The sequence below is a fragment of the Dromiciops gliroides genome, chromosome 6 (assembly GCF_019393635.1).
Source record: "Dromiciops gliroides isolate mDroGli1 chromosome 6, mDroGli1.pri, whole genome shotgun sequence".
In the NCBI taxonomy this organism is placed as follows: domain Eukaryota; kingdom Metazoa; phylum Chordata; class Mammalia; order Microbiotheria; family Microbiotheriidae; genus Dromiciops; species Dromiciops gliroides.
The window spans coordinates 97647834-97792012 of NC_057866.1; the positions used below are offsets into that span (position 1 = coordinate 97647834).

At 41.4% G+C, this 144179-nt stretch overlaps 1 protein-coding gene across 4 annotated transcripts; it reads left to right on the forward strand.

Annotated features, from left to right (window-relative positions):
• The first annotated feature begins 3324 nt into the window (after positions 1 to 3324).
• On the forward strand, positions 3325 to 115486 carry FAM53A (family with sequence similarity 53 member A). 4 transcript variants are annotated; one of them, XM_043972782.1, is made up of 6 exons: positions 3325 to 3780; positions 12217 to 12325; positions 31760 to 32013; positions 46299 to 46353; positions 48591 to 49387; positions 114240 to 115486. In XM_043972782.1, the coding sequence occupies exons 3-6, from the start codon at positions 31897 to 31899 to the stop codon at positions 114306 to 114308; spliced, it is 1038 nt and encodes a 345-aa protein (XP_043828717.1). In that variant the 5' UTR covers positions 3325 to 3780; positions 12217 to 12325; positions 31760 to 31896; the 3' UTR covers positions 114309 to 115486. The 4 variants fall into 4 exon arrangements, with proteins under 4 accessions (XP_043828717.1, XP_043828716.1, XP_043828719.1 ...); XM_043972781.1 differs by lacking the exon at positions 12217 to 12325; XM_043972784.1 differs by lacking the exon at positions 12217 to 12325 and having other exon boundaries at positions 48594 to 49387.
• Positions 115487 to 144179: the final 28693 nt, after the last annotated feature.

Sequence of the window (144179 nt, forward strand, 5' to 3'; positions counted from 1 at the left end):
AAATATAAGGAGAGATAGATTACTCCCAGCTGGAGGGGAAGGGAAAGTGGGGGAAAGAGGTAGCTTTATGGAAGAGGTGGCATTGGGTCTTGAGAACAAAGAAGGGTTTTAACTAGTAGAAATGTGGATAAGGTTTCCTTCCAGGCACAGGGCGGTGGGTGGCATGAGCAAAGGTAGGGAGACAGGAGAAGGGAAAATATGAATAAATGTTATGGTGAGCAATAATATGAACTGACCTGGGGAAGCCGGGGTGTTATTGATTCACATTATTGACCGACTCATACGGGGAAAGGATAAGACTTATTCTGCATTTCTTTCCATTGTGAATTGGAGCAGGAATCCGTAGGCTAGGCTGCCACACACAGAAGGAGCTCACAGTCCAACGCTCTTTCCCTTGCCTAGCATGCCCAGCTCCCTTTTCTGCCTCGTCACATCCCAGAGGTTCTTGGAGAAATGGCTCCAGTGTCGCTTCTATGAGGGAGAAGGCTTTCTTCTGACTCTGCCAGGCCTGGAGGATTTCTCTAAAGTGTTTGCAGTCTACACCATCTATCCATTCCAGCATTGACAGCTCCAACAAGACCATACATGATCCTCTCTCCTTTGCCTTATTAGATTCATTGCCTCTTTTTGTTAGTGGCACCACCATTTATCCTGTCTCTCAGGCTGGATTCTCGGTGCCATGACACTGCGGGAGACAGAGTTTTGATAAGATGCTATCTATCCTCTGCCCTAATGGAGCTTGGAGTTTGAGAAGGAGACATGACATACATAACCATCACACGAAATAATAAGACATGTGTAATAGACCTGCCCATGTCTCTTCTTTGCTCAAAACTCTTCCATAGATACTGACTACCAAGTAAATTCTTTAACTTGGCATGATCCTGAGCAAGTCACTTCACTTTTCTTTCAGACTCAGTTTCCTCATCTGTAAATTGAGGATAATAAATAATTTCTCTCCAAGAGTTGTTGTGGGGATCGAATTACACAAAGCAGGCAAATCCCACAGTAAGTGTTAAAGTGTCATAAATATTAGCTTTTAATTATTATTTAAGATCCACCTTAACACCACCCTTCATTTTCTGCCTTATTTCATGGTATTCTCTGCTCCAGTACCCCTAAGCTTTCCTGCTTAAGCTTATAAGATTCTGCCCCCCCCCCTTGAATCCTACCCCCTTCTTTGGAGCCACCTCCAAGGTTGCTCTTTCAGGACTCCTGCCCTGATACCTATTAGGTATTGACTCTTCCCTTATCAGACCTCACATATCACTTTTCTTACACTTCTCAACTGAATTGCCAAGTCAATATTTTATTAAGCATATATTTGGTCAGAGGCACTGGGTTAACAGCCTCTGGTCTCAAGGAGCCTGCTCTACTGGGGGAGCCCCTAGAGAAGCAAATGCAAACCATTGGGGAAAGTGCCCGCAAGTGGATGGTGGGGACAGGGCCTCCCCACTTGGGTTGAGCCTTGATTGGATTCCAGCATGTGGGGGTCATGAAGAACAGCATGCTAGGGCTTCAGGGACAGATGGTTCAGAGCAACATAGAAAAGAGATGCTAAAAAAAAAAGAAAGGAGATGCTATGGCATGTAAGCATAACAGGAACAAAATGAGCCAAGGAAGAGTTGGAGCAAGATTGTGGGGGTTCCAAAGTCACAAGAAGGCTTTGTACTTTACCCTGGGGGTGGGTGGGAGTGGGATCTTCTAATGTGAGCCTGTGATTTCACAGGTGTAGATTTCATTGATGCAGGGAACTGACAGCAAATCAGTCCCTCCACACTCTGCAACTTTTAGTCTTAGGGAGGTGCTTGGGTGCTCTGAGAGAAACAGGACTGCCTGCCTCCTGGACTGGCTCTCTAGCCACTACCCTTCGTTGCCTTTTATTAGAAGCATTATCATCATCTTTAAGTCCCCCTACGTATGCCTTGAGCTTCACTTGGGTTGTGTTCTCTCCCCTAGTACCCAATACAGGTAGTATGCACAGAGCAAGCACTTAATACAAATGTTTCAATTCAAACAGCACTTATTAGGCACCTACTATGCCAGATATCGTACCAGATGCTGGAGCTACAAAGCCAAAAGAAGAACCTCTTCCTCCCCATAATTAAAGACTTCCTGTCCTCCAGAAGCATCCAAGTCTACCTTCTTCTAAACTTGTTTGTGGGATTGTATGGTGTGACATTTAAGATCTGGCTCCTGCCCTCAAGGAGTTTACAGTCTGGAGGTAGGTGTGTGTGTGTGTATCGATTTAATTCAGTGAACATTTATTAAGAGCCTACTATGTGCCGGGCAGTGTGCTGAGGATACACAAGGCGGCTACAAACAATCTCTGTCCTCAAGGAGCTTACAATCTAATGTAAGTACAAAAACCTGGGATAGACGTGTGAAGAAACAAGTGGGTTACACAATTCACTAGATTTCCGGCCCCCCAACTCCTCCCTTTCCCCCATCGCCACCCCCGCAAGCGCGCGTGTGAAGCCTTAAGATGGTACAGAAGACTGAGAAGACCCTCGACTTCTCACCTCAAATTCGGGTGGAGGAGGGGAGAACGCCACGTTGTACGATCCACACGGTGACTGAAACGCCCCTCCGCGCCCTGCTCCAGCCCTCCCAACGGTCACTCCGGTCCACCCCACCTAGCGCTCAGCCACACGCATGCGTCGCCGGGGGATGGGTGGGTGGGCCAGTGTGAGTGTGTCTCGCGTGGGAGACAGCGGTGGGGTGGGGAAATGAGGTAGGGGTCACGTGCCGTGCGAGGAACGCAAGCCCGCCCGGCACGCGCCTGGGAGGCCCCGCCTTTTAAACGCCCTTCCCTCCTCCCAATCCTTCGTCCCCCACCCCCCTTCTCCAAGACTAGGTGGGAGAGCTCCAAATTGGGGCGTGCCTGCTTGCTGTTCACAGAAAGGGCCTGAGGGGGCGGGGAGAAGTCGGGCGCGTGCGTATCCGGGCTCTGGGAGGCCGTTGTCGGATGACGCCAATAAGGGGCGGGGTGAGGAGCTGCGCTGAGAAAGAGAAAGGAGGTCGGCGTAGACTAGGAAGCAGGCACGAGGGGAGGAGAAAGGGGCGGGACCGAGGGCGGGCACGAGGGGAGGAGTCGCGCGCACGCGCTTATGACCGCACGGTTGGAAAGGCTCATCGCCGGCACGTTGCCGGGTGGGCGGGGGAGGGGCGTGACGTAGCAAGGTGAAGGGGGCGGGACCCATGAGCCCCGCCCCCTTCCCCCGATGGCTTGCGTGCGGGGAGCGGAGACGGGAGTGGCGGGAGGAGGAGGAGGAGGAGGAGGAAGAGGAGGAAGAGGAGGGCAGAAGGAGGAGAAGGAAGAAGGGCAGCAGGGCCCCGGCCGGGTCCGGACGGGCTGATGGCAGCGGCGGAGGGCGAAGGGGGGCGGCCAATGAGGGCGGCCGGAGGGGGCGGGGCGTCGCCGTCTATTTTGTCCCGCGGCCGCTGAGGGGAAGCGTCGTCGTTCATATGCAGGAGGGCGGGCGGCCAGCGCGGCTTCAGCTCCGGGCCTGGGCTGCGGCGGGGGATCCTCAGCGGCGGAGGCGAGCGCGGGCCGCCCGCACCCCCGCACCCTGCGCAGTACCCGCCACTTCCGGGCCCCCCGACGGCCACGGCCGCCCTCGGCTCCCGGCTCCCCTCAGCCGGCAGCAGCTGCCCCTGTCCCCGGGGCTCCCCTTCCCTGCTCTGCCTCCTCGGGGCACGAGCCCCGCTCCAGCGCCTAGGACCCGGCTGCCGCTGCTCTCCCTGCTCCCGCTGCCAGCGGCCGTGCCCAAGCCACAGGTATCCGCTGCGGAGCGCCCCGCATCCGTCCCGCGAGCCGCGCGTGCTACCCTCCCCGGGTCCTGAGCACAGGCAGGGCTTGGTTTCCATTTAAAACAACAAATTAAGTTTCATTTCTTGGTGCACTTCTCTCTCTTTCTCTTTCTCTGTCCCCTTCTCCCCCTCTTTATACCCCCCTCCCCCGTTCTTGTGTCGGTCCCCGGTCGGCTTAGCTTCTCTCTCGACTTGCTAAGTCTTACTCTCTGGGGCTGGTGCAGCAGGAGATCGCGGGTGCGGGGGGTGGAGAGGAGAGGCTTTGGAGAGATGCCGGAGGGGCCGACCCCTCACTTCTCAGATGGAGAAACTGAGCTTCCCTCGTAAGGGCCGCCCTTCTCCGAGGGTGGGCCACGCTTCCCCGGGACCCCGGACTCGGGCGCTCCGGGAGAGTCCCGAGGGAGGTGGGTGGGGGTGTTGGCTTTAAGGGAAAAGGAAAGCTTGTGCAGAGGAGAGTTGGGTTGGCGGCTGCCGGGTGCCTTGCAACCCCGAGGCAGGCAGGAGCTCCTCCGAGCGGTGCATGCCCAGCCTTGCTCTCCCAGGCTGGATGGGCAGCAGCGATCTGTCACGGGCTGGTCCTTTGCCTTGCACCTCGAGTGACACCATCTGAAAAATGAACAAAATAGGTTTCCACGAATTAGTTTAAGATAGTTGCAGGAATTTTATGGCTTGGTTTTTTTTTTTTTTTGCAAGACTTTCTTTTGGGTTCTTGGCAGCACTTTCGGGAAAGAGGTTGAACAAAGTGGTTGAACAACTCGAAACCTTTTACTAATCATTGATAAGCAACCTCATGGAAAGAAACGTCTGGACCATCCGGTATTTGGCCTTGAAAGAAGAAGAAAAAAATTTTAAAACTATTCCAAGGAGAGAAAATGCGCTCAGAATGTAATGCTTTTTTCGCATGTGATGGGTGCTTAATAAAAAGTATTAAAATTAATGTGTTTTTTTAATTGTTGGTTTGATAAATGTTTTAGCTACTTTTAACTTCTAAGAAGAGAGGAAATTTTGATTTCAGTGTTTTGGCTGAAACTGAGGTTAATGAGCAGATCGGTCCAGTCCTAATGGAAGATGGTTCAAAATAGATCTTTGTAGTAATAACGGTACTTAAGGGTGACAACAGAGATGGAACTAGTATTCTGAATGAGTCAGAGTAGATCAGAGATTAGGGATTTTTAATGTGCACATGAAGTCGTAGGCCTCAGGATGAGTTGAACCAGCTGCTTGAATCCCTTTTCCGGTTCACTACACCTACTTTAAAGTTAGCCACTAAAAGCTGTTAATTCCAGTCATTGCTGTTATATTGCTTTTAAGCATACATAGGTGGAAATTTTGTTTGAAAGGGTTTTAAATCATCGTGTAACAGTGAATTGAACAGGTAATGCAGTATTTTCGATGCACAGCTCCATAATGATAATAAGGCTCTTTGCTTTAAATAGTTCTTAAGTGAACAGACAGTTGGAAGTTTGCCCCTTTGGTAAGCCAGGAAGATCAGGTTAAATTCTAAGAACTTATTTACTTTCTAGAAAGATAATAATTTGAGTCCTTGCATTGGATTTCACTTTCTTATTTTCTATCACCTCTGACTTTTTTGTTTAATAAAATTATTGAAATCTAAATATAATAGCTGTTTTGATAAGTTTACCATTTAACTTTAAAGCATACTGTGGATACATAATTTCAGGCTTAAAATAGGGTACCTGTTTCTGTTCTTAGAACATCAAGACACAATGACTTAAAATCCTTTATAGAAACAAGGACTTCTTGGACTTGCCTTGATGTTCAGTGGGTTGACTAAATTTAAAACTCTTTCTTTGGCTTATTTCTGAATATACTTAAGGTATGGGGACCTATGCTAATAGAATGAACAAATATTGACTCTACTTCTTTAGTTTGCATGTTAAGGTAGTGTAAAGTGAGATGTGTAATATAAAGAAAGTGGGTTCTTTCAGCACCTCCCCAAAGTGCTTGTAAGAAATTTACAAATGGAAGTATCTCATAGTAAGTAATAGGGGTGAAGGGGAGTCTGCCTTTGGTCTGTGCTTGATAGATAGGCTTGCATTTCGCCCAGAACTTCAGATGTGACTCCATAAGTTTTGGCTGCTTATCTTAAAGTTGGGGTGCTTAATATGAGTGTTAGAAAAGAAGTTATTCGTTGGGGAGAGGAATATGCCTTATTTCATATCTTTTTCTTTTTCATAGGAATTCCCTTGGAGTCTGGCAGCCATTGTTTTTCTGCAAGCATTCCTTTGTGCTGACAGCAATAACGGTGGCAGAACTGCCACCTCCTGTGGTTTGATAGATTATTCCCTTTACAAACACGTGGACTTAAAACTTTCCTCTCCTGATCTTTGTTCCTGCAATAAATGTTATGACGCCTCTTTGAAAGCTGACATTGATTTTTAAAAAAATTGTTCTCCCTTTCAGTGGCATTTAAAATAATTTACTAGATGGCTTCTATTTCTCCCATTTTTAGAGGGTGTCGTGGGACCCTTTCCTGTTTTTTATAGCTAGACTTTTCATGTCTATCTTTTTTTATCTACAAGTTTTCACTTATACAATTATACAGGATCTGCCAAGTTATACCTCAAAAGGCAAATGAGAAATAATTTAGACAGATCGTCTTGGCTCTTTATTTCCTGCAATAATGCAATTTCCTCAAATGCACACTTTTGGCCGGAGTTCTTTTTTTTAATTGATTGTCATTTCCTGAAAGTACGGCTTTATTTCCAATGTAGAGATATTTTTTAGGCTTTTTAATGTCTAATATGTGATTTTTAAAAGGTAACAGGAAGTTTCAGGTAACAGAAATAAGTATGCTCCAGTTTGATTCTTTGAAGAGATAAATGTAAGACTATTCTTCGTGCCCCTTTTAGGATATGCTGGTCTTTTCCTCACACAAAAGGTTGATCTCCCAAGTTTCAGTTTTATTTTTTTCTCATAATCTCAGAGAACTAGGTGAAATAGCTTCTTATTTTTTATGGTTTTATAGAAACTGAACTAAAGGCTAGATGTCCTTGGGAAGTAAATGATAACTATTTTTTTTAAACTGAGCTAAGAAGAGTAAAAACATTTTTTTACTGTCTATTCCAAAGGGTTCTTCCCTAAAGATTTTAAGGGAAAATGACTTTAAATGAAGAAGGTCCTAAAAGTGGGAGAAATCAAGAGCCAGGTAAGAGTATAATTTTATGATCCTGGTTAACACTTTTAACAAAGTTCAATGACAAGAAGAAAGGTTTTGAGAGGATCAAGTACTTACTACCTGCCAAACATTTAGCTGAAGCTTTTGACATGGCCTGTGGCCAAACACAATATGTCTCTTAGGAGGGGAAGAAATTATGAGAGTGAATTCTGACTGGGCAAAAGTTAAAGTTAAAAGTACAGGTATTGCTGTTTCTCCGTGATGATATTCAGTACATATGTCACAATCTTGTTATCAGAGTTGTCTTTTTGTCATGGTTTTTGTCTTATCAAGTTCCTTTTTAATTATTCGTTATTATACTTATATACAAAGGAGAAAATATAACTTAAAAAGTTTATGGGACATTTTTTCTCTTTTCCAGTTGCCATGTGCATTTTTCTCATTTCTTGCAAACTTTTCCCCCTTACTCTGTATTTCTACCAGTTGTATCTATTCCATGGACTTTTTGAAACTCAAGATTTCAGTTCTGGAATACGGTGGATTATTGGAAAAGGCCAGTGTTTTGTAGGGCAGCTAGGTGGCACAGTAGATAGTGCTGCAGGGCCTGAAGTCAGGAAGACCTGAGTTCAAATATGGCCTCAGACACTTAATAGCAGTGTGACCCTGGGCAAGTCACTTAACTATGTTTGCCTCAGTTTCCTCATCTGTAAAACGAGAAGGAAGTGGCAAACCACTCTAGTATCTTTGCCAAGGAAACCCCAAATGGGGTAATGAAAAATCAGACATGACTCAACAACAGTGTTTTAAACATTTATCTGTTGGGAAGCTAGGTGGCGCAGTGGATAGAACACCTGCCCTGGAGTCAAGAGTACCTGAGTTCAAATCCAGCCTCAGACGCTTAACACTTACTAGCTGTGTGACCCTGGGCAAGTCACTTAACCCCAATTACCTCACTAAAAAAAAACCCCCAAAACCAAAACCATATATCTGTGTAAGATTTAGTTAGCTTGCATGCTTTATCAACACTAGTGTCAATTTGATCTGAGTCTCTTCCTGTAATCATTGGTATAAGCACACTAGCATTCCATAATAAAAATAAATGTGAGGTCTCTGAAATGAAACCTCTATAACCTATGTAAGAATCATCAGCATATCTGAGGATGTTAGAGTTAAGGTCTCTAAATTAAGTTAATTCTAAATAGTAAGGAAATTAGCATTTCCTGAAATCTTGTATTTTTCTATTTGTAATCCTATTTCCCTGAAGCATTAACCAGTTAATAATGAGATTATCAGTAGATTTGAACATTTGTAGCATTAAGGAAATAGTGCCAATTGGGCCTCCAGGAAGCCGGGTATGCTGGCTGGACCACTCACTGCTTTGTGGAGGACCTATATTCAATCAGGTAACCTTGGGCAAGTTACCTTAAGCAGCTTCTTGGCTCCCCATTTTTTTGATCTGTAAAATATAGGGGTTAGATCAGATGATTTTTTTTAGTTTACTTCCAACCTTTAAAAAGCCATGAGAGAAGGAATAGAATTTCATAGATTCACAGTTAGAAGGATGTTGGAGATTATATACTCTATTTTGGCCTTTTTTTTTCTTATTTAAAGGCCATGGCGTTTTTGCAAACAAAGCAGATTATGTTTAAAGATTTTGTTCAAGTGACTTTTGGGAAAAAATTATTTTAAAAGTTGAGGTAAGGGCAGCTAGGTGCAGTGGGTGGAGCACTGGCCCTGGAGTTAGGAGTACCTGAGTTCAGATCCGGCCTCAGACACTTAACACTTACTAGCTGTGTGACCCTGGGAAAGTCACTTAACCTCAATTGCCTCACTTACCAAAAAAAAAAAAAAGTTGAGGGAATTTTAGGTTTTTTTAATTCATTAAATTCATTCCACAGTTGCCAAATCAGTATTCCTCTGGCTAAACTTAGAATGATAATTTTGAACCTTTTTAAGAAGGTAGAAGAAACTTAACAATTTAGAGTGTGTATTCATTTTCCCTTTAAGCTATATTTCAATTTGATTTAACATTAAGCAGCTATAGTGTGAAAAGCATTATGTTGGCTATGGCAATACTGAGATAAAGATGAATTGGGGCTTAAGCGCACGTACAGAATGCCTGGAGGGAGAGTACCCTGGGCAGGTAGGGAAGGAGCAGAGGACTCCTGGGCTTTCACAGGGCCACGTGAGGAGGAGAGGGAGCCGGAGATGGCCCCTCACAGACTGAGCAAAGCTAGTGCTGACCAGTTTGCTCCAAAGAGAGAATGCTTGTTGAAGGGGGCAGGGACAGCTCCTCTGATTTCATTGGTACTGGCAGCTCTTGGGGGAGGAAATGCAGCTTGGCCATTTACAGCCTTGGAGAGGTGCTTGAGTGACTTGCCTAGGGTCCCAGGGTCAGCTTGTGGAGAGGCAGGACTGAACCCGGGTCTAACCTGCTCTCAGGCCAGCTTTCTCTGTTCACCCTGCCTGGAGACAAAGTAATAGGAAATAAGGTGGGAAAGTATCCCAAATGTATTGTTAGAAAATGGTAATGGCCAAGGTGGCTCTAAGACAGGACTCCAGAGGAAATAGTCAGTGGTCTGTGTTCTCCGTTAGCCTCCATCTTTGGCCTTCTTGCAGTATAGACCCAGTTGTGGGATCACACACAGTCACTTTGGCAATTTCTTCTCCAAAATGATTTTACAGAATGATCCAGACTAATTCCTAGCTTCACCTTAGGTGTGTTTGGCTTCTGTAGCCCCTCCACTATGGAAATAGATAGCTCTTTACCACTCAGTGCCAGCTTAGGTGGGACCTGAAACCTGGGTGTTTTCCTTTGCATTTCTCTTATTGATTTGAGGCTTTTACTTATTTTAGAAACTACTCATATTTTCTACCTTTCTTGGGGAATGGCCATTAGTTTTTATGCATTTTTGCCAATTCCCTGTAACTCTTGGATATCAGACTTTTATTACAGATGTTCAAGCCAAAGATATTTTTTCTCCCTACTCAACAGCTTGTCTTAGTCTGGTTGCTCCTTGTTGTGGTCGAATTACCTTTGATTTTTATACAATCAAAATTGTGTGTTTTGTCTTGTGACCACTGCTGTTCCAGATCTGGTTATGAATTCTTCCTCTAAATATAGTTGTGACAGTTAGCTTTTTTTTTTTTTTAATGAGGCCCTTTATGTTTAAGTTGCCCACCTACTGTGTTAAATAGTTTAAGATGCTTGTTTGAAGCTGCTTTTTGCCTGACTGCCTCCTAGTTTCTGGGCATTTCTTTTCTAATTTGAAGTTCTTTCCCCAGTTGCTTGTATTCTGGGGTTTATAGTCTGACTACTTCTAGTTCATTGCTTGTCTTTTCTGTTGTTCTTATCTACTTTAAATTTTTTACCTAGTACCAGATAGTTTTGATGACTACTTTATATGGTCTGAAATCTGGCAATGCTAAACTCTGCATAAGCTACTAAGTATTCAAAGTGCACTTTTTGTGGGTAGCAAAAAAAAAAAAACAGGAAGCAAGGAGGGGTGCCCATTAGAAGGAAGGAAGCAAGCATTTATTAAGCAGCTACTGTCTGCCAGATACTGTGCTAAGGGCCATACAAATAGTCCGCCTTTTGATCTCACAATGACTTTGGCAGGTAAGTGCTGTTATTATACCCATTTTATAAATGAGGAAACTGAGGCAGGCAGAGGTTAAATGACTTTCCCAAGGACAGAGAGCTTGGAAGTGTGGGGGGCAGGATTTAAACTCAGATGTACCTTATCCTCTGTGCCCCCTAGCTGTCTCTGGTTGCCATTGATGGCGGAATGGCGGAACAAATTGTGTTATAATGTAATATTATAACTAAGGTGAGCTCAGAGAAACCTGGGAAGGCTTTTATGGACTTAGTGGGGAAGAAAGCAGAGCCAGGAGAACAATGTAAAGCATGTGTGTAATGTAAATGAAAGCTACACTAGAAGGATCTGAACTCAGATTAAATGCCCTCTCTCCTCTTTAGTCCAGAGGAGAGATAAGGAAACACACTTTTTTTCCTTTAGGTAGCAATGGTACACTGAATACAGTGATCGTATTCATGGTCTTGGCTTTGCCATCTTCCTCACAAGGGACTCTCTGGGGGTCAGGTGGGAGCAGGTGTATTAGGAAGTAACTATGTTATAAGAGACAAGCATCAGCATTTAAATTATAATCTAGTGGAGGGAGAGTAAAGCCCTGGGTTGTGTTTTTGCAGAAGAACCTTGGCAAGTTACTTTACATCCTTGGGTCACATTTTGGTCATCTCTAGAATACAGTAAATAGAACCTGTAAATGTTGTTCTAGGGAGAAGGGGTAGTCAGGGGGACTTTGGAACAAAGTCGAGGAAATTCAGCCGATTTGCATTTACTGTGCCTGTGTACTGGCATTGTGATGTGCTTTATGAACTATCCTTGTGAAGGGGTAGTCATTCTGAAGCCTTAGAGATGGGCCCCATTTTCATTGGCCTCTCCCCACTGCTTTTGTACTTAACTTTATTTCCAACTGATGATGCATTTGGTCCCTGCCCATCTGTCTCTTAGGGTGATTTCATTTATTTTCCTATGTGGATTACTTGTATGGAGCATGGCCACAGTCCTACTAGGTGATGCCATCTTGGTAGTATACGAATAATCTCCCATATTTTTGTGACACCCCAAGGTTTACAAAATGTTGGTAGTGCCAATATTACCTTCACTTAAGGATGGAGAAACAGGCTTAGAGGCAGCTCTGAGCCTTGCTCAGGGCAAAAAAAGGTTCTGAAAATGAACTCCACTCAAGGAATTCTAACCACTGTGGGGCTTATGTGTGCTGAACATTTTTTTTTGCTCTTCAGCCTTTCTCTTATGCTAAAGAAGGCCTCTGAACCTTCTCTGGATCATACAGTTTTTCATATTTCAAAATTGTGCCTGGTTTTGTTCAGTCAATTCACATTTATTAGAAGTGTCTACTGTGAGCCAGGGGCTAGGGCTACAGAGACAAAAATGGAACAGTCCTCACTCTAAAGGAGTCATCAATCTATGCTAATGAGGTTTCTTTTATTTTTTTTTTACTTTTTTCCCTGTTATTCGAGATCTTTTTTTTTTAATTGACCAGATAATGTCACCTAATAATACCAGTGACACTTGTACCCTTGGACAGAAAAGGATAGACTAGAAAGTTTTGAAGTTTGCTAACAGCCTGGTAATGGTGGCTTGTTTGGGTGTCTAAAAAGTGGGTTGTAAGAAAGTTGTCTAGAAGTAATCAGTAAATGGTTCCCATGTTTTTTCCAGATCTGTGGTTTCAAGAAAACAAATCAAATGAATTCCTCTTATGTCAAAGGCTACTAGCTTTGCGAAGGGAGAAGACATGATCTCAAGGAGCTTCCAGTCTAGTTGAAAAGTTAAGTAACGACAGCTTAGTCACATTAGAGGATATTGGTACATTACATTCAGATGCCTGCTATAAGTTGAGCTTTGGCCAAAATTGGAAAAGTTGGGTCCTTGAAAAGACAACTGCTGTAGTAGAGACAAGATGGCAGCATATATCTTCCTAACTGTAACCTTAGGGGTTATTCTTCCTGAAGGTGGACTTAATTAATGAGGTCAGATTTCGAGTTTGATTCCAGAAGGTAAGTTAGTGAGTTAGAGTTTGATCCAATAGCCAAGCCAGTTAGTTTTTTAAAATTCAATTTTATTTTGTTTTTAGGTTCATATTCTCTCTACCCCTTCAACCCCATCCTCTACCCTCATTGAAAAACAAGAAAAATAAAATCCATTGCAAACTTGTATAGTTGAATAAAAAAATTTTCTCTCATTGGCCAAGTTTCAGTTTGTTCTCCCTAGTTTATCATCTCTATCTGGAGGTGGGTACCTTGTTTCAACATGAATCATCTGGAATGTGGTTGGTATTTGTGTTAATCAGAGTTCTTAAGTCTTTCAAAAGTAATTTGTTCTTACAGTATTGTTGTTACTGTATAAATTGTTCTCCTGGTTCTGCTCACTTTATCCTGCATCAGTTCATACAAGTCTTCCCAGGTTGTTCAGAAATCACTGCCTTCATAATTCTTAGAAAACAGTGATATTCCATCACATTTATATACCATAACTTGTTCAGTCATTTCCTAGTTCATGGCCATTCTGTTTCCAATCCTTTGCCACCACAAAAAGAGCTCCTATAAATATTTTTGTATGTAGGCCCATTTTTTCTCCTTTTTAAAAAAAATATTTTTGGGGCATAGACCTAGTAGTAGTATTACTGGGTCAGAGAGTAAGCACATTTTCATAGCTTTTTGGGGATGGTTGCAAATTTCTTTCCAGAATAGCTGGGCTGGGGGCAGCTAGATGGCGCAGTGGATAAAGCACCAGCCCTGGATTGAGGAGGACCTGAGTTCAAATCTGACCTCATATACTTGACACTTACTAGCTGTGTGACCCTGGGCAAGTCATTTAACACTCATTGCCCCGCCTGGGGGGGGGGGAACACCACACACAAAATAGCTGGGCCAGGTCACAGTTCTACCAGCAGTGTATTAATATACTTATTTTGTCACAGCCCATCTAGCATCTGTCATTTTTGGGTTTTTTGGATCAACTTTGTGATGTGCATGAGGTAGAACCTCAGAGTCATTTTATTTTTTCTCTACTTATTAGTGATTTAAAGCATTTTTTCATATGACAATTGAGAGCTTTGATTTCTTCCTATGAAAATTGCCTCTTCATATCCTTTTAACCATTTATCAGTTGAGGAATTGGCTGGTTATTTTTTTTTGTTTGTATTTGTTTTTGTTTTGGCAGGGCAATGAGGGTTAAGTGACTTGCCCAGAGTCACACAGCTAGTAAGTGTCAAGTGTCTGAGGCCGGATTTGAACTCAGGTCCTCCTGAATCCAGGGCTGGTGCTTTATGCACTGCGCCATCTAGCTGCTCAGGCCAGTTATTTTAATGTTTTCCTTTTTGAATAATGATATCTTGTTAAAATTTATTAGTATATAGAATTTGAGAAGACTGCTCTTTAAGGCAACACTCATGGTAATTAAAAATCAACAAAGGTTCAGATGCTAGTTTTCTATACAGTACTGGCTGCAGTGCTAGGAAGCCTTGCACTCAAGCCTGGTCTCTTATACTTCCTCATCTATAAAATGGGGATAATAGGCCCTGCCTTATAAGGGGTGTTGTGAGTATGGAGTGAGAAGTGACAGGGACTAAGAGCTTTGCAAAGCTTAGATCACCATGTAAATGGGAACAGCTGTTCTTGTTCTGTTCCCGCCAAAGCAATGATTGTAGAGAAAAAAAGGTTTGAAAGTGCACAGCCCACCTGTGTGTGACAAACAGCCACACAGAAATTATTGTTAGAAAACAAAATACTGGGAAAGTTAAAGACTTGAGAGAAAGTCCCTACCTTTATGCCATTTACTTGTTTGCTAGTATTAATGTTATTGCCTGCATTTAAAATGTTAATAGTATGTATGTTCAATGTTTTTATTTAGCTTGTAAATATTAATTTCTTAGTCTATAAGGTTGAATAAGTTGCTCAGTTTTAAAATGGTAAACAGTACTTGTCTACTTCAGTTACTATACATTGTGGGTACATTACCTGGGAATTCATCTCTTCTTCCTTTGTTTCCTGGAGGGCTGGAAAGGTGAGGTGGTAGAAATAGCCTGATGGGTGAGCAAGGGAAGAGAGGGGAGGAATCAGGAGGTAGTTTCCGCTTTTTTCCTTTGATAATTAAGTAAGTATATTTTCCTTTCTCTTTGAGTACATGATGCAATAGAATTGGAGAGCTGGAAGGGGAAGCCAGGTTCCTGTTCCAGGGTCCACGCAGTGAGTTTGTGGTGTCTTAGGGAGCCTGCAGGGTGGTCCCGCCCAGGGCAGGGGTAGCAGATGCCTATTTGTATAGCTGCTTTATTCATTCACCTTCAAAGATAGACACCATTCTTTTGGGGGAAGACAACATGCTAGTGCAAATAGAGCGAGAGACTTTAAAGGTGGCTCACCAAATATTATATGTGACGATTCCTGTTTGGTGGAGAGTGTGTGAAATCATCAGAACCTAGATTTTTTCACTTGGAAAGGCCCTTTAAGGTCACTTGACTCACCTCCATTTTTTTATAGATGAGAAAAACTGAGGCCCAGAAAAGTCAGTAAGTGGAAGAGCTGGGATTGAAAGCCAGGTGCCACATCTAGTGTTCTTCCTACTGCGTCAGAGAGGGGGAGGAAGAATTTGCAGGTAGCAGTTTGCCATCTTGTCAGGGGAAGGTTTAAAAACATTTTTAGAGCCAACTCTTATATTTAAATGTAAGCCTGCCCTGTTTTGAAGTACAACACGCTGTGGGTCAGAGACATCTTAGGAATGTCTGAAGTTATGAAATGAGGTAGTTATGTTGAACAAACTTTTTTTAGGGGGGGTAAAATACAAACTTTAGATAAGATACCATCTCTGCCCTTAGGGAGCATACTGTCTACTAAGGCATTCTCTGCTAGATTTTTCTAAGGAAGACGTTTTCTAATGCATATTTAATTTCTGTTTACAAAAGCCTGATTTATGCCCAACCTTCTAGTTAATTGTATAAAATGAATCAGATGTGTACTTCAGATGAATCGATTTAAGTTTTGAGCCTTCTCCCCTCCTCCTAAATGTCATCGACAGCCAATACTTGATTATTGACTATTCTCTACTCTTGGCTATTTGGCCATTTTGCTGCATCCTTCTCCTGGAATGACTTGCCTCTTTTCTCATTTCTCCCTCCAGTCTCTATTACTATTTCTCCCCATCTCTTCTGTTGCTGTCTCTCCCTCCCATCTCTCAAGGCCTGGCTCAAATGATATACAATTTTATGCTTTTACCAGTGTGTGCTTCCTTTGAAGGAAGAAGGCTTCTTTGACTCTTGCTATGATTTCCTGCCACTCCCTGTAGGAAGGGATTTCCCGTATTTCACCTTGTAGAGACTTTATGCTTTTATTCTAATGTATAGGAGACAACTTTCCTAATGGAGGGACTTGCCTTGGGGTCAGGAGAAACCTGGGTTCAAAGTGGAAAGGAGAGAGTACAGCTAAGATGACAGATTCTCAGTTGGGAGTGTTCTTAGGCTGTATAGCCCTAGATAAGTCACTTCATCTCTGAATGCCCCTGGCAATTTACTAAAATGCAAAATTACACATGAGCTAATTTTTATTGGTAGAAGGAATTTCCTTGCCAGAAATAGAAATCAGAGGTCCACATTGCCCCTCCCCCCCATTGTTTTTTTTTTGGTAAGGCAATTGGAGTTAAGTGACTTGCCCAGGGTCACACAGCTAGTAAGTGTCAAGTGTCTGAGGCCGGATTTGAACTCAGGTCCTCCTGACTCCAGGGCTGGTGCTCTATCCACTGCGCCACCTAGCTGCCCCCTCCCATTGGTTTTTAATATGTCTGTATCAGCTGTGTATACAGAATGCATACAGATCAGAGCCAGCCTGGAAGCAGCCCAGGAGATGATTTGGGTTCACGTCTTGCCTTGACACACACTGGCTGTGTGATATCGAAGTGATACATGAACAGAAAAGGCGGAGCTGAGCATGGAGTGATGCATGTAGTAGATTTAGACATCGCACTTCTCCACTGTTACTCGTGAGATGTCAGTAGATATTGGGGGGGCATGTTGAGGGAACCTTATAGGGAGGATTTGGAGAATGGCGTGGAAGCAATTCTTATTTATTTTTATTTTTATTTGTGCAGGGCAATGGGGGTTAAGTGACTTGCCCAGGGTCACACAGCTAGTAAGTGTCAAGTGGGAAGCAATTCTTTTTTAAATTTTTTTTTTTTTATTGAGGCAATTGGGGTTAAGTGACTTGCCCAGGGTCACAGAGCTCGTAAGTGTTAAGTGTCTGAGGCCAGCTTTGAACTCAGGTCCTCCTGACTCCAGGGCCGGTGCTCTATCCACTGTGCCACCTAGCTGTCCCCGGGAAGCAATTCTTATAGGATGAGAAGTGGGACTCACTTGTTAGAGGAGCACCTAAATCTATGAGATACGAAGCTGTCCACAGGCCAGTCTTCGAACCCCCTTCTGCCCCTAGTTATATGTTCCTTTCCACCTTCCTCTTTCCCAGCGGCCTGTAATGCTGTCTTCACCCATTAGAATGTAAGCAGCTTGAGGGTAGGGTTTTTGTTTTTTGGTTGTTTTTGTATTCCCAGCTCTTAGCATAGTTCCTAGAACATAGTAAGTCCTTTATATTCTTTTTTTTTTTTTTTTTTGGCGGGGCAATGGGGGTTAAGTGACTTGCCCAGGGTCACACAGCTAGTAAGTGTCAAGTGTCTGAGGCCGGATTTGAACTCAGGTCCTCCTGAATGCGGGGCCGGTGTTTAATCCACTGCGCCACCTAGCTGCCCCCTTTATCTATATTCTTAAAGTCAGATATTGCATGTTGCTTATTTTTATCTGCCCTAACACCTCACGGAATGTTGCATATAATTATTTTCATAAGTGTGTATCAGTGGTCTCTTATGGGAAGAGAAGTTTTCATTTCTGGTTATCTGTTCTCTTCCTGCAAGTTTCATTTAATGGAATAATTCATATTTAAGTGGATTTTAAAATGGAGACTACTTAAGTTTATTCCTGCAGTATTTGCTTTCAAGATGTGGTTCATGACCACAACCCACTTAGGAAGGAGGAGGGGAAAGGCAGCTGGGTAGTTCAGTGGGTTCAAATTCGGATTTAGACTAGTGGTGTGACCCTGGGCAAAGAGGCAACTTCTCTCTGCCTCAGTTTACTCATCTGTAAGATGAGGATAATAGTGTTCAACCTCCCAGGGTTGTTGTGAGGATCCAGTGAGATTACATAGCACTTAGCAAAAATTTGAAAAAGCTCTAGAAATCAGTTCTTAGATATGATGATTTTTATAGCGAATAGGAAAAAGCTAAGGACTAGATCGGTAGGAGAGGGGTCAGCAATGCTAAATGCTGAAAGAATCCCATTTTAGCTGTCTCTGACATTGGTTTCAGGGGCTGTTCATGTTCTGGAGAATAAAAATGAATGGGTCTATTGATATAGACCTATCTATATCTAATGATCCATTGCAGAGTGAGAGAACTTAGCAGTATCTGACTATTGGATTGTTTAGAAGGGTGTTAGTAGTAGTTAAGAGGTGACCTCTGAGGCCATGAAATAATGTCTCCAGAGTCACCGGGAAGGTCTTTGTTATGGGATCCGTGTGGCCTTGGACGCTGTGGACCCACCACCTGACCTCCTGCTCACCTGCTTTAGCTTGCAGGACACTCCTCTCCTGGCTTGCCGTCTTTCCTGGTTCCCCCACTTCTCCTATCAGGCTGCCCTGCCAAGGTTTCTGCCATGGATGACCATTCCCCTCTTGTGGCTTTAGTTATCACCTCCAAGATGACTTCCAAATATATACGTGTGAGTGTGTGTCTCTCCCCGTATTCACCTCCTCTCTCCGATTGCTCTTAATGGGATACCATTCACCCTGCAGGTCTTGAAACCTGTTTGCTGCTATCTTCAGCTTCCATGTTGCTCCTCACCAGGCCATGGCAGTTCAGCTGTAGCAGCATGGATTTAGAGCTGGGGGGGATTTGTAGAGGCCGTCTGGTCCTGCTCCCTTCTTCTGATGAAGAAATTGGGAAGTTCTGTATGGAAGTGGTGGCAGAGCTGGGGTTTGAGCCTTGGGCCCCCCATTCCAACCCTACTGCCCTTTGCATCGCTCACATTGACCCCCTCTTCTCCATTCCCATTGCTGCTACTTTTAATTTTGACCCATATATGTGGACAGGAAGGGATTAAGCATTTATTAGCTCTTGCTAGGGACCTGGCATTGTACTCAGCACTTTATAAATAGTGTCCCATTTGATCCTCACAACTTCCCCCTCTAGGAGGGAGGGGCTGTTATTATCCCCACTTTACAGTTGAGGAAACTAAGGCAAACCGAGGTTAAGTAACTCGCCCAGGGTCACACAGTAAAGTGTCTAGGGCCATATTTGCATTTCCGTCTTTCTGACTCCTGGGCCAGGGTTTTATCCGCTGCCCCACCAGTTGCCTATAGTACCATCCCCTTGGCTGTTGAAGTACATTTCTCATTGGTCCCTTTCTTCATCTCCAGTTCTTCCCCAACATGGCTGATCGCTGCCTGGTAAATCCTCCTGTCTCTCAGTTTTGATCATCCCCCCCCCCCCCCCCGTTTTAAAAAAAACAAAACTTTATTGGTTACTTCTTGCCTACTAAATATAATCTAGACTCCTTTCTGTTCCTTGAGGACATGTTCTTCCTTCCTTCCCTTGTGCCTTTGCTCAGGATGTTTCCTGCGTCAGGAGTTCTCTCCTCTCGTTTCTGCAGTTGTGCTACCTCCTTCAAGGCCTGACTCAGTACCAGCCCCTTCATGAAACTTGATTTTTCTCCTCTCCACACCCTACCTACAAACTCTTATTTAGCGGTTTACGCCTCTACTATGTACATCGTATTAGTTCTTGCTGTACTCACCTTAGGCCTCCATCCACAGAAGAGATGGGAGTGCAGGGAACCTGTTGGCAATCCTTTGTGCTCCTCCTCATTTTGGCCAGGAGACACTTGGATGTCTGAATTTGGTAATAGCCTGGCTCTATTGCTTTATGATAGAGAGCGTGCACATATATCTGGTATTTGCAGTAAGTCAGTCAGTCACTCAACTGACAGATTGATCGAGTTCTTTGTGTCTGCTCAGTGTTGTGCCCGGCACTTGCATGTCCTGCAGAGGGCCTGTGACCTCCTTGCCTTCGAGGAAATAACTTGGCTTTTATATAATTTTAGTAATTTAGAAACAAGTTTTATTTTCTTTGAATTGGATATTAATTTTACTTGTAAATTTTCTTAGTTTTTGCAACAAATTATAGATGTTCAGTTTTGACTTGAAAGCAAGTTAGGGTTACAAATAGGAACTACCAACTTGAGCATATTATACCTTGTGTCTCTTCTGTGTACTTTCAAGATAAGTGATACAGCAAGAAACTCCTTTGTCCAAACATTCATATGCTATGTGAGGATGCCTGCCTTCTGCACTGACTGCTCCAAGTAGTTGAAGAAAAACAAATTGAAATGTATGGCGGCCATAGGTGATTAGGGAAAAAGGCAAGCACTTGACGTCAGACCAAGGTGCAAGATCGTTAGGATTCTCTTCCTTCTCCTGCACTCATTTGTCTTTGCAGGAGAACATGTGGTGGAAAATAACTTGGAAACTTCATAGGAAAAATCCAGTCCTCAGTCCTTCCTTGTAAAGAGAAGTATACTGGTTTATCCTGCATGCATGAAGAGACCAGTATAAAATAGAAAAGTCAGCAATGGGAGCAGACTGGTTTGAGGAACTAGAATTGGGAAAGTGAATTTCATTTGCCTCTAAGCAAATCTATTTTCTCTATATTCCAGCACATTGCTTTTCTCATTGTGAACATGTTCATATGTAAACATACATATATATTTTAGCACAGGTCCTTTCCCTACTGTTCTGGAACCCTTCTGAAGGGAAATGGCCACATGACCTCGGTGGCCAGCATTCAGAGTGAAGCCTCTCAATTTGATTAGGAATTCCTTGGGGGTGTGTGTGTGTGTGTGTGTTTGTGTGTTTCAAATAGCCTTAGTTTTTGAGGATTTTTCAGTGCTTGTCTTTAGTATTGTCCATTGACATTCTGTGCAGTTTCCTAATTCGACATGTATTATATGGAGCTCATTATCTCTCCTGAAACTCACTTTTTCCGATTTCTTTCTTTGTGTGATAGCTCCGCTCATTTTGTGCCCCAGTGTTTGTTGTATTGTATCGTCACACAGGCTTATCTATGACCTTTTTCTCTCCCTTGCTTTTAATTTCTCACCCTCTCTCAGATCATGTGTGTCAGATTTTCTTTTCAGCAGCTCTCCCATCTCTCTCCTCCTTCATTCCCCTTGCCACCATCCATCGTAATCTTGGCTTAGACCCAAGGTCTAGGAGGGTCTCCAAACTTTTCTGATCAGGCACCCTTGTCAGTTAAAAAGTTTTGATTTCACAATATGTGCATATTCATTTATAAATGACATACTTATATCACTGTACTAATCATATACATTTTGAAACTTACACCAAATAGATATTTTTAATTAATTTTTTTCCATAAAAGTATTTTATTATTTTCCAGTTACATGTAAAGATAGTTTTCAACATTTGTTTTTATAAGATTTCTAGTTTCAAATTTTCCTCCCTCCCTCCCCCCTCCCCAAGACAGCAAGTAATCTGATATAGGTTATATATGTACAATCACATTAAACATATTTCTGCATTAGTCTTGCTGTGAAAGAAGAATCAGAGCAAACAGGAAAAACCTCAGAAAAGAAAAACAACAGCACCAAAACCAAAGGAAATAGTCTGGTTCAATCTGCACCCATATTCCACAGTATTTTTTTTCTGGATTTGGAGAGCATTTTCCATGATGAGTCCTTTGGAACTATCTCTTACTGTTGTATTGCTGAGAAGAAACAAGTCTATCACAGTTGATTAACACATAATGTTGATGATACTGTGTACAGTGTTCTCCTGGTTCTGCTCACTCATCAGTTCATGCAAGTCCTTCCAGGTTTCTCTGAAATCTGTCTGCTCATCATTTCTTACAACACGATAGTATTACATGACATTCATATACCACAGCTTGTTCAGCCATTCTCCAGTTGATGGGCAACCCCTCAATTTCCAGTTCCTTGCCACCACAAAATGAGCAGCTATAAATATTTTTGTATATGTGGGCCCTTTTCCTTTTTTATGATATCTTTGGGATATAGATAGACCTAGTAGTGGTATTGCTGGGTCAAAGGGTATGCAAAGCTTTATAGCTTTCCAAACTGCTCTCCAGAATGGTTGGATCAGTTCACAGCTCCACCAACAATGCATTAGTGTTCCAATTTTTCCACAGTTTCTCCAACATTTATTATTTTCCCTTTTTGTCATATTAGCCAATCTGATAGGTGTCAGCTGGTACCTCAGAGTTGTTTTAATTTGCATTTCTCTAATCAATAGTGATTTAGGGGGGCAGCTAGATGGCACAGTGGATAGAGCACTGGCCCTGGAGTCAGGAGGACCCGAGTTCAAACCTGGCCTCAGACACTTGACACTAGCTGTGTGACCCTGGGCAAGTCACTTAACCCCAATCGCCTCACAAAAAACAAAAATAGTGATTTAGGGCATTATTTCATATGGCAATAGATAGCTTTGATTTCTTTATCAGAAAACTACCTGTTCATATCCTTTGACCATTTCCCAATTGGGGAATGATTTGGATTCTTATAAAGAAAAACAGCAGCACCAAAACCAAAACCAGTTTTCCCAGCAGTTCTTGTCAAATACTGAATTCCTATCCCAGAAGCTGGAGTCTTTGGGTTTATCAAACAGTATATTACTAAAGTCATTTACTACTATGTCTCCTGTGCCTAACCTATTCCATCGATCCTCCACTCTCAAATAGATATTTTAAAGGATGAGATAAAGATGAAATACATGATCCTAGAGGCAATAGGGACCCACTGGAGTTTGAGTAGGAAGATAACTTGTGAAACCTGCATTTTAGGAAAATCACTTTGGTCATTGCATGGAGCATAGATTGGAGAGGGGAGAGATTTGAGAGTGGGAGATCCACTTAGGAGGTGCTGCAGTAGTCAAGGTGAGAGGTCATAGGGGCTTGAACTAGGGTGCTGTTTCCATAAGTTGAGAGAATGGAACAGATGCAAGTGATATTGTGATAGAAGAGGCAAGATTTGGCAGCTGGCTGTGTTAGGTAAGGGGGAGTGAGGAGTTGAAGATGATACAGGAGTTTTGAACCTGGATCACTGGGAGGATAGTGGTGTCCTTGACAGTATAGGAAAGTTCAAAACAGGAGTGGGTATGTGTGTGGGGGGGAAGAATGTATTGAGACAGCTAATGAAGCTTCTCACCCAATCCATGACTCTTCTGTAATACTGAGAAGGGGAAAGGTAGGGCTGCAGGGCCCATCTTGTGAGAGGCACCTGTTGCTGCAGCTGCAAGGTGATTGTGCGTTCAGGAAATGGTTCTGGTGTGTGTGTGTGTGTGTGTGTGTGTGTGTGTGTGTGTGTGTGTGTGTGTGTATTTTCTGTCTTGATGCCTGGTTTGGAAGGGCAGAGCTTTCGGGACAGAAGAAGGAGGGATAGAGTTGGGGGAGTGTTGGAGGATAAGGAGAAGTGGGCTTGTGTTGGAGAAGAGCCAGGATTGTAGGGAGAGTGAAAAGTGTCCCATCTTGCTGCCCCTTGATGATTGGTTCCACAGTCTTTGGGGGCAGATGACAGCCCACCTCACTTTGGAGATCATCGGATTAGATTATTGCAACAACCTCCTTACAAATAACAGGGTTTAGAGATAATCTGACTTGGCTTCCCTGGTACCTAAGTGAGGGGAAGTGATTTGCCCAAAGCCACGTTGGGTGGGATGAGAACCTAGATCTTCTGACTCCTGCCCTTTCACATAGGCTTTTCTGATCCTTTTTCTAAGTCTGACAGAGTGCTGCTCGTCATTGCCTAGAGCTCAGGTCAAACCTCAACCCAGTAATAGTTAATGACTTTTCTCCTATTACTCACCTCCATGTACACCACACTCAGACCACACTGAGCCCTTACCAGCCTCCCAAATGCTCAGCGGGCTTTCTTTGCCTTTGTGCACATGGTGCTCTGTGCACTGCGCCTCCCTCATCAGGCCTCCTAACTGTCCCTGATGACCCACCTCACGTGCCAGCTTCCTGAAGCCGTCCCTGTCAGCCCAGGCCGTAACCACTCCCTCCCCCCAAGCACAGGGGTCAGTTTGTTTATTATAACTCTCTAGTGGCACTTAGGCAATATTTTAGAGATATTAGAAGTGACTGTCATTAGACTGAAAGCCTAAACTTCAGGGTACTAATGAATGTAGAGCTTTTCAGCTTCCATGTTTAGGGAAAGGTGGGTTTAGAGCTGTTTTATTTCTAGGTTTTATGGATACCAAGGTAACTGTTGATATGAGAGATGCTCGTAAGAGTTTGTTTATTTCTTTGGTTTTAGCCTGGTAAGACTTAAACTTCATTGTTTCCAAATAAGTTGCATATTAGACAACTTGAACCTTTTGAATTAAACAGACGGGACAGCTAGGTGGCTGAGTGGGTAGAACACCATTCTTGGATTCAGGAGGACCTGAGTTCAAATCTGGTCTCAGACACTTACTAGCTGTATGATCCTGGGCAAAGTCCTTTAGCCCTCTTTGCCTCAGTTTTCTCATCTGTAAAATGAGCTGGAGAAGGAAATGGCAAACCACATTGCATCCAGGATCTCTGTCAAGGAAACCCCAGAAGGAGTCACCGGCAGTTGGACACAACTGAAACAATTGAACAACAATCTTATTCAGGAGATAGCAGTTGGGCTCAGCCTTTGTAGGAAGCCTGGATTCTGCAAGGCAGAGGTGAGGTAGTTGCGTGCCCATTTGTGGACCTGAAAGACAGAAAGCTTTTAAATGCACATGTAACGGGAGCTAAGTGGTTTTTCTTTTCTTTCTCCCCACCCTTAAACAGCCTCACTTTTTTCTAGATCATGTTTCTATCCAGTTTCTAGGACTTATTCTGGAGAATAAACTAGGTAAAGCGGTCTTAGTCTTGATGGGCTTATTAGCAAGTGGAGGTGGAGGGCATTTTTGCTTTTCTCCGGAACCCTGTAAAACCTGTCTTGTTGATACCATGGTGGAGGCATGCATTTATATCTCACTTTATGGGACTTTGTGGAGTGTTAGGTAAGAACAAAGCCAAGTCCCTGAAGGTGGCTCTCTGAAGGTGGCTCTCCAGGGGAAGTGGTCTCAGCTTCGAAGGTTTTAGCTGAACCTCCATTCCCAATCTTAGTGAATTCCAGAAAGTGAAATTCCTCCAGCAGACTTTGCTCCCATGGGAGAACTGGTGTAACTTGCCATCTGTTACCTATTAGCACTGAAAGGTAATGATGAAACATTGAGACTTTGCTGTGCCATTACTGTCCTCCCAGCATGGTGGCTGCCACTTGGGTGTTTCCTCGAGATGCACAAGTGCCCCAAAGTCTTGGTTTGCCTTCGAGGCTCACAGTTGTTTCACATTATGCTCTTTACCTAGAACCAAAAAGCCAAAGGACTTTGTATTTTCCACAGAATTTTCATGTTTGAACTGCCTGTCACTAAGTCTGAGAAACTGAAGGAATTTTTTCTGAAACGGCCTGGAGAAACTTGGCATATTCTTGTTGCCTCGGGTTTTACTGTATGCGTATCATTGTATTTGTTAGTAGGTTATCACTTTTTATCTGGTGATAATTTAATTTCTGAGGTTGATAAACATTTAAGGGTAGCACAGTGAATGGAGCTGGTCCTGGAGTCAAGAAGCTATGAGTTCAAATTCGGACTTAGATACTTACTAGCTGTATGACCCCAGGGGAAGTCACTTAACCTCCCTTTGCTTCAATTTCCTCATCTGTAAAATGGGGATAATAATAGTACCTACCTCCCAGGGTAGTTGACAGAATCAAATGAAATAATAATTGGAAAGCACTTAGCACAGTGCCTAGGTGGAGAGAGCACTGGGCCAGGAGTCAGACCTGAGTTCAAATCTAGCCTCAGATACTTGGTAGTTGTATGTGGGCAAATGCCTAGCACATAGTAGGTGTTTAATAAATGCTAATTCCCTTTTCTTTCCCCCCACCCCCTCATGAATGCAACTTATCCACTGTTTCTTTATATTACCCCAACTGGAATAAGGTATTAAGAAACTCCATATGTTGTATTTATATTTTAGCGAGGGAAGGGGTAGACTCTTAGGGATCCTAGGATCACAAATTTAGAAATAGGCTTGGCCATATATATATATGTCTATATATGTCTATATATATGTCATTAGTCTATCTCCATCCCCATCTTACAGAAAGGAAACTGAGCCCCAGAGGGGTCGTGACTTAACAATAGTCACAGACACAATAAGTAGTAGATTGGACCTAGTTTCTTAGCTTATTAAGTACTTACTTATAGGTAAGTAGGTATTTGATACATATTTGAATGAATAAGTGACCAGGATTTGTAAACGAAGGTTAGATTTCTGACTTTGCTCTCAGCAAAAGGCTGGGGTAAGGTGTATTTCCAGGACCCAGTGACACCTCTCCTAGGAAAGGCCTTACCTGTGGGTAATAAATAGCACCTTGGATAGTAGGGTGTTCAGCACTCCTTCTCCCCATCATATAGGTCTGCAAATGGAAGGCCAGTGAGATACTTTTCCTGGGGCACGTGCCTGCCTAGCAAGAGTGGGATCCAGCATGGGAGCCCCTGTCAGATACTCGTTCAAACTGTACTTCTTGCCTGAGCAAACACCTGCTTTGTGTATGGCAGTGACTTGGGTCATGGAGTGAGCCCTGGCAGACTGGCGGATGGCAGTGATAGGTGTGTCTGTGAGAGAACTATGTGTACCTTGGGGTCCTTTTTGAATTAGAAAGGAAAGCAAGCAGTTGTGTTGGTATGTTTGCTTGTGTTGGTTTGTGTTACTTATCTCGTAGCTCTGTAAATTCGTGTTTCATAGTCATTCAGTAGTAAACTAGCTTTGTTCTTATACCACTTTTATTTCCCCTTTCATTTTTTTAATATACATATCATTGCTTTCTGTTGAAAGGGAACAGTTAAGTTGGATATGAAAAATTGCTAATAGCAACATAAAATACAAACTTTTTTGGTACATTGTTTGACATTTAAGAAGTTTTAAAATCACGTTGAGGATAGTGGATCCTGTATAACACTTGTTATATAGAATAGCTGGTACTTGTGAATGAGGATACAGTCAGATGAATTAAAAATGAAAATGGCTCGATTGAATTGAGATTTGTTGGCTACTTTTGGGGCACTAAATGCCTTCTTGCGGGGCTCCCCCATTTCAGGGGGTTCTCTATGAGTACTTAAAGTTCTTTCACAGAAAAACTTTGCTATTTAATCAACTAGTGTGTTAGATGTTGATTATGAAGACTGTGGGCTTTGAGAAGTCTCCTTAAAAGTGAATAAAGGGGGGGCAGCTAGGTGGTGCAGTGGATAGAGCACCGGCCCTAGAGTCAGGAGTACCTGAGTTCAAATCTGGCCTCAGACACTTAACACTTAGTAGCTGTGTGACCCTGGGCAAGTCACTTAACCCCAATTGCCTCGCTAAAAAAAACCCCAAACCCCAAAACCAAAACAAACAAAAGTGAATAAAGGGGCAGCTAGGTGGTGCAGTGGATAGAGCACCGGCCCTGGAGTCAGGAGTACCTGAGTTCAAATCCGGCTGCAGACACTTGACACTTACTAGCTGTGTGAACCTGGGCAAGTCACTTAACCCCCATTGCCTCACTTAAAAAAAAAAAGTGAATAAAGCCCTCTGATTCTGCTTTTTGTGCAAGGAACGTCAGGAAAGTCATTAACGAGGCTCTCTGAGCAATCTTGGTAACTAAAAACATTAGGGAGAAAGGGGAGCATGGGGGGCAGTATTGGAAAAACGCACTTTCATTTGAAAAGTAGTTTTTAAGACCTTGACTTGTTCTGGATTTGGAGACTGAGAGAGACCTTGAGGTAATCTATGCCTTTGCTTCTAGGCAAGGTGACATAGGAATAGTCATAGAATCATAGCTCGCTTCCATTTTTTTCTTGAAAAGAATTGTTTGAGTCTTTGCACAATTTCTCAAGTACCCAGACCGCAAGGGGCCAGGCCTTCAAATTAAACACAGGCAGAAATTCCTCAGATCAAGGGCCTGGGAGTCCTGGCCTTGGCCTGGGCTGGAAGAAAGGACTTTGCTAGAACATGGAACTAACACAGTGGAAAGGGACACAGGAATGTTGGACGATTGGGATCTTCTCTGAGGTGCTAGAACTTCTTTTGTACAAATTAATAATATGGTTTGTTTCTGGAAGAAATGTTTCACATGAATACTTTCAGGCACAGTGTAAGGGTGTGTGACTTTTAGGGTAGAATAGCCTGTTTTCAAGGGGTGGGGGAATGTTTTCTGACTCTTTTCTTCCTTTTTGGTCCTCAGCCTAAAGGTCAGGCTTATTTAGCATCAGCTTTTCTCCCTCCTCTTGCCCTTAGGTGTACATGGGTTGGCATCTGAACTAGGTCTCTAATTCCAGGATTTTATAATTTATAAACCAGTTAAGTGCCTCACTGCTAGGAATGGTGTATAAGGACAATTTCTAGATAGCTTCTGAGAAGGGAGTGTTATTTTTCATGCCTTTAAAATTTATCTTCTAGTTTTTTCACTGGTTAATTCACAAAGTAAAATTGAGGGTTTTTGTTCGTTTGTTGAGGATTATCTTGGGATAGGGATAGAGAACCAAGCATTTTGTTTGTCATTCATTTTTCTTCCATATTTTCGACCTTGATACAACCTTTAAACTGTAACTTTCTGTCTTAACCTTCCTGAGGGTTAGGATCCAGAGGAGCTTTGCAGCCTAGCCTCATGGGAAACTCCTAGGAATCCCCCCTCTTTCTTCCTCTGCCCCCTTTAAAGTATTTTATATGAGAGTTATTTCCTGATCTACTTTCTCGTTACAAAATAGCAACACCAACAAAACACTACAGTTTCTGATGGTGTGTGCAACATTCTGCACCTGTGTCTAGTCTCCTATCCCTTTAACAAAAAGAGGACAGTCTGTTTCCTTATCTCTTTCTTCCTCTGCTTTCTTGGCAAATCAGAATTGCAGAATTACTGCCTGTCATCACTGCCTCTGAGCAGGTATTTGGTGAGAACAGCAGAAAAAGTTTTTTTGCTCCTTGTTTTAGATCTTTTTGTGTTCATTTGTTTTCTTCCCTGCAACTCTCACTTGTTGCAAAGGGAAATATAGAATCATCTGCCTTTAACAATAGATTTATTTTTTGAATTCTCTCTTGCTTTGTTGGGATCTAGGATATTATCAGATGGAAGTTCCCAGTGTGGAAATTCTCTTCACCAGAGCAAATTGTTAGCTTGTCCATGAATTAGTTGGTTTTAGAATTGTTTGGTGCCACTGAGATTATGTGGCTTCTCCATGGCCATGTAGCAATTGTATATCTCAAGGAGGAAGTAAATTCAGGTCGTTCCATTTGATTCCAAGGCTGGGCCTTTATCCATGATGACACAATGCTTCTCATTGAATTGATCCTGTTTTTAAAGATTTGTTTGCATTTATATAGCAATATCCTTTGCCTTCCCCTCCTCCCTCCCCCAATCAAATTCACTCTGGCAAAGTCTTTTTCTATTTTTTTAGAACTGATAGCTCTGGAAAGTTAGCATACTCAACAGTAGTGTTTCGAATAGGACAGTCTTTGAGGCAGATACAAATAAGTCACCAGAGTTTTAAGGAATTTGTACATTTTTGGAAGTTTATTCAAAAATTGGATTTAATGATTTGGGGGAAGAGTTGGAAGTGTAGGTAGAGTGACCATACTTCTGTATTTTGAGTAACTTAAATTTTAGGTCTCTTGGGTGGGGTCTTTGAAAATTGTCTAAAAACTCAAATTAAGGGAACTAGGAATATATTCTTTTCTTTTAAATTCACCATCTAGAAGTATATGTTGTGAAACTAATCTGTGTTAATGTTATGGTTTAAAAGTTTTAGATGGTTATTTGAGGAATTAACCATTTATATCATCAGTTTTTAAAATTAGCTTCTCATAGTTGACTAACATGCTGAAAATATATTAAAGTTCATTAAAATAAAATACAAACTTGAAACTAAAGAAAATAAAAGAAGAAATTGAACAAATATTTGTATTTAACATTTTACCAAAGAACCTATTAGACATATTTACAAACATGGTAAGCCATTACTTACTATACCATAAATTTGTCTTTTTAGGGTTTACTTCTTCCATTTCAGGGTAACTAATTTGTTTTCTCTATGAAGGTATATTCATTTAATAGTATATTATGAACTCCATTCATGAATTAGGTCAGCTCTTTCAGTCCTCTACCCAGTCTAGGAGTCCCATCAACAACAACCCTCTGACTTTTGCCAGTAATGGGGAATATTTAATTTCAGAGTTTCTTTTGCCCCTCTTCCAAAAAACAAAAAAACAAAAACTAGAAAATTATGAGTAAGCAGAAAGCCATAAAATAGGGAGTTTATGTACAACCTTGATTCCATTAAATGAATATCTCTCCTTTCTCTTGAGCCTTCTAGAGTATATTTGCCCATGGGAACAGACCTCTCTGTTGCCCACTCTTGTAAATTTTAACTTTCTTGTTATTTCTGTGCACTTTGATGGATACATATACATATACACATAAATAAACAAATAAATGATAAAATTTATGTTAATTGCCATTATCGTTGTAAGGCAATCCAATTTGAAAACTAGGTAGCTTTACCTGTAATTGCTAACTTAACAGTAAGTTGTTGCTGAGGGAACTAAGGCTATACGACTGAGGAGTGATGTTTAGATTTGTGCATTGGGTGGGGCATTAGACCAGGTGAGTTTTCAGGTACTATCCAAATAGAATGTCATATGAAATGGTAGCACAGAGTATGAAGTTTTGGCAGGGGTCAAGCATAGGGTGGTGCTCTTATTTTAACATCACTGATTTTGGTGGATTGGAAAGAATGCTCAACAAGTTTGCAGGTGAGAAAGATACTAGATGGAGTTTAAGGCTTTAGAGCTTTAGTTTAAATCTATGGCTAGAAATATAACTGGAGTTATTAAATGTAAAATTTGTTTTGGCCTATCTAACCACTCAGCATTTCCTTACAATATTTGTTCTTCTCTGAGAGAAGCTAAGGTAGCAGTTGTGTTTTTTTGTTTTTGTTTTTTTTTTTTGTGGGACAATGAGGGTTAAGTGACTTGCCCAGGGTCACACAGCTAGTAAGTGTCAAGTATCTGAGGCCAGGTTTGAACTCAGGTCTTCCTTAATCCAGGGCCGGTGCTTTATCCACTGCACCATCCAGCTGCCCTAAAAATTTTTTTAAAGTAAGTTTTTATTGATATTCTTTTTTTTTACATCAGAGTTTTCATTTCCACTACTGAAGAGAACTGAAAGATGGAAACATGCTCACCTATGTCCTAACATCTTGACTTCTGATTGAAAGGAGTTCCAGGGGCAGCTAGGTGTTGTAGTGGATAAAGCACCAGCCCTGGAGTCAGGAGGACCTGAGTTCAAACTTGGCCTCAGACACTTGACACTTACTAGCTGTGTGACCCTGGGCAAGTCACTTAACCCTCATTGCCCTGCCCCGCCCCCCCCCCACAAAGTTCTACAACCTTCACTAGCTTTTTGGAAGGGGAACCTTTTTCGAGCTCTTTAGAAACTAAGAATCTTGTATGAGGCAAATGCTGCCACTTTTTTTTATATATACTGGAGGATTTAAATGCTACCTTACCGCCTAATACCATGAATGTAGATGGCTTTGAAAAAAGCACAAAAATTAAGGAAAGAAGGGAGCTTGTGAAATATTTTTGTCCTTGGATCTTGCAAAAAAAGATAATTGCTGATATGGTGATTTTAAGAGTAGCCTTTCTTGGAAGGAGGAGGAATCAATATATTTTTAGGGGTCATATCATTGATTTATAATCTGAAATCTTAAATAGTTAAGGATAGTAAAATTGGTATAAATCTTAACTTGTAAGAAGTGAGGCTATGTAGTTTAGTGTGTTGAGTGATTAATTCTGGTCATTGCCATTTGCTCCCTTGTTAAATTGTCAATTTAAACTTTTTCAAGTAATGCCTTAATTTCTCCTTCCAAAAAAAAGAGGATACTGTCCCATATCATAGGATGTTTAAGTTAAACAACTAAAAAATGGTGTTTAAAGCATTTTATCGATATGATGCTATGTGTAGCTAAATGACCTAAGATAATAATGTATATGGTTACTTAGATGTGGTCATTTTTCTTTACAGAAAAGTAGGCATGAACCCTTGAAAGCATCTTCGAAGTAAACTCTTCATCTATAAAATGGAAGTATAAGTCTTGAGACTGACTAGAGTAGATCCAGCGATGGCCCGAGATTTGTGAAGTGGGACACAGAGGAGCACCGATGCTTGTCAGTGTGAGCAGTGGAAAAGGGACCCCTACCATGGTAACACTAATAACAGAAAAGTTACAGAACCAGAGCTTGGATGATCTCACCTGTAAAACATACAATATTAACCTGGTAAGTATCTACTACATGCATCTCTATTTCTATCATCTCTAGCTATTTAGCTATCTAAAATTCCAGTGCCTTCTGTCTTTGATTATCTCCAATTTATGCTACATGCATCTTGTTTGTACATACTATTTTCATGTTATCTCCTTCCCCCTTTAGGCTGTGAGTTCTTTGAGAGCAGAGTTTGTCTTTGGTTTCTTTGTATCTCTAGAACTCACCCTCATGCCTGGTACATAGTAGGTGTTTAATTAATGCTTACTGATTGACATTTGGGACAGTAGCATCCAGATGGAAATTGTTGTAGTGATGCTACATAACATCACATACCTTTTTGTTAGATTTTGGTTTTTATTTGAAGTCTGGGTTCTGCTGCTTGTTATTAGCTGATAGACTTGGGGCAATTCACTTCACATTTTGGACCTCTAGTTTCCTTAATAATAAAAATAATTTGGACCAGATGATCTTCTCACATTCCTTTTAGCTTTAACATTTGGTGATCTTGGACTTTGATTTTGGGAAATAGGTTTGTGTGCCTCGTTCCCAGGGCAGGTTTTTCTTTTTCCCTGAGGTGGAAGATCCCTTTGTTCTAGAAGCATCTTGAAATATGCAAATGACTTTAGTTCCTCAAAACGAAATACAAAAATAAACTGAGATTTATTTATTTTTTGCAGTCAGAGGTACAAGATGCACCAGGTGATTGAGTGGAATAGAGATAATCTAGTCTGAACCATAAAGTAAGAGGGATTATAGGAGAGCTGGACATTTACATGGATTTTAGATGTTCAGAAATTAAGAATTTTGAGATGTATAATCTTAATAGTTCAATATTTAATTTTTTAGCATTGACAACTTTCAAATGCAAATGACCATTTTTTCTTTTAATTAAATTAAGAAAACTGTTGAGCAGAGAGGGAAGGAGAAGTCTGCACGCCAGGTCAAGATGTGAACCATGGGGTGTACGTAGAGCATTCAGAGCAGCCTCCTTCCCACTGTCATGCTTCTTCAAATGCAGGGAGAATATATTGGTGTCTGTCATCTCTCAGCACTGCCTCTTCAGTGAAATCTTGTCATTTGAACAAGAATGAAGAAGGTGATACTTGTGGATTAGGGTAAACTATTAAAAAGCACATGGTGTGTGTGTGTGTGTGTGTGTGTGTGTGTGTGTGTGTGTGTGTGTGTGTACACATACACAAATATGCATTTGCACACTCCATTTTTTTCCTCCAGGGGAATAAGGAAACATGGAGAATGGTATTATCTTTGTCTTCTTTTCTCAAGGTACTAGAATGTCATTGCTGGGTGGCCAAGACCTCCTTGGAACTGACTAGGATTAAAGGCCTCAAAGTATATGGGGTTTGCAAAGCCACAGGAAGGGCCAATATTTGATTTTTTTTCTTTCCAAGTAGAATCCATTTTGTGACTTATCTGTTTAAAATTTTTAATAACCAGATGTACCTTTTTCTTCTACTTAGCACATTCTTAGACCACAAAGAAGTGTCATCCTTATCATTAAAAAAAAAAAAAAGACACATCAGTGTGGCAGGATTATTGATAGACCAAAGCCAAATAGATCACTTGGGGATCATTTAGGATACTGCCCCTTCTGTTAAGTATGGGTGCCGTCTGCTCCCCTCTTAGTCATTGCGCCTCGTAGCAAAGCTCTTCCCAGTTTTGTTGTCATTGTCATTCCCTGTCCCATGCAGGCTCTTAGCACCTCCCTTATTAGATTTCTAAGTTGCCCCTAAAAGGCACATGCCAGAAGCCCTAGAAACCAAGGAAGAAAACTGATCTGTCACCCTTCCCTTACAGGTTAGGGATAGGGACTTTGGCTTGTTTTCAGTAGTATTTTATGCTAGCGTCTCCTCATGAGTGGGGGAGAGCATTCATTATGCGCCTGCTCTGTGCCAAGAGCCCCAGAACACAAGTGGAAAAGGCTTGGGTCCCTGCTCTCCAGGACCTTGTTCTTGAGGTAGAAGAGACAGCACATCAAAGAAGTCTGGCGGGGTAAGGATTGGTTATGGCCAGACCCTGAGTCCTGTGCTGGGTGGGACACTGCAGTGTAGAGGCAGGGCAGGTGGTAAGGCCTGAGGCTTCTCCACCTGGCCAAGAGTCAGGAAGGTCTGAACTCTAGTCTCGCCTCAAGTGCTTCTTAGCTGGGTGGCCCTGGGCCAGTCACTAAACCTCTGTGCCTCAGTTTTCTTACCTTTAAAATGGGGGCAATAATAATGCCCACCTTGTGGAGCTGTTGTGAGTATCCAGTGAGATCATATTTGGAAAGCATTAGCATAAAGCATGGAGTAGGGGCTATATAACTACTTATGTACTTAAAGTCTCTTCTTCCTCTTTCATCCCCCCAAAACAAAATTGATTGTTGATGTCTAGCAGCCCAGGCGAATGGCTAGCGTGGAAGTGTGGGGCCAGAAGGTCAAAGATACTCTTAATAAGTATCTGGGGTGGGGGCAGCTAGGTGGCACAGTGGATAAAGCACCAGCCCTAGATTCAGGAGGACCTGAGTTCAAATGTAGCCTCAGATACTTGATGCTTACTAGCTGTGTGACCCTGGGCAAGTCACTTAACCCTCATTGCCCCGCAAAAACAAACAAAACAAAACAAACAATAAGTATCTGCTTGAAGTCAGACTACCCAAGGCTGCTGATGCAATGAAAGCTTGAATTTATGTAGCCCTTTTTTTGACTCATTTGATCTTTCCCATCTTGTGAGATTGGCCAGGCGGGGCAGATATCGTTATTCCTGTCTCACAGAGTCCCACTGGGCCTGTCCTGTGTTCTTTGCTCACGTGACGGAGTTTAGTTTCCCTGCTGAGTTTGCTGTTTCTTCAGGACTTTGAGGGAACTGGCGTCCATCCGTCCGTCCTCATGCTTGCTCTCTTTCTCTGTAGAGCTGCTTCGTTTTTTGAAGGGAATAGTAAAAGGAGTCCTCCAAATGGCACTGTGGAGAGAGAAAAAAGTCGCAGAGGCCTTCTTTCTTTTTTTTTTTAAATTAATAAAGTATTTTATTTTTTTCCGTTACATGTAAAGATAGTTCTCAACTTTTGTTTATACAAGCTTTACAATTTCAGATTTTTCTCCCTCCCTCCCCTCCCTCCCCTCCCTCCCCGCTCCCCTAGACAGCAGGTAATCTGTTATAGGTTATATATATACAATTTTTCTCCCTCCCTCCCCTCCCTCCCCTCCCTCCCCGCTCCCCTAGACAGCAGGTAATCTGTTATAGGTTATATATATACACACACATAATAACATTAATCCTATTTCTGCATTAGTCATGTTATAAGAGAAAAAATCAGAGCAATGATGGAAAACCTCAAAATAGAAAAAAACAACAGCATCAAAACCAAAAGAAATAGTATGGTTCAATCAGCCTCTATACTCCACGGTTCTTTTTTTTTTTTTTTTCCTTGGATTTGGAGATCCTCTTCTATCATGAGTTCCCTGGAACTCTTCTGTGCCATTGCATTGGTGAGAAGAATATAGTCCATCACAGTAGATCAACACTCAATGTTGATGATACTGTGTACAGTGTTCTTCTGGTTCTGCTCATCTCACTCATCATCAGCTCACGCAAGACCCTCCAGGTTTCTCTGAACTCTTCCTGCTCATCATTTCTTACAACACAATAGTATTCCATTGTATTCATATACCACAACCTGTCCAGCCATTCCCCAATTGATGGTCACCCCCTCAACTTCCAATTCCTTGCCACCACGTAAAGAGCAGCTATAAATATTTTTGTACATGTAGGTCCCTTTCCCCTTTCCATGATTTCTTTGGGAAAAAGACCCAAAAGTGGTATTGCTGGGTCAAAGGGTATACACAGCTTTATCGCCCTTTGGGCATAATTCCAAATTGCACAGAGGCCTTATTTCTAAAGCAACTCTACGTTTGTAAAGGTCTCTGACATTTTAGAACACCTGAAATATATAAATATGTGACATTTTTATACCATCTTCAACATTTCTAGAAATTTGACATTGTAAGAATGAAAATTGTCCAGAGTAGAAAAAGCCGCTGTATTGCCCCTGGGGGTCTCTAATTTGAGGCTTGGAGGGTCACTTGTTGGAGTTGTTGTAGGAGAGTGTGGGAAGGGGCTTGGAGTCAGTGACTTCTAAGGTCCTTCTAGCACTTGCTTGAACAAAGGTCTTCTGCCTGGCGACCTCTGCTGTTCCTCTAGGGCTGTGTATTCTGACCAAAGAAGATGCTGATCCTCGGCCTCAGAGCAGTGGTTAATATCGCACACTGGTGATTTCAGCTAAGCTCCTTGTTCTTCTCCACATACAAGGGCTGTGTTAGCCTCTCCGTGAAATGAACTCTGGATCCGGTGTCAGGAGACCTAGCCGTAAGGCCTGCTACTGACATTTGTTAAAGGTCCGACTGTGAGCTTCAGAATGAGGACAGCACGACCGCCTTGTAAACTTGAGAGCAGTGCAGCGAGTTATTACAAACAGCGGAGTAGCCTAGAACGTTGTAGAAGGACTGCTGGCCGGGAATTCAGGCCCGTGCTCTAGTTCTGACTCTCCGGCTAATTAGCTACAGACACGACCTTAGAAAAGTTGCTTCATGTCTCGGCCTGAGTTTGTTTCCTAATCTGTAAAATGAAAGGGTTGGCCTAGATTATTACTAAGCTCCCTTTCAGGTCTAAAATGAAATGATTTTGTGATGCCTTGAGCTTCTTTGTACAAAAGATATTCTGATAGAGCAATCCCACCCAAATACATTCAGCCTCACAGGTTGAAGTTGAAGCATTTTGAGGCAAAATCTTTTTTACAAGCCTTGTGAGATACGTGGATGTGAGTTGCACTTGGGCCATTTTTAATAAATTAAATAAAGCATAGAAGTAGTGAGAATTACCAAGCTCTGTGGTTCATCATGAGGCTCGGAATAAAACCGAGGGCTTTTGTGCTATCCCCCATTCAACATACAAGTTGTAACTGTAAAATAATGTTACAGACTTTCCGGGTGGCTTGTAAACTGGCTCTGAAAAGCTGTTCCAAGAGAAGAGTTCCAAAACTATGTTGGAGCAATGGCACCCTCCCAAGGGGGCGGGCCTCCGGCAGCACACTGAAGGTCACTGTTCATTGGCATAGAGAAGAAGTTCCAGTGTACTTGAAAAAATCCTTCCTTATTACTTTGCCATTCTGCATACCCGGCCCCCTGCCTTTTATGACCAAACACAGTTCTGCTGTTGTTTGAATCCGTGCTTACCGTGATTCAGAAATAATTTTGAGCTATGCTTGATATGTGGAGTTTGAAGAGCAGGAGGAGGAGGAGGAGGATTTGTGTCTTTGGATGCTCTTTCAAAAAGCCCAACAGTGTTTGGAGCCAGAAGGCCTTTGTGGAAGCTAGGAATGACTGCTTACAGCAGTTTAAGTACACTGTTAGCAGAGTTTTTCCGTAAGACAGGCATGATGGGACTTCTATTTGTGGCTTATGTACCACTGAAGGAACAAATGAAAAAAAGTGAAAAAAAATGAAAAAGAAACCTAACTGACCTTCCTTCTGCCCCTCTGCTAACTTCATCATGTAGATACTTTGTGGACAAATAGGAAATGCTTGCAGTTCCACAGTAAAGACTGGTCCTGCCATTAACCTTTTTTGAATTGGTAAATGGCAGCTGCATAATTTTCGACTTTGTTTTTGGGGTTAGCGTATTGATACTGAAGTGGCCTAGCCGCTGACTGTATTTGCTATCCCTGCCATCGTTCTTCACAAATGAATTTAGTGCAGGGTCCTGAGCTGACGCCACAAAACCTGGATCTGCTAGGATGGACACCATTGTCCATATTCTGATGCGTATCACCACTTGTCTCAGAAGTTGTTGTTGCCTCTCTTCAGCTTGTTGGAATTGAGTCTTGTCTGGTTAGTGATCACCATGGTGCTTTGGGGCCTGTATAAAATGGGCTCCTGGGAGGTAGTTATTGGTGGGTGAGAAGTGAAAGGGTGTGAGAATTGAGTTTGTTCAGAAGGTTCTCCATTTATACCAGGGTTGATATGCTCTGACATAGTCTGATAGTGTCTCAGTTGTAGCCCTTACTAATGAACAACACTTGGTATGATAAACATTGGAGTAGGTTGGTTTGTTGTTTTTTAAATTGGACTAGATATTAACATTTAGATCAGTTCAACAAACTTTTTTTTTTAAATTTTCAGCCAACTTATTAAAGCATCTACTTGATGTGACTTGATGTATACTGAGCAGGAAGAGAGTCTCTGCTCTCATGCTGCTAAAATTTGAATATTCAATTTAACAAATATAGTTTGTGCCAACTGTGTGCAGGGCCTAGCCTTAGAGGCAGAAAAAGCACTGCCTTTGAGGAGCTTACATTCTGTGTGGGGCAAGGGGGATGGAGACCCCACCTTCCCAAAGCATATAGGGTAATGAGGTGGGATAGCCACATGGAGACCTCCAGAGGAGTGTGTGCTGGGCAAGGAAAGCATGGAAATGGGCGCTGGGATGCTGAATCTGAGGGAACATTTGGAATGGGGGGAGACCAGTTAGCAGGTCCTTGTGGTAGTCCACGCAAGAGGTGCTGAGGGCCTGAGTGAGGTTAGTTGATGACTCTGAATCGAGGAAGGGGATTTAGGCAGACATGTGGTGGGGGTAGAGGGGTCAAGATCAGGCAACTGTTTGGATGTGGGGTGAGGAGGAGTGTAGGTCAGAAACGGTTCCGGGATTGTGAACCTGCCTGACTTGGAGGGGAGATTATGCCTTCAGCAGAAAGAGAGAAGCTCGGAAGAGCAGTAGATTTGAAGGGAAAGAGAGTGAGGACCGTTTTGGAGATGCCAGGTTCAAGATGGCTATAGAATATCTGTTTTGAAATGTCAAATAGGTATTTGGTGATGAGAGACTGAAGCTCGGGAAAGAAGCTAGGGCTGAATCAATTGATCATTGGACTCATTGGTGCCGAGGAGGCCACCAAAAGAAAGTGTAGGGTGAGAAGATAGCCTGGGTCAGAGCTTTGGGTTGGGATACGCTCAAAGTGTGTGTGAGATGAGGACACAAAGGCGCCAAGAACAGGCAGCTTTTTGTGGGGAGATTTATAAGAGGACTTTTCTTTTGTTTCACAGATAGTGCAGAAAATAGAATAGACTCATAGGAGCCTGTAAATCAATTCAGAAAAGACAGATCACAGAATGGCCTATAAACAATCAATACAAGTGTTGTCTCAGGCTATCTTCCTTTTTTGGATAGTCCCAAAGTCTTCCAGATATAGTTGGTGTGGTTTGGACTCCTTTGAAAGGTGGCCAGCCTGACCTCCGAACAGAGGTCGCAATCCTCCCCAGCCTCCCAGCACTGGCCTGTAGCTGGCTGTGGTCCAAGATGTCACCCATGAAGTAATACATCTGGGACTCGAACCAGGCTTTTAGCTCTACACAGAGGACTCTTTCTACTCCACAACATCACTTCGCCATTCACAGTGAGTATGGACTTCTGTGAAGTTTTGAAAGGCAGAAGGAGGATCCTTAGGTGGAAACTTCAGGAAAAATGCCATCGTAAGGAATACTTTCTGTGTAAAGACTTTGGGGTGTGTGTGTGTGTGTGTGTGTGTGTGTGTGTGTGTGTGTGTGTGTGGTACAGTGAAGCTACATGGCTCCAGGAATTGTTTAGTGCAGCTCAAATCACCTTGACAGTTTGAGTCTTTGGTTCTAGAGACTTCAGTGGATTGCTCTAATTGGTGCTCATCCTTCCAATGAAACTGCTCTGTCTGGGGTTAACCAGTCATCTTTCTTTTTTAGAAAATGAGTTTTATTGATGTCTTTTTTTTATTGCCCATACTTCCTGTTGTCTTAGCTCTGGATCCCCTGCTCAGTAGACTCTAATGTCTCCATACTCCTTCTGGGGTCACATAGAAACCTCTGTTTGGCCTTTAAACCTTTTCACAGCCTGGGCCTACCCTAACTTGTAGGTTACTTCATTTGCTCTTTTGTGTAGCCCAAGGCTTCTTCACCTTTTCTGTGTAATGGACCCCTTGGGTAGTCTGGGGAAACCTGAGCCTCCTCACAAAGGTTCTTAAGTGCCTCATAAAATATGCAAGATTACATGAAAACAGGGGCAGCTAGGTGGTGCAGTGGGTAGAGCACCGGCCCTGGAGTCAGGAGCACCTGAGTTCAAATCCTGCCTCAGACACTTAACACTTACTAGCTGTGTGACCCTGAGCAAGTCACTTAACCCCAATTGCCTCACTAAAAAAAAAAAGAAGAACAAGATTAAATGAAAATAGTTTGCCTTGAAATAATTATTAAAATATTTTTAAAAATAAGTTCTTGGATTGTATGTCAAGAGACCCTGGTCTAGTTAATAGCTCTCTTTCTATTCTCCAGCTGAATTCTGTCTCTGGCCTTTTGTAGGCTGTGCCCTATGGTTGGGAAGCTCTCCTCCCTCCTCCCTTCCACTCCTTACAGTCCTTCCTGTCCAACACTTCTCCATGAGGCTTTCTCCATCCTCCTTCCACCCCAGCAACCTGTGCCTTCTGCCCACATTACTTTTCACGTTTTGAGCATGTGGATACTTCCTTTGGTCTTCTTGGGTGTATCGTTCCCTCTGTGGAGAGAATAAGTTTCCTGAGAGCAGGCATCATTTCCCTTTTTGTCTCTGTGTCCTCAGCTATGCAGTGCTTAGTACACGGCCACTCAGGATATGCTTAGAGATTGATAGGTCTAGAGGTCTTTGGTTTGTCCCTTCTGGCTCATTCTGCTCTACTTAATTGGAAAACGCACTGGCGGAAGCGTCTTTGAATTGGCCCAGGCCCTAGGGATATAAATGTGTTTGTATAATTTGATTTTGACTAGGAAAATTTCCACAGGACTTGTTAAGACTTGAACTCTTATCATACCTTAAAGAAAGGGGGGAATGAACTTTGTTAGTTCCAGTTCAATAATAATGGAATGTAACTTTTTCTTAATTCAGAATAAGCTTGTCTCATACTTGCTGAACCACTTAACTTCAGTTCTGCATAGAGAATTTAAAAATCGGAATGAGGTATATGGATGTTGTTCATCTCATTTAATGGAAGTGGCCTAAGTAGAGTCAAGAATACTTGGGATCAAGACCCACCTTGGAAGCTGCTTCTTACTTGTGTGATCTCAGGAAAGCCATTTCACTTAAGCCTTATTTTCTGATCTGTGAGATGGGGGTATTTCTTTAGGGAATCCCAGCATTTGAAAGCTGGAGGGAGCAGGTCTTCTGCAGAGGCTGTCTTGTCCACCCTGTCCATGTAGGAAAGATCCTCCTGGTGCCCTCTCTAGATAATAAGAGGTTCTAGAGCCCCTACAGCTAACAGTGGCCCTCATCATCAGGAAGCTTCTCCTTCCATCCAGGCTCAGCTATACGTGCCCTTTTCCTTCAACAGACCTTCATTTGACAAGGTCCATCAATGTCCTCTGGACTCTGTCCAGTTTATTAATGTCCTTACATTGTGACGCCTTGAAGTAAACCTGGAACTCCTGGTGATGTCTGAAAGCAGACTGCAGTGGTGCTCTCACCTCCCTATTCTGGAAGTTGGGTCCTCCTTATTACAGTCTAAGAGCAAGTCACTGCTTGACTTACATTGAACTTGGTCTCCTCAGACCTACAGATCTTTTTCAGAACTGTTGTCTAACAGGCCTCCAGCCTTGATTTGTGTGTACCCAAATGCAAGACATTACATTTATCCCTCTTGAGTTGCAGTGGTACCAGCCCCTCCCAGAGTTGTGGTGAGGAAAACATTTTGTAGGTCTTGAGGGTTTCTAGAATTGTGGTTTGCCGTCATTGCTGTGGAGTACAGAGCTATGTGAATGCCATGATGGATGATGGTGTAATGGATGCTTTTAGGAAAACCAGTGGAAAGGTGTTTCTAACAGGCCCTCAGTCAAGAAGTTCCTGTGGGATTTGTTCAGACTCCAAGGGATCAGTGATTTCATGGAGGTGGATGGCCCCTCTTGGTAAAAAAAACCCCATGTCATCCCCTCTGCCTTCTTGGCTATTCTTATCCCTGGTAGAATGGTGCCAGGTCATGAGAGTGTCCATGTACAGAAATTATATTCTCAGATATTGCTAGTTCCTTTACAAATAGATTTATTTTTCCTTTGAGTGCTCACCTTGTTCCTTATCTGTGTTTTGCTCTCTTTTGAGATTTCTATTTACAGGTCCTCTCTTCCATTGCTGCCCCTGACCCATCCTGGCTGCATTTTAGAGAACTAGTACACGTAGACATATTTTACACCAACATAATTTGACTGACTTGAAATTTGAGTTTGCACCATTCCTTCTACCCGCTGTGTACTTTTATATTTAAAACACAGAAATGATGTGCTCTAAGATACTGGATCTCTTTCCAGTAGCTGTTCTGAGCGCAAGTGTTATGGGCCAATTGCCTCTAAGCGTTTGGTCTTTCTGATAAATTGAGATCCAAAGACTCTTCTGTGAGTTACATAGCAAACTGCCTTACCCCTGTTACCCCCACCCCCACCCCCCACCCCTGAAGTGTTAGCTAGAAATCCAAAATCATGTGAGTTAGAAACGTTAGGCTAGTTTCTTAGCCATAGAATTAGTACTTTTTAATGACATTAGGATTATTCTTGGCCATTTCCTTTGGCTATGCTTTTCCATGTCTGGTCTGCAGCTTCAAAGGTTAATCATCAAAGAAGTGGTTGGTAAATGTTTAATATTTATTGTGCATTGGAGAGTACTGAAGATTTGCCCAAAAGACCATAAAGATTAATGGTAGCCACAGTGCATTTACAGGATATTTAAGAATTGTAGGGTGTTTCTGTCATGTCCTCGTTTGACTTTTAAAGGTTTTATTATCATTCTATTTGGTTAGATATCAGTTTCAGTGAAAACATGCCTCATTCCTGAAACTCCATAATCTTGAGAAAATTTCCAAAGTTTTTGTCGTTTTTAGTGGCAGACAGCATATGCAAGAGAAGGATGCTGGCCATGGAGTCAGGTGCCCCAGGTTCACTAGCTGTGTTGTTATGGGCAAGTAGAACAGAAGTGACAGTACTCGCATTCAGCCCCTCCCCGGGTGGTTGTGAGATCTATTCAGTGTTGTTTGTAATGGCAAGTGGGACCTTGGTCTCACAGGTCACCAGCATGGGTGGTTTAGGGCTGCATAAGTTGCAGCACACATGCTTCTTGGCCACTCAGTGGTCCTCTGTCCCATACCCGTCCTATAGGGAATTGGCGTGGTGTTTACAAAGGATATAGAGGCCTGTGATTATCCTCAAATTGTTGGATGTGGAATACGAGGAAAATGACTTTTCTCTTTGGTTCCAGATCATGACGTAGTGTGTTGGTAGCTGTTGGTATTAGTGAAATGAGAATCTTAAATGCATCAACCTTATTCAGAATTAAATTCACTCCTTTCACTCAAAAGATTCATTTTTGGGAAGCCTCAAAACTTCAAAAAATTGATTTTGGATAATAATGGGAAGCTGACAAAGAGCAGTCTTTGAGGCAAAGTCATAGGAGAGTTTTCTATCCTCATTTTACCAAAGAGAAAATGGGGGATCGAGAAAGTAAAAGACTTGCTTATGGGCTCTCCGAGTGCCAGAGCAGAGATCTGGGAAAATATTGTACTGTGAGTAGCCCAGTCTGTTTTTATCAAATATAGCCAAGTTGAAATTGCCAGAGTTCTGTTTTACCACAGAATGTTTTCATTTTTCTCCATTCTTATAATAAGAGCCAGAGTTTATTAGTGAAATGTTTGCCTTTTAAAGGAAGTGTACAAAGTGTCTTGTCCACATACCAGCTGTATTAATGCTAAGGTACATAAAACTTAATGACTGGACAAAACTAAGAAGCTTAATCTTAATGAAACATTTACTAAATTAACTAGTTGGTATTGCCACCTCTCATCCTTAATTGGTGATTATGATCTGAATCCCAACTTAGAGTCTTAGATCCCCAAATCCTTTAGCCGTTTGTTAGCAGAGGCTTTGCTTTTTTTCTTTACCCAGGTAAAGAAATGAAACCTCTCTGATGGCTCATTAACTTGAAAAATACTTGAAAGTGTTTCTAGCAAGTTTTGTCTGGGAACAGGTAGTCTTAATTCCCTTAAGCATTTCTCCCAATACTATATTAAGCATTTTTGCTATAGCCTCAGAGTTCAAGGTCTTGACACAGGCAGAACTTGGTATTAACAAACAGCATAAATTTTTCATTGCTGAAGGATGTTTACTTAAAAACCGAACCTGTATCTAGAAAGGAAGTCTTAGAACAATACTATCTTCTTTTTGGTTTAATAATAATAAAACACACGTATACAAAACCAAACCAGGATCCAAAAAAAAAAATCTTGTAAAGGAGGAGGCGTGTTAAAATAATTAAACCTTTTTTCTGTCTTGAAAAACATACAAACCTCTTTTTTTTTTTTTCAGACAGTCTGATAGGAAAGAATGAATATGAAGTCATGGAGGCATTTTAGGGGATAGTTCAAAATGTTGATGTAAAAAAAAAACCCTATTGGTGTTAAAATTCTTTTTTAATAGAGTTTTAAAAAATGAGTATATGTGTCCCACAGATGTGCACATAAAGCAACAACCATCAAATCCACTGATCCACTAAGTGTCCAGGATAGCTATTATGTGGCTCCCAAAGCCTTCTCTTTTTCAGGCCAAATATCCCCCGTTCTTTGAACCCCTTATGATCTTATCTGATCCTTCCTCGTGCCTGTTTGTCCTCTGCTCCTTGTCATTGAGCTTATGCCACTGATGAATGGAAATTGGCTAACTCGATCTACTCTTACTCCAAGTTTATATGTTGAGGTAGCTTTATGATTAAAATGACTACACTAAATATTCAACAACATTAAGTAAATATTTGTGAAGTGCCTAAAGAAAGCACTCGGATAAATAAACAGTGCTTCCCTTAAAAAGACTACACTTTAGTTAGGGGAGATGGAATAAATAAATATACACATAGATAAAGGTAATACAATTTGGCAGAGAGGTGCATATTAAAACAGAGTACCTGAGGTCTCATGGAGGGCTACATGGAAGAGGCGCTTGTAGACAAAGGGGAAAAGCCAGTGGATAAATAGCTTCTCTCTTGAAGAAGGGGGAAGTAACAGTCTCCAGTATGATACACTTATGTCAGGCTTAGTAGATATTTTATGGTCCTGCCAATTAATTTACAAAGATGTGAGAGTCTTGCAGTTAGAATCCATTATTGAATTTTAATCTTAGATATGCCATTAGAGATATCTCTAAGGCAATAATAATTGCATACTTGGTCAATGAGTTTATATAACTTAACATTTTAATTCTTTTTTTTTTTAACAAAGAGGTAAAATTAAGTTCATGGAAAATCCATTAATCTTTGGCAAACGAAAGGTCAGGCTTTTTAAAAATTGAGATTTTACTCCTAAATCGCAGTTCACTCCAGGGTCAGATTTGCAAGGCAGTAGCGATAGCCAGGATTATAGACTGTGAGAGCTAGAAGGGCTGTAGGATCTCACCAGGTCCACACCCCTCATTTTACTGAGGAGGAAGCAGGCCAGACAAATGGGATGAGTTTCCCAGAGTCACCCAGCTCACCCAGGTCACCCAGGCAGAGCCTGGACTGGAAGCCCCAGGTTTGGATTGCGCATAGAGTGTTCTTTTCTCTTTTCCATTGCTGCCCCTGACCCATCCTGGCTGCATGCCCTGGGTCCACTCCCTCAGACAGAGCAGTTTCTGATGGATGTCACTGGAGAGAATTTCCTTACCTGGAGTTCTACCCAGGTGAAATTTCAGATTTGAACCACTCCCTTCCCCCATACTAGCCATGTGCTATTACTTTGGGGCTTTGAGCTCCTTCCGAAGCCTTAATATGAGACTATATTCCTGTTTCCCCCCCAACCCAGGGATCTGCTCTTGAATGGGTTTCCCTCTTCTGATGTCATTGGAGGATCGGAGGTAAGGGGCAAAGCTGTTTCAGTTTTGGCTCCACCCCCACCCTGCCACCCCTGTAGTCCCTATATGTACAGGCTAGAAGAAACCTGAGAGTAGCCTGGGTACAGGAGAAGAAGGGAGAACAGATTTAAGGGGAAAACTAAACATCAGACTGCTCTCGAATCAGACCGTCAGGCAGTTAGATGTTTTGTTTTTAGCTTTGCTTTGAGAGACAAGGTGCCCAAATAGACATCTAAGAGGTCCAGGTTTTCTTTTTTAAATTTTGAAGGAAAAATGTTTGGTAAGAAACAGAATTGAGTTGTAAAACATTTAACTATTTTCTGACCCACAGTTTGTGCTCGTTTTCTTTCACACCATGTATAGTTGTGTGGTGTTGAAACCTCTTTCTCTGATTAATTTCAGTACTCATCTGAGGAGCTGAACAAAAGTGGCAGCTTGTTCCCTTTCGAAATCAATGGTAAGTTCTTCTAAAAGCCCTGGCTGCGAGACACTGAGGTAATTGGGGCGCTCAGCAGCCTTTCTGTTGCAAATCAGGTGAAATGGGGGCTGGGACCTGCTGCTGTAGAGCCTGCTGGTCTGAGCTGGCCTTGGGACAATACCTCGAATCACTGGTTATTAGTTTTCTGCTTGTGATCTGCTTTGCATAGTAAAAGCTCTTGTAAGATGTTTTTGTTCAATATCATTTGGTATGTCTAAATGCTCTCTTCACATCCCCATCCCCTTTCTCTCGAGGTAGCTGTTAGGAAAATGACAAGCATGACTTGCATCTTTGGGTGCTGCCGTGTGGCAGAGGGTACCTTTTAGCAGACTCTCTTGAAAAAATCTGATTTCAAAAGACGTAAGAATGAGGGAAATACTTGGGAAAGAAAATTAGGTTTATTTTTAAATGAAAGGAGCAGAAATCCTACTGTTTAAAATGTTTGTATGAATGCTAGCTGGAGAAAATTGAAATACTTGGTTAGTCTTGCACCTTGATGGCCAGGCACATAGAAGCATGGGTAGCTCCAGGAGAAGGAGCCCATTGTGTCATCTTGTACACAGAAAACAAAGTACATGTTTTGCTTACGTTAGAATTCTTAGGTAACCTGAGAATTTCTCAGTATCTCAGTTATTTCATTTTGCCTAATTTAGAGGACAAGAGACATCTACCTGACTCTCAGTGCTTGAAAGTCGTCAGTTTTGTAGCCAGGCTTGAAAAGCTGTTTAGCATGAGAGGGCTTTTCCTTTTCCTTTTTATCTTAGCTTTGTCCATTTTTTTGGCTCATCATTATGCAGTGTTTAAAAACAGTTGTAGATTGCGCTGAGTGTAGTTGGAGAAAGCAGTTAGCTATAGGAGTCTGAGGTTTGGCTAATGGTTTTAATGCCTCCCTAGCCCCTGCTGCCAAGGCAGATGATGCTTCTGAAGTTCTTAAAGCTTTGTCTGATATTTATGAGAAATACTAGAGCTAAGAAGTAAAAGCTTTGTCTAAACCACTAAAAACTATAATAAAAATGAGGGAATTATTTTTACTTTTGAGTACATTATGTGATATAACAATGTTAAGATGGACATATCATCGGTATTAAAGTTTTAGCTTTCTTTAAGAATGGAAAATAATATTGTTACCTGCCACAATATAACATGCTAGTAAGTATAAATACTTGTTCAAAGATAATAAAAATATTTGATGTGTAAGAGTAATAAAAAAGGGATAATACAGTAAAATCGAACAAAAAAGGAATATATTTTAGATATCTTAGTTTGTTTGTATAATTGTTAGTTTAATGAGGAGAAATACAAGTTGCCCTTCATATCCTTATAAATTATGATAGACCTAATAAGAGCAGACCTATCTAGCATTTTCATGAAATTTTTATTATGTGTTGTAGTCAGTCACTTTCAGCATCTGAATGAAATCCTACAGAGTTCTGGGGAGAGAGCCCTGGAACTGGATTAAGAATATATGTTTTAATCCTAGCTCTGGAGAGTTATTGCCTCTGTGACCTTGGGCAGGTTTCTAGGTTTCAGTCTCCTCCTCTCTAAAATAAGTGGATGGCCTCAGAGGTTCTGTGTAGCTGTAAATCTATGATCTGTAACTGTTTAAGATATCTAAACTATCTCATGCAAAATAATTTTCATTTGAAGTAGACTGGTTAAAAAATAATAGGTCTTTATTGCAGGTAACTGAAAGTAGGATTGGTTTCATTTCATGGAGCTATTAAAAAACAGATTAATCAGTTCCTAGAGTTCTGACCTAAATAGACAGGAAATATCTTATTTTGGAATATATGTCTTAGTATTTTTAGTAGTAAAAATGCTGTCTTGATAGCTAAAGCTACTAAGAATTAGCCTGAGTCACCTTCTGAAAGATTGTGGTTAAATGTAGGTGGGCTAAATGTCTTTTCTGAAGTATTTTTATAGATCCATGATTGCTTACATCCATGTAAACATACATAGGCTTTTTCCTGGTACCTAATGTAGTAAGTTCAGTTCAAAATGGGAATTCCAATGAATAATTGAAAACTAATGGGCAGGAGAAGCTAGGTTGCTATTAGCTCTTTCACTTTCAGATTTAGTGCCCAAAGGTCTGGCCTTGTGTTGGTCTGTTGTTGAATTCATTTTGCAATGGCAGCTTTGCGCTTGTTTCCTGCTAATTGGCTTTTTCCCCTTGTCCCTCTTCCTTGCTGATCTCTGTCCTTCCCTGTTTCCTTCAGTAGAAGAAAATCCTTGGAAAGTGTTGAATGGAGGCTGTCCAATCCGAACTGAAGTGACCAAGGTTTCAGCTTTCCCTTTCCCATCATGCCCATTTAGTTCAGCAAACATGTGTCTCCAGTGGCAGAAAGAATCCCCCAGCCCTTCGATGGTGTCAGGATGGATCAGTGAACTCAACCTGAATGAAAACTCTGGGCAGCCGCTGGCCCCGCCTCCCAAGCGACACTGTCGATCCCTGTCAGAGCCCGATGAGCTGGCTCGCTGCCGGTCACCATGGAAACCTGGCAGTTCCAAGGTCTGGACTCCCGTCTCCAAGAGACGATGCAACAGTGGCGGCAGTGCCACCTTGCAGCGCTGCAACAGTGGTGGCAGTGCCACCCTGCAGAGAAGCACCAGCATCAGCCTGCCTCAGAGTGTCCTGTCACTCCAGAATGTGTTCCCCGTCACCGGCTTCCACACGTCTCCGGTGCCCAGGCCTTCCTCGGCCAGCAGCGGCTTTGTGGACAGCAGCGAGGGCAGCACCAGTTCTAGCATCCGCTGGAATTCTGCCGGACCTTGTGATTTTAACCCCAGGCGTCGCCTCTCTCTCTCCCAGGAGCACATTCCCGAGGCGGGGAACCTCTTGCCTTCAGCTAATAGCACTCCCACGTCCACACCAGAGCTTAGCCGGCGCCAAGGCTTGTTGAGATGCCGCTCGCAGCCTTGTGTACTGAATGAAAAGAAAAGCCGGCTAAAGCGCAGACGAGAGGAAGACGTGCGATGGAATCGCCCATCTTTAGACTTTTTAAAAATGACACGGGTGAGATTTTTACTTTCTTCAGTAGGTCTTGAAAACCCTTCTGGTGTGGGATGTCATTTCGCCTCCACAGAGGGTGATGTAAAGAGGGTGAGCTCTGTAGTAGGGGGGCTATCTGACTTAGTTCTTGGGGCGTAAAACTTTGGAGGGTCCGTTCTCTGAGTGATCTGTTTGATCTTTCTCTTTTGTAGCAGATCCTTGTTTAGTGCTTCAGTTGTGTAGAGGGCCCAGATGTTGCAATCCTTTCGTTTTAGGATGTTCACCGGTAGTGGTTGTGTGACGCTAGATTTTGTCAGGTTTTACAGTCTAAGTGCAGGAAGGTCTTAGCCTTCCCTTCTCTCACATGTCCCCGCTGACATTTAAAAAAAAAAAGTCAATGAAAGATGAAGGTGGTAGGCTGTTTTCTGTTCCTTCACTCACTTCCATCCTTAGGATCATTCTACTGGGATACATGTTTTGGAGAGTCTCAATCTTTGATTTCATTGAGGAAACTCTTGGCAACTATTTCTGCTAAAGCAGATCAGCAGCTCTCATCTTCAGAAAGTCACCTGGGACCCAGAGATGAATTTGCCCATGGAGACATAAGTAGTGTATGCCAGAGTCAGGACTTGAACCCACACCTTCTTGATTCCAAATCTGGCCCTTTACTACACCATACTGCCTATCTCTTTGAGCATCTGGTAGATGAAAACCACAATGTTTGCTGCTCTCCTGTGCCTGAATCCACACAAGTGAGTCTTAGGGCACATTCATTTAATATATGCTGCTATGCTGGTAAAAGATCTTGTTAGGCATGCTGCTCAAATAGTTGCTTATAAGAGGAAAAAACAAGAAATCCTAAATTAAACAAGATTATTTTGAAATATTTTTCATTATCTTTGTAAGTAGACAAGATTATGGTAGAAATCTTTGAAGCAAATCACCTATTTAAGGGGTTCACTTATCTTGAGTTGTTTGTTGTTCTTGTTGCTTTTGCTATATTTAGATTCTACTGAATATGCCATTGATTGGCTGTAGTTAAGTCTAAAGTATTTGCATTCCACCTGTTGATTCTGATCTTATTTGCTCTAGGAAAATACCATTGTAGGTTTGAGTAGTGTAAGTTCTTTCTTAAAAATGCTCTTTTTCTCAAAGACAAAGGTGTACTAGCCTCAAACTAGAAGGAGAGAAATAGGAATTTCTCAATTCCTCATTAGACCACAGCAGTGGTAATAGGGAATACTAACTTATGGTAAAGAAAAGAACTTTGGAAAATGACATGTTGTCTGTAATACCAACTGTTGAACTTAGCAAAAAAAAAAAAAAGCTAACCCCCAAACCCCAGAGTTTAATACTAAATGTATTTTCCAGAAGATAATGTTGAATTTCTGAATAAATTTTGAGTCTATTAGTCCACGGTGCTCTCCAGGAGCTCATCTGAAGAGGAGAGAAGTTGTACTGAGAATGCTCGTGTTTTCAACCTTTCTTTGCCTACCTGGTTTTGTCTCGCTTCATGACTGCTTGTCTTGAATGGTAAAGGAGTACGTTGGCTATCATCATTGAACACTCCCTCAGCTGCTTAGCAGTTGTCTGTTATATACAAGGTACTGTGTTGGGCACTGAGATACAGACACACATGTGAAATCGTCCTTGTCCTCAAGAAGCCTGCATTCTCCTGGAAGTGGAGAATGAAACACTGACACAGATAACTCCCAGCAGAAATCTCCTGAGGAAGGCAGCCCTGAGAGTAGGGGATCAGGAAAGGCCGAGGTGAGGACTTGTATCCCCTGGGACATGGAATGAGGCACTGAATGAGAAAGGAGGGCAAATACTATGGAAATGAAAGTTGGCTAGGGGGGTTAGAACTAGATTGGAAAGTTTAATTGTGTACATTTCTCTTACACTTTAGTTTTGTGAATTTTGAATAATAAATTTACATTTTAACAAGATTTTGCCTTCTGCCTCTGCATCTTGGTGCAACAGTTTCTAGCTGACACTTTGTAGAAGGGGCTTGGTCACCTCAGGCAGCCAGTCTTCTCTTCATTAGACTCATCTTGTGCCATCTAGTCCAAATGGTAGTATATGTATCAAGACCTCATTTTTTGGGTGATCCTAAGGATAAGATTACAAAGACAGCCCCATAGGTGCTGAACAGCAGCTGCTGAAAGTTTTTACCAAAAAAGTTCAAAAACCACCCAGCAGAGAGATGTAGAGACCAAGATGGTGGCCATGTTGAATGTTAGGGAAACATTTCAGTTTATAAAAAAATTTAAAGCCCTTTCAAATTTTCTTTGTAAGTTTGTAGTATACCTCTGAGGCTATCCTAGCTTAACATTGCTATGAGACTTTTGGGACACCCTGTCTGAACTCCTCTGTTTGGCATTTTAAAGACCTTCACAACTTGGCCCTGTCGGTACACTTGCTGCCTCTCACTCTTGATGCATGTCTTCCTTCTGCCTACGTGGCTGAACCCCATGGCTGGAATATTCCCCCTTCTCACCTCTACTTCTAGCTTGGAAACTCTCGTTTCCTTCAATTCAGCTCAAGCAATACTTGCTCTCTCAACCGTTAGTGTCCTTCACAAAACCACCTTGCTTATTCATATACATGCATGTGTTTTATGTAAATCTGTATATCTATCTGTATCAGTACACACATTCATATATATCTCCCCCATTAGAATGTAAGGAACTGTTTTATTTTTTTATGGGATCTTTAGCACTTATCACAGTGCCTGATATTGGTAGACCCTTTAAATAAATGCTTTTTAATTGATAATAGCCAGAAAATGTGATTCATGGTAGTAGAAGCTTAACTAAAAAAAGCAGGTTTCAGTCAGATTATAAACAGTCTTAAATATTTAACTTCCACAATACATCTGTTGCATAAAATGAAATATATCTGAATTGTTTGCTGAAAAGATGCTATTCCCTCCTTGGGAGGGAGCAACCTTCTGAAATACAAATAGCTCTCTATGTTAGGTATGCTGTTGCATCAAATTGTCTTCACATTCCTTACTTGGCCTTGCTTCCTGTCGGTAATTCATATAGTTTTTTTTTGGTGGTGGGGGGCGAAGGGGTTGAAATGCTTGTAGAAAGACAAGACAGCATGCTTAGGGGCAGACATGCTCTGCCTGACGACATTCTATGTATTCCTGACTTCTCTCTTGGTTGGCTTCATCTTTGTCCTTTATTTGTGCCTTGTCTACACAGTTGTTGTCTGTGAGCTCTGATGGGCAAGACCTAATTTGTGCAACATCTAGCGTTATTGAAAGACAGTAAATGTTATTTTTTTGGAATATCGATTTTATGGGGCGCGCTCTAGTGTATGAATGTGATCTTTGGAGCCCAAAAAAGAGTTCTGGCTGTAGAAATTTAAACCCTTTTCTTTGGAAAATCACGATGATTTCTTTTGCTTTTAGCACATTAAAAATGTTAATGACATTGCCAGAAAAATTCTGTGGAGTTAAATTTAGGCCGGGATCAAGTATCTAACATTTTGATTCAGAAAGATACTGTTCTCCCAAAGACGAAAATGAGTAAAAGAGCCCAGTAGTCCACACGTAACCTTAATTGTGAAGGTTTCAGTATCAATTATGCAAAGGAGCAAACGATGAATTGCTACTGGAAACCCTGATGTCTAGACTGGATAACCAAGTGTAGGAGATTAAATAGGTGTATTGAAATGTTTAGCCAAAGTGTAATGGGCTGAATTGCTGAGGCATCCATGTTCTCTAGCCCAGTTTGTTTTGTAATACATATATTATAATAAATTGAACAAGAAGTATATAAGTGCACCAAATGCAAAATGAATTATTTCCTGAAAGATTGTGATTTAAATAGAAGAGACATCTCTAAGATTCTGTGATTCTAAATTCTATGATTCTGTGTAAAAATAGCAAAAAGAAAAAAAAAGATATTTTATGTTACCTACCTGCCTGACTTTGGACTTGTTCTTTTTTGGTAATAGAAATAGAGAATAGCTCTGGCATAAGTAGGAGAATGAGGGGCCTGGGTTGGGGAGGGACATTCCTTAACGAAAGGGCTGTTGCCATGGTCCAGAGAGAAAGGACGTAGGATTTTTCAAGGGAAAAGAAAAATGGCCAAGTAACTACATTATTTCCTACTAGATCCTGTTGCTTCTTACCATCTTCCCCATCGCTCTGTCTTGTCCGTTCTTTTCTTTCCATGCAGGTAGGTAGTTAGGAGAATAACAAAGAATGATGGTTTGGCTGTACTTCAATACACAAGGCGATTTGATAGATGTTTGGGTAAAATTGGGTCTTTCTCTGTCAATCAGGGCATGTTTAGTACGTTGTTTAAGTAGACACTAGAATTCAGTCCTAACTTTCCATTCTGATCTAGGTTTGTCGAATTCTGTAAGTCAAGACATTTTGGGAACTCTTCATCTTCAGACAGGTCTGTGATCCATTGCATGGCATCTTAAATGGGGTTGTCAAGAGCAGTCATTTATATACAGTAATTTCAGAAAGTGAACTATTACTGTTTGGGGGCAGTGTCTTAGACACACAACTTAGACATTTGGTGCAATACCTACGGATTTTTATTGTGGTACTGTGGTAGTGAAACATGGTAATTAGTAAAATTCAACTTTGTTAAACAATAAAGCCAATAATAGAAATAAGGTCACCTTCACAGTGCCTCAATTTACAATGCCTTTTATACTTTATCATATTAAAAGTCTGGAATTCTAAAGAAGTTGCTTAATTTCCTTCAGGTTTTTTCCATTTGATACCATATTCTTGTATAGGATAGTTACAGATTTATATAAAAATCATAGATCTAAAAATAAGAACACATAATATGTATCTTGTGTGTGCTCCCATTTATAGTATTCTCTAGTCTGGCTTCTCTGGACTGCCACCAAATATGTATCTCCTTAGCCTAGTTCCAGTGGATCAGAAACTACGCCAATAGCTAATTTTAGAAGAAAGTTTCCAATGATTGGTTGGTGGAGTATCTTGATACCATTCATCTCCAATAACTTTTGAAGATATGCTAATTTTCAAAACAAATTCTTGTCTAAATGAATGGGACTACCCCTACTAACATAGTTTTTAGTAATAACAATAGCTAGCATTTATATAGTGCTTTAAGATTTGCCCAGTGCTTCACATATGTTCTCTCATTTGGTCCTCACAAAACCACTGAAAGGTAGATGCAGTTACTTTCTCTATTTTACAGGTGAAGAAACTGAGACTGAGAGGTGAATCGACTTGTCCAGGGTTACATACGTACATAGCAAGTTTAGTGTTACCTGATTCCCAAGGTAGTGGAAGTTTTTTGTTTTCGTTTGAAATAAAAGAATACTAGCTTGAGGACCTGGGGTTCTGCTACTTAGTTGCTTTTTGACCATGATCAAGTAGAATCCCCTCTTTAGGGACTTAGTTTCCTCTTTCCCATAATGGCAGGGTTAGACCAGACTCCCAGAGTGCCTTATAGCCCTAAATTTGTGACCTTATAATCCAAGGACGTTTGATTTTGATATTTTAAAGTATTACTTAAGTATTGGTCCTCGGGAGAAGGCATTTGTTTGAACTACTTTGATGAAAGTAGTCCTGGCAAACTTTCCCATACTTGGACAGCTTTTTGAAACCCAAAGATTCTTATTCCTGCGTGTAATAAAATTGTGTAAGTTGCTGGACTCGGAAGTGTGATGAAGAACACAAAAGCCAGATCGCTCCAGACTGCAGAGAAGGGTCCCACGGGAGCAGAGTCGTTGTATTTTGAGTCCCCACTAAATACTGAAATCCGTCTTGTTTGAGTTTCACTCATAACAGTGTTGAAGTAGAGAAATAGACCAAACACCTCTATGTAAAACCTTCATCTTAGTACAGATGTTTGTATGGGTGTGTTCACAGAGATGGTGCTCATGGTGATGGAACTCGTATCTAATTTTCTCATAGACGAGGGTCACATTGTAACTCGTTCCTCAATGAGACTGTGGGGTATAGAAAGAGTTTTGGCTATGGAGTCGTGACCTGAATGCACACTCCATCCCGCTGGTCGGCCAGCAAATCACTTAATAATTACTGAGATGGATAAAGTATTTGAAGGTTTGCCTAATGCTTTATAGTTGATCGCCTCCTCTCTGGGCCTCAGTTTTCTCATCTTTAAAAGGGGGGTGGGGTGGAGGATGACCTTAAATGCTCTCTAAGGGCCTCTTTCTATTTAAATCCTCTGAGCTTTTTATAGAAGTGACTCTTCTCTTTGGTAACCTCATATGGCCCCATGGCTTTAATTATCCTCTCTTTGCATATGACTCCCCCAGTCTATATACATGACTCTGACTTCTTCCCTGAGCCTTAGCCCAGAATTCCTAGCTGCCTGCTAGATCTGGAAGATAGGTGGCACAGTGGGCCTGGGGTCAGAAGACCTAAGTTCAAATTCCACCCCAGACACTTAGTAGCTGTGGAACAACGGGCAAGTCACTTTAACCTCTGTTTGCCTCAGTTTCCTCATCTATAAAATGGGGATTAACAATAACACCCACCTTCCAGGTTGTTGTGAGGACTAAATGAGGTAACAGTTTTGAAGTGCTTAGCACAGTGCCTGGCACACAGTAGGTGCCATATAAATGCACATTTCCTTCCTTTCCCCATCCACAGCAGCACCTCCCATTTATCTTCCCCCAACCCAGCTGGCTTCCAGCTTCATTGTTCTGGCTGTTGACATCTTTCTGGACTCATCCAGGCTCAAAATGTCTGGCCTCTTCTTTCACCCAGTCCTCTCCATTTTTATCTCCACAGTATCTTTCTTCTTAATCCTGCCATTGCCATAGTTCAGGCCCTCTCAGCCTCTTGTAATAGTCCCTGACCTGTTGTCTCTCCTTGTAGTTTGTCTTCCTTTCACACAGCTGCCAAATTCATCTTCTGTCTCCCTCCCTAACCAAAGTTTCCTCGCTCCCCATTGTCTAGAGCATAAAATACAAATTTCTTAACTTGGCATTTATTGCCATCTACAGTCTGGCTTCCACCCATATTCCCAGCCTTATTTTTTGTATTTGCCTTCAGAAATACTATATGAAGGAACAGATGATTGAAAAGGAACTTCTGAAGTGCCAATTGTATTCAGACCCTATGCTAAGAAGCAGGGGGGGGGGGTAGATTTCCACCACACTGGACTAGCTCTTCCCAGATCCCCTCCTACAGTCTTCCATCTCCTTTCTAAGGTCCTCCCTCTCTGGGACTCCCACTGTGCCTCGAAGTGAATTCCTTCCATGTCTCCATCCATGAGAAGACTTTCCTGACTAAAGTGATCTGTCTTTTTTCCCCATTTTCTTATGGTGCTTAGTGTAGATATCACTTTTGTCATCATTGAGTTCTAACCTGTATATGTGGCATCCCTCCCCCTTAATATGGATGATCAACTCCATGGGGGAAGGCACCACCACTTTTCATTGTTGTGTTCTTAGCATTTAGCACAGGGCCTCACTTCTATGTGGGCCTTAACATTGTTGAATTGAAATGACCCTAGGCCATATTTTATCTGTTATAGACTACTTAACATACATATAAAAAATAGAATGTTTTTCTCAAGTTGGAGAGGACTTGCATTTTCCTCAGGCTTTTTTCAAAGTGTGCTCACGTTGCACATTGGTTTGGTTTGGTTACTAAAATGGGTACTCTACAGTCCAGTTGGGTAAAGTTTCAGATAATGTAGCTTTCACTGTCTCACCAAAGTCTTTTTATTAAGCAAAGAATAGTTACATCTAAGTATTAGTATTCCTTGATCAAATCCTATTACAAAGCCAATCTCCCAAGTGAAAGATAATTTTAAAATCTTATTTTTAAACAGTAATTAAGGTGATTTAAGTATAAAATTGACCTACCTCTCTGCATGAAAGACAAAGGCTATTGGTAAAATTAACTTCTTTATTAAAGCCTAAAGAGATAAATAAACTCATCTGACTTACTCATTGGTTTCATTAAACTATATTACAGTATGTCTAAACTTCTATGACATAGCTTTCTTTCCTTGATCCCTTACATTTTACTTTCCCTAATGCCTTCATTTCTGTTGACTGTATCACTATGTCCTCAAACCCCCAGGCTCAAAACTTTAGTCTTCTTTGACTCTATCCTGGCTCTAATTCCCCACATTCAATTTGTTTCCAAGTCCTTTTGATTCTACCTCTAAAGTATCTTACATTACTACTGCCTGTTCCTTCTCTCCTTTCATTGGGACTGTTAGTTTTTCTTTCTCCTCTCCTCCTTGTTACTGCCTGAGTAATCTTTCTAATGTACAGTGTTAAACCACTTGGCTTAGAAATTTGTTGGTTTCCCACTGTCCACAACATCAGGTATGAATACTGGATCCTGGTATTCAAGGCTGTCTACTCTTTGGTTCCAGATTATCTTTCTGGCCTTTTCTCACACTCCTCCCTTTCAGGTACTTGTCAACCCCCCCCCCCCCTCCCTCATTCCAGTTGAGCCTTCTTCTGTCTTCATACCTCTTGCTTAAGTAGTCTTAGGTTTCTGAAATAAACACTTTACTTCTCTCCTCATTTTCTAACTGTACCTTTTGAAATCCCCTCCCTCCTTTCAAGGCCCAGTTTAGGTAACTCTTTCCTTCCTCCTAAAAGTAACAACTTTATAGATTTCTCAGAGTGCTTCATTTAGATATGCATGTACATGTCCTGTCTTCCTTATTAGTTTGGAAGCTCTGTTAAAACAAATAACTAAGTAATGTTGAAGTCCTCTTGCTTGGTATTGAAGATACATTGAGGGAATGAGCTCTTCTCCCCTTCCTTCCCTTTTTCCAATCCCTTCTTTCAGAGATGAGAAAGCAGGCCCAAAGATTATGAACAAATGAGATCATATATGTAGAACACTTTGCAAACCATATGTGTGTATTTGTGTCGTGTGTATGTGCATGTGCATGTTTGAATGCCAGACGTTTCTTTTGGGAACCAAAGGTTGGGGGGCGGGGAATCTGTCACCTCTCCCTCTGATCCCAGAAGTCAGTTAACAGATTTTCCATTTCTTTGATGCATAATGAAGAAGGGAGAGTCCTACCTTTCTGGTTGGAAGTGTTCTTCCTCTCCTATCCTCACACATAGCTCTGGTTGTATTCTGAGTTTGTAGTGCAAATAATTAACTACAGATCCAGAACCAAGGAGGAGTTTTGAAAATGAAAAGACAGTAGGATAACTCATTTGTAATTTGGTGTTCAGAGTGTTGTAAAAGTGGTACTAGTTGGAGTCGGGGTTTTTGACACTGAGAGATTTCTATACCAGGATGGTTTGGAAGACTTTTGGAAATATTCCTTTGTAGGATCAGTATAAGTACTTTAAGCTTTATCCAGGTCAGAAGGTCAGTGTTAATTTGCAGGGGCCATTGCTATTTAAGTGTGCACGGTCGCCATGTTAGTAATTAAATAGGATTACCTATACTGTAAACTGGTATCTAAGTTAATTGGGATAAATCACTATTGACAGGCTTATTGCACCAGTTCATTCAGTCAGTATTTATTGGGTATCTGCTATACAGAAAATTCTGCTAGGGGTGAATACATGGAAGAAGTCACAGACTTGGCATTCCTGGAGCTGTTATATTCTAGAAGGGAAGTCCAAGTTTCAGTCACTGTAAAATGGACATCCCAGAGAGGTAAAAAGGGTACTCGCTGGTAATTAGAGAAGAGGGTCCACTTCTGGAGAAAGGGGGAGTCTGCCCCTGGGAGGAGGAGGCAGCTAAAGTAACTGGTCATTGTGAACTGCTTGAGCACAAGGATTGTTCTGCTTTTGTTGTTGTAGCCCCAGTGGGTTGCACATAGGAGGAGGGATCAGTAAATATTTTGAATTGAATTAATGAGTGTAACCATTAGGTTTGGTTGATGTTGGTTGGTTGGTAGGGAATTCTTCTGAAGGTCTTTGCACTTTGGTGACAACTTAAATTGGAGTCCATGACTTTACCAACACATTTATAGTGCTCCCAGTCCCTGCAGTGATGTTATCTGTGGATAAATTGAGTTTGTTTTTCACCCTCTTTTCAAATTCTGTGCTTCCTAGTGGGTGGGTCATTGGAGACTTCTCTTTTTCAGTAAACTAGAAGCTTGAAAGGTGCTGTTTGTCATCACCCAGGGGCACCTCATCATGTTTTCATTTCAGCTGTCAGTCAAGGATAGGGTGTGGTTAGTAAATTGGAATTGGAATAGAAATGATAGCATAAAAGTTAATGGGTTTTCCTCATTTTTTTTCAGTTCCTATTGTAAGATACATTTCCAATCTATTTAAAAGATTTGTTTAGATCCTAAAATCTTATACAATTCTTAAATTTAGTTTGCGGATATCATAAGAGTAGCCTGAAATAATTTTCCACGAGCAGTGAATTTTATGTCATTTGAGCTTCAGTTGTCAAAGGTGGTTGTCACTGTTCATTGATGTGTGAAATAATTATTTTGTACAACTTATTCAATGTCCATCTTATATTATAGTCAATTTTAATTACCATTGGCTACTGGTTACAATGGTACCTGTGAACTGGATTTTTAGAATGAGAACTTGAAAAGTCTTGAGGGTTGATAATAGTGCCTTACCTTTTGGTGTTATGAGAAGAATACAGGACTCAGTGAGTAGACCTGGGTTCAAATCCCAGCCTAGACACACACTAGATAACCATGGGCAGTTCATTTGACCCTGCCTGCTAAGCTTTAGTTTCCTCACTATAAGATGAGGATTCTCAAATGAGATCCAAGGAAATAAGGTTGCATAGCCAGTTAGTATCCAAGTCAAGATTAGAACCCAGGACCCCTAATAATCTCAGCAGGAAAACTGAATTCATAAACTACTTGATAATATCATTCTAAGTTTAAAGTAAATTAATAATTTTGCTTTGAGTAGGGGTGAGGTGCCCCAGAATTCTTGCATCAGAAATGGGTATATTTGTTTTTCAGTGCCATACAAAGGTGATACATCAAAGGAAGCCATTTCCTTTGAAGAATTTGCCTGGTTATTTCCTTGCTATCACCCTAGCACTCTTGAGTTTTGATGGGTAGTATTTGATGGAGTGAATGTTCTACTCTTTTCTATGGTAGATGGAGTTCTGAAAAAGGTTTTGTAAATTAACAGGAATCTGTGGTGAATCTTTAGGTTACATATGCCCAGTGTAATAGTTGGAGTTCAAAATGTAAATAGCTCAGCTTTTTTTTTTTAAACATACCTGTGCCCAACTTTAAATAGATTTTATTACAGTTCTAGTTTGTGTCAGAGGAGTGTCCTCATAACTTCATCAGCCATTTTCACGAGGGAAACAGTTATTGAAAGGAATGATTTTTCTCAAATCTGTGACATAAAAACCTTTGAATTTTTCAGAGTAGTCTCATTTATCCCTCTTTTCCCACTGGAGTCTCACAGAGTGTTAGAGTAGCCGGCTGGCTGAGGGGCTCCCCAGCAGCCCTTTGTGTTCCTAAAGAAGCTGTTTAGAGAAAGCAAGTTAGAAGAGAAGAAAGAAATGGTCCGGAGCCACTAGAAAAGCAGCACAGTGCAGGCAGATAGCGGGTGTTCAAACATTTGTGAAGGCTGGATTGTTGAGAGAGAGGAGTTAGAGAATTGGCTTGTGAGAGAAAATGGGGACCTTGAAGAACAAATGATAATCCATTTGGGTAGCACGGGAGATGTAATTTTCTAAAACAAGTAACCAGTAATTATGCATCTAAATGACAATTGTCCCCTTCCGAGAAGCCTCCTTAAGAGGAAGTTCTGCTTATTTCAGTGATGCCACCGTAACTCATCACTTTGGTACTCCCCTTGGAAATTGCCTGCAGAAATAGCACCTACTTCTGAATAGCCTTCATCTTTTTGGAGATAGATTTGGTTTTTTGAAATCACTAAAATGTTCTCTTTCAAAGTAAATAAGGAGACAGCTGTGATAGAGTGGGAAGAACACTGGATCTGGAACCGGAAGGCCAGCCTTTGATTCCTACCTCGACTTGACAGTTACCTCAGCTTGAACAAAGTGCTTACCCCTCTCTGAGTCCGTGTCCTCATCTGTAAAAGGAAGAAGGTTGGACGAGGGACTTACAAGGCCTCTTACAGTTCAAAATTCTTTTACCATCTGGTAGATATAATCGGATGCCAAAAATCCGTGTCCTGCAAGGAAAGCAGCTGTCTGATAGGACAAGCCAATAGTTTTGTTCCCCAGCTCCTGCATCCTGCAGTGGAGTTTTTTACTCTGTATTGGGGAAGTAGGGAGGGGAAAATGGACTTAGAGAGGCATGGCATTCCTTGCTACAGCAGACATCCTTATGGATCTCCATCCGATGGTGATATATAGTCGTATGTGAGAATGGAATAAGGATGATGTCATAGGATTGTAGATTCAGCTTTGAAAGAATCCTTTTAAAGGTCCTTTAGTCCCAGCCCTTCATTTTCTAGAGGAGGAACCTGGGACCTTAGATGACTTGCTCAGGGTCACACAGGTAGTCAGTAACTGCCAGAGCCAGAATCTGACCCTCCTAGGTTTTGCCTTTTCTGCTGTGCCAGCTCGCACAAGAATACCAGGGTGACCTGAACATGAATGTTTAATTCTTTGGGAAATGAACCTAGCATTTTAGTTTAGTGTAATACATCCTCACTTGTAACTTCTTAAAAGCATCTTTTCAATTTCTAAAATAAAAAAACAAATTCCCTCCCCACCCTTACAAAATAGTTAATATCTAAGAAAACCCTCAAACCAAAATAAGGCATAGGCCAATTTTTATTAGAGGTCATAGAAAAAATCTTATGACACTAATATTATAGCACCTGACCTGACTGATAGCTATATTTGTAACAGATTCATATATGGCAGCAAGAACACTTCTCCAGGATGTTGGGAAGGAAGTAGTGGGAAAATATGGGCTATTTTTCAAATGAGGAAACTGAGAAATGGTTCCTAAAGTCACATGGCTGACTTGTGGTTGACGGCAGAGTCAGGATTAGGGCCCAGGTTTTACAATAATGTTTGTATAGTAGCATTGGCAAAAATGGGTGGGGATGAACTGGTTGATGGAGTTTCTTAGAAATTAGTATGGCCAGATCCACAAAGTGAGATTAATGTTAACAAGAGGAGCAAAGATTCTTTTATTACTCCTCCTTCCGGCAAGGACACATCCAGGGAGGTGGGGCTCAGCTTATTTACCTTTTAACTGTTCCATTTGGCCTTCAAGAAAGCCAACAGGCCTAGATATTTACCTTACTGAGTGTTTCTCTGGTCTAGGTGCCCTCTGATAGGCTTAATTGTTGGTTTCGTAAAGAAGCTGTATGGATCTGTTTCAAATTTTCCTCCAGTAGAGTATATGCTTCTTGTAGGCCAGGGACCCTTTCATTTTTTTGTCTTTGTATCCCCAGCATGTAGTACAGTGCCTTGCACAATGGCAGGTGCTTGATAATTTTTTTTTTAATTGAATTGATAGAGTGGAAAGAACCTTGGACAAAAAAATTGGTGGTTGGTGAACTGGCTCTCCCTAAGGACTGGTTTTAATAATGACAATGGATGGCAGAAAGTACCTGACTAAGGGAAAAAACCCCAAAACATGTCATGAGTGAGACAGCTCACAGATAGCCGATCTGTAGGTTTCATTGTCCTACATACAATAGCTAGAGATATAGAACAAGGTTCTTGGCATGTTGGCAGGACTGGAAAAAGAGTCTCACTGGATCATGCTGTGTGGATGTGTTCTGGTCTGCATTGCAGGCAGGAGTACCCATATGGAAGTGAGGGCCCTCTACGGAGGAGAGCCATCCTGGTGTGGAACAGTAGCCCCTGACATGGAATACTCCTAAGGCTGGCATAGCGCTCCATTTATGGAGATTCCATCTTCGTCTTCCAAAACCATATTGGGAGGAAAGCAATTGAGGCATTGCTTTCTCCAGGAATGTCACAGACAAGGAAACTGAGTCTTTAAAGAGGTTAATGAACTTAGCCGTGATCTCACAGCTAGGTAAGGGTCAGAGGAGGGATTCAAACCCAGGTAGTAACAGCAATAATGATGATAGTCACAATAGTTACATGACATATGTTGGTGCATTTGATCATGTCTGTCTTGACTCATGTTCTTCCTGTTGTTCCATGCTGTCCAGAGCAGTGATAAGACCTTGGGCAAGCCCTCTCCCTGGTCTTGGCCACAGTTCTTTGCTCTGTGAAATAAGTGGCATCAGGCTATGTGGTTTCTAAAGCACTTGTCAGGGTTAACATTTTAAAATACTCTGGTCATTTGGATGTATCTCAGAAGGCACATTTCCTGTCACTAGGTGCCTAACCACATAAATAGGCACGGCTAAAAGCCTGTTCATTTTTCTGAAATTCCCTTCTTCCATTGACACCCACAGAGCAGTGGGGTCTGTGTTCTGACAGCAGCACTGAACTCCTCTAGTAAGGGCGGGACATTCATTCATCCCAAATTGAAGGGTCTTCCATTTTAACTTAGAGATGTAAATATTACATTGTAAAATTGGCAGTGACTGTTATGAAAGAAAATCAGGTAATCGAGTATCCCTCAAAAGAGCCAGTGCTTATAACCACAGGCATTCTTTATCTCTGATCCAAACAAATCCACTGTAGCTTGTGGACTTTCTAGGAAAGTGAATATCTTAATTGGGACTTTTTGTGTTTGTCCAATTGGGCTCTATACTTTATTCTGTATGTCTGTTTTATGTTTTTCAATACATTTTATTTATTAAATATTTCCCAATTATATGTAAAATTTTTTCAACATTCTTTTAAAACAATTTTGAGTTTCAAATTCTTTCCCTCTCTCCCATCCCTTAAGAAGGCAAGCAGTATATCAATTATACATGTGAAGTCATGCAAAATAGATTTCCTTATTAGCCATTTAGCAGAAGAAAACATGGGGGAAAAAACCCAAAATAAAGTTTTAAAAAGTATGCTTCAGGGGGGCGGCTAGGTGGCACAGTGGATAAAGCACCAGCCCTGGATTCAGGAGTACCTGAGTTCAAATCAGACACTTACTAGCTGTGTGACCCTTGGCAAGTCACTTAACCCCCATTGCCCTGAAAAAAAAACAAGTATGCTTCATTCTGCACTGAGTTCATCAGTTTCTTCTCTGGAGGTGAACAGTATTTTTCATCATGGGTCCTTTGGAATTGTCTCAGATCCTCGTATTGATTAGAGTACCTACGTCTTTCACAGTTGATCATCACAATACTGCTGTTACTCTGTACAATGAGCCCTTCTGTTTTATGTCCTTTTGTAAAATTCTTGTTTCTTGACAGCAATAATTATTGATTTGGAATATTTGGGTAATTTGAACCAATTAATTGTTACAACAGCTACATTGCCAAATGTGCCCTGCCCCACTTTTTTTGTGTGTGTGTGGAGCAATGAGGGTTAGGTGACTTGCCCAGGGTCACACAACTAGTAAGTGTTAAGTGTCTGAGGCCGAATTTGAACTCAGGTACTCCTGACTCCAGGGCTGGTGCTCTATACACTGCGCCACCTAGCTGCCCCTCCTGCCCCACTTCTTAAACCAAAAAAGAGCCTCCCCCACCCCCGGGAACAAAATTAAAAAGAGGAAGAAAAAGACATTTCAAGAAAACTAACCATATCAACCGAGTTTGATTGTAGGTACAGGGATTTGCACCCTTGTCTCCTACTGTTGTAAAGAAAAGGTGGGAGCTGTTTTTTCTTCAGAAGCAAGTTTGAATCTGAGCTGATAATCGAAGACAAGTGTGGACTTGGAATTGTTCCCATGGTTATAATCTAGTGTTAGAATCCTCCCTTCTCTGTCCCTTATTTCTCTTACCTTCTTCTCTGCTGTAAGTAGAAAACTATTTCCAGTAGTTCCTTATTGCCTTGAGGATTAGATTTAAACTACCCTGTTAGGCTTTTAAAGTCCTGTGCAGTCTGGCTTCATGAAGCAGGACTTTGTAACCTTGTCCTTCAGAATTCCCTTGCCCTCACTCTTGGGTCTATCTGCATGGGCCCTTTGCTATTCATCTTCCCTCACTCCTGGAGGACATTTCTTCTCGCCCCTGCTTCCTCCTGCCATCTTTTGCATGGTCCCCACTCCCCTCAGCTAGTGTCTCTCCTCCCCTCCCAGTTAACTATGTATTTTGTACAGACTTAAGTGCCTGCTGTGTACTTTGAGTCCAACCTCCCCAAGTTCCATGAGGGCAGAGGCTGTTTACTAAGTGTTTATCTAGGGTTTGTATCCTGAGCAACTGGCATGGTGCCTTTTGCATAGTAGGTAATTTAATACATTAATTTCATTGATTGTTATGTTGCAAAAGTTGAAATATCAAGAAAATAAAATTGAATGGATTGCTCCATACATTTTCTCACCAGAATTTTCATCAGGTGAAATGCTGTTCGATAAATTGGCCTCTTCCAGGGACTTGGAAATTCTGTTTTTGGTACAGTGGCTAGAGCACTGAACTCAAGACCACAAAGATGTGAGCTCCAAACCGGTTTTAGATATTTATTAACTCTTTGATCCTGGATAAGTCACAGCCTCAGTTTCCTTATCTATAAAATGGGAATAATAATACCTATCTCATGGGGTTGTTGTGAGGACCAAATGAGATAATATATCTCATGTTTTATAATATATTATGTACTTTGTAAACCTTAAAGTACTATGTAACTTTTGGCTATCACTGATACTGTCATTGCATGTTTTTGTTATAGTGTTCTGTAGGAGGTTTTCCCTGTTATGGCACAGGGCTCTATTACTCTGCATCTTCTACAGAAGTCTAGAAAATACAGTATCAAGTGACTCACTTGTCAACAAGGCTTGTTACTTTATTTTAAACATACATTGTTTCAGTTAATAATCCTGTGACCCTTTCCTGAAGAACATGTATGTAAACTTCTCTAATGAGCCAGTTGTTTCTAGGAAGTAAACAGCTATATTGGGTTAAAGAAACATTTTGGAAATAAAAAGCAAGGACTAGACTTCCTCTTTAATTGTGTTATGCTACTGAGAGATAGGTACCTATGCTGCTCCTAGCCACCATTTCCAGAAAAATCTGTGGGCTGTGTGTAACAGAATGAAACTAGAAAGTAGCCGTGTGTGGTAGTAAGTGTCCTGCTTTGTGGACTTAGGATTGATGTTTTCACAGGAAAGGAGAGGGAAAGTCTGGTGCTGCCCTGCCCACCCCCTCTGTCCCCTGCCATGCAGCACTACAGATTGAGTCTTGTCTATACTGCCTGAAGCTTATCCTCTGCATAGTTCCTGAGTCTGCGGTAGTGGGCGGAAAACCAAAGAACCCTAGGGTCATAGGCTTTTGTAACTGCAGGGGAATGGAGAGGTGATTTGGTACAACCTCCACGTTTTACAGATGAGACAACTGAGAACTGCTGAAGGCAAATGAATTGCCCCAAATCACATGGGAAGTAACTGCATCTGGATTCAAACCCCTGGAATCATCTTTTGATTCCAAATCCAGCATTTATTTGTTCTCCTACACTGTAAATATGGCCTCAGAAAGAATGAGGTTTGTGTCCCAGCTCCATCAGTGAGTACTGGTTCATCTTCCATAAATTTGGAAAAAAATTTCTATTATATGCAAGTCTAGGTAAACTCTTTTTAACTGCTCTAATAGTGATAAAGTTCTGAGGAGTTACATGTATCTTTTTCCCAAATAGGAATAGAAACAGTTTAACTATTGAGTCCCTTATGATTACTCTTTGATTACCCTTTTATACTTTTCTTGAGTCTTTTTTTTGAAGGTCAGATTTTCTATTCACTTCTGATCTTTTTTTCATCAAGAATGCTTGAAAGTCCTGTATTTCATTAAATGTCTCTCCCTCCTGCCCCATAGGATTATACTCAGTTTTGCTGGGTAGGTTATTCTTGGTTGTAATCTTAGCTCCTTTGCCTTCTGGAATATCATTCTAAGCCTTCCATTCCTTTATGTTGATAGCTGCTATATCTTGTGTGATCCTCATTGTGACTCGACAGTATTTGAATAATTTTTTTATGATTGCTTGCAGTATTTTTTTCTTGACCTGATGGCTCTGGAATTTGGCTATAATATTCCTGGGAGTTTTAATTTTGGCATCTCTTTCAGGAGGTGATTGTTGAATTCTTTCAGTTTTTACTTTGATATCTGGGTAATTTTCCATTATAATTTCTTTGAATATGATTTCATTTTTTAAAAAAATCATAGCTTTCAGGTAGTCCAATAACTCTTAAATTATATCTCTTCAAATCTAGATTTTTCAGGTCAGTTGTTTTTCCTAAGAGATAGTTCCTATTTCTTCAATAATTTCAGTCTTTTTACTTTGTTTTATTATTTCTTAATGTTTCATTGAATCATTAGCTTCCGTATGTCCAATTTTAGTTTTTAAGGAGTTATTTTCAGTATTTTTGTGCCTTGTAGCAGACTGCTCTTCATTTTCTTTTTTCTTTTTTTGGGGGGGGGTGGGGGAGGCAATGAGGGTTAAGTGACTTGCCCAGGGTCACACAGTAAGTGTCTGAGGCTGGATTTGAACTCAGGTCCTCCTGAATCCAGAGCCAGTGCTTTGTCACTACACCACCTAGTTTCCCCTTTTCATCATTTTCTTATATTGATTGTGTTCCTTTCCCCAGTTTTTCCTCTACTGCTCTTATTTTTATTTTTATTTTTTTTTGCGGGGCAATGGGGGTTAAGTGACTTGCCCAGGGTCACAGAGCTAGTAAGTGTCAAGTGTCTGAGGCCGGCTTTGAACTCAGGTACTCCTGATTCCAGGGCCGGTGCCCTGTTTTCAATCAATATCAGTTCTTTCTCTGGAGGTGAATAGTATGCTTCATTATTAGTCTTTTGGGATTGTCTTGGATCATTGTATTGCTGAGAGGGATTTACTTACTTTTATATTCTGCTGCTTTCACAGATAGGTCTGGCAACCTGTAAGTTTTTGGTGCTTCCAAATGGTATGATCCAGAGAGAAGTCTGGTCACTGTTCTCTTGATCTGTTCTATGGCTTTTATCCAGGTAGGACCCTTGCTTCCTCACTACAACCGCTCCTCTCCACCCTGGAACTATGACCAGGAGCTTGGTAATGGGAGAAGGGGATGCCAAGTGGCGCCACATGAGCAGCTGTTCAATTCTGGTGTTGTGGTTGCCATTGTTGCCACCCACAACCTCCATTGGTCATCCTGCTCAGAATTCAGTTTGACAAGCTTTATAGAGTTTAAAGGAGTGTGTTGGGAGAGCAAGGCAAAAATATTCACTGTATTCTGCCATCTTGGCTCCATCTTCTAAAATCCTTTTGAATTACTTTGTAAGCCATGGTGCTATATGGTATTCAGAGATCCTTTCAGAACTGGATCTCCTCTGGAAAACAGCTACATTTTTCAATACTGAATTTTAGACTTTGCTGGAAAAATACATCTCTCCTTCCCTGTGTCCCAAACATCTGTTTGTATTTAACACTAAAACTTTGCTGTGCTTCTTGATCTTTAGGGGCATAGTCTTAGATTGATTTGCCCAGAGATTAAAAAAAACCATGGGTATGGTTGTTTAAAAAAAAAAAAGCAAGTAGACCTCCGTGCCATGGTCACATGAAGGAGATGTTTGTTAGTGGGGTGCTCACTGGCCAAAAGTCAACTCCTTTCACCCTGGCAGCTCACCTAGACAGATCACATGGCACAGTAGAAAGAAAATTGGATTTGAAGTTGAAAAAACAAATCTCCATGATGCTTACTAGCTGTTGAGCTTCAGCAAGTGTCCCTTAATTGGGTGTATCTCAGTTTTTTGACCTCTGAAATTGTTCATTTTATTTTTCAGTCATGTCCAATTCTTCATGACTCCATTTGGGATTTTCTTGGCAGATACTAGAGTGGTTTGCCATTTTCCTCTCCAGATCATTTTACGGATGAAGAAACTGAGACAAACAGGGTGAAGTGACTTGCCCAGGGTCACACAGCTAGTAAGTATCTGTGGCCAGATTTGAACTCAGAAAAATGAGTCTTCCTGACTCCAGGCCTGGCATTGTATGCACTGTGCCACCCAGCTGCCCTGCAGATCTATGAAATGAAGGCGGTTGAATTTCTAAAGTCCCTTCCAACTCTAGGACCTATAGATCTATCCTTGGTCATAGGCAATGGAGACAGAGTAGTTGCCTAGCTGCCTTCTGAATCACGTAATACTTAGAGTAGTTGCCTTCTGAATGCTGGTAAACAGTTTATGTATTTAGGTAGATGGTGGTGGTGGTCAGTAGGAGAAATAGGCAGAGGACATTGACTTTCTGCTTGATTATCCTTTTGCTTTTCCCTTGGCTAAGGTGATCCAGGCCACAGCTCCTCATTTCTTCCTGTGTTCTTCCCAAAGGGGAATTTGGGCATTCCAAATTAATGTTTCAGATTTCCAAAGTTTGGGTACCACTTCAAGTAGCAATTCCTTTCTATTTAGGCTTTGTTTATTTCTATCTGGTGACGGGGGCGGGGATGCTGTGAGTTCTAGGGCCACAGGGCTTTGGTGGTGACTGCTCTCAGAAGAGGCCAGCGCCCAAGACCAGAAAGCTAGGGGATCCCGTTGCTCCAGGAAAGGGCTTCCAGGGTGGTCCAGAATGTCAAAGAAGAGAAGCCTTGGGGGGTTGTAGGAGCTGTCTTCAGGGATGTCACGGGGAGGAGAACAGAACCAGGGTGGGGTTGGGGTTGGGGTGCTTCACAAAGAGGCTAAATGTGGGGAAGAAGGTAACCTTTTGATGATGGATGTATTGACAAGCCTGAGAATCACCTGGCGCATGTAGGGGTTGTGATTTCTATGCTCATGGCCATACCCCATGTATGGATTAGGAGCAAGACTTGAACTTGATTCTGTCTGACTGCAAGGTCAGAGGACTCTGTTCTCTCTACCAGCCTACTCTCAACTTGTTAATGCTCAGACTCCAAAAGAACCTTTTGAAATTCTTTTCTTTCTTTTTTCTTAGTTGGGAGCTCACAATTTCCCTCATCCTTAACTTCTTACTTTCCCACACCACATCTGTCAAACCAGATGCCAAAACTTGTCATTTTTATTCTCATGAGATCTCTTCCTTCTCTCTCTCTTCTCCTCTGCCTTCGTAGTTCAGGCCCTTTTCTTCTTTTGTTGGGAGTATTGTTTCAGCTTCCTGATCACTGTCTTGGCTTTAAATCTCCCTGAACTCTAGCCTGTTCATGTCTACATACCTGCCAGAGTGATTTTTCCTAAAGTGTAAGTCTCACCATTTCACCTTCCTCCATCTCCAACAAATTCCACTGGTTCCCTGTGACTACCTTTAGGATCAAATAGAAACTCCTCTAACATAGAAAGCTCTTCCCATCTTTGCAGTCTTCTTACACATTCCTTCCTTCCATGCATTGATGGTGCAGTTGTGCTGACCTGCTTATTTGTTTCTAACAGATTATATTTTGCCTCCCATTTTCTCCCATTTCCTTTTGTGCTGTTCTCTCCCCTTCTAATTTCCATCTTGCAATCCCTGGTTTTATCCAGACTCATCTGAAGCACAGCTTTGTGTAGGATCAGGCCTTTCCTGCTTCCTCCTCATCTCTCTGTCCCTTAGTTGCTAGTAGCTTTCCTCTCTAAGGTGATCCTATAGAGACTTTGCATTTTGTAAAATATACCTACATGTAGACATGGTATTTTCCCCATTGGATATGAGCTTCTGGAGAAAGGGGCTTGTTTTTGCTTTACCTTTGTATCCCTACTGGCACACGGTAAGTGCTTAAGAAATATTTGTTTATTGGTTATAATTAATTTTATTTTACATAATTTAACAAGGTAAAGCACTAATGAGCTACTGAATATGACTTGGATTCTACAATCTTTTCTTCAGGTGCAAAGTTAGGTTGGGATGTGGGGAACCTTCTTTTTTTTAATCTTCAGCTTGTTTGTTTACCTGGCTTTTAGTTCTGAGTTGTGGGGCAACCCACAGTGTTTCACTTTACCAAAGTTGGCCAGATTTGCTTCATGTCCTTCACTTTAATAGTAAGAGATGGGTGTTTGCAGTTCTGACAGACTTTGCTTATCTAATATAGAAATATAGTTGGCATGATTTCACAGGTGTAATTGATAACCATATTGCTTGCCTTATCAATGGGTGGGGGAGGGACTGGAGGGAGGAAGAGAATTTGAAACTCAAGAAAAGAATATTAACATATCTGTCTGTCTGTCTATCTATCTATCTATCCATCCAAATGATTAATTTCCGATGTCAATAAACTGAATGAGAGGTGTAGTACTATATTGCATTTTACTTGGCACTATAAAATTTAGGCAGAAATCATTTTGGCAGGTAAATGAGTAAAAGTCTTTCATACTATGTTTTTCCTAGACCTTTGATATTATTCATTGACATTTATGAGGTCATATTTACCATTCACCTGCTACTATTACATTATAACCAGGAAAAGCCTACACATTCTGTCAATGAATGTTTAGTTCTGCTTATTGTCAGTTAATTTCATTTTCATATATGAGTAATGAAACCCTGGGATATAGTTGCAAATGAGATAATCTTTATAAAGTTGCTGTGTAAAAGTAAATTCTCTTAGCATGACACTTCAAAACTCACATTAAGTGACTTCTTTGGAATGTTAATTCTCCGTATGGTCACTTAACTACTCAACTTGGAGTCTGGAGACTTGGGTTTTAAGCCCATCTTTCCTGTTTACTATTTCTGTAACCTTACACAAATTACTTACTCTCCCTCAGTCTCAGATTTCCTATTAGCAAAATGATGGAATGGACTAGTTAATTCCTAAGGACCTTCTGGGTCTATATCCTGTCCTAACAACACAGGTGAATATTTCTTTCCTTTGTATCTAGAAGACTTTCCCTTTTACCCTCTTCAAATAGAGGGAGTTTGGTGTGTTGATGTTGAAAGAATATTGCTATTTTTGAAATTCGTGTATTTTTTAATGTCCCACACACTTCCCCTGTCCCCTAAATTTGAAATGTAAAACAAAAGTTGGTGGTTTTTCTTTTTAAATCAGATTATTATGGCACTGTGCTTTAAAAAGAAGTTCACTGGACTTTACAAATCATGTCCTGGGTATTGAAATGGTTTAGTTTTTCATTTGTCCAGTTGTTGTTTTTTTTTTTTCAGAGAAGTAAAATTATTTAATTATACAGGATATGGGGGACGGGATGGTAAAAAACATGATGTGTAAGTAATAAAACTGTCAAACCTGTCGTCCCTCTTAACAACATGAGTGCAGATCCACCGAACAGCAGACTGTTTTGTTTTTTAATGATAGTTTGCATATGGAGGCAGTAAAGGTGTTGTGGAAGGAGCAGAACTTGGAAGCAGGAAATACCTAGGTTTTTTGTTTTTTTTAAGACCTAGATTTGATAGTTACTGGCTATGTAGCCAATGGGCATGCCTTTATTATCTCAATTTCCTCATCTGTAAAAGGTGTATAATAGGATTATTGAGATAATGTATGAAAAAATACATTGCTAACTTTAAAATGCTTTGTAAATTTAAGATATTATTAATCTAGGTATCTTTTTCAGGTAGGTTTTATAATTCCTAGGCTTTAAAAACATTAACTTCAATGGTACTGTGAGAAACAAACTTATTTGAGAAGGTGGTCTGTACCTATTTCTCACAGGTAGCACATCAAAATGTTTTTATTATTAGAAAGATTGAATCAGTCAATTTCCTTGGTTATAATAAAAGATGTTCGTAGCAGATTGTTCCCTGATAGATTGTTCATGGACCTAACTAGAATTCTCAAGAATAGATCTTTTAAGTAATAGTAAATTCAGTAAAATTAAATTCTAATTACAGAATCCATTAACATAACTGCTGGCTTTAAAACCGGTCACTCATTCTGAAAACATAGATATCTTCCATACCTCAGCAAAAGAAGATAACCAGTTTTATATAGTCTTCCTTTTGATCCATTTAGCAGACTCCTATTCAGAAGTTTCAGTGGAGAAACTGTAGTATTAAATAAAACTTGACTATGCTGTCTTTCTCATACAAAACATTATGGTTAATTTTTCTTTCTGATGGAGTCAGGAACCAAAGGAAAAAAACTTATGGTATTTGCAGAGACATTAAACAAAGGATTGTTGAATTAGAGCCATCTTTAATGACCGTCCCATCAAGGTAGTGATGTGTATCAGATATCCTGTTTTATACTCTAGGTAGTATCTTTTGACTGAACATGAACAGCTAACTTTTTTCTTTCATTCTCACCTGTACCCTACCTGAAAATATGACAGATTCCAGAATGTGTATATAATGAGTCTAGGGCCTGTTGAAGAGAACTTGTTTTTGTTCCTAATCCTGTGAAGCCAGAGTAGGAATGAATCAGTTCTGTAATCGTCCAATATGATTGGATTGTTATTAATACTCCTAGTTCATAAATGCCTGTTTGGGGCTTACTTATAAGAAATAGCCAAGTTTTCTCTGCCAGTTGTGGAAATTTCCAGTTTCTACACAATCTGAGATATTCTTTATAAGGGTAATGATCTTAATTATGGTGGTTTGGAAATTCAAAGAAAGCTGTTTTCTTTTTATTGACTGTCTGAAGACCATTATCAAGTCTTCGACCAAATATTCATGAATATGGATCCCCGAATTATAGTTATCTGTGTACCACTTGGGTGCATTTAAGGATCTGAGGCAGTTTGCTTGTCCAACTGCTCTCATCAGAATGTTGAAGAGTTAGGCTATTGTGACTTGTATGTGTAGCTCTGGAGTTCTCTGTCCACATATTTCCTCCTTGAGATTTGGGCATAAGGGTACTTATGATTTTTTTTTGTTAGACTACATATTAGATGTGGGTTAAGTGCCTGTGATATTTTTTCCTGTCTTTATAACTCTCTATGTTCTCCTCCTAGAAATGTATTTACTAAAAGCACTTACCTACATTTACTGCTATGATCCTCTCCCACCTCCTCAAAATTAATAAATTATTTTAAAAAACCCACGAAAGCGCAAAAAAGTGTCACAAATATAACTGCCATATCCAAAGTCAGATGTTACATACAGTGTTGTGTACACCCCTATGGTCTCCCCATTCTGCAAAGATGCAAGTATGTGTTCTCTTATCTTTTCATAGGGAATAAGCTTAGTAATTAAGTTCTCCTCGTGTTCAATTTCAGTTGTTTAGTTGGTTTTTTACATTGCTATTGTCTTTGTTGTTTTACTGATTCTATTTATTTTGCTTTGTATCAGTTCATATGAACCCTTCCATGCTTATTTATATTCATCATATTTGTCATTTCTTGTGGCCTGGTAAGAATTACATTAATGTAACACAATTTGATTATCTAGTCCCTGGTCAATGGGCATCTACTCTGTCCCCAGTTCCGTGTGATATCATAGAATTTGCCTTTATGTGAGACCCCTTTTATTATTGACTTCCTTGGGTTGTATGCCTAGCAGTAGAATCTCTGTCTCGGTCAAAGGATATGGACATTCTAGTCACTTTCTTCCCATAATTCCAAATTACTTTCCAGAATGCTCAGAACAGTTTATAGTTCCACCAACAAAAGTATGGTAGGTAGTCTGCCTCTCTTTCTGTAACCCCACCAGTACTGGCTTCCATCTCTTGTCATCTTTGCCAATTTGTTGGGTGTGAAATTAAAACTCACTTGTTTTCATTTGCAGTTCTTTTATTATTATTGATCTGGAGCATTCTTTCATGTGATCCTTAGCAGTTTGCAGTTCTTTTGAGAACTGTTTGTTCACATTCTTGGATCAGTTGAAAAACTTTGCATGTCAGAATTTAAGGATGATATTTTGTTCTTTGCATTTGTCATAGCACTGAGTGCAGGGTCTTTACACATAGTAGGTGCTCAGTAAATATTTCTTGGGTGAATTACTATAAAACTGTAAGAAAAGCAGTAGCTCCTTGTGAGTTTGAAGGTGCAATTGTTTGTGTCTTTCTTTCAGCAGTCAGGAGAACAGCTGCCAGGGTACTCAGCTCTGCTGCTTTCTGTTTGGACATTCAGCCGTCCAGCTGGACTAAGGATGAAAGGGACTTTTCTTTACCAAAATGATTGGGATACCATAGTAATTTATGTGAGAGAAGTAGAAATTTTGACCCAATTAGGAGAAGGGCTTTGGGCTTCACAGAGAGTATCTTTGAACTATAGGATATTAGAGTTTTAAGAAACAGACATTTTTATTGAAATTTGTTTGGAATTTTCACTTTGAAAATAAGTTTTAAAAAACATTGCTCACTCTTTAGTACTTGGCTTGTATGTTTCTTTTGCATCTACCTTCTGCTATGTTCTTCACATTAAAAAATGTTTTAAAGCAGATGAGTGTCACTTTAGCAATAATCTACTGAGATGAAGTATATGAACAGAGTTTGGTATTGTGATCGTATAACTTACAGAGTATTAATTGGACATATTTAATGTTATGCTGATGGAAACTATATATAAATGTTAAATGAGTCACATAAATTACTTTTTATACTATTATGCAGTTAATTTCTAAGGTTGGTTATGTAGGAGGAAAATAAACTGTACAAAACAGGAAGGCCCATTGGGAAGCTATGACTTATTGGTGAGCTGCTTCTGTGGCAAGGAATGGGCCTTGGACTGACAAGTGTGTTGGGAGTCATACACACTTGATCATTCACACACACACACACACACACACACACACACACACACACGGTGTGAGCATGCACACTTTGTAGGGAATTATACTTAGTTTTTATTTTCCTATCCCTTTCATTTTCTTGGCCATTGCTTAGAGAGGTTGTTGGCTCTTTTTAATAAAGCAAGATTTGATACTTTACTGAGATGTTCATTTTCCTGTGTTTTGATATTGCTTTATAGTAAAATTTTAGAAGAGAAAATGTCAGGATTTTACTGAGAATTCTTACATTCCCCTTCCCTCCCCACCAGACAAGGGCCTCTTTCTGTGTCCTTTCATTAAAGTAAAAAAGATTCCTTGCATTATACTTATCAAAGTAGCCATCTTCAAATGTTGTTGAAGGCCTGATTAGTATATAGACTCTTTTTTTTTTTTTTTTTTGGCAGGGCAATTGGGGTTAAGTGACTTGCCCAGGGTCACACAGCTAGTAAGTGTTAAGTGTCTGAGGTTGGATTTGAACTCAGGTACTCCTGAATCCAGGGCCGGTGCTCTCTCCACTGCACCATCTAGCTGCCCCAGTATATAGACTCTTAACTGCTTTCAGAGTAGTTCTTTATTTGCTATAGTTATTTGTATGTTTATCAAACATTTATTGAGCTGTTAGACCCACAGTAGTGGTAGATCTTAGTATATATACCTCTACCTGAACAAGGAATAAATACTAACTGATTTTGGAAGTGAGAAAAAAAATCAAACTTTGTTTTAGCCTATAGGATGTGAAACTATGTAGTATAGTGTAACCTCATGAAAGTATGTTTGTTGAGCCCGATTCCCCAATGTTAAATGGAAATTCAGGTCTTGTGAAATCACAATGTATTTAAACAAATTAAAGCCAGGTTAAAATCAAAGTGCAAAGCCTTCAGCAGCTGAAGATGTGTTCAGTCTGCTTCTGACTCCTTGGCACAGAAAGATGAGAGAAACTATTGCATTAATTCAGCTCTGTTGCACAATTAGTCTTGAGGAAATTTATAATTTAGTAATTCCAATATTTTTCTTCCAAAGACTTCTTTTACAGAGTTTCATAGACTTTAAGTTTCATCAGTATCTATCCATTCAACAAAAATTTTATTATCTACTATACTATGTACTGTGTTAGATCCCATGGGAAATAAAAGGGTCAAGAGAGAAGATTGAGAGCTCTTTTTACTCCCTCACTTTACAAGATGAGAAACTGGGCTAGGGAGGTGAAGTGGCCCATACAGAGAGTAAGTTGGAGAACTGGAATTCACACTCAAGTTCTTTATCCATTGCCCTACCCTCTTGGTTTTCAAAAAAAAAAAAATTTTGTTTTTATTTTGTCTACATTCTCTCCCTCCCACCTACTCTGCCTTTTTTCCCCACCTAACCTCCAATTGAGAAAGCAAGGAAAACAGCCTTTCTAACAAGTATGTTTAGCATATAATCAAACAGAACAGATGCCCACATTGGGTGTATCAAAAAATATGTCTCGATCTGCACAGTGAGTCCATACCTCCCTGTCTTGGGTGGGTACTTTGTTTCATCATTAATCCTCTGGAATTGTGGTTGGTCATGTTGATGAGAGTTCCTGATTCTTTCAAAGGTTGTTTGTCTTTACAACATTGTTGTTGTGGAAATTATTCTCCTGGTTCTATTCAGTTCACTTTGCATCAGTTCATAACAACCTTCCCAGGTTTCTCTGAAACCATTCCCTTTATCATTTCTTACAACACAATAGTATCCTAGCACATTTGAAAACCATAACTTGTTGGGTCATTTACCCCTTGTTTCCAATTCTTTAGCACCACAAAAAGAGCTGCTATAAATATTTTTGTACATATAGGTCCTTTTTCTCTTTCTTTGATCTCTTTGGGATACAGACCTATTAGCAGTGCTGCTGGGTTAAAAGGTATTCACAGTTTAATAGCCTTTTGAGCATAGTTCCAAATTGCTTTCCATGAAGCTGGACCAGTTTACAGCTCCAGCAACAGTGCATTAGTGTGCCTACTTTGCCCTTGGTATATGTCTTTTTCTCTTCTCTTCTCTTCTCTTCTCTTCTCTTCTCTTCTCTTCTCTTCTCTTCTCTTCTCTTCTCTTCTCTTCTCTTCTCTTCTCTTCTCTTCTCTTCTCTTCTCTTCTCTTCTCTTCTTTTCTTTTGTCATCTTAGCCAATCTGATGTCATAACTTTTTTTTTAAAAATTGGGAGTGAGGATGATGGGGGAGAACCAGATTTATCATCTCATTTGTATAGGGAACTGCCTGTTTTATATTAGAATCACTACAATTTCTAATCCTAAGAGGGCTTTCTGAGGCAAATAATTTAGTTGCCCAGTGATTGTCATATAGCCATTATGTGACAGAGACAGCATTAAATCCAGGTCTTTTTGACTGAGAAATCAGCTCTCTATCCACTTTGTTGTTGAGTTGTTTTTTAATTGTGTCTGACTGACTCTTTGTGACCTAATTTGGGGTTTTCTTTACGAAGATACTGGTATGGTTTGCCATTTTCTTTTCTAGCTCATTTTACAGATGAGGAAACTGAGGCAAATAAAGTGACTTGCCTAGGGTCACATAGCTGGTAAAGGTCTAAGACTAGATTTGAATTCACCAAGTTGAGTCTTCTTGACCATAGGCCTAATACTCTATCCACTCTGCCACCTACCTGCCCTCTATCTACTATACCAACATCAAATAAAGGCGATTCTTTCCTTCAAGGAATTCATACTCTAGTAAAGAAATTTAACAAATATACGTGTATATGCATATTCAGACATATATATGTATATATATATGTGTATATATATATTCACCATATGTGGATGAAAATATTACAGATTAGAATGTGGTATAAAAGGAGTCCAAAGCACTGTGAGAGAAGATGAAAGAACCACTTATAGCTAGAGATTAGTGTGTGTGTGTGGGGGAGATGTCCAAATCACAGTCATTTATGGTTTGAGGGCACTTATTCATAGTCTTCTCATTTGAGCCTGAAAAATGACACCATATCATTAATAGGATTGGTCTTTTTTTTTCTTGTTTGTAAATGACCAAAAAAAAAAAAAAGCCTAAAGAAGTTAATCAATTTATCTCTGGTCACATGGTTATTAATAGGTTGTGGGAGCTGGTATTAGAATCCGATCCTTCAAGTGCTTAGATCATTGTTTTTTCTATTATCCAATGATATCTTTCTTAGAGAAGAATCTCTGTGGTAGTCTTTATTTTATTTTTCAATTGACAACATCTAATATTGAGGTTAAGATACCATTCATATAAAATCCTTGTGTCACATGCCACACATCAGTTAATTAGGTTCCTAAGGTCTAACTTGGATTATTATTAATTTACTGCTTTAAGCATGCTGTGTTGTGACGTTCAAGGGAAGCCTTAGGATACTTCAAGGTGAAAGATGCTCTATAAATTTCATGATACAAATCATAACTTAATATATTTTTAGAAGTGCAAACTGCTCTGACCCTTCTTGGCAGAAAGCATATTACTTCTGATATTTGTGGGAAGTGGTCCATACCAAGAATACAAATGGAGAAGCTGAGGGAAGGGACATGGTCACATGACATTTGAATGTGGACTTTAATGACCCAGGGCCACTTTCTTCTTGGCTTTGTCCCTTCTTTTCTTAATTATCATGCCTCTTTGGAAGCTTTTCAGAATTGTGTTACTGAATACATATTACGGACTTGCTGGAGGTTGTTACTGATGGCTGTTTATAAGATTCTTTAGTTGTGTGCTTTTTTAAAATCTTATTCAGTCTTGACCTTTTTTAGGAGAAAAAATGCATATTTTCCAATATTTTGAGTTCCCACAGTGATAGTATCTCATCTTAGAACTTTCATAAAGTTAGTTCTAGAGAAATCCAAGAGCTTAGTCCATTGACTTTTGGAATTTGGCTATAATATTCCTGGAAGTTTTCTTTTTGGGATCTCTTTCAGGAAGTGATTGGTGGATTCTTTTGATTTCTATTTTACCTTCTGCTTCTAGAATATCAGGGCAATTTTCCCTGACAATTTCTTGAAAGATGGTGTCTAAACTCTTATTTTGGTCAGGGTTTTCAGGTAGTTCAATGATTTTCAAATGATCTCTCCTGGATCTATTTTCCAGGTCAGCTGTTTTTCCAAGGAGATAGTTCATATTGCCCTCTTTTTTATTCATTTGGATTTGCTTTACTGTGTCTTGGTTTCTCATAAAGTCACTGGCTTCCATTTGTTCAATCCTCATTCTTAGGCAATTATTTTCTTCAAAGAGCTTTTGTATCCTTTTCCATTTGGCTTTTCAAGCTGTTGACTTGTTTCTCATGACTCTCCTGCATTGCTTTCATTTCCCTTTCCATTCTTTCCTCCACCTCTCTAAATCTTCCTCCTATCTCTTCTACTTTCTCTTCAAAATCCCTTTAAAAGCACTTCCATGCCCTGAGACCAATTCATATTTTTCTTAGAAGCTTTGGATGTTGGAGCTTTGACTTTGTTATTATCTTCTGAGGGTGTATTCTGGTCTCCTTGCCCCCCCAAAAGCTATCTAAGTGTCCGCTGTTTTCTTTGCATACTCATCTCAATCCAGAAATCTGATTCTCTGTGGTCAAAAGCCTGGCGTACCTGTGACCCTCCCCTACTGGGCTCCCACCACTCGAGTCCTCTCACTGGTTCAGAACCATGGCACTTTGCCCTCAACTCCAGCAGAAACCGCAGCCACTTCACCCTGGCCAACTGTTGAACCCCGTCACTGGTCCATGAGCCTAGCGTCAGAAGAAGTTGCTAGCGGCGAAAACTCCAAGGCCCTGGAGGCACAGTCTGTTCCAGGCTGGGTCCTTCACGCTGAGCTCCTCTCTCAGCCCAAATTAGTAGGTGGTCCCAGTTGCCATCTTTGACTGGAAAATAGTCTCACTCTGTTCTTATGAGGGTTAGGCTGCTCCAGGAGTTGTTTTATAGCATTATTTATGGAGTGTTTAGATTATTTATCTGGAACTTGGGGAAGTCACAGCCTTTCCTCTGCCATCTTGGCTCCAGCCCCCCCGACCCCGTCCATTGACTTTTGAGAAATGTTGCTATTGGACAATATGTGAAATTTCATTTCTAAGTATAGATGGCCTTGTAAGATGACTTATTGTCACTCTTAAAGTACATGTATCTTTAAGTCTAACATAGTTAGCACGTGTATCTTTTTAGTCAAAGTCTAAATGTTAAGTTTAACATTTTTAGAATTGGAGAAAACTTACTCCTTAATGTTTCTATGATTGATTTAGTCCTTAAAATATTTATAAGAGCGTTTTTACAGAAAAAGTGTCTCCCCCCCCCCAATTTTGTTACTTTTGTTTAGGTTGAAGAAAATGGTTGACTTATAATTATATGCATCTTCTGACCCAAGCCTGAAGTGACATGCATATGCTGACCAGAATCAATCCTGAGGTTTTCTCTGTATTCATACTTTTGGGGTGACGGTAGTGAGGAGCAGGTTTGCTTCCATCCTAGGTTTTCTTTGGAAATCCTAGCATTTGCCCATTTTGATTTCATTTAGTAGTCTTTAATTTCCTTTTCACATAAGCTAATAAGTCATGGAACAAAGAACAAATTTATCACACACAACAAAGGATGGAAAAGGACTCATACCCAAACCCACAGATAATTAAGAACCTCTATAGACTTAAAACCATACACCGGATTTGAGTTCTCCCCTTCTCAAAGCAGAGTGGAAAGAACTTGGGGTTGCTAAGAATTTTTGTTTAGTATCACAACATTTTTTAGGACTCAGTACCAGTGAAGAGTTAAGTCTGGATTTATCTTTTTTATTACTTGGCTCTGTTCCTCAGTTTTAGCTTCAGTTCCCGCTTGATAAAGGAATTTTTCCATTTGAAGCTGCCGTTCTGCTAAATGTTTGCTCTTGGTTCTATCACTCTTCTACTTGTACTCCATCTGTTTTTGTTGCTTGCATTACATCTTGTATCTATGCTATTGTTAGTGTTGTTGTTGTTTCTGCTTGGAGTGAGAGTGCCCAGGCCAACATGTCTTAGGGCTAGTCAATACCTATCCCACTAGAGGAGTTCAGAGAAACCTGGAGAGTCTTGCGTGAGCTGATGATAAGTGAGATGAGCAGAACCAGAAGAACATTGTACACAGTATCATCAACATTGAGTGTTGATCTACTGTGATGGACTATATTCTTCTCATCAATGCAATGGCACAGAAGAGTTCCAGGGAACTCATGATGGAAGAGGATCTCCAAATCCAAGAAAAAAAATACCTATCCCACTGTATTGTTAGTCTTTCAACTCTACACACTGACACAAACATGTGCTCATGCGTCTCTTCAGACCTTTATCTTCGACTTTCACAAAATTGGGTCTCCACTTTTTACTCCTTCACAAATTAGAATAAATAAATCCAGGATACTTTTTCACTGTACCAGAATTCAAGTTAGTTCTTCTCTCCTTTCTCCTTCTCTTCCTCCTTCCCTTTCTTTTCTTCTCTCTCCCTCCTCCCCATGTCCCTTTCCCTCTCTTCCTTATTCTTACCCTTTATACACAGTCAGATCCTATCTATTTCTTAGACTTTTGAAGCTGAAGATAAAGACTGGCACTTTGTGTTACTTTTCTACTATCTCTAGTGATTTACTTAATCCAACCATTGCAGATTACCTTGACTCTCGAATGAGCTTCAGGGGGTCACTAGGAACACTGGAGGGAGGCAAAGGGGAAGGAGCCTAGGGAAGGTACCTGATAGTGGGGCATGGTGAAAAAGGCAGAGAAGTTCTAAAGTAGTGCAGCCAGATGAGACATGAGATGTTCTGAATGGAACCTCCTTAAGTGGAGGTTTGGTATTAATGGCTCCACCCTCCAATCAGAAGGACAGAGTGCGATGGTGATGAGATAGAGTAACCAAAGCTGATGGGATCTTGCAGGGGAATGAGGTTTTCTCAATGATGAGCTTCTTCAGTCATGGTGGAGAAGTCAGAGAAGTCCCAAAGTGTTCTCCAAAAAAGTAGGTGCCTGCTCAGTAACTTCTTGCTTGCTTCTTTTTGTTATCCCAATCTAGTATTATATAGAGTCCCTTGTTTCTTAGATCCTTTAACTTGCTTTGCTACCTTTGCTGTTCTTGAAGTGTTTTTAGCCTTGGGTAAGGCTGACACTTAATTCACCTGTGGCTTCCAGAGAGAGAGAGAGAGAGAGAGAGAGAGGAGAGAGAGAGAGAGAGAGAGAGAGAGAGAGAGGGGAGGGGGGGGAGGAGAGGAGAGAGACACAGAGAGACATAGAAAGAATTTGAGAATTTGGGGTGGTCCACACAGATGCATGAAGAGGACTGGGTAAGATGAAAGGACAGCTCATGGTCCTATTTGGCCTGAAGCTACAATTTGTAATGGGGATGGAGTATTGTCAAATCAGGCTCATTAAATAAAGCCAGGAGCCTTTATTTTAGCCCCTAGGGAGGAAGAGAGAAAGATCCTGGAAGGTTTTTGAAAGAGGGGAGTGATGTGGACAGACCTCTTCATTGGGAAGCTGAAAAACAGTTGTCCTAATAGAGAGCTCTGATTTTTATAAAAGTTACCAAATTTCTTTTTCAAAATCTCATCATGAGATTTGAACTAAATCCTTATTGATACTTTTTAATATGATCCTAATGAATACCAGTGAGAACCTATTGCATCTCTTTTCCTCTCTAATTCTATAATTAATGTGTTCTAACATCATTTATTCTTCCATAAGCATTCCACTGATGGATCAGTTTTACTTAAAATTTAAACATCCCAAGTTGGTCATCCTGGCAAATAGTTATTTATGTAGAGAATCAGTTTGTTGAAATTGTGACCTGAATCTTGGCTTGGACCCTAATAAATCCTATGACCATAGCCTCAACACTTCACCTTTCTAAGTCTCAGTTTCCCCATCTCTAAAATGGACTTCACAGGTTAATATCAGGTCAAACAAGATAACATAAGTCAAAGCACTATACACAGGTTGTAAAGACAAGTCAGTACTTCTGCTATTCACCACAAAGAGCCTTCAAACATGGCCAAGTCTCCCCCATCCTTTAAAAAAACCCTCCATAAGGGGCAGCTAGGTGGCACAGTGGATAGAGCACTGGTCCTGGATTCAGGAGGACCTGAGTTCAAATCTGGCCTCAGACACTTAACACTTACTAGCTGTGTGACCCTGGGCAAGTCACTTAACCCCAATTGCCTCACACACACACACAAAAAAAGAAAAAACCCTCCCTAGACCCTACCTTCCCCTCAGGCTTCCATCTGCTATCTCTCCTCCCTTTCTCAGCCAAATTCCTTGAAAAGAGTTGTTTGTACTAAGTACCTCCACGTCTCTGTTCGTGCAATTCTCAACCCTTCTGATTTCATCTCTGAATTGAACTTACTCTCTCCAAAGTTCCCAAAGACCTCTTAATTGCCATATCTGATGGTCCTTTCTCCATCTTCACCCTTCCTCCCCCCTTCGTCCCAGGTCTCTTTCTCAATTGGCAAAGTGGCACTGTCTCCTGGTTGTTTCACCCTTGTCACAGGCCCCCTTTCTCTTCTCTTTATGCATATTCCCATTGATCTCATCAGCTCCCATGGATTTAATGAACATCTCTATAGTGATGACTCACAAATCCACAGTGCTAGTCTTTCCCCTGACTTTGTCTTCACCACCAGTAAGTCTAAACTGGACTTATCTTTTCCTCTGAACCCACCCGTCTTCCTATATCTGTCAAAGGAACCACCATTTTCCTGTGTTTCTAAGCCTGGGGTTATCGTCAGTGCCTCTCTCCCCTCTTTCTACACCCCATCCTCCAATCACTTCGTGTTTCTTTTATATATTTCCCAAATTTCCTGATCTCTCCCTAAGGGCAAGGATCATTCTTCTGCGTTTATATTGCTGGTGCCTAGCTCAAGATCTGGCACATAGTTGGAGTGCAATCAATGTTTGTTGATTTTTAACCAGGAATAACTAGAACACCTAATGCTGCCACCTGAATGGAATCTCTTGATTTCTAAAGATCACAGATTATGCTTCTGATATGACTTGTTTTTAATAAAATTGTGGAATTTTAGAGTTGAAAAAGGTATTAGAAATTAATATCATGCATCTGATTTTCCCATAATCAGTGAAGGGGATGAGTCTATTATCTAGTGGTTTTTTAAAGTAAGTTCAGCTGTTCATTTACATAGACTACATCCATACATCCATCTTCTCTTCAGGGATGTTTGTTTATTACTCTTTTGTAAACCCCTAATAGCAATTCCAATCAGTGTTAACAGTACATCCTGTAAGCCAGTAGATATTAGACATTCCATCTGAAACAGACTATTTAAGAATAAGACAATTGGGATCATTTAGAACGAAAGTGGCTTTTAAAAAATTAACACCTGATTATTCCTCATTCTGGATCCCAGTGTTTAGTTTATTTAATGTTAACATTATCATGAATCTATAGTTCCCAGGCTTTCACTTCAGTAGCTGGTTCTGTAAAGTCATTATTATTGATGTTTACACTTTTTGTTATTAGAAACTTAAAATGATGAAGACAGATCCAAACATGACTGCTTGCTTCACCCTTGCCTCAAAATAACTAATATATCAAAGTAATCTAGTTTCTCTCACTGTCATTAGTTTCTCTTTGAATTTAAAAGTAAGTTTCTAGGCAAAACTTGTGTTTTGGGTGTCTCTTATATTCAGCATTTTCTCTTGCCAGATCTTCTTGGCTTCCTTTTTTAGTCTTAGTGTGCCATTTATGTCTCTCAGTGTATAAAGAATAAATGGGTCTGTTGTTCATCGCCATCAACAGAACCAGATCTTTAAATGTGACACTGAACTAAGACTTGGTTTCCCAGAATGCCTGCCTGCCAGATCCCACATGGGCTCAGCTGGTGCTTCAGTCTTCTAAGCATACTTAAAAAACAACACACCATAGCACTGTTGTACATTAACTGAAATATGTAAGTTAAATTTAAAATTTGTTTAGCAGAAAAGAACAGAGATGGTGATTAGCAAAAGGCTGTAGTTTTAGAACAGAGAATTATAGAATGAGGTATTTTGCTTTGGCAAACTGATCTGGTTTATGAAAGGAAAATCGTAGAGTAGGCAGTTGTTTTGACATGCTGAGTAAAATGATCAATTTAGGTAATTAAGTTTTGTCTTTTTAGTAGGATTTTTGTTTTAAATTATACGTTTCCCACAAAGTGCTTTTGGCTAGCTTAAGGTTTGGGTAACAACTGCGTGGTTGGTGGTTGTTAAGGATGTGGTCGGTGTATTCCAGAGGTCTGAGTATTGTGCCTGGTCCTTGGGGAGTTGAACACTTAACTCTGCCAGGCATAGAGTTGCAGCCTATCCAGTGCATAGGTAGAGGTCCCGGGGAAAAGTCTGATCCTTGCTTTCTTTCATAAGCCAACAGAGTGTGCCTGGAGCTTTGGATCTGTGTGCACAAAACAGTGTCCAGTATGAAGGTTTCCAATAACTGACAGGTGAAGCAAGAAATCTGTTACTATAACTATAGCCATACATCAGGGCTGTGGAAATTAAATTGGTTGCCATGACAAGTACATTTAAGAACCAAAACAGTTCCTCCAAGACTTGAATTTTTTTGGGGGGGGGGATCTGTTTGTTTTAGGGACATTCTTAAAAGCTTTTTCTGAACTTAAATTGAATGGCAAATGTTGTCTATCCTATTTGTCAGTAAATTTTGTAATTATGTAAAAGGTTTTTTTCTTTGACGAATTTATTTTTATCCTGTTTCACTGAGCTTTTTTTCATTACCACTTGGCACTCAAAATAGCTTCTGCTTAATTTCTAGCTTTCACAGTCACTCTGTGGATCACTGTAGTGACACTATATACAGTGAAATCATTCTTTCCACTTAAATCCCTTCGCCCCCATTTTCAGAATTTTAAGTAATACCCTCATAAAAATCTGCAGTCTGTCTTTTCTCTGAGAGGTTTCCCCTCCTCCAGTTTGAGAAATAAATGTGGAAGTTCTTTATTTGAGAGCCAACTTATTTAATAATTCTTTCTGCTTTGTTTTTAAAAACCAGGCTTACACCTGAAGAGATCAAGTTCCATCACTTAATTTCCAGTGGAAAAGAATACTAACTTTGTATAATTAATCGTAGGACTTAAAATTGGAAGGGAACATAGATATTATCTTGTACATATAGCTTTTCCTTTTTCCTGGAGGACAGGACTGCAGAAGGCGGGGAGATTTTGCATCAAGGTCCTGTGCCTCTGAGTCTATTGTTCTCGTTATTGCCTGCCTGCTAACACCATGGGATTCAAGAAGAAACTTGGACCAGATTTTTTTGAATACATTTTGGCCCCTCATTTAACAGTCACACTTCTATACACAAAAGTTAAAAATAGGATTCTTCTGGGAAATGTCATGACTTTTAATTTTTGCAGTTTATCCTTTTGGAACGATAATTATTTTTAAGGAACAAGTTTAACCTTTCTCTCTGGTTACTTACTGGGAGGATAATCCAGATTCTTCTTGTTCAAGAGAGGTGGGTCCTTGGAGGAGCCCCTGTGAACTGTGCTCATTTTGGTTATGCGCAGTGAAAGAAGAGAGTCTCATTTCAGTATGACAGTTTTAATGGATCTCCATGGAAAATAGGATGTGCTTTTCGTACATGACCACATTGATTCAGCCATTCCATGACTAGGGAAAGAGAGGGTGAGCTGCTAGGTAGATGTGCTTTTTAGTCACATTGAAATGGGAAACGGTTCTTAGCCTGTGAAGATAGGTTTTCAAAGAGAGCCATAAGAATAAAATGAATAAATGCTCATATTATTATAATGATAATAGTTTCTTCACTATGTGGCTCTCTGGAGATTCTGATTGAGAGCCCTTCCCCAAACTGCCATTTTAGTCCTTTGCTATATTATCTAAGTATTCGTGGAAGACATGTTTTGTATTTGAGGAAATCATTTCCATGTAAGTGGAATATTCCTAACTCGGGTATCTGTTGAGTTAGTTAGATAATAATGAGTCTCGTGGCCTTCATAAAGTGGGAGGTCATTTCTATTCTATTCAACTTTTGCACTGCAGCTTTAGTGATTTCATTAACTTTGAAAAGGGTGCTGATGGCGACGTGTTGGTCGTGGGCCAGGAAGGATAGATGACACCTTTTTCTATTTCTAAGACTATCCCTAGGTTGAAAGGTTCATCTTTAATTTGGTATTTTGGGGAGAGAACCAATACTTTTGCTTTATTATAAGTGGAGCCCACAGGTTTTTACAGTTTCTTTACCAACCAGAAGTCCCAGGAGAAATGAAGTCATTGACTTGATCTAAAATCTCAATGCAAAGGGTTCCTTATAATAAAATAGGGAACACATTTTGTGTGACTTTTGATTCAGACTTCAAGGAATTTCTGGATGAAGTATAGTCTATTGCTCTTACAAATAAATACTGTGACAGAAGGAAAGAGAGCCACCAAGCTCTGGGAGCTCTAAGTATACAGTTAATTCTTGTGTTTCCTTTCCCCCACTTGTTCCACAACCATCCTGGTTTAAGCAACCTCATTACTTCTCACTTCTCAGCTATGGCAATAGCTTCCTGATTGATTTCTTTGCACCTAGTGTTTCCCTTCTCTGGTCCATTCTCTACTGAGCTGCTACAGTGATATTCTTTTTTTGGGGGGGGGTGAGGCAATTGGGGTTAAGTGACTTGCCCAGGGTCACACAGCTAGTAAGTGTCAAATGTCTGAGGCCAAATTTGAACTCAGGTCCTCCCGAATCTAAGGCTGGTGCTCTATCCACTGCACCACCTAGCTTCCCCCAGTGATATTCTTAAAGCATGTCCCTTCCCAGCTTTAAAACTTCCTCTGGGGGTGAAATACATACTCTTCCTTTTGTCATTGAAAGCACTTGCCAGTCTAGCTTCACCCTCCTACCTTTCTGGTGATACTTCCTCCTTCAAGCTCCCCATTCCACTCAAATTGACCTTCTTGCTGTTCCTCATACAAAACATTTCCTTCCCCATCTCCAGGCCTTAACACCCTCCCCCTCCCCCCCATCTTTTGGAATCCTTAGCTCCAGTTAGAGTTTAGCTCAAGTGCAGTCTCCCACACAAGGCCTTTTTTTGGATTCCCTTTAGTTACTAGTGTTCCCTTCTTCCCCAATTACTTTCTGTTTACCTTGCATATATTTTGTACATGTGCTCATGTTGTCTCTCTACTAGAATAGAATTTCCTTGAGGACGTGTTTGCTCTTACATTCTGAGGACCGACCTGTACAGCGTACAGAGTTTCTCCTGAAGCCTGGGAAGAAGGGGGAGGGGAGGATAAGGCAGTTAATGGTAGTCTTGATCAGAATATTGAATCCTGCGTTATATTCTAGAGGCAAATCTTGTTGTGTATGTCAGGTACTACATAAATAGCCATTTGATTTCTCTTCCCTCCATTGTTTTTAGTCCAGCCTTTTGGAATGTGGTTTTTTTCCCTCCCTGTGGAAATGAAGCTCTTACTTTATGATGGTAACTATTGGGAAAATAGGGTATACTTTGCCAGCATCCATTCTTTAAGGTGTAGTCTGCCTGGGTAGTGGGGACAAAGACAGTTGGAGAAAACTATAAATGGTGCTGTTTAATGGCCTTAAAAGTTGAGAGGAGTAAGAAAAAGTACTTTTATAGCAGCTTTTTTAAATCATCCATTTAAGATGTTGAGAAAAAAGCTCCAGGTTACTTTGTATTAATTCTTATTAAAAATGGTTTGCATTTTAGCTATAATCTAATACCTGTATGTATTTTGGTGAAGTCATAAAATTTGGCTGGTAGTTGTGGTGGAGATGGGACAGTTTCTAATTGTCCTTGTATCTTGCTGCCTTATTTCAGTTTGCTACCTCTATTGATTGAAACAGATAATGCAGTTTTCAGTTTGACACCTGAAATTACCTTTCTATACTTTGATGATATGGAAGGCAATCTTTTTTTAAAAAGCTAATACTTTGGGGGCGGCTAGGTGGCGCAGTGGATAAAGCACCGGCCCTGGAGTCAGGAGTACCTGAGTTCAAATCCAGCCTCAGACACTTGACACTTACTAGCTGTGTGACCCTGGGCAAGTCACTTAACCCCCATTGCCCCGCAAAAAAAAAAAAAAAAAAAAAAGCTAATACTTTGTCCTAGTTGAAGGAAATGGCTTTGGTCACTTGAATATTCTCTTTTAATATTCTGCCAGTAAACCTCCCTGCAAAGGAAATTAGTGTTCTCCCTGTGCAAGGACACACAGATTTGCAAAATGTGTGTGTGTATGTATATATGTATGTATATATACACATGTATGTATGTATTCATATATAGATTTTAAAGAGAAGATTGATTGAGGTGGAAAGAGCAGGGTGATAGTAAAGGGAAGTCAATAATAAACTTTAAAATTTTAATGGTCTTCTTTTTGATATTATTATGTATCCTATATTGAAAGATCAAGTCTTGGGGCAGCTAGGTGGCACAGTGTATAAAGCACCGGCCCTGGATTCAGGAGGACTTGAGTTCAAATCCGGCCTCAGACACTTGACACTTACTAGCTGTGTGACCCTGGGCAAGTCACTTAACCCTCATTGCCCTGCCCCCCCCCAAAAAAATTTGAAAAAAAGTGCAAGTCTTCTAGCCAAGCTGCCCTAGTATTAGGAGATGTTTTATAACTACCAATTTATCACAGGTGTCTTGTGGTTTAACAGTTCATGCATTGCTTTGTAGAATTGCAATGCTTGTCTTCTGGTGATATGAACACTAGATTCCCTGTTCCTTCCTAAAGCTGTGTGTGTATTTCTAAATCAGTTGCAGGCACAAGCTAGTGTTGGCTTTAAATGGGAATGATTTAAAATTTCTAGACCATGGCAGGTGCAAAATAATGGTATAAGATGCCCTAATGTACACATTGAAGATCTGCAAGGCCATTCATAAGTTGTCAGCTATCCAATGTCTAATATCAGTTGCTGCATTAATGAATGCTGGCACACAACTTAATTAGGAGTAGCTAAACACTGAATGAATCAAAATAGGTGACCTCACTTTAAACTCCAGCTTGTGATACAGGGCTCAGCCTGGATTGAAGTACTATGTGCCCAGCCTAATAATTAGACATCTTTGGAAGTGCTTAATGCAGATGTTCTCAGATGAGCCTGCTTCTCAGCCTTCTGCCTCCTGCTGTGTCCCTCCTCTTTGCTGCCCCTGGCGCTGCCGGCCTCCCCCCCCCCCCCCCCCCCCCCCCCCGTTTGTTCTTCAGAACACAGTTCTACAAATTTAGGAATGCAAACGTAGAGCTGAAAAGTTAGCCACATTATTGGGGAAAGTTGGATTCAGTACTTTCCCTCTCATTTATATTAAATAATTTGGTTACAGGTCAGAAACAAATGTATAGGTAAGAGTTTTCTTTTCCAAAGCCTGCCCACGTACAACTTTTCTTAAATGTCAATTTTACTAGTTGGTTTATCAGAAAATAGTAATTTGGAGAGGTAGAGGAAAAAATGGAAAGAGAAGTGAGAGTGATGCAGGAAAGTCATGAGAAAATAGTAATTTGGGTGTCTGTTTTAATGAACTTTACATCGTATTTAAGATGTTTGAACCACATTGCTATTAATCCTTGTTTTTTTTTCCCTTCCACTTTTCCAGTTATTATACATTTACTCTGTGTAAGAAGAGATGCCATCCTTACATTTAGCTTTTTACAGTCTGGTTGGGAAGGTTATTTTGTATGAAAAGTTAACATAATAATACAAAACTATATGTTATTAAGTGCCAAATGAGTGATTCACAGGATGTTATTGGAACTGAAGAAGGGAGGAGATTTGGTATGTGTTAGGTTGGTTAAAGGACTTCATGGAGTGCTTTGAACAGGGGCCTGACGGATGGGTAGGATCCCTAGGATGTTGTTGGCCTCTGGAAGCAAAGGAAGGCACACATAGAAGACACAATAAAGAGATATAAGGTATAGGGTCTGAGACAGAGAAGGACCACAGTATTTAGAGACAGAAGGGGGGGGGGGCGGAATGCAGACTGGCACATCCGCATTCTGCCCTCTGGGCCCTTCAGTGTTAATCCCTGGTGACTGGGAGATTATCATTACAAATGGAGGAGTCTGGTAGGGGTAATGATTTTGTGGAAATTGGGATCTGCAGAGCAGGCCTGGAGGTGTGTATTTGAGACCGAGGGAATCCTGAAGAGCGGGTCTGTCAGAAATGGTGTCTGCTCTCCCCTACCCCGCCCCCTTCTTGTTCTCTGCCATAGCCTGGTCTCCTTACCTTCATCTGCTCTCAGACCAAAGTTGTCCCTGAGTAGGTAGGTTATCTTGGAGGATCCCCAGCCTTTCAAAGCAGTTGGCTCAGTTTCAAGTTCTGTTCTCGGATGCCGGGTGTCCCTGCCTATTACCCAACTCCTTACCTATTTCCCCCACCCATTGCTTCCCCAGACGCTTGTTTGGCTTTGTTCCCTGAGCCCTGGGTTCCTGATCCCTGTTTTAGCTACTCTTCCTAGACCTGACCCCTGCCTGCCTGGACCTCTCTCCCTGCCTTAGGCAGCCTTGCCCTCTTGGAGCATGGAGCTTGCCCACTTGACTTATGTTATCTCCCAGCTCCTTTTAACAGACATGGACTAAATGCCTTCTAAGGCTCTAGAGCTGATTGAACTCTTGACTCTAATCCCTTTTGGCCACACCTGTCCTGCTGCAGTTCAGGACCTAGTAGGACAAAAGGGGTCTTCTGAGAAAGAGAATCTTTTTTAAAATGCGAAATCAAATAGTATTTCCTAGAATCCAGGGAACTTTGGAGCTGAAAAAGGCACTACATAATACCTGAGACATGTCCCCTGCATTCCTGATTTTCCTTCTCTAGGTTTTGTGTGACTTCTTGCTTTTATGTGAACATGTGATTTAAATGTTAGCAGGATTTAGCAGTTCTGTTTAACTTTGATTTTTAAATGTTGATAATGGTGAAAACACCCATCTTTATCCTTTAGGCAGTCTTCCTCTCAAGATTTGTGAATGCATCCATTTTAATAAGTAGAAATGTATTAGAAATACACTGGAGAACTTGCTATTTAAAAGGATTCTATTATACTTTTTTTATAAAGAGAAGCATTTAACACCCACAAATGACCACTCTCATTTACATTTTGAGGACAACAACAACAAAAGAGGGCCAATATTGTGTGGATTTGCCTGTGTTCGAACACTGAGTTCCCCATGTCCCTTGGATGTGAGAAAAGCAAGAGCATCTTTTCACTTGACATGGGACCACTCCAGTGGCCTCAGATAGTTGTTGAAAGGGAGGACACTTTGCATTCATACCTCTCTGGTTGCTATCTATAGAATGATTCCTGAGAGTGATTGGATGTTTCAAAACGAGCTCTTAAACCTTCAAAGGATTTGGGGGTAACAGAGCTGAAGCTCCTGAAATAGTTAGCTAAGTGACATGGACCAGAGATTGAGTTTTGATACTCTGGAAAGACCTTCTGCCGGCATTGAGGACTTCTTTCTATGTAGCATGTAAATATGCGAACATTTCATGTGTGTTCTGCATACACAGTCTTGGTATTTTCAATTGCATAAATAAGTTATAGTAAAAACTACCAGAATATATTAATTATGCACACAGCTGTAAAAAAAGGGGGGGGCTTCTTAACAGAATAAACCCCTCAATATTATGTATGGCTGCTCTTTTGATTATAAAGGAAACATGGATGTGGCCTATGAGGGTAAGATGAATGTACTTCTGCCATGCAGGGCATTTCTGAGAACTTAATCAGTATGCAGGTATCCGAAGCATGACTTTAATCGGAATTCAAGAAACCGGCAAGCCCTTCAGGCTTATCCCTCTTGTCATGCTGAGGAGGCCACCAGTGTTGGGTCCCACGCTAAGAGCAGAATATAAATGTGAGTTTGAAGAGTTAATTTGGTGGATTTTCGGAGCCCTTGGCCTGGGTGGCAGCTGCTGCTTGAAGGCTCCTCTCGGGGAGGCTAGGTGCCTGTAGCAGCTGCTCCTCCCTTTCATCCCCCTCTCCCTCATGGTGGCGGGAGGGCCTGGCAGAATGGACTGGTTACAAAATATCTATGGGTTTAATGAGGTTGAAACTTGGCAACTATCTCCCAGAAAAACATTGCCAGGGAGTGTGAGCATTTTTCAGATGGCTTAGCGTCTTTAATGAGCATTTGTTACTTTCCACAGAGTAACATTCTTTGTATGAAATGTATTGCTCTTTGTGAAAAGGTTATTAAATTCTGTTCAAGTTTGTAACGGAAGACTCTGCATATTTGCAATCTCTTCGGATTGTCGCTTTTCTGTCAGCAGATTTATTTTAGCATCAAAAGATGAAGGGATCTGGGAAAGATTGAATCCAGAATTCTCCTCTGTCCCTTCACCTTGATTGGGCTGTGTTTGACCTCCTCCACTCCCCGAACAAAGAACTAAAACTATTCTCTGTCAAAGTTCTAGGCTAGTACTTGAGAAGTAGGACAAAGAGCTCCTACCTTGGAAAGGCAGGAAATAAAAAAAAAAAATGCCCCCAACTCTTTTTTTATTGAGCCCTATTGCCCAACGCCTCCCCCTCCCCTTATGAATAATGCGGTTATAAATCCTGCCAGCAATCAATAAGTATTGAATGAACTCCAAACGGCAGTGTGTTAGAGAGTCTCTTGGCTGCATTCCAAGTTTGGTGTTGCCCTTCATTCACAGGATCAACATTTCATTTCTTAACGGGAAACCTGAGGAATTCATCCCTTTTGAAATGGAAACATAGACACAGTGAGCTTGAATGAGTAGCTACAGGCTAAAGCGGCCCATTGGAATGGAATGAGAGCAGTGCTTGATGAGATCCTGCTAGGTCTCAGCCAGGATGAATCTTGGGCCTTTTCTTTTCAGCAACGCATGAACAATCAAAGGCCCTCTTTTTATCTATTGTTACCAAGGAGGACATCCATTTAAAGTTCAAATTCCAGCAGGCTTGGGAAGAAGGAAAGGCGATAGCTGTAGGCTGGGCTAGGAGATGATAATCAAGCATCCGAAGTGGGCTGAAGACAAGCCCGCACTTTGTCCTTTGACAGGAGAGAACAGGCTGGGGCTACTTAGTTCTGAATGGGGGCTTGAAGGTGGTGCCCCGGCAGCATCTGGTGCTTTGCTTCCCTGCTGCAGCAGGGGGGATCACAATGTGAAATTGGGCCCAAAATGACATTTAATGAAGTGAGCCTCGGGGTGGCAGGCTCCCCATGCTCTAACACCAGAGGGCTCTGAAGGAGTGCAAGCCCCTAGGACAGGCAAGAACAGGAATATCTCTTGGAGGCGGTGTCTCTGCGCTCCCCTACTCTTTTCTTCCCCTTTCTTCCTCCAATTGCTCTTGCCACCCTTTCTAACCAAGGTCGGGTCTGTCACAGACACTGCCTTACCTCCAGGGCTCAGAAGCCACAGATGTTTTTTCCTCTTGTTCTGTTACCTACCAGCGAGACTGGAAAGCTTAATGGCAACTCCAGATTTATCTAGCTGCAATGACACTCACTGTTGGAATAGTTAAAGAAAACCAGACCAGGTTTTTGACATTGTGGAAATGGGTTGCCTAATAATCCCTAACACCCCTCCACCCCCACCCCACTCCCCCCAGTGCACTTGTGGTCAGCTGGATAGATTTGTGCACTGCCTTTTTCCCCTCCAGATTTTTGGAACCAGTAGTTACATTAGACCTAGTGGTGCTACCACAGGCCTCTTAGGATGGCCACCAAAGAAAGAGGTTTCCAAAGGTGATGGTATTGAAAGTGCTGGGGGTGAATGGTGGAGGAAGGAGTGTACACCCAAGGCGTTTATACCTAAGGACTGAAGTTGAAGCCTTATTGGCAGTGAACTCTGCCTAAGTTAAAAAGCAAACTTAGTCTTTACTGATTAGTTTTGACTTCTCCGTTTATTTAGTTCTGTGTATATTTGTCAGGGGTTTTAAAAATCTGAGGTTATGAGAGTCTAGTGTAAAACTTTTTCATTTCACAGCTGAATCAATTTAACTGTCACTTCTTTCTGTCTTCTGTTAGACTTGTGCTGTACAGACCAGTTTCTGTTAAACATAGATACTGGTACATAGGTGTGATAAAAGTAAAACAGATGTCTGACGTTTAGCAAAGTGGAACAAGTTAGCTGGCGATGCCCGTCTCTTTGCAGAGTTAGACTTTCCCGTTTTGGAAAATGTTAGCTAGTCATTTATTACCGCCTCTTCCCACATGCACAGGAACTTAAATTTGTCCAAAGTGTAGAAAAACAAACATAATTGTGCCTTACTCCTGTGACCAAATCTCTCTTCTGAGCATGACCCTTTTTACCCATTCTTTAAAACAAAACCAAACAAAACAAGCCAGTATTATGATTCTTTGCCATTCCCGAAGATATCCTATTTGGACATTTCTGGGAAATTAATCAGTAAGTATTTATTAAGCACTTGTTATGTGCCAGGTATTGGGGATACAGAGGCACAATTGAGACAAGGCCCCTGGCCTCCAGGAACCTATAGTCTATTGGAGGAAATAATTATATGCATATAACGTTATACACAACTATATGAACATAGGTACAAGCTAATTTGGGAGGTGGAGGAGGCAAAGGCAGTGCATTCAGAGTATTGGGGGTGGGGCAGGAGTGAAGGCATGGAAACAGATAAAGTATCACGTCCCAAAGAGAAGTAAGAAGGCCACTTTGGCTCTGCTGCAGAATTCATGAAGGAGAATAATGTAGAATAAGTCAAGAAAGGTAGGTTGGAACCAGGTTGGGAAGGAGACAGTAGGGAGCCATTGGAACTTATCGAGCAGGAAGTGAGATGATCAGACTTGTGCTTTAGATGATCACACTCTTTGTTGTTGTTGTTGTTAATTTATTATTTATTTTTAATATAAATTTTTAAAGAAAATTTTGAGTTTTGAATTCTCTCCCACCCCTCCCCCCACCCATTGAGAAGGCAAGTGATATCAGTTATACATTTGAAATCTTGTAAAGCATATTTCCATATTAGCCATGTTGTGAAAGAGTGAAAAATTGTGAAAGTGAAAAAATCATGCTTCAATCTGCATTCAGACTCCATCAGTTCTCTTTCTGGGGGCGAATAGCATTTTTCAGCATGGGTCCTTTGGAATTGTCTTGTAACCTTGTATTAATCAGAATAGCCAAGCCATTCACAGTTGATCATTGTATAATATTGTTGTTACTGTGTAAAGTGTTGTTGGTTTTTTGTTTGTTGTTGTTGTTGTTGTTGTTGTGTTTTTTTTGGTGAGGCAGTTGGGGTTAAGTGACTTGCCCAGGGTCACACGGCTAGTAAGTGTTAAGTGTCTGAAGCTGGATTTGAACTCAGGTCCTCCTGAATCCAGGGCCAGTACTCTGCACCACCTAGCTGCCCCGTAAAGTGTTCTTTTAGTTCTGCTCACTTTACTTTACATCCGTTAATATAAATCTTCCCAGATTTTTCTGAAACCATCCCACTCACCATTTACAATAGTATTCCATTACAATCATAAACCACAACTTGTTTAGCTGTTCCCCAGTTGATGGGCATCCCCTCAATGTCCAATTCTTTGCTATTACAAAAAAGAGCTGCTACAAATATTTTTACACATACAGATCCTTTTCCTTTTATCATTTTGCAATACATGCCTAGTAGTGGTATTGCTGGATCAAAGGGTATGCACAGTTTTATAGCACTTTGGGCATTGTTCCAAATTGTTCTCCAGAATGGTCTGACCATTCTGGTCCAACAGCTCCACCAACAGTCCATTAGTGTCCCAACTTTCTGACATCCTCTCCAACATTGATCATTTTCCTTTTTTGTCAGATTAGCCAATCCGATAGGTGTACGGTGGTACTTTAGTTATTTTAATGTATATTTCTCTAATAGTGATTTAGAATATTTTTAGTATGACTATAGATAGCTTTGATTTCTTCATCTAAAAACTGCCTGTTTATATCCTTTGACCACTTATCGATTGGGGAATGACTCATTTTTATAAATTTGACTCAGTTCTCTGTTTATTTGAGATAGGAGTTTCAGAGAAATTTGCTGTGAAAATTTTTCCTCCCAGTTTCCTGATTTCCTGCTAATTGTGGTTGCATTGGTTTTGTTTGTGCAAAACCCTTTTAATGTAATCAAAATTATCCATTTTACTTCCTATGAACTTCTCTGTCTCTTATTTGTCATAAATTCTTTCTTTATCCATGGATGAATCTGACAAGTAAAATTTTCCATGCTCTCCTAATTTGCTTTTGATATCATCCTTTGTGTTTAAATTATACACTTAAATGATGTACTTTAAATTATGTATTTAACCTTATCTTGGTATATACAGTGTGAAATATTGGGTCTAAACCTAGTTTCTGCCAAACTGCTTTCCGATTTTTCTAGCAATTTTTGTCAGATAGTGGGTTCTTGTCCCCAAATCTTGGATCAGGACTATCACTTTAGCAACTGTGGGGAGCATCGATTGAAGTCAGAGAGACCATGTCAAACCAGTCCGAGTGATCAGTGATAATAGAACTGGCTGTTAAGAGAAGGGGAGGGAAAGAAGAGACTCTGTGCAGTTGGAGTGAGTAAATTCTACCCCAGGAGGAATTGATAGATCTGCTCACAAGTAGTGAAGAACAGGCGTTCCCATTAGCATGACCCTTAATGTAAGAGTTGTTCCAAAATGTTTGCTTATGGCATGAATGTTGCATGTTATCACCAAACAGAGAAAAAGCCAAATATGTGTGTGCAATGATTTTCGATGTGGATTTGTAAAGAAAAGTAACTAGACAGATGTTTGGGTTATGCAGACCTATTTTTAGATTTTAAAAAGGCATTTCAGTTGACATCACACTAGAATTCTAGGTATTAGATTCAAACATACCAAGAGAGGGAAACACCTGAAAGATGATTCAGTTCTTAAATACTGGTACCTAAGAATAAAACAATTGTGGTCTTATTATTCAACAAAGTCCATATGGACTTGTGTCTATGTCCCAGGTTCTGTGCTAAGGCCCCTAGGACACAAAGATCTCCTCTCCCTACCCCTTCTTCCTCCACCAAAGAATAATAGTAATAAATCAAAACAATTCTTGTGTCTCCAGGCCTTTACTTTCTTTCAGGGCATTCAACAGTTACCTAGGTAAATCCGAAATAATTTCTGGAGAGAGCAAAACCAAACAGCAGGGGGCAGAGATCAGGGAGAGCTTCCTGGAGAGGTAACCCCTGGGAATAAAGAAAGAGGAGTGCATTTCTGGCATTGGGGGATAAGGGGCCTAGAAGTGCAAAGATGGAAGGAGTTGTGGTCTGGGTCATCAATACCTAATTCACACTTTAAGAAGAAATTTAATGTATTTGAATGAGCAAAAGAGCAATTTAAAAACCCATAACTGACATTTAGATAGCAATGAACGGGTTAAACCTTTTATGTACAACTCATTTGATCATTACGGTAGCTTTTCCTGTCTTATAGATAAGGAAGTTGAGTTTCCCCAAAGCTGGGTCACTTGGATGCAGCCAGAGAGCCGCCCGATAGTGTAGTTGGGGCTCCAGACTAAGCTTTCCAATGGACCATAGCTCTCTTTCTGCCTTGAACTCAACCAAAGGTCTTCCATTGAGTCATGATTTCATATGTGTGGGTATTATTTCCTCCATTCAGAGTCCTTTTTTGTGGGGGAGGGGGGGAGGTTTGGGTGCTTAATAATTTTTGGCCACCCTCCCCCCCCTTTGCTGCCTGTCTTCTGGGTGATTCTAGTCACACTTAGCTAGACTGGTCCTTGTGAGACAGGCACATCATCCATCCCCAGGCCCATCCTCTGTGACTTTGCAGCTAGCTGCTCTTCTTCTCCCCCTTGGATTCAGTGGTTGCCACTGTGCCACAGTGAAGAATCCCAGTGAAAGATTTTGTTGGGAGAACCCCAATGTCACTTTTCTTTATCACTCTGTAGTCTCTTGTTTAAGCCTCACAGCATTCCTATTAATTTATCAACAAGGCAGATCTTTTTTCCCATATGAAAGCTGAGGCTCAGAGAAGCTAATGATTTGTCCGTAAGCAGGAAAGCAGATATGGCAGAGCTTGGGCTCAGACCTCTGCACTCATTCTTGGCTCTCCCCCACCTTCCACTGGGCTGCGCTGCCATCTTCTGAAGGTTCTTGCATGGTACCGACCCAGACCAAACAGGAATTTGAATTCTACAGAATTCGAATCCCTGTTCTTCTCTGAAACTCCTCTCAGAGGAAACTTTCCTACAGCAGGAAACTTTCCCATCTTCTCCGGGCCCATTTATGTGTGGATTATCTCTTCCACTAGGGCCAGGGACTGTTCGTTTTCTTTTCCATCTCAGGCACTTAGGTCAGTACCTGGCACACAGTAAGCACTTAATGATGTTTATTAATTGATTGTGATTGATATACTCACCTGAGCTCATCTCTCTCATCATTTAGAGACTGCGTATTGTAAAAACTACAAAGCAGAATCTTACAAGTGAGGGACAGAGTGGCTCACAGGCATGAGTGTTTTTTAAAAAACCCCCAAGTCAGGTTTTTATGATCCACTTGAAATGTTTGGATTCTTTGCTGTTCTTACAAATGCCATTCAGGTGCATTATATTTGGTATTTCTGGGAAAGGCAAATGGATTAGCCCAGGTTTGGCCAGAATAGCCATATAATGGAATTCAGTAATATATAGGGCAAGTTGAGAGTTGACACATATTAATTACTTATTTCATAAGCATTTTTAAAATGTTTGTGAACATTTCATTTGCTCTGTATTTGTTTTAATTTTTCCTAAACATGTCTAAGCTTTTTTGGTCAGCTAGGAAACATATTTTATAAATATAAATGCAAAGTACAGCTTTCCATGCCACCCCCCCCCAACAAAACAAAGCCTAGCAGCAAAGCTGACCATTGGGTGAGAGGGGCATTGAGTCTTAGAGAACCTTTTTAAAGAAATGCAGTCATTGTTTTCCTTTACAGTGTAACATGAACTAGTTTAAGAAAAAAACTGTTTACAGTGTTGTAAGGGAATTTGAATTGTGATTTAAAGCATGGCTGTCATTTGTGTTGTTTACCAATGCGTACTTCTAGAATTCCTTAGCATGCCATGAGGTTTTTTTTAGACAATTTAATAGTTTTCTATCACTTTTTTTGGTAGATCAAACCTGTTCTTTATAGTTATTGCTTAAATGGGTGTTAAATAGCATAAACTCTTGCACATGTTAGTAAGTTGATTCTTGCCATTTATGGTGGTTATGTTCTACAAAGTCACCATGAATCCTGAATTCGTAGTGAATACTGAAGCACAGTGCTCCAAAGGGAAGGTGCAGGGTAAGGTTCCTGCCAACTTCTGATCACCACATCTACTTGAGCATTTTCCTGAGTGGCCTCACTTAGATATGGCTGGATTTCTTATTCTTCTTTCTGCATGTGCCATCATGTTGATTCATATAATTGAACTCATGGCCAGTGGCTCTGTGGCTCAGCCTGAAGGAAATTTATCTGGCTGGACCCCTTACAACCTTCATGTGCTGAGGAATGCTTGGGGCCATTTCATGTATTGATTGATTGGGGGAGGGGGGAAGGCATTTTAAACAGCAAAAGCACAGAAAATTGGAAAAACAAAAAACATGGTGCTAATGGAGCTGGGGTAGGAGGAAGGACACTTGTTTGTGGTGTGAGAACTGAAACGAGAAGGCCACGTTTAGTTTGACTGAGAACATGCACACCCTGGTGATTTTCCACTTGGAGCATGTCTGCCAGGAGAGTGTCGCAAGGATTGATTTTGGGGGTGCAGATAGGGAATTCTCCAGGAACTGTAGTTTGTTGACTTAGAATTCAATCTTTCTTTTGTTCTATTAGTGAAAGTTGTTAGACAGAAATGGTCTGTGTGAGTGACTATAAATCACTCTAGAGGAATGAATTAGTGGTTGGTGTCCAGCTTTCTGGTGATGAACCTCCTTATATTTAGCCAGTCCCCACCTGGGGCACACACTGCCATTAGACCCCAGGACATACACTGGAAGTCCTTCCAGCCAAGAACTTGCTGGAGCTCACGTGCTTCTGGCCTCCCCTCCATGCCATGATTATAAGGCATCACAGTAAGAAACATTCAAAATCAGTGTAATGCAAATGAGTCACATGTTACTATGCATATGAATTTGTGTGTATGGTTTTTTTTTTTTTAAAGTTACTTGACCTGTAAAATAAGGGATTTGGGCTAAAAGATCCATTCCCAAAGTCCTTTCTCACTTCAGAGTGTGTTTTGTTATAAACCTTGTTAATCCCCCTTAATCAGAGAGGTATCAGGAAGGGTAACCCTACTGTTGTCTTCACTATTGCCTTGTTTTGAAGGCGTGTTGGGTTTGCAGATTTACCCTTGTAAGACTGTGAAACTTTATAAAGATACATTTCTGTCGCTGCAAGTTAATCTCTGTAGGAAACATACAATTTGCATGTGCTTTTTAGTAGATTATGTGCTTAAGTTATTTGAGGCACGGAACACTTTCTCCCACAGAGAAAGTTAGCCCAGAGTTTGCTCCTAGCATAACTGACTTATGGTACCAGTAGCACTTGCCTCAGTTCTGGGAATGGAGGACAGTGGACAAAGGAGCAGGTTTTTTCCCTTTCCTGGGTGCAGGACAGGTCTGAAGCCAGATTTCAGTGAGATTGGTCAGCCTTTCCCTTCCATTTCTGTGTTTTTCTCAAGCACCCTGTCTCACTCCCAGGACGCAGTCTCTGACGTTGCCAGAGGCCCTTCCTCTCCAGTTAGTCACTTCCATTGGTTATCTTCCCCTGCAAGTGTTTCATGTCCCCAAATTACCTTCTCTCCCTCCCCCAATCGCTGTTCCTGTTTTACAGCTGATCTAAGTGTTGGGAGAAAAGCAATCTTATTAAATGATTACATGGATCATCTGAGACCTTAAAAAGGTCACATACAAAAGGTGTACCGAGAGAGAGGCAACCCAGAGAAGAGGAGATGACACCAATCTGCAAGAATTGTGTCAGCAAGTCTAAAACCCAGAATGAGCAGAGACCTAGAAAATAGGAAGGTCAGTGTTGGCTGTATTGATTGATATAAAAATGAAAGGCCCTGCTTGAGACTCACGGCAGAGAAAACCTAGCTACTTAAGAAAGACGGCCCATCCTTTGCAGGTGAGGATCACACTCAGCATCAGAGGATTCAGAGCGCAAAGGGATCTTCCTCATGGCCTCATTTTACTCATAAGACCGAAGCCTCAAGTCAGAGAGTAACTTGCCCAACTTTATGTAGGTCATAATTATCCAAACTCACATTTGAGCCCAAGATAAATGAGGAAACGGGAGGACACCTTTTATTTAATTTAACAAATATTTAATCTGCACTAAGTACAAAGCCTTGAAACCGGCATGCTTTTATTGTGTTAAGGCTAAAATTCTAGCTAAACTGTCTAAAATATCTAATGAGTGGTTTCCAATAAATTATAAGCTTTAGCAAGAGTTAGGCTTTTAAGCATTTATTAAGGAGAATAAGAATTTGGTAAAGAGAGAGAGAAAGGCCTACATTTATCTATCTATTAAAGGGAGAACTCATTTCTAGCTCCGCTCTCCACCAGAGTCCACAGGGAAGAGCGCAAGTCAGAGCACCAGGCTCCCCCTTCTTCCTCCCACAAGCAAATGTCACTTCCTGATGCCAAAGAAAAGACGCATGGTCTTGCCCTCAAAGACCTTCACCTCATGGGCGGAGCTCTTGTACAGTAAGTCTCCAGCAGGTGGCATCGTTCCAATCGTTCCAATTGTCATAAGAGACTTAGTTCTCTGGTGGCCATCATCAGGATCCTTTTTATTAGTTTTTGGACCCCTACTAAGAAAGATAGACCATTTCTGTGTAATCCATTTTTCTTGCTTTTGATGTGGGAGTAGGGTAGTATAGTAGAGTGGGTAGGGCTCCTTCCTGAAGGTATTTTTCCTTTTCCTTGCCCCCCCTTCCCCAACTCCCCATGGACATGTTGTCTGACAGGGCTCCCAGGACTGGATAACTGCCTCTGGTTATTGTGCCATGAAAGATGTATGAGCTTCTTCAACATTCCTTAAGTGCAAAGCATATTCTGACCAAGAGAGACTGATTGTACTGATTTCTGTCAGTTCAAAAAGCTTTAGATTCAGTTGTTATTTCTCATAGGATACTTGCAGATAAAGATAGTCAGTGAGCATGTTTTGTTAAAAAGAACAAAAAAAAACCCTTAAGTAATATATAGTCTCATTAAACCTGTAGCTATTACCATCCTGATGACTAGAGAAGGTAACCCTTTGTTCTTGAGTTAAAAATAGGAGAAAAACTATCCCTGTGACTTAAGTAATTTGTGATAAACAAGATGAATCAGTTTTGTAATAATCATACGGAGGTTTCTATTATTTATACTGTTTAAAACCTTATAGCCCCTTCTTAGAATGTAAAGTAAAAGTTGAGCAAAAGACCAACTAACAAAATTTTTCCCTGCATATTTCCCTTTAATCCCCCCCCTCCAAAGCATTTTATCTTGCTTGTCTTCAAGGGAATTGGAGTTATAATCAGTATGTTAATCGTTAAAGACACTTCAGGGTAACAGCTGGTCTTTAGATGATATTCTTGGTTGATAGAACTCACTGTATCAAAGCTTAATAAATGCAAACATTTCTTTCTGAAATAAGCCTTTCCATTATTTGGTGACCTGGCTACTTCACTGACTGTTATGTGGTTCAATATGTTCACATAATGAAAGATTTATTTCTCTACGAATTCACCCAAGCATAGGTTTCAAAACAGATGGAAAAGTTGAAGTTTTAATTTTGAAAGACACTTCTCCTGTTCCTTTCATTCTGTCCTATTTTTGAGGATTCAGTCTGTAGATGACAGAATATAACCAGCTGTCATGGGTATAAGACCAGATGTGTCCTTACAATGAGGGGGAAGGGTGTCCGATGGCCTTGAATCGAGGTGGGGGTAGGGAAAGGAAGACTACATAAAAACAATTTTAAGTTGTTTTAAGAAGTTATAAAGTATTAAAGCAGCCATTTTCTGTTAAGCCAAAAAATATCCATTGATGTCTGTTTACTGATTATTTGGAAGATGTACTTAGGAAAAAGGGGGGAAATGTAAGTTAAGGGGAACATGCATAAATTTAAAAGGCATAGTTTTAAAATTGACAGATAACTGTAACTGGATACACATTGTGTTATGATCTCATGTTGGGGATAAAATATCTGTGGACTTCAATATATTTTAAAGTACTAAACAGGAGGGGGAAGAAAAAGCTAATTTTGGAAAATGAATGTTTTTTTTTTAATTTTCCCAGTACACTTTCCATCAACAACTTTTTGTTAACTCTTTAAAAAAGGCTTTATAAGTAAGAACGAGAGGAAATTTACCAAGTTACTATAGTCTCTAATCCACTTTAATGATATTAATGTTTTACTTTAAGGATGGAAATGTGCCGAGTGGATCTTTTCTGACTTCCCTTGCCTTGCTTGTGTCCACAAGCATGTTTTATGTAATTATTTTTGAATTTAGGTAGCAAAAACCAAGCTATTATTTTCCATGATTATTGAAAGTGGGTTAATCATTGCTCACATTTATAGATTTAAAGAATTACCAACATGTAGAATTATAGATTGATTTATGTATATGTTGCAACATTTTAAATTTCCATAATGAAGAATAACCAAAGTTTAGTTTTACCCCCATTATTTTAGAACATGAGCATTTGTAAAAACCCAATATACATGTTACAAATTTAAATAATAACATGTAGTTTATCCATTTCTGAGGCCAGTTGGTAGTTCAAGTAACAATGTTAGACTTGTTGAATTTATTTCTGCAGCACGCAGACTCATTCATCACCATTTCTGCTGCCTCTTCTCCAAACAGGGCTCAGCCATCATGATGTGATAGGAGTCTGGACTGAAGATCAGGAGGTGGGGTTCTAGTCCCAGCTCTGCTATGAACTCTGCACCCTAGTTTCTTTACCATTAAATTGAGGAGGTTGCTACGAGATGATCTCTAGGGCCCCTTCCTGTTCTCAAGTTCTGGGTCCCCAAGTCAGAGCTGCTTTGATGTGTAGGAATGAATTTTCTTAATCATTATAGCTACCATCACTACCTCTTCTCTGTTTAGGAATCATAATTAAATTATAATGACTTGGTGAAAATTATAATGTCCCCAAGGCTTGAATGACTTTCTATCTGCTTTGTTAATCTATTTGCCTAAGAGCAGAACTTGAGAGAATCACTGAATCAAGACCAATTACTAATGGGAAACATTTGGCACTTAGTGATTGCTGATTGGGGCTTGTTTTTGTTGTTGACAAACTTGACAAAATGTGCGGGAGTAGTAAGACCCCTTTGAGAGAAACACTACCTGAGCCAAGCCATGAGAGCTAATCAATGGATCAGAGACTGAGAACTGGAAGAGAACTTGGGAGGCCTTTGTTCCCCTCTTACAGGTGGGCAAACCAAGTCCCAGTTAACTGAGGGCGTGTCAGAGGTGGTATCTGAACCCAGATCCTCTGACCTCAAGTCCATTCCTCTTTCCACTTTGAAGGACATGAATACTTTAATTCAGTAATTCACCAACCAACACATTGAAGGGGTTTTGTTGTCCCTGTTTCAATTGAAGACATAGGAGAAACACAGTGGTCCTGTGGGGTGTTTCATTCATAGGGTCATAGGGTTTAAAGCTGGAAGAGACCTTAGAGCTCATGTCATTTAAGTAAAAAACAATATTGTAAGTTATTAAAAAATCATTGTCTTTGACCCAATACCTCTACTGTTAGAAAGTTTAGCCTGTCCAGAGATTTTCATAGCAACATAATTTCAGGAAAAAAAACCATCTAAATAATAATAAACGTTCAACAAATGGAGGGATAGTGTAGTAAATTGTGGTACGTCAGTGTTAGAGATTTTATAGTTAAGTTCAGCACATGAGGAACACTAATAAATTTCAAAGGAGCTTTATGAAACCATGCAAAGAATCTACATCAATTGGTATAAATAAGAACAGTGAATGAAAATGGATAGAGAATCCATTAAGATCTAGAGTGAGGGCAGCTAGGTGGCGCAGTGGATAGAGCACCGGCCCTGGAGTCAGGAGGACCTGAGTTCAAATCCAGCCTCAGACACTTAACACTTACTAGCTGTGTGATCCTGGGCAAGTCACTTAACCCCAATTGCCTCACTAAAATTAAAAAAAAAAAAGATCTAGAGTGAATGAAAAAAATAACATTAGGGATAAGTGACTGGGCCTGTGCTTATGATTTAAAAAAATAATAAACATTTTTATTTATAGTTTTGGGTTCCAATTTTTATCCTTCTTTCCCTCCCTCACCCCCCCCACAGGTGGCAAACAATCATACATGGGTTATACATGTGTGATTATATAAAATACTACCATATTTCTCATTTTGAACAAGAAAACTTGATTAAAAGAAAAACAATGAAAGTGAAAAATAGCAGCTTTAGTCTGTTCCCTCAATATCAGTTCTTTCTCTAGGGGTGGATAATATGTTTCATCAATAGGTCTTTGGGATTGTCTTGGATCATTGTATTGTTGAGAATAGTCAGGTCATGCTTGTGATTTTTTGATATAGGAAATTTACAAAAGAAGGAAACTCCTTCCATCAGTCTTGGAGAATGGTCTGGGGATGACTGAGAGGTTAAGTGAGTTGCTTTGGGTTACACAGCCAGTAGGTGTCAGAGGTGGGACTTGAATCCAGGTCTTCCTGGCTTCAAGACCAACTCTCTAACCAATATGCTGTGCTGCCTCTCATTATGATACTTTTCTGTGCTTGCAAATTAATACTGTGATATTTTTTACTTGGAAACGAAATGTAATTGTTACTAAGCAAGTTTAGTTGTTTGGATTGATGGTCAATGTTTTTTGGCAAAACATTTAATTAAAAAAACTATGGTGGGGGCAACTAGGTGGCTCAGTGGCTAAAGCACCGGCCCAGGATTCAGGAGTACCTGAGTTCAAATCTGGCTTCAGACACTTGACACTTACTGTGTGACCCTGGGCAAGTCACTTAACCCTCATTGCCCCGCAAAACAACAACAACAACAACAACAACAACAAAAATACCGTAGGGTATCTAGAGGAGAAAGGAAAAGAATGGAGAAGGAAGAAGAGTTTGTGAGAGGGGAGAAAAGTATTGAAGGAGCATGGCCAGAGCCCAACCAGAGTAGATGATTGTTTTAGCAGGCTGGTGAGCTTTCCTAAGTTCCTATGGACAGAGGTGGGAGAATGTCTCTCTGATAGACGGGGGTAGGAGGATTCAACAAGCTCTGAGGTCTGGGTCATGAAGGTAGTAAGATTATTTAATGGTCAGAGCAGCACTCTTTTGTAGTTACAAAGAACTAGAAACAAGGAAGATGTTCCTCAGCTGGGAAGCAGCTGGATAAATTGTGGTACATCAATGTGATGGAATTAGAGAATCATTGGAAGAAAGATTAACTGATGCAGAGTGACTTAAGCAGGATAAGGAAACAGTATGCATAGTGAATACAGCAGTGTAAAGGGGGAGAACTAAAAACAATCAGGACCCCCCCCCCCCTGAGAATTGTTATGTCCAAGCTTGGCCCCAGAGTAGAGATGAGGAAACATACCTCCTTCCCTTCTTTGCAGAGGTGGAGAGGATGTGGGAATGCAGCATTACATACTTGTTCATATTTGGTTGATGTGCTGGTTCTTCCAAACTGATTTTCCCCCACAAAGGATGGCTCTCTGGACAGGGGGAAGGGAAGAGGAATACATTCAGAAATGAAGATGATATTTAAACCAAAATGTTTAAAACTTACATTAGCAGAGACTACTCAAATCTCACCTCTTCCTTGAAAGTTAAATACCCCGGGGGGCAGCTAGGTGTTGAGTGGATAAAGCACCAGCCCTGCATTCAGGAGGACCTGAGTTCAAATCCAGGCTCAGACACTTGACACTTACAAGCTGTGTGACCTTGGGCAAGTCCCTTAACCCTCATTGTCATGCCCCCCCCAAAAAAAAAAAGAAGAAGAAAAAGAAAGTTAAATACCCTGGTGGCACAGACCAGAGACCTGGCCTTATTAATGTTTGTAGTCTGCACAGGGAAACAGGAAGTTTGGATGAGTTTAATGACAGATCCAGATTAGGTGATGGGGAAACATTCTGCTATATACTATCCTAGAATAGACTACCAAAAGAGATTGTAGAGGAGGCATTTTTGGTGATTTGTAAGATTTTAGTTAGACTGGGGACCTTGGATTTGTATTTCATCTAATTAGTGGCTCATTTAATTACTGTTTGAAAGTGTTGAAACAGATCCTAGATGAAAGGAGTATGTGACAAGGCAGTTTATCTTCTCATCTCCATTTCAAAAATCACAGCACACCCTGTGTCTCCTTGGCCTGGCCCTTTCTTTCCCCTCACCCTGTGGGTCTCTTCTCCATATTTCTTTCCTGTCTTTAGTTTGTAAGGACAAACTAAACTCTTACCTCCTCTTTCTTTTCCATTTTTCTTACCCATCTCTTCATTTTTGCCCATCCCATTTTCCTACTAATCCTCCTCTTTTGATTGGGAACTTTATAAAATACACGGGATACATACATATACATACATATACACATATGTGTGTATACATACATACATACATAGGTATATATATGGTTTAATATATTAAACGAGACGTTATGTTCCCTGGTATTAAAGAGCCAGCGAGTTGGACTTCTCACATTTCTCTTAGTGGAAAAGTTGCTTTTTTCTTATGTTTTTGGGGTTTGGGGTGGGTATTTTTGGTTTGGTTTATTTTATGGGTCTGGACCCCTGAGAGAGAAAAATGTTCTCTCACGGTTCCTGAGAGATGTACCATTATCCCTCTGGAGCAGTTGGGATAAATTGTTCTGGAAGTAGGGAGAATTGGACAGCTTCTGCAGACAGCTTGCTTGCGCCCTCTTTCTTTTCCAGACATCTCCTCTCTGCTTTTTGTCTTTCTCATTTTGCCACATTCATGATCACTGGCACAGCTTGTCTCAGCCCCTGTCTTGGGAAGAGCCTGCCTCAGGATTTCCTGGACACAAAGAAATGAGACCCTCAATTGTGGACAACCAGCTAGCCAAGCACCTGGGTTTTATTCCAAGTTTCGTTCTGGAAAGTGTTAGAAGAATGTGGATGAAATATTTTCCCACTTTTGGGGCACAGTCTCTATCATTTGATTTGGGAAATTGGAAAGAGTAGGGCAGGCATTGATTTTTCTGCATTTTTGTGATCATAAAATGCAATACAAGCATGAGGACTTACTTTTTATTTTCTTTGTTTGAAGTTTGACACTGGGGAGAGTAGCTAATTTCCCTAAGCTGTTTTAAATATCCAGGTACCTAATTTTCCTCTGCCTTGAATTTGACATTCAAGGGCTGTATATAGAAATAGAACTGCATCGAAGCCGTCTGTTTCAGGGTAGTAGAGGATATGAATAAAGCATTCATAGGCTTAAATAAAGAATGATACTATGAATTAATTAGGATATTGTAACGGGGCCAGCCAAAAAAAAAAAGTGTTCTTTAAGATGGTAATTAACTTCTTTGTTAGTAGTGATTGTAGCACCAGAAGGAATCTGTGCCAAATGAAAGCAGGAAGTGAGTATAATTAAACTGCACTTAGATCTTCAGGTTCATTGTGTCTTGACATAATATGAAGATTTATTAGGAGCCTTTATTTATTCAAGAAAGACAATGCTGCCCTCCCACCAAAAGAGTCAGCTGGAATACAATTCAGACTTTTGCCTCTGTTTGCTTTATTTTGGCATTTGGGATATGTTTTTTGTGTCCCACCACCACCTTCCCCCCCCCCCCCCCGGGGGGGGGGGGGGGAAACTTAAGGATGCCAAGAATGAACATTAGTAAGCAGAGTTTGAGTAACCGTCGGCCATAGGTTTAAAATTTTTTTTCTCTAAAAAGTACCATTCCTAAGAAGAAAGGTTCAAAATTCTATTAATCAGAAAGTATAATTTTAAAATACATCTTTGCAGTTATTAGCCTTTTTGACTTATCCATTAACTAGAATTTTCCAGAAGCTTAACTATGAATATTTTTAAATGAGTTTTAAGAGTTGGAGAAACATGAAGTTATATTCTCAAGTGTGAGTTTAATTTGATTGGGGGGGGGGCATGATTGTTTACTCCTTAGAAAGTTATAATTGGAGCTATTTATGTCAGCATTTCTCTCTTTAGCATGCTGGTTACCAAAGTTTACTTTTCCACCCAACAACAATGAAAATGTTCCGAAAGGAAGCCGACTGACTTTCTTTGTGTAGGTTGTTGAGCAAAAGTCAGTGTCAGAATTCTTACACCTTTCTAACTTCCTCTTAAGAGCTGGAGCCACACTTTTGTGCCTGAATGCAAAAAACCCTTTGCCCTTCCTAGGCATAGACCCAGGTCCTTTATGTGCTTGGTGACAAATCTGAGCAGACAGTCCTTGACCAGTTTTCCTTTTTCTTTGAAATGTTTTGCCCAGTCATTCATTTAGGTAATGGATATATGGAGCCTCTGGATCTTTGTTTTAAAATGAGAAATCAGTATTATTGTTATGTAAGTTTGCTTGGACAAGGTGCTTCACTTTTCATATAGATCTTTCTAAGGTTAATATGCTCTTCATTGAGCTTCTGTGACTTTGTCCTGGATGGGTTTCTTCCAAAAGAAATAAAACAACAAAAGCTTCTTGATGATTTTGGTGACCAGCAAATAGTCTGTGTTTTATAGTTTATAGTATGTGATTAAGAACTAATGGGGCAAATGTACCCATGGAATTCCTGTGAGAGTTTTCGCCCCCCTCCCCATGGGGAGGGGTTCATACAGTGATTTTTTTTTCATACAGTGATTTCATTGTGAATTTCTGAGCCTTAAGTTTGGTAGAACACTTAGACATTATCTGGCTTTCAATTAAATGTGAGCCTGACTTGTTTGATTGGAAAGGGAGGCTTTAGGATATTTTCTTTTCCCCTCACTGGCCTTGTTTGCAGGAGAAAGTCAAATATTCAGCCATTTTACTATCTCCCTCCTTTTGGAAACTTGTTGGGCTTCTTTATGAATCTTAATACACAAAGGCATATGTTGAGTGCATTGAGCCACTGTTAACCTTGGATTCTCATATTGTCCAGTCTAGCATATTTTATGAAGACTGGTGATTGAACAAGTTGTTCTTGCCTTCCCTGCTGGCTATGTGTGATTGAGCTTCAGAGTCCACCTATGTTTAGTTTTGAGTAGCTGGGACAAGTAGATGGGCAGAGAACTAGGGTGAGGCCAGTGACCTCTCTCAGTGCAGAGTAGCTATCAGGCCATTTTCCACTGTACTTACAAACACCCTTTAGAAATGTGCTTAATCTCCAGGGGGCAAAGCTATTCAAACTGACATAATAATTTAGAGACTCATAAATTTACTTGTTATATATTAAGTTTTAAACTGGTCCCTCCTTTGCCATGTAGTATCACTGTAGGCATGCTGTTGAACATCACTGGGTTCCTATATTAAATGATTCCCTAGGAAACTCCAGCTCTGACATTGTAGAATGTGAGCTCCTTGAGGTCAGGGACTTTCTCATTTTCTCTTTGTATACCCAGTGCCTAGCTCGGTGGGTCCTTTATTGAATTGTGTTTGTTGAATTATGATTGTATGTTTCAAAGGAAACAAAATGTTCCATGTCGATCTATTATAAGCATATTGCAGGGAGAAAAAAAATCAGCTCCTGTCAGGCAGGATTTTAAATGTATGTGTTGGTTAAATCAATAAATAAAACCAACATGAGAAGTAATTTATTTTTCAAGTTTCTGGAAGCTTTGGATTCTGGGTTTCATGTTCGAGTTTTTTATTGGATTTTAGCTGTATTCCATCTTTCCTTTCTAAGTATTAATGACATGGTAACTATTACAAGGACACCTTCTATAAATTACATAAACTGGAAGTCATTAAGAAGCCTGCTGTTTGTAGTGCTTAAGCTGCACAATTGCAATCTGTGAATTTGGTATGTTACAGTGACATCTCAGCAGTTGTCATTGGTACCATCTGTCAGGTAGATACATACATGTATAAAGGGTTGAGTCCAGTGGCTTTTAGGTTTACAGAGTTATAGTAAAAGACACAATTATTTAATTATAGTGTATTGTAAGGAAGAATTATAAATATATTAAAACCTACAAGAAATGATTTATGTGCATATATTTAAAAGATAATTCAAAATATGCTTACCAGTATTTGGGTTCCACCTATACATATTCATTTTAAATCCTGTGCATGTGTATTATTTTTGTGTGTATAGTCATTTATTAATTGCTGTTCAAGATGGGGTTTTTTTTTAAGTATAAAACAAGCTTATCATCTGATTTTTAAAGAGTTGGAAAAGGAAAGGATAAAAGCTGGGTCCTTAAATATGTGTAGTTTCACGGACTTGAAGAGACAATGTAGAATTTTTAGTCTTGTGTGCCTTGTTTGAATGAAGAATACATTCCTTTGGATATGTCCCAATTTGTGACTAGAAAATGTAGATGAAAAAAAGCAGAGGACACTTCATGGACTATGTCCTGTACTAAAATAGGGTTTGATCTTTGTTTTGAGAAGTAGGATTTTCTCTGAAAATAACAGTGGCTTGATCTTTGACTGGGGTAAGATGCCGTGGTACATTAAGGCTCATTTCACTTGGCGTCCTCATCGGACGGACCCTGAGAAATTCCAGCAGGATGAGACATTTTATAAGCAGAGGGACATCTTTATGTTCTAGGCACCAGACCCTTTGTTGAGGAATTGTGGTTTTGAGGGGAATAGACTACTTAAGTTGTAAGGGCCAAAATCAGTGGATTTTTGGTTCTTGACAGTTTTTTTTTCCAGATAGATCCAGTTTTAAGTGGTCAGTGTTGCTAATTCTAATATAAAGACATTTCTTTCTCATTTTGTTTCCAAGTAAAGCCTTCATTGTCATCCCTTCATTCTTATACCTACATTCAGACTTTTTGCTCAAGATTTATATTTCCCAGCCTTCACTGCTTGAAACTGGTATAGTAAAAAAAGCACACTGGATTTGAATCAGAGGATCTAGGTTCAAATCTATATCTACCACTTAATGCATATATGATACAGGGTTCTATGATCAACTCTCTGAGTCTGTTTTCCTCATCTGTAAAGGAGTGAGTTAGATTAGAAAATCTTTGAGCTCCTTCAGTTCTAAATCTACAATCCTAAGCAAAAGGTAAGTAAAAGATTGGCTCTTCAGAGCTGTCTTTAAGATGTGAACTTACGGAAATATGAGTAAGAAAACTGAAAACTTATTTAACCAAACCAGCACCCATTGTACACTACTGAGCACTAAGGAAGGTCAATCTAAGAGAAAAATGTGACAAAGCAAGAAAACCAGCCACCTGTTATTCTGTACGTGCAGCAAAAACATTTCAACTTTATGTTTTGTTTTATTGCAGACTCTAAAAATTCAAAAAGTCTTTGCTCCCTTGATTATGAAGATGATGATGAAGATGAGACCCAAATGAAGACAATTGTGTCCCTCCCCATGTGACTCAAATGACCTCATGAACATCATCACCCCTGGTTCCAGTCCAGTGAAAGAGCAGCTGGATGAAGTTAGACACCACGGACCGCGCCAGATTGGCTTCAGCACAAGGGATTGTACGAAAGCAGCTGCAGGGTGTGAAAGCGATGAGGAAGACCCGAGTGATTGTGAGAGCACTGAAGGGGGCATATTTCCTCTGGATTGTGGGGACCTAGATCTAGAGCAAATCGAAAACAACTGAGGCGGTCCTAGAGTTGGGGGTTTAGAATCAGTGAGTTCTCCTAAATTTCCAATGAGAGTGGATTGCCTTTGCCATGTGTAATCCATATCCCCGACTGTCTATAGTGGTCATTGGGGGGGGGGGGGGCTTGTGTTTTAAAAAAAGAAAAACAAAAAGCCAAAAAAAAAATTCAGGTGGGGGGAATGGGAAATGAAGTGATATCACCTGTTTATAGTCTGTTAATCAGTATATGGACAGAAAAAAATAGGTTAAATGTTATTTTGAACATTAAGGAGTAATTTTGATTAAAAATTTCCTAACAAAAGTATTTTGCATTTTTATGGCTTTTACAGTTGTGGAGAAAGCTTCTCTATTTTGAAATGAATTTTCTGAAGGGCATTTTATTAAAGTCAATCTGCCTACAGTGATTCTAGTGCGGATTTCTATTCCTTTTGTTCAAACCCTTATTGGGAAAAACTGAGTTGTGTGATGTAATTGGTAACAAACATCAGGTATCTGGTGATCAGAACCTTTCAAGTCTCTGGTTGACACTTGGTCAGAAGTTCTTGTCCATCACTATGCAGCAAGTGGTTACAAAACCTCTTGAAATGACACACATTTTTCCCCCCTTACATTGAGACTTTTTGGTCAAAACATAGTGGTGACCTTACAGATTTAATATTTCCCCAGCTTTCTACTTGAATCTTTTCTAGCCTGAAGCTGTGCTAATTCAGGCGGGTTAAAAATTCAAGTAGCTTCCCGGCTTGGTGGTCAATATTATGTTTTCTGTGCTTCAGAAGAATGTATGACAAAGAGCACTTGAACTTTCAGACAGAGGCTTTGTAAGGCAATGATCAGTTCCCCAGGAGGTGATCCCTTGAGCAATACTAGACACAACCTAGTCCTTGAATTCAATAAAAGACATTTTGCTTTGCATATGTGGCTTTCTGCTTCTTAATTTGGTTTAAATGTTTAAAGTCCCCATGATTCCTTGCCTGGGTTTTGTTCAGCCTAAGAATAATGCATGTATTTTCATTTTCACATTTATAACAGAACCCTGCCCTAGACGGCCTGGAGCGGAGCCAAAAAGTCTCAGCCCTAAGATTATGAAAAGGGGGGCAGTGATGGGAGGGGGGGATGGGGTGAAGTTTGAGGGTGGTGATGCTTGTTGGTAGGGATGGGCGGGCCATTAACAATCTCCAGAAAATATTTCTTGGTTATCGAAAGAAAATGTGAAGTGTCATCATTGACACACATTTTTATTAACTCATCTAGGCCTAGGATGACAATGTTGTGAAGGCGATAAGTGACCCCTCTCTTGAAATGTGGTCTTTTAGCCTGGTTGAAGCCTCAGTGGTGTTAAAAAGGGTGGGAGGGTCAGAAGTACTGTGACTTAATTTCTGATTCAGTCTACCACAGAAGACTTCCTTCCTGTTTTGCAAAAGAAGAAAAGCACTTATTTATACACCAAGATTTTAGCAAGATTGTTAGGTCAGAACCTATCTGCTCATGGATTCAAATCAGAAAAATCACCTATTGGGTGGAAGCCGTGACTAAAGAACTCAGCTTTAAGAGAGGCTGGTGAGGGAAATTGCACATTATAAATGACATGGAACAAAAATACACCTTTGACATTGCACAAAAGTTTGACTCCAGGGGCTGGACTCTTCAATGCCATTGAATGCGTGCACTACCCCCATCCCCCAAGGTTAAGTTGCTTCATTGGTGTCACATCTAATGGCACTTCCATACTATCACCTATCAGGGGCCTAGTTTCTAGCCTTGCTTTCGCTTCATCTAGCTGATGAGTGAATATTGCCCTAAGATCACTTGATTACTTCTCCTGGCCTTTTCTGGTTATTTGACACATATTTGGACTTAATTAAATAAATGAATATTTTATGTTCATTTAATCTTTCTTGCAAATAAAACACTTTCTCTTACCACCTCTAGGAGAGAGCATAATCTCTGGATGTATAGTAAGCCAACAACAAATATTAATTATTACAGGGAGCCTGGGGTCTCTGGGTAGATTTCAGGGAGTCCACTGAACTTAGGATCAAAAAAAAGTTACATTTATTTTCACTAATCTCTAGCTGAAGTCGAGCCATTTCTTTCAATTATGAATTTAAAAAATTCAAAAAAGGACTCCATAAGAACCCCTGACCTATAGTTTACATTTTGTTTTCCCAAAAGGACATTTGGGTGTGTCCTTATGTTGTGATTTTTGGTTCTTTTTCTCCTCCATTCAAGGGAAAAGAGGTGAAATGAATGCCATATTATCCATAAAGGTCCATTTCCATTAGAACCCCTTCTTCCACTTCCTTTCCTCCTCCCTCCCCATCTAGAGTTGGAAAGAGGCCTCTGAGCTCATCTCGTCCAAGCTCTCAGTGCGTGATACCTCTTTATAGATTTAACAGGTTGTGGGAATCTAAATTGGGAGCCGGAGAAGGGACCGAGGATGTTCCAAGAGACGATTCTTGCTGGATCACAGAGGCCATTTGATTTGGCTTTCTTCATTTTACAGGTGAAGAAACTGACGCCCAGAGAGAGTAACCTGCTCAGAATGATGCAGGGGGAAAGCAAGCATCAGATCTGACCCCCTAAATCCAAGCCCTGACACCAAATCTGACCTTCTTTTTTGTATTCTGCAGTGTTCTCCCTCCTCTGCCACAGCACTGGAACAAAGGCTTGGTGGTCAGCCCTGCCTATGGTGGACCATCTCTAATTGTTAAGTGATTTTTTTTTTCGTTATAAATTGCTCTACCTCCCCATCACTGGTCTCAGTTCTATCCTCTGGTGCCATGTGGTATAAGCATTATGTAAACTTTATGGAGATTACCCACAAGGAACAGGGGGTAGGGTTCTAATCCTGCCTCTAACACTAGCTGTTTGACTCATCTCTAAGAATTTCGTTTCCTCTTGAGGGATGGGCATAATGCTTGTAATAACTATTTCGCTGGGTTGTTGGGAGACTCAAATGAGAGTCTAACGGTATTTTGCAAACCTTATCTTGAACTAGATGTCCCGTAGACATCTTAGACTCAATATATCCCAAACTAAACTCATCCCCAACTCGCCCATCTTCCTAACTTTCCTATTCCCATTGAGGGCACTACCATCCTCCCAGTCACTCAGGCTCAACAACTTAGGTGTCATCCTCAATTCCTCACTCTCACCCCCCCCCCACCCCAAACACACACACACAACACACACACACACACACATCTAGTCCATTGCCAAGTCTTGTTTATGTTGCCTTCTGAAAATCTCTCGAATATTTCCTTCTGTCACTGCCACTGCACCTATCATGGTACAGGCCTCAAACTCACATCATATCTATTCCTAAGAGCTTGTTAATGGGTCATCCTGCTCCAGGTCTCTCCCCACTCCAATTTCATCCTCTGTTCAAATGCCAAATGATTTTCCTAAAGCTAAGTTCTGACCCATATCAACTGCCACTCAGTAAACTCCAGTGGCCCCCTATCACATTGAGGATCAAATATAAAATCCTCTGGCATTCAAAACCCTTTATAACCTGGACCTCTAGAGGCAGCTAGGTGGCACAGTGGATAGAGCACCGGCCCTGGAGTCAGGGAGTACCAGAGTTCAAAATTACTAGCTGTGTGACCCTGGGCAAGTCACTTAAACCCCAATTGCCTCACTAAAAAAAAAATAACCTGTACCTCTCTCCCTATTCCCCAACCTTTCCAGTCTTCCTACATCTTAGTTATCCATCATATCTCCCATGCCCTGCAATCCAGTGACACTGGCCTCTTTGGTGTTCATCACACAACACAATATCCCTGTTTTGGGCATTTTCACTGGTTGTCCCCCATGCCTGGAATCCTCCCCCTCATCTCTACCTCCTAATGGCTTCCTTTAAGTCCCAGCCAAAATCCCATTTTCTATGAGAAGCCTTTCTTGATCCCCCTTAATGCTAGGACTTTATCTCTATTGAATATCTCCGATTTATCCTGTATATCAATCCCCGCCTCTCTCTTCACATATATACTGCATAGTTGTTTCTTTGTACCCCCATTGCTTAATACAGTTACAGTGCTGGGTACATAGTAGTATTAATAAATGCTTATTTACTGGCAAACTAGTAACCGATAAGCAAATGTATTATAGGATAGGTGTAAACAAAGAAGTTTGAAAGAGACAGATGAATACATAGGTTCATACTGTCTATATGTGGGGCAGCTAGGTGGCACAGTGGATAGAGCACTGGCCCTGAAGTCAGAAGGACCTGAATTCAAATGCAGCCTCAGACACTTGACGCTTATCCTGGGCAAGTGACTTAACCCCCATTTCCTCAAACATCTGGGGCCATCTCCAGTCATCCTGATGTATATTTTGCCACTGGACCCAGATGGCTCTGGGGGAGAGAGTGAAGCTGGTGACTGCACAGCCCTCTGTCACTTTAAATCCAATTCAGTGCAAGTCATGACATCGCCTGCCGATGTCATGATCCTCTTTGAGAATGCAGGACAGACCACAAAAATATTAACCACAGGTCTCTTTCTGGCTAACTTTGCAAAGGTGATCATAGAATCATAGATTATAATTTTTAATTTTTTAATTAACATACATTATATATTTTTTCTCCCTTCTTTCCCTCCTCTCATTGAGAAATAATGATGATAGCTAGTATTTATAGACATTCAGGTTTGAAAAGCAATTTACACGTTAGCTCATTTGATCCTGAAAAAAAAAAAGACAAAACAGAACTCTTATTCACTGACTAGAACCTCAAGGATCCCTAGCCATCATCCAGTCTACTACCTCTCCCAAATCAAAAAAATCCCGTCCATGTCCATCGCACACCTTTGTTAGCAGGCCATCCCATGACCGCTCTCCCTTGGGAAGGTCTCTGGAAGGTTTTAGATAGTTCTTAGGACTTTCTTTGGAAAATCTTTTGTTAGAGAGCTTTAGGTGACCCCCCCACCCCAAGCTAGCAATCCAAACAAACACTTACTAAGCCCCTAACATGTATTAAGCCCCCTCCGGCAAGTAATGCACGTACAAAAAATACAAAGGCAAAAAAAATTGTCACAGTGTCTGCACTCAAGGAATTTACAATCTGGAAACAGAGGGAACAAAGTACACAATCATAATCAAGTGCATGAGAGAAATCCAGAGAGAGCATTTTGACAGCCTTCTTTTTGTTTTTTGGTTTGGTTTGGTTTGGTTTTTTTAAACCCTGGTGGAGAAGAAGGCAGTTCAAAAGGACCACAAGCCTTTCTGTGATTGCAACTTGGAAAATGGGAAATCCTTTTAACCAGAAATTGGGCTTAGTCAGCAATCGTTAATTCACAGAATACAATAGAACGCAAGATCTGGATGTTGGGGATTATTTACATTGTACCCCTAGCACACGGTGGAAGGACCTACACATAGGAAACTTTGGACTCCTAAGTTAGTAGTAGAATGTAAGCTGTTTGAGGACAGGGAGAGACTTTTTTTTTGTTGTTGTCCTTGTATCCCCATGTCCCATAGCATGCAATCTCGCACACAGTGGGTGCTTAAAATGCCATTTCGAATAAATAGAAGGCTGAACCTAGCATGGATCTTTGCACACATTAGGGGCTTAGGAGTTGCTGCATAAATGACCTCGAACAAAGCTTTCTCTGTAGAACACCATCAGCCCCAGCACAAGAAAATATCAATTAGCTGAGACAAAGTTTGGTTTGGTGTTCGAGAGCAAGAACTTAGATTTAAAACGCCAAACAAAAGCCATTCATTCTTTCATTCTTTCATTCCAGTACCAGTTCATAAAGAAACTTGGTTCTCGATCGCTAGTTCCCCAGCTTGGAAGGATCGCACATCATAATTACAAATGAAAACAACTATCACCTTGCTTCTTTATCACCTATTACTGGAAACCTCACAATACGTTTACACATCATCCCTGACACCGGAAGCCAGCTGGGTTCCCTCACCCAGAGCTCAGCAGCTTCGGGTAATTTCACAGAGGCCCCATCTGGGTCATGTTTGCACCTGAGGATGCCACCTGCCTGTAAGAAGTCTTTGGTGGTGGGTCCTCCAGAGCCGCCACTGAGCCTGGTTTTCTCCTGGGAGGTGGCAAGCAAGGTGACCTTCTGACGATGCAATTCCATAAACATTCATGACCTATAACAGCACAATGCCTGGCACATAGTAGGCATTTAATAAATGCTTACTACCTTGATAGTCTATAAGATGACACATTGCTGGGATACTAGGAATAAAAAGGTTTTGTTTTATTTTTAAATGACCGTCCCCAAGGAGTTTATATTCTTTTAAGAAGGCAGAGCTGGCTGAATAACTCACACACACACACACACACACACACACACACACACACACACTCACACACAATGTAAAATGTGATAGAGGCAAATAGATGCAGAGAAAGAAAGTTCTACAGGAGGGTAGTCTCCAAAGTTGATGCCATGACTTGACTCCCAAGGAGTATGTGTGATCAGCCAGTGGAAGGGTGGAAAAATGCATTGGATTTCACCCTCCCCACATAGGCTAGTCTACTCTTGATAGATTCCCCAACTCCATTGCCCTTCCACTGCTGGCTTTCTGCATGTGGGCCCCTCAGGGCAGTTATAACTACCCCCAACCCTGACACCTGCAGCCCCTCTACTCCCCAACCTCTTTACACCCTTCCCCCATTTTCCCTTGAGCCTGCAGCAGGCACCCCTCAACTGCCATCTCTGTGCCCGGCAGTAGGCCTTCCTTCCTCCCCCATTCCCTATACGCTTTTCATTTTTCACCATGAAAGAGTGAATGGCACAGGATGAGCAGCCTCCGGTGGGTTCTAATGACATCATCTTTTCCTCCCACATCCACTCCTCTTCCCAACTTCCCTATTTCTGTTAAATGCACCACCATCTTTCCAGTGTCTCAGGTTCACTATCTTAGTATGATCCTTGACTCCGGCCTTGCCCTCACATAACGGATCAGTTCCAAATCCTCTCATTTTTACCTTCTCCAAAACCTACTTCTGACCTCATTGTTGCACAGAAACTTCCCACTCCAGAGTCACCAGTGACCCCTTCTTCATTGCCAAATCCAGTGGCCTTTTCTCCTCTTCCTCTTCCTTGAAACCTCTGATGCTTGATCGCCCCCCCTTCCCTTGGATGTTTTCTCTAGGTTTTCATGACACTGCTCTCTCCTAATCGAATGAGATGGTATTTGTAAAATAGTGAGCACGGTGCCTGGCACATAGTAGGCACTATATAAGTCCTGGCTATCATTTTGACTCGTCAACTTCTCCTTTTCAGATGCCTTTGCTGGAGCTTCATCCAAGTCATGTTTCCCAACCATGACTACCTGCTAAGACTGTCCTGGGACTGGGTATCATCTCCCTCTATACTGTCTCACTTGGTTATTTTAGTTCCTGTAGGTTCAGTTATCACGGGGCAGATGATTGGAAGATCTAGCCCTAACCTCTCTCTGGAGCTCCATTAGCACCTCTGCTCCCATTAACAACTGCCTTCTGGAGATCTTGAAGTAGAAGGACGCATAGGCAACTCAAACTCATCATGTCCAAAGTAGAACTCATGGGGGCAGCTAGGTGGTGCAGTGGATAAAGCACAGGCCCTGGATTCAGGAAGACCTGAGTTCAAATCCAGCCTCAGACATGTGACACTAGCTGTGTGACCCTGGGCAAGTCACTTAACCCTCATTGCCCCGCAAAAAAACAAAACAAAACCAAAGTAGAACTCATTATTCCCAGCTTTCCTCCCCTCCTGGTACTCTACGAAAGGAAGGCAATAAGCATTTATATAATACCTGCTATGTGCCAGGAACTGTGCTAAGGGAGTTTCACAAACGTTATCTCATTAGATCCTCACAACAACCCTAGAAGGTAGGTGTAAAATGTTTAGGTCCCATGTTACAGTGGATGAAACTGAACTTAAATAGCTTACCCAGCTAGTAAGTATCTGAGGCTGAATTTGAATTCAGGTCTTCTTCACTCCAGGTCCAGTGATAGCATGATCCATCAACAGACCTTCCCACTGTTCCTTGAACATGACAAATGTCCCATCTCCCTGCCTTTTCACGGTCTGGCTGTATCCTGTGTCCAGAGCGCTTATCCCCCTCACTGCAAGACTCGTCTCAGATTCCATATTCTGCAGCTTTTCCGGCCCCTTCCCTCTGAAATGACTGTTCATCTAGTCTGTCGTGTGTGTGTGTGTGTGTGTGTGTGTGTGTGTGTGTGTGTGTGTGTGTGTGTGTGTGTGTGTGTGTGTGTGTGGTTGTGTATGTTGTCTCTCCCATTAGGGTGTAAGCTCTCTGAGGGCAGGCACCATGAATTTGCCTTTCTTTGTATCCCCATTGCTTAGCACAGGGAGCAGCACCTATTGCCTATTAAGTGCTTATTGACTCAGTTTGGAAGAGGGGCAGGCTTGGGGGGTAAGATGAAGAGTTCTCTTTTGAAGGCATTATATTTGAAGTTCTGGTGGGACATACAAAAAGAGACATTTTGGTAGGTAGTTGGCTGTGCAAAACTGAGCTCGTGAGAGAGGTTAGGGCTGGCTGGGTCAACCAAGGGAGAGTTTGGACAAAGAGAAGAGAGCAAGGGAAAGACCGAGCCTCAGAAGATACCCAGGATAAAGAGAGAGGGAGATGGAGGCTGATACAGCAAAAGAGATGGAGAAATTGTGGTCGGAGGAAGAGGAAGAGGATCAAGAGAGATCAGGATAGTTAAAACCAAGGGACAAAGTAGCTGAGAGGTCAAAGAGGATGGGAACTTAGAATTTAGAAGCTTAGTGGGGGCAGTTAGGTGGTGCAGTGGATAAAGCACCGGCCCTGGATTCAGGAAGACCTGAGTTCAAATCCAGACTCAGACGCTTGGCACTTACTAGCTGTGTGACCCTGGGCAAGTCACTTAGTCCTCATTGCCCTGAAAAAAAAAAAAAAAGAATTTGGAAGCTAAGAGATCAATGGCAAACTTTGATAGAAGAGTTTCAGTCTGTTGGTGGGAGGGGAAGCCGCAAAGCAAAGGGCTGAAAAGTGATGGGAAGGAGAGGAAGGGGAAGCAGTAAAAGTAGACAAGTTTTTCTAGGAGTTAACAGGTTAAGGAAAGGAGATTTAGACAATAGCTTGAGGGGATGTTTTTTGTTTGTTTTGTTTTTAAGGAAGCAGGACACTTAAGCATACTTAAAAACAGTTGGGATAATAGTGTACAGAGCACTGGGCCTGGAGTCAGGAAGACCTGCGTTCAGATCCAGCCTCAGTTACTCAGTAACTGTGTGACCCTGGGAGGTCACTTCACCTCTGTTTCCCTCAATTTCCTCTACTGGAAAATGGAGATCAAATGAGATAATATCTGTAAAGTACGTAGCACAAAGCCAGTCCGGCACCAAGTAGGAACTATGTAAATCCTTATTCCCTTCTCCCCATTTCCACCCTGCAGGGAAGGAGACAGGAGGGAGAGGGAGACAGTGATTTAGCAGGCAAGTTCTAAAGGAACGGGGGGGGGGGGGGGGGAGGTGGGGTATGGAACCCAGGGGTACAAGTAGAGGATTTAGACTTGACAAGGAGAAGGACCACTTCTTCCTCACAGAGGGAGGAAATGAAGATGCAACAGATAAAGATGCAGAAGGGCTCTGAGCTGTGGAGCTGGGGATGAGGGGGAGCTCAGGACAGACTCCCTCAATTTCCTAAAGGAGGATTTATTTCCTGCCTGGAAGGACCTCACAGTATATCTGGGGGGTGGCGGGTCAGGGTGGTTGGGAATGGCCCCAAATCACTATAATAGGGGTGGTGAGAAATCTGCAAAATGCCCTGGGAGTTCCAAGGAGTGATTCCACCGAGGACCTCTCTCGTACAAAAAGGTAGACCTGGGGGTCTGGCTATCAGGATCTGAATCCTGGCTCAGACTTTTCCTAGGGATGTGACTGAGTCACTGCAACAGCTCTCTAAGCTTCCCCCACTTCCTCACAGGGTTGCTGCCTTGAAAGTACTTTGTAAAAGTGAACTGTTGTGCTTATTTATTATTGTTTTTACTCCTGTCCCCAGAGCCTGGGGGGCGGGGTGTGTGAGGGGGCCCTCGGTGGCTTTTCAGTTACTTGCCACCTGGTGGGAACCCCTCTTTTGAGCAGAGCTGTTCTCAGTTTCACCAAGTGAGGTCTGGGGTTTTCATCTTGAGCAATCCTGCCTTCCGCTCATGCCTCAATGCTGCAGCATCCAGGCACGCCCCTCGTCCAAGAGATGCTGACAGGCTCATCTCAGTTTCTAGGCGTGGGGTTTCGAGATCACCGCGTCCTCTAGGATTCTGCTGTTTCTCACGCTGGCCCAGCATGCCAGCTGTGGGCATGAGGGTGACTGACGGCTCTGAACAATAAGGACACAGTGGGTCCTCCTGGCCTCTGACCTCTACCAGGGTCCTGGGCTCCGCGTCTCATGATAGAAGGCCCTGACAGGAGAGAGTCCCAGCATTCCCTGGGACTGCTGTTTCTCGACCTCGGCCTAAGGTAGCAATGTCAAGAGTCCCCTGGTTGAGACTCCTCGGCGTGTCAAGGCTGTACTATTGATTCACCGTGTGATCTAGGACAACCTCTCTGAGACTCACTTAAAGGTCACGGTCTGGTGTAACAGAATGAGCTTTGGGCTTGTGGTCAGGCTCGTCACAACATTGACCGGCCTCAGTTTCTTCATCTGACAAACAGAGATAGCACATGCCTGCCTCGTCTACCTCCTATAGCTGGTGTGAGTGGGTAAAGGGGAGCAGTGAGTTACTCTCTTGCTTAGTGATCTCATTTCCTTGCATGCGACAAATGATCTTTGTGGAGAGGACCCCGAAGGCTTATATCTTCATCCCCAGTTCCTTCTCAGCTTTTTCAGTCCTGTATTATCAACTCTTTCTAGACAGCTCTACCTGGATGTCTGCTTAGTCATTTTTTTCTTTTCTTTTAAAAATTTTAATCAATATTTTGTTTTGTTTTTTATCTTCATTTTCAAATATAACTCTCCCTCCCTCCCAGAGAGCCATCACCTTGTAATAAAGAAAAAAGAAAGAAAAAAAGCAGTTCAGTAACTAGCCAATGCCTCGGCCAAATCTGACAGTACACGTTGTGTTCTACACCCATAGACCCTCACCTCTGCAAAAAAAGGGGGCCAAGCCTTGTCCTGCTTAGCTTTGATCTGTTGTTGTTGTTGTTGTTTTTATGTATGTTGTGTATATCATTCTGGTTCAGCTTACTTTGCTTTGTAACAGTTCCCATGAGTCCTTTGGGCTTTTTTGAATTCTTCATGTTTCTTGTTTCGTATGGTTCAGTAATAATCCATTACATTCATATGCTACAATTTGCCTAGCCATTCCCTAATCAATGGACATCTCTTTTCCCACTACAAAAAGTGCTACTCTGGATATTTTACGAATATAGAAAAACTCATTCCATTTTCAACTAGCTGGAGGGTATATATCCAGCACTGAGATCTCTGGGTCAAAGGGTATAGATAGATTGATTGTCAGGATGGTTGGACCCATTCTGCAGAGTCTTAGCGGATCTCTTCATCTACAGTCCCTCCAACATTGACTATCTCTATCAGTCGTTATTGCCAATTTGCAAGGTTCTCCATGTAATATTTGTTTGATTCTTCTCTCTCCTTCCTCCCCCCAATAGCCACCTAATTCTGTTTATTCTCTGTAATATCTCTTGCATCCATCCCCTTCTTTCCATTCATGCCATCACCCTCTTTGTCCAGGCCCAAAGTAGTCTCCCTAAGTCATGTCTCCCCACTCTTCTATCCATATTTCTATCCATAGCTGTCAAGAGAAGCTTCACAGACATCTGACCATCCCACTCAAGAACATTCTGTGGTTCCCTATTTCCTGAAGGATGAGATAGCCTCCCCTTGGCATTGTGGGTCCAAGTTCTCTTCTTAGCTCTGTGTTCCATTCAGGCGGAGTTCCGGGTTTCAGACCCACTAGACACAAGTTGTCTAAACTTGACTCATGACTCCTGAGGTCCACACACCCCCTCATCTCTTCCTCAAATTCATCTTCCTTTAAGGTTCAACTCAGGCTCCTCTGTGGGAGTGACCTGTCTCTGTAGCCCTGCACTGGCCGGGGACTTCTCTCTCTCTCTCCCTCCCTCCTCAGATTGTCACAGAACTTTGTCTAGAGCTCTCCTTTGCCCTTGTACATACATATCTTATCTTCCTGCTGCCCCCCCAGAAGATGGTAACCTCCAGTACCTTGCCTATGAGCTGCAGCTTGCAAAAACCTCCCTAGTGTGCCCTGACCAAATGCAGATGTAATTGGGAAATGTGTAGCAAGATAAATAAAAATGCACACAACATCGATAAGGTCAATTTGTGGTTTTCTAAGTCAAACTGCGGCCTGTAGGGATCTGGTTCTAGCTGAGTTTGACGTCCTGCTTTACACATTAAAAAAAAAAAAGCTAGACCTTTGATTTCATTGGTATAGGAAACTCCCTACCCTTGTGCAGACTGGCAGCATCTCAGTAACTCACAGACAGGAGTTCTTACTCTGTGTGTGTGTGTGTGTGTGATGGATCTCTTTGATGATCTGCTAAAGCCCTTAGATTCTCCCCCTCCCTTCTCAGAATCATATTTTTAAATGCATAAACTAAAATACATGGTTTTTTGAGCAAATCACTTATATTGAAATTGAATGATAAAAATCTAGATATATTTAAAAACAAAACCAAAACCAAAACATTGTTAGACTCTAGGTTAAGAACTAGTGGATAATGGGGCAGCTACATGGCGCAGTGGATAAAGCACTGGCCCTGGATTCAGGAGTACCTGAGTTCAAATCCAGCCTCAGACACTTGACACTTACTAGCTGTGTGACCCTGGGCAAGTCACTTAACCCTCATTGCCCTGCAAAAAACCAAAAACAAACAAAAAAGCCAAGAACTTCTGCACTCAGATTTGGACCTTTATTTGGTGAGCAATGGGGAACTATTCAAACTGTTGACTTTTTTTAAATGACCCTTCTGCATCACTCTCATTTCTCTTTCCATTTTTTCCTCTACCTCTCTTACTTTATTTTCAAAGTCCTTTTTGAGCACTTCTACAGCCTGAGGCCAATTCATATTTTTCTTGGAAGCTTTGGATGTAGGAGCCTGACGTTGCTATCTTCTTCTGAGGGTGCACCTTGATCTTCCTTGTCACCAAAGAAACTTTCTATGGTCCTTACCTTTCTCTGTCTGCTCATCTTGCCTGTCTTTTACTTGACTTTTAACTCCTTAAAGTGAGGCACTATTTCCAGGCTGTACTGTCTCAAGCTTTAGAGGATCCCAGGTGTTTCAGTTTAAGGAGGGGCAGATTCTTCACTTGCCTGTCCTGTCCTGTCCTGTCCTGGTCTGTAGCTAACCCCAGGTCAACTTGCTAATTAACCAGACAGTGAAACTTTGTGTACTGTGGTCATTAGCTCTGATGAGGCTGCTCCTCTCACCCACCTGGGGCCACTGCTACTCAAGCCTACCTCCTGGTTCCCAGCAGGAGTGAAAAACCCAAGTTCCCCCTCAGCACCAGCAGAGACCCCTGTAATCTCCCCCCCTGCCACCTGCTCAGCCCTCTCACCAGACTGTGAACTTAGTTCCAGATGTTAAGGGCTAAAATTCTAGCTAAACTGTCTAAAATGTCTAATGAGTGGTCGCCAATAAATTATAAGCTTTAGCAAGAGTTAGACTTTTAAGCATTTATTAAGGAGAATAAGAATTTGGTAAAGAGAGAGAAAGGCCTAGATTCCTATCAAAGGGAGAGCACATTTCTAGCTCCGCTCTCCACCAGAGTCCAGAGGAAAAAGAGCGAGACTGAGCGCCAGTCTCTTCCTTCCTCCTCCCACTAGCCCGCGTCACTTCCTGATGCCAAAGAAAAGACTCCTGGTCTTGCCCTCAAAGACCTTCACTTCATGGGTGGAACTCTTCTACAGTAAGTCTCTAGCAGGTGGCATCATTCCAATCCTTACACAGATGACACTGGTGCTGCAGTTGATTCAGAGGCTCTGGGGGTCTCTTTCCCTGGCTCAGCCTGCCTGGGACTGGATCAGTGTCAGTGTGACTGTGGGGTTTGGCTCCACTCCTGCCTTGGCACAGCAGCCCCCTCCTGCCAACCTTCTAAGCCATCTTTGGCTGGAAAATTATTTCAGCCCATTCTTTTGTGGGTTTTACTGCCCCAGGAATTGTCCTGTGGCATTATTTGGAGGTTTTTTGGAGCGATTGTGTGGTGAGTTCCGAGAGCTTACTGCCTTTCCTTTGCCATCTTGGCTCTGCCTGGGAAAAAGCAATGGGGAACTACTGATGGCTTTTGAGCAGAGGAGTGACATGGTCAGAGCATGGTATAGTGGAAAGAGCAACAGATTTGTTATTAAAGGAACTGGGTTTGAATCCTTCTCTGCTTTTAAAAATTATTTACAATCATAAATGACAACAATAACAACTTTGAAAGACATTTGAACCCGGGTCAGATAAATTATAAACCACAAATCCAAAAAAACTAAAGTTGAAACACACCACTCACTTCCTACCAGGGAAGTGATGAATTTAAAATGAAGAAAGAGACACATATTTTTGGAAATGGCCAATGTGAGAATTGGTTCTGCTGGTCTATGAATGTTTGTTAATATGGGTTTTATTTTTTAGTTGCTCAGTTAAAAGGGGCATTGTAAGTGACAGATTAAAAACATTTTTTTAAAAGGAAGAAAGATAGCCTTCCATGACACATGGGAGTTCTTGGATTTGGGATTGCTCTTGAGAAACCTACCAATTTAGACAGGAAGGGATTAAACAAATCTTGCTATGTCCTGTGGCTTTGATATGGAGGGGAAAGGGATTTGGCAGCCTCAGAAGCTCAGTCCAACTGGGAGCTGTTCTTTTAGCTGGAGACTCACCTAGAGAATCACCCAGGGTTTTGAGGAAAAGGGAGGTCCTGGTTTTAGGTGATACATCTGCTTTCCTATTTGTTGGGGATGGGGGAGGAGTGTTATCATTTACATGGGAATAAGATACAGGAATTTCCTGATTCAGGGACCTAAAGGACCTGCTAGGCTGATTTCCTTGAGGTCTGAGCAAGCTTAGTATATACCTCATTATCATAGGGACCAAAGGAACAGAACTTGACCCTGCCCTCAGGGAGCTTGTGATCTGAAGGAGACCCCCATCCCCCTCCCCAGGAACAGACCTGGGCCTCACTCTCTGAGAGCTCACAGTCTGGTCAGAGAGACAAGATTCATAGACAAGGAGGAAAGAATATTGTTTTTAAAAGATATAACTATTAATACAGTGCTTGGCAAAGTATAGGATTGGGATCTTGGTCAAGAATAGGAAAGAGTGGAAAAAAAAAGAATAGGAGAGACTGAGGGCAGCTAGGTGGTGCAGTGGATAAAGTACCAGCCCTGGATTCAGGAGGACCTGAGTTCAAATCTGGCCTTAGACACTTGACACTTACTAGCTGTATGACGCTGGACAAGTCACTTAACCCTCATTTCCCTGTGAAAAAAAAAAAAGAATAGGAGAGACCACTCATGGTTTAAGAGAGGAATGATAGACCTTGGGTGCCAAAGGAGAAATATTTTTTGGACCTGACCAATGCAGGAATCTGTTTTGCTTGTCTATGCATATTTGTTACAAGGATTGTTGTTGTTGTTATCATCTGGAATATGGGAAGAGGAAATCAATTTTTGTTCCTTAAAAAAATTCAATTTAATTTTTTTCTTTTTTTTTAAATTTAATTTTTAAAAAAAGTAGATCAATGCGGCCTTGAGTGGTCAAGGAAGGCTGCCTGGAGGAGGAGAAGGAGAATACTCTTGGCTGGGGGTGAGGGTGGGACAGCAAAAAAAAAAAAAAAGAGGCAGTGAAGATCCTGGGCTATTTAGGAGAACCAGGAAGATAGCATGTGACAAGTGTAATTAGGTGCCAGGGAGTGTGTCTTAGGAAGGTTTTCTCCAGGGGGGCCTTGAAGGACAGGCAGAGGAGAGGGACTATGGGGGAATGGGTGAGGCATGGAGGGTGGATGGGGACTCTATCAGCTTAGAGGGGGTGTGTAGGAGAGAGCAGAAGGTAAAGAGAAGAGGTGGATCAGGTCTGGAATGTGGAGAGCCCTTAATGCCGGGCTGAGGAGTTTGGACTTGAATTCGATTATAACATTTCTCAACTAGAGCTGTCCCTGACGCAGTCCGCCTCGACTATGCATGATTAGAGAATGCAGGTAGCTGGTGTGGGAATGTCACTGCTTCCTCGGGTCCTGTAACTGCTCAAGGCTATAGGTCAGAGACAACCATCTCCCTTCTTTTTCCTACATGGGTTACAACTTGCTAACAACCACTGGAACCGTCCCAAAGTGGGAAGGGCATCCTAGGGAAGTACTGAACTCCCCATCACCGTCACTGGACGTCTGCAAGCAGCCACCACTTGCCGGGGATGTTGCGAAAGGCAGGACCATGATTGGGTATAGGCTGCGCTGGATGCTCTCTGGTCTTGCTTTTGTCACTCAGTTCTTCAAATTATCTAAAATATGTCCCAAAGTGTTTATCAACAGCCTCTGCTGTGGCTCTCCACTTCAGAGCCTTGGGGGTTGTGATGTCCTAGACTATGTGGAGGGCTGACACAGAGCCCATCCTGAGCCTGGGATGTGCTTGGTGCTGACAGGGACCAGCCTCCCATCCAGAGGCTCTTTCTGCACATGTAGGAGGCACAAAGATCATTTGGCATGAAATCCTAGAGCCGTCGTCATCCTCAGCTCTAGAGACTGATGGGATTGCTCCCAATTTCCTTCTGGTCTAGTTGTGTGGCCCCCTACATTTTCACTGCTGTGCAAGAGGGCTGGGGCATTCCCACTCCAGGCTCCAAAGTGCTTGCCCAATCTCTTCCTCTGTTCTGCTTTTGAAGGCTCTTTGGGCTCCCTCCTTCTGTGGAACCCTTCTGGAGGGAGCAGCATGACCCAAGCATCCTCTGGCAAGCAATCTCTTCTACCCTTCCCTGGGCTCCTGCCCTGATTCCTCCAAGCCTCAGCCAACCTGTCTCAGGGATGGATGGCCAAAACCAAGTTTATTTCTCTTCTAGGCAGGCTAAGCTTTACCCTTGCCCCTGATGCAAGAAATCAAAGGGGCCAAGTGCAGAGCTGAGAATTGGGACAGGGTGGGGACATGGACATCAGGTTCTTTTTTGTCTGGACCATATAGATATGGTTAAAGGGCCAGGAGCAGGGCCCTGATCCAAAGCAGAGTTCTCAGTGTAAGAGGATTGAATCTGGATAGATACAGAGGGGAAAGACAGGAGGAGGCAGGAAGGGAGGAAGAGAGGGAAGAAAGAAAAGGAAAGAAAGGAAGGGAAAGGAAAGGAAAAAAGAAAGGAGGAAGGGAAGAAAGGAGGGAGGAAAAGAGGAAAGGCAAGGAAGGGAGGAAAGAAGGAGAGAAAAGGAGAGGAGAGGAGAGGAAAGGAGGATAGGAGGAAGGAAGGAAAAGGAAGAAGGAAAAAAGGATCAGGAGGAGGGAAGAGAGAAGAAGAGAAAAAAGGAGGAAAAAGCAGCAGCAGGAGGAGTCAATGAAGGAAAGAGGAAAAGGAGGAAACAGAAAAGAGAAGGAAAACTGGGAGGATGAAGAAAGAGAAGGAAGGGAGACAAGAAAGAGCAGAGAAGAGGAAGAAGAGGCAGAGGAGAGAGGGGCAGGGGAGGAAGATGAGGAAGAACAGGAGGGGGCCAGGACCCTGAAGGCATTGGACAGGAAGGAAGGGCATGGGATGTTCTCATTCCCTCTTGCTTCTGAGGCCCCGGTCCCCCAGGTCCCCCAGGTCCCCCAGGGATGGTTAGCAAGTGGTCCTGCCTGCAGGGGGTGGCAGGGCCTTTCAGAGTCTGAGCTTGGAGAATCCTCCAAAAAGGCTCCACCTTTATGCCCCCCCTCGCACCCCTCTTTTCACAAGAAGATTCACAGCGTGGGGGAAGAACAAGCACAATGTGAAAACTTCTCTATTCTTATCCCAAGTTCATCAGGGATGGAGCTATTCTGAGGCCTTTGATTGACTGATAAAGAGAGGGAGAGAGAGAGACAGAGAGACAGAGACAGGGGAAGAGAGAAGAGCATGTGTATTCTGTGACTTAAATGTCACGGTAAAGAGGCAGAAAGCGGAGGGCTTGATTGATGCCTGGGATTCCTCTGGGAAATGGCAGGCAGCTCGTGGGAGGCTGACAGCCGCCTGTCATCTCTGGGGGTCAGTGGGATCCTGAGCAGGCCTGTCTCGAGTCACTCCCTCGCCCCTTCATTCATTGAGCTGGGACCCCTCAGCTGGAGGGGCAGCAGCAGCAGGACAGCAAGGAAACAAAAGAAGATTTCTCTGGGGTTGTCTGGTCTCCGGCCTCCCCAGCCCTCTCCCCCCTCTCTCCTGGTGTTACTCTTATTCCTTCCTTCCTCATTGCTTTCTGAGGCTCAGCCCCCCCAACCCCGTCACCTTGAAGACTCATTGTGTAGCCTGGGTTGGGGGGTGGGGCGACATCTGGACATGGAGCAAAGTTCCAAGCTTGGTGGTACCTGTGGAGCAATTCCCCCAAAGTAAAGGGGGGTCCCAAGATAAAAGCATGCCTTAGTTTTGGGGGTGAGGCCCCCATCCAATTCTCCTCTGGTGAAATGTGTCTTCCAAAAGCCTTCTTGGGTCTCAGGGAAGGTCCAAATAAAATACTGGAGAGAGGCAGCTTGCCCTGATCTTGGACTGAGGGGACCTGACTTCTGGTTCTGTCTCTGTCATTAATTACCTATAAAATGAGAAGTCCCTTCTAGATCTGAATCTATTAATGTATGCATGAATGAATGGATGAGGCATTTTTAAAGTACTATGTGCCAAGACCTTTGTTAAATGCTAAGGATACAAATACAGAAGTGAGAGAGTCCCCTGCCTTCAAAGAGCTCATATTTTTTTTTATAAATCATAAAAGTATTTTATTGTTTTCCATTTACATGTAAAGATAGTTTTTCAACATTTGTTTCATAAGATTTTAGTTCCAAATTTTTCTCCCACCCTTCCTTCCCTCCCCCCTCCCTGAGACAGCAATCTGATATAGGTTATATGTGTACAATCACATTAAACATATTTCTGCATTAGTCATATTGTGAAAGAAGAATCAGAAGAACATAAGGGAAAAACTTCAAAAAAAGAAACAATGTGGAGATCATTTTCTGTCATGAGTTCTTTGAAATTGTTTTGGATCATTGCACTGCTGAGAAGAGCCAAATCTATCACAGCTGATTATTACACAATGTTGCTGTTACTGTGTACAATGTTCTCCTGGTTCTGCTCACTTCACTCAGCCTCAGTTCATTTAAGTCCTTCCAGGTTTGTCTGAAATCCTGCTCATCATTTCTTACAGCACAATAGTTTTCTATTACATTCATGTACCACAACTTGTTTAGCCATTCCCCAGTTGATGGGCATTCCCTCTATTTCCAGTTCTTTGCCACCACAAAGAGAGCTGCTATAACTATTTTTGTACATGTATTGCACATGTATTTTTGTACAGTTTTGTCCCCTTCCCTTTTCTATGATCTCTTTGGGATACAGACCTAGTAGTGGTATTACAGGGTTAAAGGGTATGCACAGTCCCATAACCCTTTGGGCATAGTTCCAAATTGTTCTCTAGAATGTTGGAGGAGCTCACATTTTAATAGGGAGGGTGAATTCTTAACCTTTTTGTGTGTCATGATCCCTTCTAATGAAGCCCACGGACCTCTTCTCAGAATAATGTTTCTTTTTTGTTTTTGTTTTTTGTTTTTTTGCAGGGCAATGGGGGTTAGGTGACTTGCCCAGGGTCACACAACTAGTAAGTGTCAAGTGAGGCCGGATTTGAACTCAGGGAGTCCTGAATCCAGGACCGGTGCTTTCTCCACTGCGCCACCTAGCTGCCCCCAAGAAAAATGTTTCTTAAGTACAAAACATGTAAAGATTAAAAAGAAAACCAATTATATTGAAATTCAGTTAACAAAATTAACAGAACCTAGTTAACTGACCCATGGAGCCTAGTTTACAAACTCCTGTAATAGGGGAAAATAAGACCTACAGAAGCATGATGGCCAAGGAAGGTATTTTGGTCTGGGAAGTCACAGGAATGGTGAGTGAAGCAACAGAGTATTAATTGTCACACCCTTTCCAGTAGCAGCGGAAATAAGGATTTGATTCCTGTTCTCAGAGCAAGAGGTGGAAGGGAATATCTACACTGACCTGTTTAGCAGTGTGTGAAGGGGCAGAGAGTTTGAGGAGATGCCTGGAAGCATGTGAAACATGCCTGGAGTTGGCTAGATATGATGGGCCATGTGAGTTCATTCTCTTGTCCTTACTGACACTGGAATCTTTCATTTAACCAATTCAAAATCCACCTAATCTAGTTACCATCATCTAGCCCCGACACCTCCATTCTGTCCATGAAGGTAGCATGAGAGCCTGTCAAATACTTCACTGAAATCTAGTTATCTTATTTCTGAGTTGATTTGTTCTTGATGAAGCCATGTTGGCTCTTAGTAATCGCTGCTTCCCTTTCTGAGTTTTTTTTTTTTTTTCTTTTCGGGGCAATGAGGGTCATACAGCTAGTAAGTGTCAAGTGTCTGAGGCCAGATTTGAACTCAGGTCCTCCTGAATCCAGGGCTGGTGCCTTATCCACTGCTCCACCTAGCTGCCCCCCCCCCCCACTTCTGAGTTTTAACAAACTATCCCTTTGGTAATACATCTTAGAATCTGAACAGGAGTTGAAATCAAGAAAACTGGCCTAAAATGAACAGATTTCGCCACCTTCCTTTAAAATTTTTTTTTTTTTAAAACACATTGGTACATTTACCCAATCTCCAACTTCTTTGGTGTCTCTTCCATGAATTTTCAAAGATCTCTGACAATGTCTCAATAAATGTCATCAATGAGTTCTTTCAGAATCCTGGGATATAGTTGCTCTAGACCTAATGATTTGAATTTCTTTCAGAACACTGACTTGAATTTATTGAGAGTAGCTATATTTTAGTGATTATTTCATTTTTGCATAATGTTTATTTCCAAATATTTCCACCCCCTCTTTTTTACCCAGTGAGTCATCCCTTAAAAAAGAAAGAGAAAAAAGCAGTTCAGCAAAACTAACCAAAATATGTACATGTTTGATAGTTTATGCAATATTCTCATAGTCCCACACCTCTGCAACAAAGGGAAGGAAGTGCATCTTCTCAATCTTTCTCAATCATCTCCTTTTTTGTCTAGTCTATTTCTTTTGAATAAGGTCTATTTCACAATTGCCATTTTCCAGTCTTGAGTTTTATCTCACCTTGTTTCAGTGAGAGCAAGAAGAGTACAGTGGAAAGAGCTCAGACTCTAGAATTATAAGTGCTGTAATCAGAAATCCTGGGTTCAAGTCTCGACTCAGATAATTATTACCTATATGACCTTGGGCAAATCACTAACTTGGGTCTGTTTCCTCATTTCTAAAATGAAGGGGTTGGACTAGGCGACCACCCATTGTCCTTTCCAGCTCTGTAGATAGCCCTTGTGACTAACTTATCTTCTTCTATTTGGACATCTGGTTTATCTTTTTTATTCCTTGTACTTTTTTAGTTTTTCTTTCTTTTTTTTTTTTTTTTTTTAGTGAGGCAATTGGGGTTAAGTGACTTGCCCAGGGTCACACAGCTAATAAGTGTTAAGTGTCTGAGGCCGGATTTGAACTCAGGTACTCCTGACTCCAGGGCCGGTGCTCTATCCACTGCACCATCTAGCTGCCCCTAGTTTTTCTTTTTAAATATCAGAGGCCTTGGGATTCATCATTGATTTTCTCCTTGGAATTTTGTCTCTGGTGAATTTTTAGGTCTCTCTGCTGCTATTTTCTTTCTTATGTTGTCGTTTCTGGTCTCTATGGTATCTAAACTTGGCAGGCATGGGTAAGCAGTTTTCTTCCTCCCCTTCCTTTTTGAGTTTAAAGACCTTTTGATTAGATTCACAAGACTTCCAGCAAATATATTTTTACCAGCCCCTGATTAGGTGCATGCCATCCCCAGCCAAGAGATCATCATTCCTAGGTTTTTAAGCTGCGGTCCAGAAATCCAAATGCTGTTCTCAGCCACTGCATTCTTTGCCAGCAGCTCCTACACATCCCCACATCTGCCTTTCGCTTCCCTTTCTTACTTTCTTCCATCAGTAGCAGTGATGAAAACAACACCTGTGTCCACCATACTCTCATTTTCTTATCCAGGACTATTTAATCCCTAGTAAAAAAAAAAAAAAGGTTATTTTCTAGTTTCCTTCTGGAAATATCATTTGTTCATAAAGGAACCACCAGAAGTGGGTAGTTGTCATGAGGTGTGACAGATTTGGGAGGTTCTCATTTATACTCCACATACGTGTCCCAGGAAGATGGCAGATCTTCCTTGTTAATATCAGGTCAATCACTAGGTGATTTAGGACCCTTCACTGGAAACTATATTTGGTGGTAAAGACAGATGGGATTCTTGGCTCACTCCAGTGGACAGGCAACTCTTATTATTCAGGGAGTCTTGATAGCTGCTTTCTGTTAGTTGACTCATTAACACTTCATTTTATTTAAAATTTTTTTTTAAGCTCATATATCTCTTTATCAAAGTAAACATCTATCTATGAACTCTTATTTAGATTTCTGATATTGAAAGAGTTGCCTTATCTTAAAATTACAAATGTGTTTATTAGAGACCAGAAAAGTTATAAACACAATACACCTATATGTACACACATATATGTAAACATTTGTATACATGTATGTGTGTGTATGTCTATATGTCTATAGATATGTATGCATAGATAGGTGGGTATATGTATATGTGCATGTATATATGTATATAGACATAGATGTATGTACATATATATATGTATATGTGTGTTTGTATATGTTTGTGTAGAGTTATATCAGGTCATTCATGGGCAGCTAGGTGTCGTGGTGGATGGGGTACTGGGCCTGGAGTCAGAAAGACTCATCTTTCTGAGTTCAAATTTGGCCTTAGATACTTACTAGCTGTGTGACCCTGGGCAAGTCACTTAACCCTGATTGCCTCAGTTTCCTTATCTGTAAAATGAGCTGGAGAAGGAAATGTCAAACCACTTCAGTGTCTTTTCCAGGAAAATCCCAAATGGGGGTCATGAAGAGTCAGGAATGACTGAAAACAAATCAACAGCAACAACAAATCAGTTTACAAATATTATATGTATATCTCCATGTGCATATATGTTCATGAGTGTATATATATGTATGTTTATATACTCATGAGTGTATGTGCTTATATACTCATGACTGGTACAACGCTATCTACATATACATACATGTGCACTGATACACTTCAGGGAGACTTGGTAGAAAGTCTGCTTAGATGGGGACTCATCCTTTACAGAACAGAGACCATAGAGACCCTTAAGCCCTGAGAGCCTTCAGTGAAGAGAATGTACATCCCTGGACATCCTGAGCCTCAGGGACTTGGAGGTACTAGGAAGTGCTAAGAGTGAATTCAGCCCATTTCCCAGTGCCCAATCACCATCTATGCAGTCAGCGTCTCCAAACCATTAAAGAAGACCTCAGAGTGCAGTGGAGAAAGCACGCTGGCATCAGACAACCTAAATTCAAATCCCCTTCCTGGTGCCTGGGCAGTCACTAACAACGGGTGGCATGTATATAGTTCTTTTAAGCTGTGTGATGCATTTTATAAATATTATCTTGTTTTATCCTCACAGCCATCCCCAGAGGCAGGTGCTGGAATATTGTTCCCATTTTACTGATAAATAAACAGAGGCAGACAGAAGTTAAGTGATTTGCTCAAGGTCACATAGTTGGACTCCAGGTCCAGCTCTCTAGTCAATGCCCCACCCAGCTGCCTTAACTTTCCTGTGCCTCAGTTTCCTCACCTGTGAAATGAAGGGGTTGCTTCCGAGGTCCCTTCCAGCTCCCGAGGACCTCTGATCCCCTTAGGCTGAGCTTCATGCAGGGAGCCTGTGGCTAGAGAGGGACTCTGTGAAAATGAACCCACATTCCTGAGTGGGCCAGTGGCCACAGAGGGTCTGCGCTTCTAGGGGCTCAGAGCCTGAGAGCTGAGCACTTGTCCCATGGGCTGGGCATCTTCCAGGTGAGCCTTAGCCCCACCATCGTGGGATGATGATACAGCATGCCTCCCAGTGTGAGCTCATGGCGCAGTAGGGACCCAGAACCCCAGCTCGTTATTGAGACACTCAGACAGGAGGCCATGGCTGCTTCCAGCAGCTACTCAGGCCTCTGGAGCATCCAGACACAGAAGTTGGCAACACCATCCTTACATTGACTATGTGATCAGGACCCTGCAGGGCAGACAGGCTGACTCTTCCCCCATGTAATGGCAGACAAACGCCCCTCCTGCTCCTCCTCACAGAGGAGCAGAGACAAGAATAGCGTCTCCCTGCTCCTTCTCCCGCTGTTCTCATCTCCCCCACTCTTAGCTCTTCCTCTTCACTCTGTTTGCCTTTCTCTCTCCTCTGCTCCCCTCCCATTCTGCTGTGTCCTTCCTCCTAGAACCCTTATCTCACACTCTATCTGCTGGTGCTCATGGAAACCTGGATCTCTCTGGGAGACACTGTAGCCTGAGCCACCCTCTCCAGTACTGAGTGTTCTTTTTTCTTTAGTTCTGCCCCTCCCCCCCCCATCAGTGCTGCTTCCAGTGAGATAGAGAGATGGAAAGAGTGCTGGGACTGAAGTCAGGAAGCCCTAAATCCAAATCCAGCTTCAGACTTGTAGTAGTTGTGTGACCTTGGACAAGTCACTGAACCTGTTTGCCTTAATTCTTCCAACTGTAAAATGGGAGTGATAATAGTATCCCTTTTCCAGGGTTGTGAAGATCAAATGAGATATTTGTCAAGTTCTTAGCACAATGTTTGGTGCACAGTGGGCATTTATTACATATTCTCTTCCTTCCTTCCTTCCTTCCTTCCTTCCTTCCTTCCTTCCTTCCTTCCTTCCTTCCTTCCTTCCTTCCTTCCTTCCTTCCTTCCTTCCTTCCTTCCTTCCTTCCTTCCTTCTTTCCATCCTTCCTTCCTTCCTTCCTCCCTTTCTTCCCTCCCTCCTTTCCTCCCCTACCTCTCTCTCCTTCCTTCCTTTTTTCCTTCCTTCCTTCCTTCCCTCCTTCCTTCCTTTTTTCTTTCCTTCCTTCCTTCCTTCCTTCCTTCCTTCCTTCCTTCCTTCCTTCCTTCCTTCCTTCCTTCCTTCCTTCCTTCTTTCCATCCTTCCTTCCTTCCTTCCTTCCTTCCTTCCTTCCTTCCTTCCTTCCTTCCTTCCTCCCTCCCTTCCTTCCTTCCCTCCTTCCCTCCCTCCTTCCTTCCTTCCTTCCTTCCTCCCTTCCTTCCTTCCTTCCTTCTTTCCATCCTTCCTTCCTTCCTTCCTCCCCTTCCTTCCTTCCTTCCTTCCTTCCTTCCTTCTTCCTTCCTCCTCCCTCCCCTTCCTTCCTTCCCTCCTTCCCTCCCTCCTCCTTCCTTTCTTCTCTCCTTCCCTCCTCCTTCCCTCCTCCTTCCCTCCCCTACCTCTCTCTCCTTCCTTCCCTCCTTCTTTCCATTCTCCCTTCTCACCCTCTTCCTTCTTCTTCCTTCTTCCTTCCATCTATCCTTCCTTTCTTCCTCCTGACTGTCTTTTTGCTACCATCACTTGGCAGTCCTCCTCTTCTATACACTCTGTCCATTTTATTTTCATCAAGACCCTTATCATTTGCCAACTTCTTTGTAATTTTTTGGTCTTCTCTAGGAGTTCAGCATTTGGCTTATAGTCTTCCTCTCTAACTCAGCCCCAACCCCGAATGTATGGACTTTAGCATACTTTTGATGTACCCTTGAATCCCCTGCTCCCTTGTTCTTTTGGCACTTAGAACGTACCAAATTCCATCTATGGGATAGACACCACCCCGCACCCCCATCTTCCTTTTTAGCTCTTGCTCCAGTGTTGCTGGAGAAACTCACAGTTCCCAATGTGGAAGCAGATCCACTACAAAAATATATTATCTAATCTCAACTAGGTCCTCATGGCTGCAGAGCAATCTTTGATTGACTTTATCATATTCTGCACAGAGGCCATTCCAGTCTTTTCCTCTCAGCACAAGACTTTGCCTCCTAATTTACTGAGAAAGTTAGGCTATCATTCATGAACTCTCTCTTATCCTTGATTGTTTATCTTAAATTTATTTTATGTTGTGCATCATCCTTTCTTCTTTTACTTCATTCTCTGAGGATGACATGGCTTTTCTCTTTGCCAGGCCAACCTCTCTGCTGGTGCCCTTGATCCCATCCCTTTCTGTCTCCACTGGGGGCTTGCCCCCTTAGGCCATTTCTTCCTTCTCTCATATCTTCCTTATTGGTTCCTTTAACACCTATAAAAACTTCTAGGTTTCTCCCATCCTTGAAAAACCTTTACTTTATCTTGTCATTTCCCCAAACTATCATCTTATACATATAGTCCTCTACACTCATCATCTCAATTTCCTCATCTCTCACTAACAGCTAAACCCAGTGGTTTTTCCTTAGTGCTTTTTTTTCTAACTCACTTCTGCAAAATTTGACTCTTGAAGTCCCTGATTTGCTTTAAAATTTAGCTCATCAAGTGCTGCCTTTCACACAAGGTCTTTTCTGGTCCTTTCCTCCCCATCCCCTACCCCCTGCCACATGCTAGTGCTCTACATTTATGCTCACTCTTCCTCCAGATGTTGTATGTATTTGTAGGAGAATGTGTAGGAAAATAGTTTCTGAGTGGAAATGTTTTGTGGTTGTTGTTTTTACTCTGTCATCATAGTAATACTTTTGCTTAGAGTACTTGTTTCTACTGCCTGACTTTTTATGGAAAGCACACCAATGGGGGTTTGTGGACTATTCTGTTAGGAATGGGTAACTACAAGATGTCTTTAGGAACTGTAACAATAGCAGCTGCCCCATGAGGACCCAACTTGGAAGTGTTAATACAAGTTGGGGGAGTATCTCAGAAGTCATGTTATGTATTCATATTCATGCTCTCCCCTAACAGATTTTTGAGGGCAGGGACTCTCTAGCCTAGAGAAAGTGCTTAATAAATGCTAATTGAGGGGCAGCTAGGTGGTGCAGTGGATAGAGCACCAGCCCTGGAGTCAGGAGTACCTGAGTTCAAATCCGGCTGCAGACACTTGACACTTACTAGCTGTGTGACCCTGGGCAAGTCACTTAACCCCAATTCTCTCTCTCTCTCTCTCTCTCTCTCTCTCACACACACACACACACACACACAAAGAAATGCTAATTGAGGAGGCAGCTAGATGGCTCAGTGGATAAAGCACTGGCCCTGGATTCAGAAGGACCTCAGTTCAAATCTGGCCTCAGACACTTGACACTTACCAGTGTCACTAGTGTGACCCTGGGCAAGTCACTTAACCCTCATTGCCCCACCAAAAAAAAAAAAGAAAGAAAGAAAGAAAGAAAAGAAATGCTAATTGATTGATTGACCACCCTGTTCCCAGATTCTCTCTTTTTCTTGCTTTCTCTTGGTTCTCCCTTGCCGAATTAGCAAAGTCTCCCATGCACTGAGCATGGGTATCCCCCAAGGTTCTGCCCTGTATTCTGTCCTCTTTTCTCCCAATATTTCATTAGCTTCCATGTGTTCATTTATTGACTTTACACAGGTTACATTTAGCCCAATATTCTATACTCTACTTCCATGTCACCAATTATTTGCTATAACTCTCCACTCCTCCAAACTTTCTGCTTTTTATTGAGGATGCCACCATTTTCAGTCATCCAGGTTGGCAGCCTTGATGTTGCTCTCTTCATCTCTAGTCCCTTCCCTGCTCTAATCAGTTGCCAAATCCTGTAATTCTGTCTCTACATCATCTCTTGTGTTTGTCTGCCCTTTTCCATTTTCTGCTTCTGTCCTCCTTTGGGCCATCTACTGTATTTTAATTTTTACCTAATATTTTATTTTTCCCCAAATTATCTACAAAAACAATTTTTAACATTCATTAAATTTTTTTTAAGTTTCAAATTTTCTCCCTTTCTCCCTCATCTCCCCCCCTCCTAGAAACAGTAAGTGATTTGTTATAGGTTAGACATATAACACTTGACCTTTATAGACTTTTCACTTTACCCCTTCCCACAGCCTCTGTTCTAGTCAGAATGGGCTATGGCTATTGCCTGAACTTGGCATTCCCTGTCTCTCTCCACGTGTTTACTCAGGCTCTCTCCAATGCCTGGAATGCACTCCCTCCTTATCAGCCACCCTTTAGAGTGCCTTACTTCCTTTAAGACAGCTCAGGCCACCTCTTACAGAAAACCTCCCACCCTCACCCCTCTGTCTATCTCCCTCCTGAAATTAGCTTGTATTTCCTTATTTGTTTACATAATACACCAAGGTGGGAGATGGAAACTTCTTGAAAGCCCCAGAGAGCTTTTTCTTTGCATGCCCAGTATGTAGGCCATGCTAAACACACAGTAAGTGCTGAATGTTTTTTTAAACTTATCTATCTATCTATCTCTCTCCATCTCTCTCTCTATCATCTATCTATCTATCCATCTATCTCTCTCTCCATCTATCATCTATCTATCTCTCCATCATCTTTCTCTCTCTCATCCATCCATCTATCCATTCATTTATTTATTTTTCAGGGCAATGAGGGTTAAGTGACTTGCCCAGGTTCACACAGCTAGTAAGTGTCAAGTGTCTGAGGTCAGATTTGAACTCAGGTCCTCCTGAATCCAGGACTGGTGCTCTATCTAGCTGCCCCTGTGTTGAATAAATGTTGAATTAAACTGAGGTACTGTTGGTAGGTGAGCCATGTAACAGGGATAGACTAAAATATTGCAGTCAGACTGCTGTCTAGTGGATCGCTGCTTTGTTGTGGCAGAGGGGGTGACAAAATGGAACTGTGAGCTGGGCTGTTCTTGGCTGCCTAAGATGGACAATGGAGAGTTCTGAAAAGAGATGAGCCAGTGGGGGACATGGCAAAGAACTCCAGTATCTTTGCCAAGAGAAACCCTGCAAACAGTATTAAAATGCTCAAAGATATGACATTGGAAGGTGAACCCCTCAGGTCAGAAGGACCTAGTGTGCTATGGTCTTCGGGGTCATGAAGTCAGATGCTACTGAATGACAACAACAGCACTGCATTTCACATTGCATTAAAAAGCTTGTATGCTAACCTAAAACAAAACAAAAAAACAAATTGGTGGGGGCAGCTAGGTGGTACAGTGGATGGAGCACCGGCCCTGGAGTCAGGAGGACCCGAGTTCAAATCCAGCCTCAGACACTTGACACTTACTAGCCGTGTGACCCTGGGCAAGTCACTTAACCCCAATTGCCTCACCAAAAGAAAAAACCTAAAACAAAACAGAAACACAAAAAAACTTGTATGCTATTCTTAGCACAGTACTCCTGGGCATTGTATGGGATATGAATGGCAATTTGGGGAAGGGGAGCAGGGTGGAGGGCAAAGGGTCCTAGGATTTCTGCAGAGCCATCCCAGGTCTCCAGTCTGCCTGTACCTGGAGGTACAACTGCCACCACCATTCTCGAGATGATTGGCATATTAGACAAATTGCTACTTTCCTCTTTCCATATATCATAGGCTCATAACTATAGAGGCTCTTTGGTCCATTATCTGCCTCCCCCTCCCCCCATTTTAGAGATGAGGGGACTGAGGGCCAGGCCAGTTAAGTGACT

What these genes read in the sequence shown, in the direction of transcription:
- FAM53A (XM_043972782.1), top strand. Translation starts at nt 31,897, where the DNA reads ATGCTTGTCAGTGTGAGCAGTGGAAAAGGGACCCCTACCATGGTAACA. An exon ending in AAACATACAATATTAACCTG is followed by an intron (nt 32,014 to 46,298) that starts GTAAGTATCTAC and finishes GATTAATTTCAG; the next exon opens with TACTCATCTGAGGAGCTGAA. An exon ending in ACTTTTTAAAAATGACACGG is followed by an intron (nt 49,388 to 114,239) that starts GTGAGATTTTTA and finishes GTTTTATTGCAG; the next exon opens with ACTCTAAAAATTCAAAAAGT.